This window comes from Mus caroli, unplaced genomic scaffold (genome assembly GCF_978045245.1).
Source record: "Mus caroli unplaced genomic scaffold, Mus_caroli_1 scaffold_11, whole genome shotgun sequence".
Classification (NCBI taxonomy): Eukaryota; Metazoa; Chordata; class Mammalia; order Rodentia; family Muridae; genus Mus; species Mus caroli.
In genome coordinates, this window is record NW_028227266.1 from 23,848,608 (window position 1) to 23,992,786 (window position 144,179).

At 43.8% G+C, this 144,179-nt stretch overlaps 3 protein-coding genes across 8 annotated transcripts in view; 1 reads left to right on the forward strand and 2 right to left on the reverse strand.

The window, feature by feature from the left end:
* The first annotated feature begins 17,589 nt into the window (after positions 1-17,589).
* B3gat1 (beta-1,3-glucuronyltransferase 1) lies at positions 17,590-45,018 on the forward strand. 2 transcript variants are annotated; one of them, XM_029481927.2, is made up of 7 exons: positions 17,590-17,965; positions 35,278-35,388; positions 35,517-35,663; positions 39,381-39,889; positions 40,531-40,827; positions 41,430-41,530; positions 42,867-45,018. In XM_029481927.2, the coding sequence occupies exons 3-6, from the start codon at positions 35,552-35,554 to the stop codon at positions 41,514-41,516; spliced, it is 1,005 nt and encodes a 334-aa protein (XP_029337787.1). In that variant the 5' UTR covers positions 17,590-17,965; positions 35,278-35,388; positions 35,517-35,551; the 3' UTR covers positions 41,517-41,530; positions 42,867-45,018. The 2 variants fall into 2 exon arrangements, with proteins under 2 accessions (XP_029337787.1, XP_021027802.1); XM_021172143.3 differs by having other exon boundaries at positions 35,278-35,372; positions 42,867-45,017.
* Positions 45,019-46,753: 1,735 nt separating this feature from the next.
* On the reverse strand, positions 46,754-89,576 carry Glb1l2 (galactosidase beta 1 like 2). 5 transcript variants are annotated; one of them, XM_085844495.1, is made up of 20 exons: positions 89,397-89,566; positions 79,829-79,948; positions 79,474-79,671; positions 77,870-77,938; positions 77,161-77,256; positions 74,781-74,889; positions 64,501-64,593; positions 61,842-61,923; positions 57,733-57,875; positions 54,772-54,856; positions 53,521-53,658; positions 52,766-52,846; positions 52,149-52,255; positions 51,434-51,574; positions 51,109-51,180; positions 50,801-50,879; positions 49,699-49,786; positions 49,283-49,394; positions 48,805-48,921; positions 46,754-48,526 (listed from the first exon to the last, which is right to left on the reverse strand). In XM_085844495.1, exons 1-20 carry the CDS (start codon positions 89,480-89,482, stop codon positions 48,440-48,442), a joined length of 2,103 nt encoding a protein of 700 aa, XP_085700621.1. In that variant the 5' UTR covers positions 89,483-89,566; the 3' UTR covers positions 46,754-48,439. The 5 variants fall into 5 exon arrangements, with proteins under 5 accessions (XP_085700621.1, XP_085700622.1, XP_021027799.1 ...); XM_085844496.1 differs by having other exon boundaries at positions 57,733-57,803; positions 89,397-89,565; XM_021172140.2 differs by lacking the exon at positions 79,829-79,948 and having other exon boundaries at positions 57,733-57,803; positions 89,397-89,576.
* A 14,696-nt stretch (positions 89,577-104,272) lies between these two features.
* LOC110301776 (beta-galactosidase-1-like protein 3) overlaps positions 104,273-144,179 on the reverse strand; it is a 42,667-nt gene continuing 2,760 nt past the window's right edge. The window contains exons 4-20 of the mRNA XM_021172421.2: positions 140,931-140,999; positions 139,837-139,932; positions 138,581-138,689; positions 136,552-136,644; positions 132,619-132,700; positions 131,635-131,699; positions 118,228-118,312; positions 115,811-115,948; positions 115,211-115,291; positions 114,504-114,610; positions 113,565-113,705; positions 113,185-113,256; positions 112,358-112,436; positions 111,819-111,906; positions 111,425-111,536; positions 104,702-104,818; positions 104,273-104,573 (exon numbers count right to left, since the gene is read on the reverse strand). Coding sequence (XP_021028080.1) covers positions 104,448-104,573; positions 104,702-104,818; positions 111,425-111,536; positions 111,819-111,906; positions 112,358-112,436; positions 113,185-113,256; positions 113,565-113,705; positions 114,504-114,610; positions 115,211-115,291; positions 115,811-115,948; positions 118,228-118,312; positions 131,635-131,699; positions 132,619-132,700; positions 136,552-136,644; positions 138,581-138,689; positions 139,837-139,932; positions 140,931-140,999 — 1,660 coding nt within the window. The 3' untranslated portion in view covers positions 104,273-104,447. The remainder of the gene's footprint in view (positions 104,574-104,701; positions 104,819-111,424; positions 111,537-111,818; positions 111,907-112,357; positions 112,437-113,184; positions 113,257-113,564; positions 113,706-114,503; positions 114,611-115,210; positions 115,292-115,810; positions 115,949-118,227; positions 118,313-131,634; positions 131,700-132,618; positions 132,701-136,551; positions 136,645-138,580; positions 138,690-139,836; positions 139,933-140,930; positions 141,000-144,179) is intronic.

The window sequence follows — 144,179 nt, forward strand, 5'->3', positions numbered from 1 at the left end:
ACTTGTGATATATTCTGATGCACAGGAAAATGAGCCTTCCTACACTCAACATCTTTGTCATGACTCTAGGCTATTTTTGATTTTTGATTTTCAGATAAACTTTAACATTATTTCAGTCTTCTCCTCGCCCTGAATGGAGTCAGACTTTGAGGAAAACAAATGTGTGTATTAATATTTTTTTACATTTTTTAATCAGGTATTTTCTTCATTTACATTTCAAATGCTATCCCAAAAGTCCCCCATACCCTCCCCCCCACACTTCCCTACCCACTCACTCCCACTTCTTGGCCTTGGTGTTCCCCTGTACTGAGGCATATAAAGTTTGCAAGACCAAGGGGCCTCTCTTTCCAATGATGGCCGACTAGGCCATCTTCTGATACATATGCAGCTAGAGACACAAGCTCTGGGGGTACTGGTTAGTTCATATTGTTGTTCCACATATAGGGTTACAGACCCCTTTAGCTCCTTGGGTACTTTCTCTAGCTCCTCCATTGGGGGCCCTGTGTTCCATCCAATAGCTGACTGTGAGCATCCACTTCTGTGTTTGCCAGGCACTGGCATAGCCTCACAAGAGACAGCTATATCAGGGTCCTTACAGCAAAATCTTGCTGGCATATGCAATATTAAGAGAATCAATTTGAATGTATATGTTAATATGAGAATACATTTCTTCCTCAACTCAGTTTTTCTACTGGCCTTTCCTTTGGCTCTTTCCAAGGATCCTAGGTGTCACTTAGTGGGTTTGGTGGGACCAGAAGTGTTCTGTCCTCATGCAGGCACCTTCCACTGCAGGCCAAGTAATGCCCAGACTGGCTCAAGCTCTCAAGCTGTGGCATCTCAGAAGGAAGTACTCCTGTGAGATTCATACAGCAATTATTCAGCTAATTTACAGCTCAAATGAACATTGTGATCTGAAATCATTTGGTAAATTGAGCCAAAATTAAGATGAGATATAGGATTTTGAAAGTAGCAATAGCAGGGCACAGTTATAAAGAGAGAGATAGAATGAGGGAGGGAGGGAGGGAAGGAGGGAGGGAGGGAGGGAGGAGAGGGGAGGGAAGGAGGAAGAAGAGAATGTAGAAGAGAGGGGAGAGGAGGAGGAGAGGGGCGAGGAGGGGAGGAGGAGAAGGAACTAAGAAGCAGTCTTGTTTTTTTTGTTTTTTGTTTTGTTTTGGTATGGTTTGGTTTTGGTTTTTTGAAACAGGGTTTCTCTATGTAGCCCTGGCTGTCCTGGAACTCACGCTGTTAGACCAGGCTGGCCTCAAACTCAGAAATCCTCCTGTCTCTGCCTCCCAAGTGCTGGGATTAAAGTTATGTGCCACCATCACTGGGAAGCAGTCTTCTTGACCTAGCAGGAGGCAGAGCTGTCTCTGCCCCTCAAAGGGCTACAGTGTCTTCTTCCTCTGGGGGTTAATGGAGGACCAGATCATGTGACATTCCTTTCTTCAAGAGTTCTACCCCACCTCACATACTGCCCATGCCTGTCTACCCACTGATTAACAAATTCTGGAAGCTCTCATCTACTGGCCCTGCTCCAATTACAAAAAAATGCAGTTTTCCTTTGCATTCCTATCTGTGACTTCAAGGACAAGCCAATGTCTCAGATGACTAAAGCAGGACAGTGGGACAGGGGAGACTGAGGGCCCTCCCATTAGCTACTGGACTTTGAAATTAAGATGGGATATTAACTCTGTAGGGAGTGTCACTGTCTCCAAGGGCATTCCATGAAGTCTACAGTTGTATCTGCAGTGACTAGAGGGTAAGCCATTCCCTGATGCCTCACCACCTCAGACACAAGTCCTGATTCAGAGAACTAACCTCAGAGGACAAGGCTTTTCAGAGAACCCAGCACATACAATGCTGGCTAAATGAAGTCACTGAATCCCTGTGCAAGGCATAGTTGTACAGATCCAAAGGTATATACTGTTTCAACACACACCGGGAATGACAGAGAAGAAGAAAAGCTCGAGTACCTGAGGCCATCCTGAGAAGAGTAAAGACATAGTGAGACAGCTCCGGGGCCAATTCTCAGCAGCTGAGCAACACTGGACTGAGAAACATCTCTGAGCTGCAATTGCTTCACCTATAAATGGGCATTTTGAGCTTGATGCATTAATACAAGGAATGTTCCTCCTACATGGAAATAACTGTGTTCTTTCTTTCCTTCTCCCACTCCAGAAGGAGAAAGAGCCCAGGGGGGAAAAAATAATTTAAAGAAACAATAAATCCCTTAATGAAGCAAATTAGACCCCCTCAATTTTTTCTCTTCATACCAATCAAACAGTAATAAGAACATGCACAAATAAGCTAATAGTTGTGAGCATTCTCCATCAGGCAAAACACATCCTAACAAGGTAAGGTGCCAATGTTTACAGAATAGAAGAGAGAGAAGTTGCCTGGTGTGCTTACAGAGCCTGCTGTTGCTGGGTGGTGGTACACAGGTCAGGTCGGAGGTAATTAGCCCCTGATTCCCATCATTAGAGCAGCTCCTGAAGGCCTCCTGGGCCTGGAAAAGGGCCTTCTGTCCGCTGATGCTAATGATGATGTTCCTGTGTTAACCTTCCCCCGGGGTGTTCTCCATCACTGGGCAGCCAGAAGATGAGTGATTTCCTGGCTTGGCTTTGCCTCGCACAGCTGGGCAGCTGCCTCTGGGCTGGAACCAGGGGACTCTTCTAGGGCGATTTTCTTTCACTGTAATGGTATTTTCGAGGAAAATAGGATCAGAGGCTTCAGATACACTCCCCGAGTCTCTAGAAAAGATCCAGTGTAGCAGTATACCTTGGGTGCTTTCTGTTCTGGTGACTGCCATTTCCCGCATGCAGGATGCTTTCCCCAGTTCTCTCCTGTTGCCCTAATCTTCTTGTGACCCCCAACACCAGTGGCCTGGCATTCTCCGACCCTGGCACCAGGTCACATGGATTCTGTTTACTTTTGCTCCATTTCCTAAAAGCACCTGAGGAAGGCCTGCATCCTGTGAATGCCTTCAGCATAAGTGCCTGGTTAAAACAGACTTACTGAGGGCCAAACTGCAGAATGGGGAAAGCACTGGAAGACAGTGGAGATTGGAGGCTCCCTAGATCATCCTGGAATGTGGGAGCACCAACCTTGCTAGAGCCATGACAATCAGTTTTGATTTCTACCTAAAGTGACCTTTTTCTTCTGCTTTTCTCTCTCTCTCTCTCTCTCTCTCTCTCTCTCTCTCTCTCTCTCTCTCTTTCTTCTGTTTTTTTTTCTTTTTCCTTTTTACAAATCCAAAATTGGAAAATGGTATTCTGCTTAAAAAAAAAAAAAATCCATTTTGGCAGAATAAATCCAAATGTGAGAACTCAACAATAGGTTGTAAAGTCCCAAACCACTTATGATTATACAACTGAGAAGAGCTCCTGTGGAATTAGAGGGATGGTCTCTTAACTTCAGGGAGCTCCAAGTCAAGGGGCAGAGTGCTCATCTTAAACAAAGCTGGGAAAATGCATTGCAAATTGATGTCATGAATGGTGAGCCCAACACCATTGGGTGGGACTCCAGGCAGCCCTACAAGCCTCACACCCAACAATGAGGATTACTGAGTGCTACAGAGGTCTGCCAAGAGGAAGAGTGTTATCTCTGTCCTTCAGGTCATCCTCAGTTGTTTGACCTAGCAGGATCACCTGAAGGTCCTCCTTTGGTGGCTCCACAAAGCACATGAGCTCTACCCAGGCCAGGGGCACATAGGCAAGCTGCATCAAATCTTCCTTCCCTCCCCCAACCCCCTACCCACTAGAAGGGGAAAACACAGACTTACTGCTTAAGAGATAATCATCTTTGAGATTTATTCCTTCATAGAGGAATAATTGGAAAGGAAACATTTATAATCTTCTAGCATTGTTATTAAAAAGCGCCAGTTAATCCCACTGTACAGAGCTGGGGTTTACTTGGTAGGGGTTCTGGAGGCAGGAACTGAGGCTCTTAGCTGCTAACAGGATACATCACTGTCCTGCTAATACCCTGACAGGAGTCAGAGAAGAAAATAACCACTGCCTTTGCAGACTGTCCCTTCAGCATCCCTTGTGAGCATCAGTGGGACTCTCACTTGGCCTGGGGAAAAAAAAAAAAGAATCCAGCCCCATTTCAGAATATGTAGTATGCAGGGTATATGAAGGTCTCCACAGGTAATGTGCAGCTTAGAGGGAGGACCACCTGCAGACCCCACACACACCATCCTGCCATCCCTCCATCCCACCAAACCCACCCTCCTGCCAAGCCCTCATCCCACCATCCCTGACAGCCCTGATTGCCTCATTCTTCATGAACTCATGCCTCTTTTCCAAGCTCAGCATCTACTCTCTCTAACTCTGGTACCCCCATATACTCACTCTCACGTACAGATTTGAAAGCCCCAGTCCACATTGCAGGTCCTGTCCCACAGCTCTCTGGCCTCCCTGAGAGATGGCACCAGGTGTGTGAGTATTCACCTGCTAAACATGTGGGCTGTTCTTTGATTCTAGGCTTTGGTCCTGTTCCTGTCTTCCTGACTCCCAATAGGGTAGACCTAGATTACCTCCACCATGTGTAATAGGTACAGAGGGATATACGCTGCTTCCTTAAGAGACAGCTTTCTGTGTGACCAACAACTGCTCCCACCTGCCATATTTTGGTCCTCCCCTGTTTTTTTTGTTTTGTTTTGTTTTGTTTTTTGAGCTCTGTAACTGGCTTGCCCCCTACTCACACCTGCTCTGGTGGTTGGCCTACACAATGCTGTCTTGATCTCCTGATCCCAGGTACACTACTGCCTAGTGAAGTTCAGGTTTGCAGGGCAGCGCTCTCTTGGAGTCTGTTTAAACTTCATTAAACTCATCACTGTACCTGATGTACCTTAAAGTCAAGTTCTTCCTCACAACGATACCAAACTGACACTGCAGGACTACTAAGAAGAAATGAAGATGAGAAATTGATGTGAATGCCAATTACATACATTTGGGGTTAGAGAATTACAGCTAGCAAGTTTCACCAGGCTCATTTCGGTGTTTAAAAGTCTCAGTGTCAGCAAAGGGAAGCAATTGCTGGTGATCACACAATGGGCCCTCTCCTAATGAATCAATATATATCCCTCTACAACCACATTCCATGGTAGAAAGTAGTCTTGGTTCTACCCTGTTGGGAGACAGAAACAGGACCAAGGGCCAGAGTTTAGCAACACGAAGATGAAATAAATTCTTGAGTGGCACAACTTCTCTGGACCCTTTGAGACCTCTGTCTGAACTTAAGGCCCAAGAGAGTGAAGGAAAAGTCTGAGATATTTAGTCTATGCTACCAGAATCTCAACACCCTATATTTTCTGTTTATGAGGTAGTTCCCGAAAATTCCATTCAGCTACAATAAGTCACCTCAGTGTCATCAGCCAAAAGTAAGACAAACTGGATAGATCTCGGTGCTTGAACTTCCAACCACTCTCTAACTGAGGGTCTAGAGACATTTTAGGGGGAAAGGATGTGTTCCTGTAGGCCATGCAACCCCAGCTGCCTGCCTGGCTCATTTAGAGTTGCATCTCCACAGACAGATGAAGGGGAACAGCAGAAGTTGCTGTGTCTCTCTCCTTTCCTTGTCAGTGCCTCTGAACCCAAGTAGCCCGTGTCTGTGCAGTTCCTGTCGGATAAGGAGGAACCTGAAGCCTACACGACAGAAGGATCCAGCTCAGTCAGCAGCTTGCACTGAAGAGCTAAACTGCACGTAATTCAGTTAAAGAAGAGGGACGCAAACCTCATCACAACAGTTGAAAACACAAGAACAACAAATAAACAGCTGCTTTGAGTTGGAACAAGGAGGCCAATTTGAGCCTTACAGAAGGAAAAGTGCCCTTGCACATGTGCGTGTGCGAGCCTGAGTGCACATGCAGGGAGGAGCCGTTCCCTTCAAGCAGCTGCAGCTGTGAGGACAGCATTAACCAAGCTCCTCGAACAATTTGCTAGATTAGAACTATGCCATTCACAGCACACAGACTCAGCTAAGCCTCAATTCTCACAGGCTGCCTCTCCCACACTGGTGTTCCATGTGCTGCCTCTGGACTACAGAGGAGGAAAGAGTTGTTCTCTGGGAGCCAAGAGCCCTGGATCTGTAAATGCCTGCCATGCCCACCAGTCACAGGTATGTGGCAAATTACAGAGCTTTGCCCATTCTCTATGAAATAAGCAAACAGGCTGTCCCATAACTGTAAAGAATTAACTTTCTCTGAACTTAAGTAGACAGAATCTCCTAGGGTTCTATGAACTGGTGTTTTAACAGGAACCTAGGGTGATTCTCTTGCACATGAAAATTGAAGTGTAGATAACATAAACTCTCCAAAATCATCCGTTCATATTGCCTTAATAACTCCACATAACATAACCCACACCATCTTAATGCTGAGAAACAACAGTCACTTGCTCCAAGAAATCAGTGGTTGGTCAGCAGAGGCAGCTCAGCTTCCTGCAGTAGGCCTAGAAGTGCTTGAGAGGGGTAGGGGGAGTGTGTTCCTCGTGTACTTACCCAGTGCCCAGGCTGAGAGTGCACTAATTAACTCTTCTCATAGCCACAGCCACTGTAGAAGAAGGCAATGTGTAAATCCATGCAGCCCCTTGAGACCCAGAATCAGATTCAGTTCTCTTATACTTCACCCCATTTAATGTCCAAAGGACGTTACATTAACAGACCCAGAGGGGAAAGATGAGTGACACAGTGCCTACAATGAAACCACAAGGACTCATACTCATAGAGAGGTAAACCATTGTTGCCATCAACTATTTCCTTTAACAAGAGCCTCAATTCTCCTGTTCATAAAATGGGTAGAATAATTCATACCCTAATCCATCTCCTGGCACTTTTGCTAACATGTAGTAAGCAATTGTATTTGACAATAGCTTCTATTTCTATAATTGAGCTTCTTTCTCCCACTGTCCTTTGAAGCCACTAATTTACTTCTAAATAATTCCCATCTCCTTTAATCATCAGCAACTAACTTTTCCAATTTGAAACAAGATTTTTAGTACCAGAAAGCATCCATTGTACTGTGCCTGCCTCTTCCCCTAGGTGTGCTCCTGTAGCTCTGAGGTACTGTAGCCCTGTGGTACTAAGCAGGCTTCTCAGGTGCTCTCACAGTGGTCACCTCCCATGTGTTCTCGTTCTCCACAGCTTACCTGTGAGCCTTCTGAGCTTCTGAGTTTCCAAGAGAGTGGTAAGCTGTCAACCCTCCACCCATGCTTGAGAGGAAATCAGTCTGCTCCTACTCCTCCCAGTATTAGGGAGGGAGAGACCCACCTCTAACCTTCTGAAGCTTTTCTAGACCCAAAAAGACCAGTTACATCCAGCTGTTGGCATCTCTTTTGAAATCTCAAACTTAGTGCCCAACACAAAACTTTTTATTTTTTTTTCCTAAGAAACTTATCACAACGCCATCTATCTCCTTCCGTAATCCACAAACTATAAATTGTCCTTGATTACACATCTTCCTTTACTGTGTGCAACCAAAGCCATCAAGCCCTATCACCAGTGTCCTAGTGAAATCTGTCCTTCTGTCTATAGTAGTGGGGTTTTCTTTATTAGAATATGCAGTACTATATTTTGACACCCTACTTCTAAATATTTATTCAGGTCTCTACACAGGCAACAAATACCTATTAAGTATCCACTCTATGCAAGGTCTTAGGATAGGTGCTTGGAAGTAACACTGTGCAGATCTTGCTCTTTGCCCTGAGATGTTTATTGTATGGAAATGGGAAAGCATATATGGAAAGAGCAGATACTGTAGTATCCTGTGTGTCATATGTGCATCATATGAGAATGAAAACTAAGTACTGTGGAGTGAGACTATTTTCTCTAAAACGTGTGAAGGGATCCGATTTCTTCCTCCCTCCACCTTCATTATCTCTTTCTCTTCAAGAGACGTCTCTAATATGTTTTGATTATCTCTTCACTGCAAATTTCCTCTGACAGTTGCCTCCTTCTTCACACACTTCTGTCCAGCTCCAACTCCTATTCCCTGGCAGAAACTACAAGCTGTCGTTTATAACCTTCAGGAACAAGGCTAGGAGCCTCTCTCTACTACTGCCTCCCACATCAGCTGACACCACATTTTATCATCCTTTTATCTTCTCCTCCTCCCAGGATTCAAATAGTTTCAGAGAAGAGAAACTTAGCCCCTCACACCTAATTCTAGCTTCAGCCAGCTTTGTCTCTATGATGGTAAGTGGATTTTCTGACCTTTATGGACCTTAGTCGCTTCTTTTGAAAAATGAATAAAATTAGACAAAAATCCTTTAGGGGAAAAGATTCCATCTAAATTTGACATTCTATGAACTTTTAAAACCTGTTTACTCTGCATTTAACAGAATGTATATCTTTTATCCTAGTGAAGAAAAGTCTAAAGGTGAGTACCATACCACCTAAAGGTGAGCAAGCACCATATCACCTAAAGGTGAGCACCATCATGTCCAAAGGTGAATAGCATCCCGTGTAACAGTAAGTACCATCCATCTAAAGTGAGCATCATTTCATCTAAAGGTGACCACTATCCTATCTAAAGGGAAGCGCCATCCCACCCTCACACAGCCCACCCATGCTTGAGAGATCTTGCTATTAGGACCTTTGTGGGCCAGAGGCATCCCTGTCACTTTAAAAGGCAGTGTCTTGGGGATCCTAAATCAGAATCTTTACTTTAATCAGATGCTATTCAAAAGATTCTTCAGTATTTTAACTTTGGGGGCTCTGCCCAAGATGACAACTCCCCAAAGCCCAAGGAAGGCAGATTTTGGTTTGACTAAGAGCATTCTTCTGTAGGGAGCAGACTAGAGATGAACTTGTATGTGTGGAAGGCCATGGGGCCTCCTCAATTGGGTAGAAATGGAAATAGCCCAGATTTTTTCAGAGATGAAGGACAGAGAATACACAGGGGTTTGGAAGCAACAAGTCATCCCCTTATAATTCTGAGGCAGGAGGCTTCTTTCCAACTGCTCCTATCCATTGCTGTAGTTTCATTTGGAGTGGCAGTAGAACCAGAATTCATGACACTGCTGTTCTGCACTGGTTTTGAGATAGTGTTATCAAGTGTGGGTAAAATGGAAGATGGAACGAGAGAGCAAACAAAGGCTGTGACCAGGCTTTTCCTGATTGTGTAGTTCTGGAAAGTCCATGGACTTACTGAGAATCCTGGCAACCTCCTTCCTTGCTGAAGGACCCTTTCCCCCCTCTTGGTCAAGAGCCTGGGTTCTCAATTTAGAAGCTAATTCTCATTCAAATTAGCTCATCTCACAGATAGAATTAGAAGCTGGGCGATGATTTGGAAAATACAATCAATTTAGTCCAATTGTTCTTGCATGTCATCTCTGTCCAATAATGAAAAATTTGTTCCTTGGGCTCTAGTGCTGACAAGGAGTCATTATCCACGGGAGTGAGCTCATCTGCTAGGGCACAGGAGCTAAATGGGTGTGGGAATGGTAGAAGGCCAGAGCAATGAGGGAGATTGAAGAAGGGAGTCCACTGATCAGACACTCATGGGGAAGGAAAACTTGACCGGAGCATAATACATCTCCATGAGGTCAGACCACAAGACAAGTTCTATTTCACGACAATGTCTGTTTCCTTAGATTCAATGAAGATGAGGTAACACTTGGAAACACATCTTATAGGGTCACACTGAAGAGCAAACAACTTGATTTATGTTAAACCTCATTCATTCATCCACTTAAAAATATTCACAACATCAGACATTCATTAGGCATATGCCAACCATTTTACTTCGTAAAAGAGCAAGACACAGTCTGCAGTTCCTGTGGCACTCTTGTGAACTTATTTTACACTGACTGCAAAAAGAAATAATGGGGATGATAATAGTGGCATGGTGCTGATGATGACAATGACAATGACAGGCATTCACCCCAGAAGACAGTGCTGGCTGACAACTGATTTTAATGTGCGGTGAAAGATCGTTCCTCCCATTGCTCTTCTGGGCTATGAGCTAAGAGAGATTAAAATGCTGTTGTAGGAAGCAAACAATATGCATATTTCATGAAATACATTTCTCTGCCTGTTTAATTGTGGGATCCTCAAAAGAGGCAGGGAAATTTGCTGCTTACCACTGTGATGAATGGTAGGTTTTCAGCTCAGCCACTCAAGGCTTCTGACCCTGGGTTTCCTGGCTTTCCAAGTCTGCTGGGATCGGTGCCTACTGAAGGTCATGGCCATTGTATATGGTTTGGCAGTTTCTTTTTCTCCTTGGCCTTTGTGTGTATCCAAATTATAATATATGTATTTTCTCTTGTTTTTCACAAATACATAACATGGAGAGCTACAAGGATGATGGTAGTAAGGGACATTAGAAAGATTTGTTGTAGCTGCTGCAACTACAGCCTCATAGGGGTGAGTTGTTTGGAGACACCTGGAAATAACTCAGTGAGTTTCTTGAACTTTGGTCTTCCCACATGCTCACAAATCAGGGTACCCCATTATTGTACTTCAGTCTCAGTCCAGAATGTAGACATCCCAGATCCCCTTGCCTCCCCTAAAATAGCATTTGCAGACCCAATGGTGATTTCTAGCTAGGACTTGCTATGCCTTTCTCTATAGCGCTCACTGTGCTCCGTTGTCCCAAACAAAGGTAGACATTAAATGCTTTCTGTAATCACACAGGCTGCAATGATAAGCAAACACCATGCACTGTTTGATCAGAATGCGTGTGCCACGCAGTGGAGGTCTTGCTCTAGATAGCACACTTCATTCTTAGAAATCCTTCTTCAGGATTTCCACAAGCTTCCCATTATAGAAATGATCATAACTTGATCTGAATGCCATCGCTTGCCCAGAATGTCATCATAACTTCTCTACCCCAAGAAAATGTCACAAAGCCTTCCAAACACGGTTTTTATTTTACAGTTTTGTGTCCCTTTATTTGTAGTTTCTCAGCTAGGGCTGAGGGTAAACAGAAGGTAAAAATCTGGTAACGAGCACCTCGTAAGCACTTAGCAAGTGTTAGTTAAATGAGTAGGGAAAGAAAGAAACACTGTTGAATGTGAAGGACATGCAATCCTCAAAATTAAATAGATCCTAGATATTTAGATAATATCACCTAATTACTAGAAATAGTTATATGCTTCTCTCTCTCTCTCTCTCTCTCTCTCTCTCTCTCTCTCTCTCTCTCTCTCTCTCTCTCTCTCTCTCTCTTGCACACACAATTAACCTAATATCCTACTACCCAATCAAAGCAAGCATCACTAAGCAGTCACAGTGCTCGATCCTGTTTAGCCCACATGTAACTTCAGAACATTTCATGGCATTTCAAACATTCACAACCAATTTACAGAATTGGCATGCATAGTAAAATTGATTTGCTATCCTTGATAGGTTATTTAGCTTTATCCTGGCATCCCATGAATACTGTTTCTACTTATAAAGAGGAGCCTATTGTTTTTCAAAGGTGCACAATGACCATGCCTAGAAGAGGCTTCATGTAATGTCAGTCTGACTTCCACAGTGTGATATCCCCCTGCCAAGCACAACTTGGGCCCCCAGAGCATGGACACTGCTTCAGTCCAGATGTGAGAACATGAATATTTGTTGCCTGTGAGTGGTGCTGGCCTTGGTGCTGAAACACAGATATGCGTGTAAGACTGTGAGTCCTACATTATTGGGGATTTAGGGTGTTTGCTTTTCTGAATGGAGGATTAGAGACCAGAAAGCCCAAAATGACCATCCATCTTTCAGGAAACAGAACGGTAAAATTAATTCTGTCAGATATGGGCTCAGACCCAAGGGTCCTGATTAAAGCTCTCCCTAAGTCTGTCGACCCTTTATCCGTCACTGGGTTATGTAAGGACAGATCACCAGCTCCCTACAGGGAGTTCAGAGATTTTTTCAAGCAGGAAGAAACCAGAGGATAAAGTGCAGTTTTTCCAGTTCTCAAGATGGGTGAAGACCAGAGGTTTGGGGATAAATTGTGTGAACAACCCAACCGGGACTGCAAGCTTTAGGGTCTTAACAAAGAGAGACTCTACATGCTTTGCTGAAAATAGTTTCCAGAGATTTCCAAGTGGCCTTGCTGTATCTTGACTCCCAGATGTCCACAGAAGAACAAGATTTGTCCCACATCCAATATTCTTCCCATGGACGTGTAAGTCCATATTTTTTCTCTTTCCCTGAAACTCATCACAGACTTGGGTTTGTCTCACAAAGTCAACAAGAGAACGTTCTTTGGTGTTTTTGAGTCCCTAGCACCTGTGGCTGTCAGAGAGCAGCAGAAGTGAGTCCCCACCTGCTACTTGGCACAGCACATACTTCAGGCCACATAGAGACAGTGCAAAGGGCATCTATATACAAATGTTTGATCATTCTCTCTAAAGATTCTGCACCCTCTTGGTTCCAGGAAAAGGAGAAATCACAAGCCCAACAAAGTTAGAGAGGTAGGGCAGCGACTTGTTTCCAGTGCACAGAATTGATCCTCAAGCCCTTAAGAATATATATATCAAATAAAATAAATTCCTAGATGTCTGAAATTTACCTGTGTCTGTTATAGGCATCCCTTCCTCCTTCCCCAGATACCCAAAACTCACTATATAACAAACCTCTACATGAGAGCAAGAAGAATTTGGACAACTTCCCACTGTTTGCCTCTGTTCCTCTCCCATTTCTGCCTTCTGCAGCAGCCCCAATCTCCATCTGTCTAACAACCTGCCCTCTGCCTGCCTCTTCCTTCATGCAGAAGAATTCAATGGCAGGGCACAAGAGGAAAGGCAGATGGGAAAAGTGAGATGGAAAAACGCCAGGTTTAAAAGAACAATTGACCTGGAAGTAGATGCTAATCTTTAATTTCTGTGTTTCTAACATCTAAAAATTTCATAGCTAGAGAAGTCCTTGAAGTCAGAAAGGAAAGATGGATGTTTGTATATATGTATGGATAATGGGTGGATGGATGGATGGGTGGGTGGGTAGGCAAATGGATGCTGGAGTTAGAGCACCCATGAGAGATGTCTTCTAACTCCCTTTCTATATTTTCCAAGTCCCATAAGGAAGTTGTACAGAGCTGTTCCTGCAAAAGCTCTGCCAACACCCAGAGGTCTAAGATGTTTGCTCATCACCCAGCTATGGAGAAGCATTTAGGCAGGAAATTAAACAACTACATCCATCATATTTATTGAACAGCTTTTCCCTGGAAGACACCAGTGTAGGATATCAGTCATGCTCAAACTCCAAAAAGAAAATGAATGTCCTTCTCACTTCATGGCTCTCTCTCTCTCTCTCTCTCTCTCTCCTGTCACCCCCTTATGTGTGTCTCTTTGTGTGTGTGTGTGTGTGTGTGTGTGTGTGTGTGTGTGTGTGATAGAGAGTCTCTGGTTCTCTCTCTCAATTCTTGACAACCTTCCTTGACTTGATTGGTTCTTTCTTCCAATACAAGTTTTACTGTTCTAGTCCCTTGACCAGCCCCAAGCACTAGTTTTACACTATGCTGGCCCTTCTGCAAGTTTCAGATCAAATGGAACTTTCAAAGAAAAAAAAAGCCTTTCCTTAGTCTTAGCATCCTCCCTGAACCTTGACACCATTATTTCCCTTCTACAGCTTATTCTACATTCATATGTGCCCTGGCTTCTTGTCTTTGGCACCCAATAGCACCCAAACTCTGATGGTGAAGAGCTGAGTCTTTAAGCTCAACCACCTGATTAAAAGCCAACTTTGTCACTGCTGAGCATGTGACCTCGATTACATTACCTAAACACTATGCCTTAGATTGCAGGCCTATACAATGGAAATCATAATAGAGCCTTGTCACAAATGGTTCCTGATAAATAACATCTTATGTCATGAAATCAGTTAATGCACATGGAGACTTAGACCCTTGCTGCTTTATGAAAAGGCCTTATCAACATTGACTGTTCTGGTGGCTGTCAATCTCCGTCCTAACTCCATGGACTGAGATTTGACAGAAACTCAATAGAAATTAGGGGAACAAATGAAAGCATGTGCATCCAAATAACGCCCCCCCCCCACCCAGGAACCCAGGTAAGTATAGCTGGGAACAGGGGAGAAGCAGCTCATACCTGAGACTCAGCAGAGGCTGTGCAAGAACAGTAGCTATGTCTAGGTTGGAAGGAGTTCCAAGGAGACTCGAGAGGAGTGGGTAGAAAGGTCATGGGCAACCTGGATTCTTCTCCCTTATGCAAGAACACATAGAAGAGTCCTCAGATTGCCTCTGGAAGAGCTTCTTCAGAGACACAGGGCCCTTCTCCATTGCCTCTCATCTCTGTCAGCCCCCAAATGCAAAGAGCAGTCAGTATATTTCAAAAGTACCCTAAATCTGTGCACCTGCACTGTAACAATGGAATTTAGAGGAGGCAGGGATGGGGCATAAAGAAGGGAGTCTGAGAGTCTTTGTGATCAAATGGCCACCTCCAATTTGCTCTGGAGAAACTGAATTTCAAAACCAGAACCAATGGCCTCTTAATAAAAGGGAGGAGTAGAAAAATGTGCTCATTATGACAGCCATGAACTCAACCACTCCAAATAGTACATCCACACAATCAGCACAAAACTTCTAAGGATGTTGTATATCCTATGAAATTTTCTGCTAGACTTTGCAAGTATGGCCCATCCCCAGGGACCCTAACCAATTGTTCAAAGAGAGGAAAACTTTCCTCTCTCCACTGTATTCCTTGGTGAGGGTGCACCTGGGTGTCATGCACACATTTATATGTCCCTGCCTGAACCATGACAGGTGAGCTCACACACTGGGGAATGAGGGGTTCCTAACTGGGCCTGTCCATTCATAGCAGCAAAATCACTACTGATGAGTCCCAATGTAAGAGCAGGGATAGTAGGTGACTGCCTAAAAACAGGGACCCCAGCCATCAGACAGCTGAGAGGGTAGGGCACAGACCTGGGTGAGAACATGGCTTACCTGTTCTAGTTCCTTGCATAGTTAGCTGAGAAGGAAAAGATGGCCTGAAAAGAAACCACCAATGACAGCCCTGGGGCATAACAAAGCTACTGATGAAAGAGAGCCAAACAAAGGGCCAGCTAGGGGAACAATGAGCCAGCAAGACTAATTGCTAGTCATATTAAATTTGGGCACAGGTGATCTAGTCCCAGATGTTTTTTTAGCTTTTACACTGCAGGTGATGCTTTTATGAGATCTTTCTGAGATTCAGATTTTAGAAACTGTGCCAAAATCAGAGGATGGGGTAGGGCTCCTGTCCTTCTTAACTACACAATAAACATATAACAGCTTGTCCCAGAAGGCAGACAGGACCCGAGGTTTGCATACTAAACATTCTGGTGCTAGTCTTTGGGAGCCTCTGAGAAGAGGGGCTATTTACTCTTCAGGGGAGGGGAAAATAAAGAGAGATGCAACATTCAGGGAGATCTAGGAGCTTCTCCAGATGTTTGGAACAAGGACCAAGATGTGGAATGGAAACACTGCTGCCCTTCAACTGACAAAGAACACAGAAAAATAATAACTATGGAACTATGGCTCAGCACCCTGATAAAGTCTGGTGGGTGTATCCAGGTGGGAGCAGGCAGGTATGTGCATACATTCACACATACACATGAGGTATACAAATGCACACTATTTGTTTGTTTTATTGTGATAACTTATGTATCTGCCTTTTGGGCACATGTTGCATCTACATAGATACATATGTATCTTTGGGTCCATACCTGTGGAATACTTTCAAATAAATGTCAGGCTGCGGTCTCTCCACTGAGCCTTCTCATGCTAATTTTAATACCATATTATGGTTTCAAAGTTGGCTTTATAAATACAAAAAAAAAAAAATACCATAAACAGCCCCAGGCTAACTTTCAAGACATGATTCCAGAATGGGGTTTTATTATCACTGTTGTTCTCACAGGAATGGTGAGATAAAACTTGCAACCATTCCTGCTCCATCTGGTTGAATGCCAGGCTAGAGAATTAGAGGGGAAGCCACCCCACGGAACAACCAGAGGACATTTGCTGGCTGAAGCCTGTGAGACCAGACAAGATCCTGTTGGCTTACCAAAAACCTGTCTTATTTCTGAAGAGACAGGCCCAGGGGTCACTTAGCTAGTGCCTTTAACCCATTCATTATTCCAGCATTGTCCTGAATCCCCAAGCTAGGGATTTGGCACCATCCTGGGCAGAGATATGAGTGAGTGTGACCCCACACATGGATGCTCCTGTCTGTGGGCATCAGCTTCCCTGTTGGTAAGAATCAGCCTCCAAGATCATCTCTGCCCTGTCACTTAGTAATTTGGGGTGGTATGGTTTACTCAAGGAGATGCAGCAGGACAGCATGCCCTGGGCTCCCTGGTATGGAGTAAGGGGAGAAGAGTCTGGAGAAAATCTCTCTCTAGAGACAGTAATTCTGTATTTTCTATGGGATGTTGTAAACTGTGACTACTACCTAGCCTCAAAGCCTTGAAGAACAGAATTGATTCTAGAGCCTTTACACCACCCACCTTCACCCAAGAGGAGAACCAGGCTTCGTCCTGATAGGCAGAGGTGATGGTGAAGATCTGTGGGCTCAGCCTCAGCCCACAGTATAAAGTACATTTCAATCCAGCAATGCCTAGCGGTGGAGCTGGTCTTTTGGAGTTTTGAAGAGGACACAGCTGAAGACCCTGACCACAGGTGTCAGTGAGGACTATCAGCAATATAAACCTGAAGGTGCATGGATGGCATCTTAGGCTCTGGCAAGTGGACAATAGCATTTAGAAATCTCCCACTGGATGATTGCATGGCAGAGAGAGAGAGAGAGAGAGAGAGAGAGAGAGAGAGAGAGAGAGAGAGAGAGAGAGAGAGAGAGAGAGAGATACCCTGTATCCCAGCATCCCAGCTCCCCAATACCTAGAAATTCCTGGATGGCCTGCCCACCCACATTGGCCATCTCTTCACTCTGCACCAGGCTGTGCCTCCTGCCTGCCTCCTTGTTAGATGCCCAGTGCTGGGAGGCCGGAAAACAGAGTGACACTCAACATCTTGGCATGTCCTTAAAAGAAAGAAACAGTGCCCACAGGTGGGGCCGCCCCACTGGCAGGCTCCGTGAGGACTCCCACCTCAGACCCATACAAACAACCCTGTATCCACTTCGGATTGCCCGAAGCCAAGCTGGGGGCCGCACCCCCTTTCACAGCCACACTCATTCCAGCTCAGTGTCTTAGTCCCGCAGAACCATGCCCCACCGCAACCCCCCAACCCTCAGCATCCCAGCCAGAAACAATCGCCCTTTGAGAGAGGCTGCCAAGCCAGGGGCCTGAGCAGCCAGGATTGAGGGATGGAGGCGGGTGAGCTGGGGGTGCCAGCAGGGCGGGCGCACTCTCACTTGAGCCAAAGCTGGGGTGCTCTGGGCCCCGCCCGAGGCCACTCCAGCATCCAAACGAAGCCCCAGACGCCCCAGAGGGAGGGCCACAGAGGAGAGAGCAGGGAGGTGATACCAAGCTAGAGGAGGGGGTCCAGCGTCGGCCCCCGCCTCAGCCCGCGAGGTTGGTACGGACCGCGAGTGGCTCGGGTCCCGCAGGCAGCTCGCGCTCGCGGGGGCGGGGTGCGTGGGGGCGGGGCGGGAGGCGCTGTCACAGCCGCGGCCGCACCGCGCATCCGCCGCCACCAGCGCCGAGGGCACCACGCGCTGGCCCGCTCGGCTGGGCTCCGGCCGCGCGCCCAGCCATCCCGGCCCGGCCGGCCCGCGCGTCGCCTCTTGGGGCTCCGATCGCCGCCCCGCGCCTCGCCACCTGCGCCCTCCTGCGCGCTCCAGGGTTCTGGCCGCTGCCTGGCTGAGCCCAGAAGCAGCGGGGCCGTGACAGCGGGCCGGCCGGGGCTGCGGACGAGTGGGCCGGCGGCTATGAAGTGGCCCCCGAGGGCACGGAACCGGAGAACGCCTCGAGAGAGAAGCGCGCGCATCGCAGGGCAGCAGCCTTGGGTCGCTGGGGCCAGGGTATAGGACTGCCACCCGCTATGGACTGCGCCGGGGACGATATGGACTCGCTGCCGCAGGTCAGTGTCCGGCGCCCTGAGCCCCCACCTCCGCGGTGCACAGAGCCCCTTTATGCGTCCCCATCAGTACCCACGCCATGTCCGCCCGCGTGCGCGCGCGGTGTGTGTGTGTGTGTGTGTGTGTGTGTGTGTGTGTGTGTTGCACAAAATAGGGACATCCATCAGGAAATAGGGCCGGCTGGCAGGGCCTGCACCTGAGGGGATAGAAAATAAAGCTAGAATGCTGCCTGCCCCGCTCCATTAGGATGAAGGCAAGAACTGGTTCTCTGAGTCTTCTAACAACTGGTCTTTCTCTTAGCTATTCTGTCCCTTGCCACCTCAGCAGGTGGTTCTTGGTGGCCCATAGGATTATAGGAGAAGGGGTCAGCTCTAGCTGCACCCCTACTCACCAGCAGAGACCCCAATCTCTCTGTCTTTCCTGGACATTTACAAATTAATTCTTCTCAGGGGAACCAAGTGCCGCTCATCTTTCCTGTGGGTGTTGGGAGCCAAGAGATGTGGAAAGTGACAGTGAATCTTAGAGACCTTCAGTGCAGTAAAGCGGAAGGAGGCAGGGCCAGGTCATTACCTTCCTTTGTGCACTTGATCATACAAGTTCAGAAAAGGAAACTGAGACGTGAAGTAAGAGAAAAAGTATCAGATCCTGCATGCCAGGGAACCGGAGTGTCAGACTCCTCTTAAGCAGCTCAGGTCAAGAGCCCACCCACTCCCAACTCACCCCACCCACCTACAGGAACTTGGTTTTCATGAGCTACCACTTTCTTAGCCGGATCTAGTCCTAGTGCACTCACTGGACAGCTTATAGAAGGTGGAGCTGAGATGACCCCCAGATACACAGGACCTTGAGCAGGGCTTTTTGTTGACAGTGGATTCCCCCATGCTTGAGGGATACTTCTTTACGGAGACCAGTTTAGCTGGAGTGCCCAGCAGAATCTCGATCTTGGACTATCTGGCATACCGTTGCAAGTGAATGAGACGGCTATCCATATGCCTGACAGAGAAATAATGTTGTGCGTGTGGTGTGTGTGTGTGTGTGTGTGTGTGTGTGTGTGTGTGTGTGTGTATAAATGGCAAGCACGGGGCTTCACAAGTGACTGCTGCTGAGGTGGGTATTTAGCTGTGTAGGGCTGTTGTTGTTCTAGTCTTCTGTCCTTAGCATCTCCCTTTTCTGTCAAGAGTCACTACAGAGAGGAGGCATTTCCTTTTAGAACCTGCCCAGTTGGTGAGCACTGTTGAACCAAACATCAAGTCCTTTCTGTGTTCATGCAAGACAAAGATCCTTGCCATGAAACCTTTGCAAAGCCTCCCACTCTGCTCAGATCACTTGCAGGATCCGCCAAAGTCCTGGGCTCGCATTCTGTCTCCTCTCTGCCCCTTTCAACAAGAGAAAAAACGCTTCCAAGGGTGATGGGACCAGGGAGATGAATGCATGCATACCCGCACTTGGCACTGAGACCATTGTCTTGCTGCTCCCATTTGTACAGCTGTTCTTCAAGGGCTTAGGGATCACCCTGTGCCTGTGGGCGTGGTTGGATCTGTGCATGTGCTTTCTGGGTGAGGTGCTACTGAATGCTCCACCTGAATCCTGGGCAGGAAAATCACTAAAGGGGACCCAATTACAGGATGGGAGCCTGTAGCAAAGAACAAGCTGCCCAGAGGAAGAAGCCCACTTCTGCTCAAGCTTTCATTAGATTTTAATTTTCCCCACAATGTTTAGGGAGGACCGAGTCTATTGTGCCTTCATGATATGGAGCCCAGAATGATGAGATTTTTATAAGGATAAGATATGGAAGAGGGTGAGCTGTCTAAGGAGCCAGGCTCTAGGCCAGGGAGTCCAGTGGCAGCATGTGGCTAGAAGAGAAGAATAAGGATTCCTGAATGCTTCTCTGGCTGTAGGAGAGGCCGGGCTTCAGCGAAAGGAGAAATCAGAGACTAGGAGAGGCAATGAGACAGAGGCAGAGTGAAGCCTCAGACAAGGTGCAAGCCTTCTTCAACAAATCTGCACACCATAACTTTACCAATCACTCTCTCCTGGGGGAAGCCCCTCACTGGAGCTGGTGGACTGTCTACTGAGAAAGACTCTGATGGAGTCAGGGTGGCTCACAACATGGATAGGTCATGAAATCAAATGCAAACTGCTCCAGGACTATTAAGGAGAGCCACCTGCTGTGGCATCACCCAGTGAGAAGGGTTGTACTCCTTCTGGCCTTTGCCATTCTTACCTGGCATGTAGTATGGCAGAGAAGGAGGCAGAGTATGGACAAGCCTGACACCTAGGGAAGAAGGAGAGAAGCCTCTGTCGTATGTATCATCCTTCTTGTCAGGGCTCCAGATGAGCAGATCTTTGGAAATCCCCCAAGAACCAGCTAAGAGACATAGTCACAAACCAGAGGTGAAAGACCTCTATAAGGGCTTGCTGGGGTCCTTCATGTCAGTACATCTGTCCCCAGCTAAATGGATTTTGACAAAAATGAGTCCTCTTAACACATGCTTTCCTTACAGTCTATAAATTGGGGAAGTAACATCTTTTTAGACTGTTAAGGATAAGGGCTATGAATGTTAATTTCATTTACATCTTTTATACATTCTCCTTCCCTCCCCTAGTCTCCCAGTATCTGGGTCTTCCTCCCCTTAACCTATGTTAATCTAACCTCCAACTTTGAATTGGACCCTACCTTTCCTGATCCAGAACCAAGTTACCCAAAACATCTCTCCATTGAAAAACAGCAGGAATGATATTTTCATATCTAGTGATTTTTTTTATTTTAATCATTCCATAATATCAGCAAATGATTACCTAAATTTTTTGAGATTTATAATCATGAAATCTATGACCACTTTACTACCTATGTTGAAAGGTGACTATGGCCAGAAGTCACCCAGAATTCAGTCCACTTGCAGAGACTCGCAGTACCTACTGTGTCCCAGGCCCTGCACCTGGTGATGAGGACATATCGCATTAAACAGTCTAAACCCTGTGCTTTCTATTTAGCTTTGGGGAGGTTGTGTGGATTGCTTGCATTTTTCCCCTGCAGCTACAGCAAATTTACTTTTCTAATGAGGTTTAGCTCCGGCCAATATTAAAATGAGTCTGTGCTCCCTGCGCACACACCAGCTGACAGCAGTACAGGAGTCAGGCTCTGCGCCAAATTCCTGGCAGGGATTACGGCTTTGCCATCACCAATATCCCTAAGGTGGAGAATCAAAGTCTAGATCGAGAGCTGGATGGGTTGGAGGACTTACCATGCCCAAGGGATCAGAGGTCTTCTACTCCATGTGCAGGGCTATGGGCAAGATTTTTCTCCCTGCATGCATAAACTGTATAGTCCAGTCATGTGCTCATGTGAAGAAAAGGAGACAGAAAGCAATGAAGGGCAGAACAAATGTCTTGGTGGTCAGGAGTAACTTAGTACCAGAGACCAGCTCCCCATTTTCACAGTGTGGCCTGGATTGTAAGGGTGAGGCTCTGTCATCTCTATCCTGCTTGCCTTCCTTGTTTCTAGGGCAGCGGAAGGATCTGGCCACTGGGGCCAGATTCAACTCTCTAGGTTTAGGATTGCCACTAGCTAGTTGACTGTGGATCAGATCTTGTGATAACCAGTGTTGAGTATGAGCTAGACTGCTTCCCTTTGCCCAGTAAGCAGCCCCTTACCACCCCAGCCATAGTTAAAGGACTCAAGAGCCACCTGTGGCCAGGTGGCTCCATCTTGAACAATACATTCAGAATGCTGCCTGCAGCCCAGAAAGCTCTTAAACAGTTGTTGTAAGCACAGAGGGTTTGGCATACTGTGGTCACAGGAGCAACAGAGGCTAGACTCATATTCTGCCTTTGCCTCATATTGGTTGTATGACCTTAGGGTACTGCTTGCCCTACTATGCCTCTGATTCCTCTAAAATGGGAGTAATATTAAGATGGTGAAGAGGGGATGAGTCAGTGTAGTTCGTCATGCTAATCACTCAGAGCACACAGTAGCGGGTGCCTTTTTTGTTTTTTATTTGAAAATAGAAAGCAATTTGTATTCTTCATTTATTTAGCAATTCACAGAAGTACTTGCCGAGCAGCCCACTCTGAGCCATGCTGTCTGCCATCAGCGTTTGCCCTTGCCTGCAATGCTAACCCCCTCCAGGGCCTCTGTTTCCTGACCTGAGATAGAATACAGCCTTGGAGATAAAATACAAATGGGAGTGTGTCCTTACTTTAAATGACTGCTGCCAGATAAAAAGGGCTGCTTGCTGTCTGAAGGTGGGGAAAATGGAAATTCATTCTCTCTCTCTCTCTCTCTCTCTCTCTCTCTCTCTCTCTCTCTCTCTCTCTCTCACACACACACACACACACACACACAAAAGCAGCACCTAAGTCCAGCCACAAAGTCAGCCACAGTGTCATCTAGCTGAGTGGGATAAAGGGATTTGAGGGAGCTCTTTCCTAGACCTATTCCATCCCTAGTCTTAAGGGTAACAAACTCAAGAGGCTGTGTCCCTGAAAACTATGGAGGCCAGAAGCCAGGAAGGCTCCTGCCAAACAGGAACCAGCCATCACCTACCCAGCAACCGAGTGAGTGAAAGCAAGCATGGCCCTAAGTTCACGTCCCAACTGTGTTAGTAACTCAGTTGGATGACAAAGCCTGTGAAGTGCCTGTTTCCTCATCTGAAGTCTGGAGGCCATGAACCAAAGAACACCAGCTGACTCAGCAAAGTCATACCACATAGCCCATCTGCAGTGCATTCAGGAACTGGTGTCCCAAAGGTGGGGCGTAGCAAGTGCAGATAGCAGACCGGAAGCATGTAAGGAACGGGTGTGTGGATGCCCAAGCTCCCCGGGCCACCAGGCTTCTCCAGCCTTGGGCTCTGTGACTCCAGACTGCTTCCTACACTGCTATGAAGGGACGGATGCCACAGTGGCTCCATCCTTGTGTGAGGCCTCTCAAATCTAAGTGTCTCTTCCCACAGTACTCTAACTTCCCTAACACCCTGATGGACTGTCTTTGGTGAACAGACATACCTACAGAGGTTGGTGAGGGGTTGGGATCCTAGGTGGCTTAGGACCTGGTTCTGGGGCTTCTAACTGCTCAGAGCCTGGATCTGCAGCCTTCTGATTGGAGAGTCCTATGCTTGTGGCTCAGAGATTGGGGATCATCCTCACCACCCCAGTCATCACTACCCTGGCACCCAGTCAGAGCAAAGCTGCTTCCAGGAGCTGTTCCTAGCTGGTCCCCAGGGAAGCATGGTGGATGGCATCATCCATATATCAAGGAAGAAGCTGGGTCTCAGATACACTTCTGTGGCCATCCTAGTAGACAGTTCTTCCTCTCAGCACCCCTCCTTATACCCTTCTTACCTGCCCCCTCAGCTCTCTTGCTCTCTCCCCGCCACCCTTTGCCTGAAGGCCTTGCAGTAAAGAACACTGCTTTCAAAGGTGGAGGGACTTAGCAGCTGGCATGTGCTCTGCTTAGCCACAGGCCAGGGACCCTGGCTCTGCAGCCTGCTTAGGGTGATGAACAGCCACCAGGCATGCGATTTTCTTTCTCCGTCAGAGTTTCTGAACTTAAGCTGACGTATTACTCTCCTAACTCATCACTTGTCGATATTAACTTCGTCTCCCCCTCATAAATCTCCCTCTGTGTCTCAGAGCAAGCGGCCGCTGCGCTAGCCTCCTCCGCTGCCAGGCTGCAGGCTGCTGCCTATGAATACCCACTATGCTAAGGGGTACACCCACCGTTGTGCCCTGAACTGATTTCTTCATGGTGACATTCCCAAGAGACAAACCAGAAAGGTACGATGACCACATAGGACACCAAGCCTAACCCAGCTTCAGGGAAAGCTTGCTGGACGACCTGCTCCTTGAGAGCCCTGGGCCCATGAGACAGTCCTTATTAGCCAGGTCTAAATGGACCATCTGTACGACAAGGCTTTTTAATTTATTGTGTCAAAAATATGTGACATAAAACTTACCGTCTTGCCCATTTTAGGTATACAGTTCAGTGGTCAAATATAGTCACTGTTTTATAGAACTCATGTCCACCTTACAAATTGGAAGCTCTACATCTGTTGAGCATCACCACCCGAGCCTGGCTTTGTGCTTCCACCTTAAGTACACATCATCTGAGTATATCTTACATTGTTTGCCCTTTTGTGACTCGTTTGCTTCTCTTCTAATGTCCTCAAGATTCATCCACACGGTGGCACATGTCAGGATCTCCCCTCCCTCTTTGTAAGTAAGGTTGTAACATGTGCACACACAACATTTCATTTCAACATCCAGTCAGTGGACTGGTTCGTTTTTGCCAAACCATGGAGAACAAAGTGCTAGATCGATAGTGCTTGGCCCAGTTGCCCATCCTGATCCTGGGAAGACACAGCAGATATATTAGTACTCAGTGTGAAGTTTTACTTCAAATGCCATGGGAACACAAAGTAGGCAGGAGAGCCCCCATTTTATCTGGTGTCTGTTTGGGCTTCTGTGTGTTCCTTCCAGCCATCTCGTGTTTCCTAAGGATCCTCAGGTGTCCATTCCCCGAGATGAGCATGGCCTTCCCAGTTCTGGGAACTGAACAGCTTAGCAAGTATTAGGACAAAAAGAAGTCTTTCTCATGAACATCCTGGCCACAGAGGGATGCCAATGTCCTGTGCGATTACCACTCCCTGGAGCCCTGAAGGTGAAATCTATCTTCCCTTTTAGCATCCTTGTCTGGGCCCAGAGCCCATGAGGCCCTAGAGAGCCTTCTGGGGGCATAGCAGGTAAATCTGCTTTACACTATTTAGGCTTCTTTGCAGAGAGATGATCAGTGATATATAGCCACCCTGCAGCTTGCCATGTAATATATAGTCCAGAGCACACATAGATAGTGTCAGCATAATCTCTACATGTAGGACTTAGATTTAAGGTACCCTCCATCGATCACATACATACTTGCTGTGTTTACGAGGAGTGGCACACAAGCTGGCCACTCTGGCTATAAGTATACTCAACCAACTACCACCAGCACATCATATTAACTGTTTCTTACCCTGTCAGGAGGAGTAGCTGATGCCTCAGCATGAACCTTGGGGACAGAGCAAGCGTACTAGGAGGGGGAGCTTAGAGTTTGTAGGTAGCAAGAATGAAGTTTCCAAGAACTTACAACCTGAGATTAAAGGACAGGGAAATCACTGCCTTCAGGAGGCCATATAGTCATATATCCCCATTGACATACCTCAGTACACTAACTTTAGCCATAGAACCTACAGAAATTCATAGTTCTTCTTTAATTTGGCATCTTGGAGGATCCACAGAGATGTGGGGCTGGCCCATGCAGGAAGGAGGGAAGGAAGAAATAGTCTTTAGCAGGCGTCAGAGCACCAGGACAGCCTCAGTGTCCGACTCTCATCTCCTCCAGCCTTTAGTCCCAAGCCTCTGCTGCTCGGCCTGAAAAGGCAGTGCCATAGAGAGAGTGCACAGAGCAGGGGTTCAGGTCATTGTTAAGGAACATGCTGTGAACAAAAGCAGGGTGAACCCAGCAAAAGTGCCAGGTTCCAGGCAACACAACCCTCCCACGCGTGGGAAGCCTACCTTCCCTGGGTCACCCCCGTTTATAATGCTACAGCGTGCCAAGCACCTACATACCCAGGATCTGAAGTCTCTGCACTGCCTAGCTGTAAGAAAGAAAAGAATATGCTAGAAAAACTGCCCAGCAAGCAGCTGGTACCAACCCCTAGGAAACAACTGAAGTGTTCCCCTTCTCTTCATCTTCCACGTGGTGATTTCCAATGGAATTTTAAAAGTCTTTATTAGCACATATTAATTTTATGTAATAACATGTTTCATTATGATTTTCACGAATACATGGAATGTATTTTGATAAAGCTGTTTGTTGCCCTCTCATGCCCCCTCCCACACCTGGAATTTTGTTTTTAAAACAAGGTGATAGTGCTTGCTGCCACTACTATTATATTCTTCATGATCTAAGTAATTTCAGTGCTAATTGTGAACCAGATGCTTCCAATGGATTCCCTCAACTGACTACAAATAGCCCTGGGAGGGATACAGTTATGGAGCCTGAGATGCAGAGATATTGGTGCTGTTCCTCCTTTGTGTTGAAGCCTGAGTCCCAGGTGGGAATGGAATGCACAGGTTTGACCTGGAGGACAAACACCAGATCCAGCAAGTGCATGGCCATTGACAAAACCCCACACTTGATGACTATACAATCATAGATGGTTGGGCTTGGTGAGGCTAGGGAAGGCACAGGGCTCAGGAGCATCTTGCTTTGCCAGTACCTTTCTCTAGACATAGCACGGACCTCAGCACCAAGGGAATGTGAAGCCGAGAATAGCCTTGAACATCATCAGTGAGAAAGTCTGTGGTGGGGGAGCAAGCTGGTGTCAGCTGACCCATCCTCCTAGGATAAAAAGCCCTACAATAACCTGAAAGGCTCTGCATGCTATATCAACATACTCAAGGTTCAGGCTCTTGGCTCCAGGGTTAGATCCAGTCTGTGGTCCGTAGCCTGTCTGGTCCCAATACCCAGGTCTAGTAAGGATCAAGTAGGTTTCCATTCCAGGCTCTGCCCTGTGTATGGGCACCCTCACTCCTTACTTCATTCAGACAGCCTAACCATGGGCTGTCCTCTGTCTTGAGGTTCTCAGAGGGCAAATGCGGTATCTCTCCCAGCCTTGAAGCCAAAGACTCCAGGGGCATTGCAGTGCCTCTCAGTTTAGGACTATTCTCTGCCAACTGTTGGTGCATGGCAGCCTGGCACAGAGAGAGATGTGGCCTCCTGGCCAGCTGCCTACATGGCTTCTGCTGCTGCTGTCTTGAAGCAGCTGTGGTTCTAGTAGTCCCTATGCCTGCCTGGTATCAAAATAGGCTGAGTTCCTCCTTCACAAAGTAAGCATCCATTGGTAGTGTTGACCCAGTGGGTGTTCAGTAACTGTGGAACCATACCCACAGATGTCCTGAGCAGCCCACAGGCTTCTTGCGGGGTACTAAGCAGAGCAGTAGGCTGGGTATAGAGAAGTCTCCAAAACCAGAATGGGTAAATAAATAAAGAGAACTTGATATACTTTGTAGAATATAAAGGTAGGACAAAACCCTGTATGGTCTCTTTGTGGCATTGAGTGAAATACACTGCTGGCCCTGTGACTGCCTCCAGGGAATAAGGTGAGGTGGGTAGGGAGAAGATATGAGAATGTTCCTGATTGGAGGAAGTCAGACTCACTAGCTCCCAGGGTTCATAATGAAGGAGAAAAGGGCAGCATTTGTATTTGCTGGCTCCTAAAGGTTGATCATGAAGCCTGGGCCAAGGCTGGTGATCCACTCAGGGAAGAGGAAGAAAGAAAAGCACCTGTCTGTGCTCTTCACTCATTCCCACACTCAGCGCCTGTACAGACATTGAGCAGTGGCTCCTGGATCACTGGTGATCCCCCAGATCTCTTCCACTTTCTACCTGTGGCTGAGCCTTTGACTCCAGGGGCTTACCATCACTGCCTCACACCTACAAACTGGTCCTATTTGGGATTTGATTTATTTTATTTTATTTTATTTTATTTTATTTTATTTTATTTTATTTTATTTTAGCAAAAGGTCACAGAGTAAGGGAATCTCAGTTTCTTGCCATTTGAGTGTGCAGCTGCCGTACCCAGAAGAGAAGAGCTGTCTGTCGCAGGGCTGAGAGGGAGGACTTGCCACTCTCAGACAGAAGACTGTGAAGCTCCAACAGGAGCTCACAGCAGACCTTAGCCAAAAGAGAAGTGGTAGAGTCACACACTACCTGTTAGCTGGGACATTTGAGGAAATACAACCCCTACCTCCCATGCCTCAGCTTCTTCATATATTAAAAAAGAAACACTTTGAGGTTGTAAGGGTTTAATGATTAAATAAGATAAACAGCACAAGAGAACTTGGAAGACACCCTCGTGAGATCTTTAGAGGGCTGCCTCCTACTCCAGCACTGCAGAGAGAGCAAACTGGCGTGTTGGCGTCAGCCCTTTTATAATAATCCCAGGCCTGAGTTTTGGAAGCTAAGGGCAATGAGATATCTTTTCATTTCAACAGGGACCCAAGCACAAGATTCTCCAAGAGGCCTTAGAAGCAATCACCAAAACTGAGCTGTAAATTCATGCTTTATCATCAGGTGGCATACTAGACCTGTGCACACATGTACAAGTACATATGTGCATCAAAATTTCACTCGCATTCTGAAATCACTCAGGAAGCGCTCTGTGGTTTGCCATCAGCTTTATTGTGTTTTCAGAATGGAAAATTTAATACCAATCTTTCCTGATTCAAATTGGAAGTATCACACCTAGGAAGATGAAGGGCAGGGAACTGAGACACTTTCATCAGATGAATGCTTTCTACCCCTTCAGCATCATGAGGGCAGTAGGTAGGAATACCATGGCTGATTTGAAACCAGACTTCCACCTCCAGTGATAGCTACTGAACATGGGTGCTCACCCCTACCCTAGAGTTTGATAACAGAAAGCCTGACAAATAGATGCAGGAGGGTGGAGGCCACAGAGGGAGGCCGATTTATAGCTGAAGGGTCATGGGGTAGAAGATGCTCTGTGGAGCTGGCTCCCATAGCATTTGTAAGCCTCTTTCCCTGGGTCAGCCTTGACACTAACTTTTTCCATGGCTTCATGTCATGTGGTAAAGCCAAGGTTAGTCCTTGAGAAGAAACTTGTCTCTGACTATCTCAGCACCTCTCTTCCTCCATCTCTTCTCTTACAGGAGCCCTAGGGGAGCACCTGGGGTTTCACTGGAAGGAATCAAAGGGAAGCAAGCTAGGAATACCATGCCAGGCCCTTCACAGGCTGGGCAGATAAAGGTTACAGAAGTATCTGTTTATTAATACATGCCAGATTATTTATGCAAACTTTTCCCTAACTACCTAATAACCTACCTGGGGAAGCACCATCTTATTACTATGAGAAGATAAAGATCTCAAAAGAGAAGAGAGGTCCACAAGATGCCCAGGGCCCAAGCTCAAGCACCATTGCACCATCCTCCATGGATCCCTCTTTCCAGGCAGAAGAAAGCAAAAGTGGGCAGAGAGGCAGTAGACAATGGTAGAACACATGGCTTGGCTGGTCACTGGGATCTGTGAAGGTTGGGAAAGAGCTGAGGAGCTCAAAGGAGGAGAGAATGACCTGGTGGCTTGTGGTAGGCAGGGGACCACTAAGATGGCCCATGTGATATGTAACTCCATGTGTTCATATCTCAGTATCTTCTCAATGCCACGGAGGTGCCAGAAAATATTGATCTGTTACTGCCAGCGCTACAGTGCATCATGTAGGACTTCAATTAGCTCTGGACTCTTCCCTTGCTGATTTGGTACAATAGAAGGTCAGACAGAAGGGGGGCCCATATGACAAGGAACTATGGCCCAGACAGGCTATCAGAGGTACACACCTGTGAGCCAATGAGCTTTGCCAACCTGAGTAATCATGGGAGTAGATTCTTCCACAGTCAAGCTCACAGATAGAAATGCAGCCCAGCCAATCCTTGGTGAGACAGGAAACCCAAGCGTAGAGTCATGACTCAGACACTGAAGATAGCAGATACATGCTATTTTAACTTCCTTAGTAATTAGGAATTTGTTAGACAGCAATAGCTAATGAAGTTGATTCCCTTGTGGACGGTGACATTCCCTCCCTAAAGTTGGCATGTCTTTCAGAAGTCCATGCAAGGAAGAAGAGATAGCAGAAAGAAGAGCAAAGGAGGTAGGAGAAGCTGAACCTCTCCCTCATATTAGAATGTAGAGTTCTTTGCAGATAGAGACTTCCTCCCACATCATGGAGGTAAGGGCTGAATGGCCCTATGCTGTCTAGCCACTGACCTGTAACTGGACACTATATACCTTCCCCCACCTAGCCACTGTCCCCTTAGCATAACCAGTCATCCGTCACACCTCTGCTGTATGGTGGCTCTTAACTGGTGCTCAGTTCTCCAGCAGTGCTCCAGTTTCTGTGGCCTGCTTGCCTCTGCCCATCCTCAAGCACCAGGCAGTGAGTTATCGGCTGATATTCTGCCTATTCATATCCAAAGATGGCTCCACAGAACAAAATATGGGTGTTTGATCCAGATCCTCCTGTGCAGAAGCTCTGTGGAAAGTGGGTGGTTTTGTAGTTTGGTCTATAGACCGCTAGCATGACCCAGGTAGCTTCAGGAAACCCAGCTGGTAGGTATCATTATTTATGCTGTTTTAATGTCTGCCATGGACTAGAGAGGCCTTGGCCTCACAGAGAACCATGCCAAGATAAAACCCTATTTTCATTTTTAACATAATCATAATCTAAATATAACTCAAGGCTGTTTCCATAAGAAAAAAATCAAAGGAATTACCTTTTTAGAAAATTGACAAACCATGTGGGTTTTGACAGAAAAGAAAACGATTCTTTACACCAAATCCGGGATGACACAATGCCCCTTCTCCCTGAGTCCTTGGCTTGGTTTCCCAGCTGGAAGGAGACACAATGACTGGAGATCAGACCCACATAAGTACCACAAGTGCCCAGCATCAGGGACCAGGGCACAAAGAAGGATGCCATAGCCATTTTCTGGTCTGGTCCTTGCTCTCTCCAGGCAGCATACAGGTAGGATGAAGAATCCCTGTTGCCTTAGAAGCCATATAGCATCTTACTGATGCAGAAATCTCCAGTGAGTGGGCCAAAGATGGACCAGGAGGACCAGAAAGCAAGACCCAGAGGAATGACTATAAAGGAGGTGTGGTGGATATTGAAAGGAACAGAAGCCAAGGTCCACAGCCTCATCTACATTTTAACACTGAGATTCTGAGCATATCAGGGAGCTTCTCTAAGCTCTCACGTCCTCCTATGAAAGGTGGGGACAAGGTCTCCAACCTACCATGCAGAGCAGTTGTAACCACCAAAAAGTTGAGCTTTACAAAACTGCCATGTATCAAGGTAGGATTTGGAGTGGAACTCTTAGAAGACCCCTCCACCCTCCTCCCCATATGAGTGAAGAACAGAAGGCTCTACATGTCCTTTATGTATTTAAGGGATTGTCATACCAGGAGCAGTCAATTTCTATGCCCTGCACCCCAGGAGAAACTGTGAGGGCCGAAGGCGGCATTGCTGTGGCTGAAGGGCTGGGGCTGGGTTAATGAAGTATGGATTGACTGGGCTGCAAGCTGATTACCTCTGGCATTGGGCTTTTCCTGAGCAGTGCCTGCAGAATCAATACTAATCCCTTGATCCCATTAGGGGCTCCTGTAGATCTCTGGAACAAAGTCTGTGCCTCTGTTTCTATGGAGAGGCTCTTGGTAGGGAAGAGAGATTCTGGGGTTAGGGCCAACAACACCTCACTACCTTTATACTCTTCACAATTTACCTAGCCCTTCTGTTTTCGTCCCCCTTCCTCTAAGGGCCAAGAATCTCCCCAGTCACCAGAGTCCCCAGTTCTGTACCTCCTGAGAAGCTGACTATGATCCTATAGAAAGAGGTTTAGTAGACTCTGTCCGCTCCCAGGCTCCCCAGTGTGTTGCACATTCTTCTGAATGTGGATGAGAAGTGTTCTATGGGGTGGTTTGTTTGTTTGTTTCTTTGTTTGTTTGTTTGTTTGTTTTATGATGCTGGGGATTCACACATACAAGGCAAGAATTATCTCACTGATAACACCACTGCACAATATGGAAGACACATCTTCATTGGTCCTCTAATTGAGAAGCTAACTACGTACAGAATTACTGGACATAAATCCTTAATGCACAATTAATATTTTTCAAGTGGAGATCAATAAGCCCATCTTCAGGTGCCAGGGGTATTGTTTAAATACCCATGGGCTTAGAAGAAAGCCTTTCTGTCTCTGTAAATCTGGCCAGCATTAAGCGCCATTACACACTACTCTGACCCTCTTGGGCAAGCAGCTACTAGTCTCTCCAACCTAACGTCTCCTCCAGCCTTGGATGATACAGTGATTTGAGCCCCAGACACCCCCAGTTTTCATCTGTAGACCACAGCTCTTTGAAGCCTGCAGAAAAAAAATCCTGTGACTAGCTTTCCTCAACTATACCTGTCTCCAAGTTTTTATAGTTTTCAGTGTGACCTAGTTCCATGGGGAGCTGTAATGGTGGCCCTCCGAAACTGAGTCTGGTCTCACACACACCCAGACCTCTCTTGCCTTGTGTAGGACGTGTCTTCATCCTCATAGACCCCAGTCATCATAGCTTCAGGTTGTTAAAACAGCAGCACTGAAAATGTATTAGAACTATTCCCGTCAACGTTCATGTTTTAAATCTAAAAGCAGAGATGAGGGAAGTGAAGAGTGAGAGCACAGTAACCCCTAGGGTCTGTCCTGCCACTGTCCTGGCTCTCACTTCTCATCCAGTGGCCACTCCTCACTGAGCTTTATCTATTGTACCCAGAATATAGACTTTGTTCCTGTTTGTGAAGTGCTTAGATAATACCAGGAGAGTGGATGTTCCTCGTGTCTGCACTTGTTGGTAAGAGAAGCCATCAGTCACTGGGGTCAGTCATGAGCAGGTGTGTGCACAGCATTAGAAATCATGAACATAGCAGACCCTCAGCCACTACCTGTCCACACTGACATGTCCTTTCTCACCATAAAGCCCCTTTCAAGTGCTGCTTAATTTTTCAGGCAATCTAGTCTCTCCACCTTGCCTCCAAGCTTCTCCAAGATTTCTGTTGCTTCTTCTGTCAGCCCCATCCAAGGCCCCAGAAACCACTGTGAGATTCATGCAGATGCCACAGGCAATCCCCACATTCTTCTGAACTCAGGCTGAAACCACAGTCTTCAGAGGACAAACCACGTTGGTATGAGAGGCCAATGTAGGAACAGCCTGCACCACTGGTCTCCTGCCCACAGGCAGGCACCATTGCCAGTGAACCCATCCCCTGCTGGCCAGATGGTGTTCTCCAAGTCTGGGGGTGCTCTCTGCTCTACTTAATAACTGCCTGGTAATTAGCTCCACGATTTTGCCACTATGCTTATAATAGCCTCCATTAAAGTTATGGGGTTTTCAAGCTGTAATGGCTTCCAGAGTAATTAATGCACAACTGGGTTTATTGCTAAGCTTATTTTTAGAGCTTGTCTCTCTGCCTCCCCTCCCTTTTCTTTCATAGATTTTTTTCTGACCAAAAAAGAATGTGATGAAATTAGACACCCCTACATGGATCAGGCCCCTACATCAGGCCCATAGCATTGTTCCTTCTTCCTGTTTCAACATCCAGCAAATACTGGGATTGACAGTTAAGGTAGCTATGGTGGAGGAATGTGGCGCTTAAGCCAGTACTTATCCAGGCAATAGCTTAGAGTCACGTGGCCTCCATGTAATTCAGGCTCTGTCATTTCTCATCTCTGACCAGGTGCAAATTGCTTACCCATATTGCTTCAGTGAATCCAACTACAAATAGAAACACACCAGTGCCTACCTCTGGGGGTAGCTGTGACTACAGCCCAGAGTACATGTGTTAACTGTGTCAGCCATCTTTGTCCTTGGACAAAATGAATGCTATAGGACATCCAGTTATCATGAGCAGTGTACAGGCAGATATAAAGGAGGCTGAATGAGCAACAGGTCTAAGTAGCTGCCCAGGAAGAGAGTCATAGAAGCAGGAAAGCACCCCACATAGCCCAAGGCCATGCCATGCCCACATTCTTTCTTCTGCTTTCTTAACCTGGACTCAGAACCAGGCTCATTTTAGAAGTAGACATTTCTGAAGCCCCAGCCAGGTCTGACCTCCCTCTCTTAGTCTGTTGTCTGTGTCTATAAGAGAACACCCAAGACTGGGTTGCTTATAAAGAACAGGAAGCTTTTTGCTCTGTGGTTCTGGAAGATGAAGTGCAAACGTGTGGTCTGGTGCGGACTGTGTGCTGCTTCAGTTCATAGAGGAAAGCAGCATGAAGAGTGGACAGCCATGGAAGAGAGGGACTTAAGAGGTCGTCCTGCTTTAGAACAACTTGCTCTTGAATGAGCGAGAAAGGCATTAATCCCTCTCAATGACGCAATCATCTCTTACAGGCCTCTCCTCCCAACACTGCCCCAAGACAAATCCCACCTTATGTTTCAGAGGGAAAAGACTAGATCTATGGGGGACCTGCAGAGGACACCATACATTTGCCCCTCTGGTTTCATTCCCTAAGGAGTGATGTGCGGGCAGCTGACACTGATTCTAGGAGCCATGAGTCTTTCATGAGAATGGCTGGCCATGGGATGCTGGCTCACTCAGACCTGAGAAGAAGAAAAAAAATGTACACTATTTCCAAAACTGGGCCACAGAATGTTTTGGTTGGCCATAACTTTCGTCATTGGCAAAGACCAAGAACACATGTGGGCTGAGTAGGGCAGACAATATGGCCTCTGGAGTGACTGCCTACCATGTAATGATGGGCTCTAGCTTGATGAACATGTTGAGGGACAGCCAGAGTGCCAAGTGCTCCTACCAGTTATGGACCCAGTAGCACCTGCTCAGGAGGGGCAGGAGGAAGAGGAGGAAAGGATGTGACCATCCCCAAGGGAGCTAAGAGCTGGTCACACTTACACTCCTGTCACAAGGGAGCACAAGGTCCCAAAGAAGCAGCTACTAGCAGATCCTCTCCAGAACCAGGAGTGAAGCCCATCGGGTTGTTCTATAGTAAGGGCCTTGGCTTCAGGCTCTCACAGCTACCATTTTTGAGAAATGTCTCCCTACCTGACAGCGCCTCAGAGAACAGCCCCTCCTCCTGCTGATGCTCACCTCTGACCTGAGGCGCATCCTATGAGAAGATGCCCTAAAAGAATTCTCTGAAGACATAAACAGAGGAGGGCCCTTGGGGTCTTCTTCCCTTGTGGTGTCCAATCCTATCCACCTCTGTTTATCCTTGAAGGAGGTCTGCTAAGTCTTACACTGGCCCAAAGCTATGAAAAAATTACCTATACTAATATGTACAGCATAGCGCCAGAGTTTCTGGTACATTTCTATCAGGGACCACCCTGGGTGCTTTCTGAGAATTAACTCATTTGATTGTGAGAACAGCTTTGGAAAGCCGGTGACTGATCAATAGTTTAAAAACTAGTACAGAGTTGATGGAACTGGCCAAAAGCCACAGCTTCTGCTCAGGTCCAATAGAATTGAACCATGGCAACTGTCTCTGAAATCTGTGTCTTTAAGCACTGCATCCTACTGCTCTTGTATGTGTCTGCTTCTCAAGGGAAGGACACAGGCTCATTCACCCAAGCAGCTGTACAGAAAATGCTCTGGGGACATGGATGATCCATTGAGAAACTCCAGATGCTGTGAGTCTGGAGTAGGACCACCTCTGCAATCCATGGCCACATCTCTGGCTCATCCACCACTGCTCTCTCTTACAGATATCAACCTCTGAAGGCTCCTGACCTTGCCCTGGACTACTGCCCCTTCGCAGACTCCCATCAGGCTGGACTCTGCCAACTTGCTTCCGCAATGGGTGGGTGTGAGCACTGGTGAGAGTTACTGGCCAGTGTTCGGCTTCTGCCTCCCTGTGCCTGGCCGGCCGGCCCATGCCTGTTCTTTTCTTCCTTGTGCTGCCGGCGCTCCGTGGCCACCCTCCCCTGACCTTGCCACCGCTCAGGTAATGAGGAGCTGTGGGTGCAGCCAGCCTTGGAGATGCCGAAGAGACGGGACATCCTTGCGATTGTCCTCATCGTGCTTCCCTGGACACTGCTCATCACCGTCTGGCACCAGAGCAGCCTCGCACCTCTGCTTGCTGTGCACAAGGGTGAGCCCACCCCCACCCCACCCCCCACCCTGTCCTGGCTTTGATAATAAAAGCTACCTTCCTATCACACTTTATTCACCTGGACCCAGATCTTGCCTTGGGGGAATTTGGGGCCCTCTAAGACTCCACTGAAAGCCTCCTCCTGCTCTTCTCCCTGCTCCTCTTCTTTCTGTCCCCCCATCTCCCCATACACATTGTTTTAAGTACCTGGGATTTATTATAATCAAGTATGAATCTCAGTTTCCTGGAGGAGTGGGTATGCCAGGATATAAGAGGCATCGTGGGGAGACACTGGGACTTTTGGTGAGGAGGCAGAGGGAGTGGAGCAAGCTAGGACAAAGCCAATAATGTGGTCATTTCAGATAGACAAAGGCCACAGAAGCTGCTACACTGGCTCAGAAGCAGATGTTTTGGTTTGCTCCAATGTTCCTTTCTTAAGACAGCTATCTTACTCTATTGGTCTCATTGGCCTAGTACTCACTCGGTAGCCCAGACTAGCTTCAAACTCATGGCAATCCTTATGCCTCCGCCTCTTCAGTGCTGAGATGGCCAGCATGCACTGGGTTCAAAAGTGGATGATTTCTGTGGGCTTTTGGATAGTAGCATGGTTTTGCCTGTCCTGTATTTGGGTCTTGGGTGATTTTAGGCCAGCGGAAGATTGGCTGTGGGTAGTCTGATGGAGATGCAGGAACCTGGTCAGTTGTTTACTAGTTCTATAAAAGAGGTACTGCTCAGAAGGGCCGTCCTTTCTCTAGTCCAGAAGGCTCTGAACTGTCAAAGCAGTGTCAAATTTTAAATGTTAAAACAAAGCAGATTAATGTGCGCGCAAACATGCACACCCAGCTTAGTGCCATGCAGAGAGGTGGCAGGGAAGGTGCAAGTCCCGGCCTATATTGTGGTTTGAGAGAGTGTTTCAGGTTTTGTTTTAATTTTGAATTGTGGAGAGACAACCCAAGGCTTACTACATGGTAGGTAAGTGCTATACCTGTAGAGCTACAGCCCAGCTTGTATGGTGCTGCAAATCCTTTCAAGTTTCCTGGTTAGAAGGCTAACTGGGTAAAGGCCTGAAGCAAGGTAGAGTCTTCCCAAGAGCAAATAGAAAAGCTGAGATTAGAATAATGTCATTCTACTTATGAGTCTTGAGACATCTTTTTTTACTCACACCCAGATCTCCACCCTCAGACCTGCCTTGCCTCCCACATCTAGCTACCTCTCATTCAGTTTTACTAAAGCCGTCTTCTGTTCCACCTAGCTGGGACACTAAGACAGGCAGCAGGTTCTCCCACTGCAATGTGTACCATCTTTCCTGGGAAGAGGAAAACGGAAGGTGCCCAAGCCCTTCCCATAACAGATGGATGCTCTGTGGTAAGACGTGGGGAGCCCCTATAGTCAGAGACCTCAACTGATTTGGCTACAACAGTGTGCAGATCACAACCCATGCTCTGTCGTCCACTGTAGAATACAGTCAGCCCAACATCCCTGCAGTTCCCCAGTCTCCCTGCTGCAACCCACTGCCCTTGCCGGGCACTCTGGTCCTCAGCATGATGTCATCGCCTGCTTACAGCCCATTGCCTCTTTTGGGGCCTTGTCAGTTTAGAATTGCAGTTATCCTACGAATACATCATTCCAGAGGAGTTAAAACTACCATATATAAAGTGACATAATGTCTGTTGTCCTCTTGGCAGAGTGAGGGTCAGACACATCACACCAAGAGCCTTTGAGGAGTCACAGTTGCAAAATTCCTGAAGCCAGAGTGAAGGATGGAGTGCAGATTTCAGTCAAGCCCTGACACTTAGAGAACTTCTCCAGGACATGGGCTTCTGCCTGTATAGAATGATCTGGATAGCAGAAAGCTGTACAAAATGGCCCTAAATCTTTACCCTCAACCCGAGTTTCCAAAATATTATCATCTACTAGATAAATGAATTCTTATTTCCTGGTCAGAATATCCTGGGCATTATCCCTTTTCTTCAACATTGTTTCTTTTCAATTTAACCTCCCAGTTCAATTAAGACTCCCTGTTGATGAGCTACATCTCTGCCAGTCTCCCTGACCCCTCCCACACTCACTCAGCATTTGGTCTGCAGCCTGGGTATCAGACACCACGTCCCTTGTGATATTAGCTTGTAAGCACTCCCTAGGAGACAAAAGTGGATTACTTGGGCTCATTTGCATTGGACTACACACCTTGCAAAATGACCTGTTTTTAATGTTGAGGAAAAATGGTAGGAGAGAACAGGGGGATCATGGCTCAGCATCCTCTCAGTGTCCATATTCCAGCCCTTTCTTGTGGCTTGCTCCTACCATCCTCACCATAAATACATGGAGCCACAAGGACTCAGGTCAGCTAGTGTCCTATACGGGAGTTGATAGTGACTGTGCCTAGTAGTGATCCAAGCCCTGATATGTGTTGTTAGCTATACAATAACACCATCGAACATATGTTATTAGCATTAGTTAATATTATTAGCTCCATTCTGTGGCCACTAAAATCAAGGCACCAGAAACTAAGAAACTTATTCTAAACCTCACAGTTTGTCACAGCAGGCAACAGGATCTGAGCCTAAGATTCCAAGTCTGCCCTCTAGCAATGAACACTCCTACTGAGATAGGTGTGAGCAGTGAATGCTACACTGTATTTGACTCATGAGTCCTTCAAATCCAAAAGCATCACTTAGAGAGCCAGGACTTGAAGTCAGGAACACCAACAGCCTTGATTGTTCCTTCTAGCAGGCCTGCCAAGTTCCCCACCCAGGAAGATCTTCCAGATGTAAGAAATCTTCAGAGCTTCCCAACTTGGAACAAGTCACTTTTAAAAAAATTAAGAAAGTAATGGCTGCTCCCATGTCTTTGTCCATGTGTCCAGAGGGACAGGCTTCAGCAGTATCATTGTCCCTCCTGGTATCCTTGGGGTGTAGATGTGAAGCAATTAGTGGACACCAGGACAAGAGAGCTGTCCGTAGGTCCAGAGAGACAAAGTCATGTGTCTAGAAAGGATGAATTGGGAGGTAGACATCAGACTAATGGAAAAACTAAGCAAGTGTCTCCAATAAGGAAGAACATCTAAACTCAAATGGCATTCTATTCAAACCTGTATTGTCAGCTAGAGTAAAGTCCACTGGAACCAAATGCAGTGGTTAACATGCTATGCTGTGTACCCAAATCCAAAGAGCTCCTACATAAGCCAGGAGAGAGGGGCCTCACTTGACTAGAGGGTTTGTTTGAAACCTTACATTCCCTTTGAGATCCAAACTTCTGTAGCCACCCACCCTCACCACTTTCTGGCTTTGTGGAATCTATACCATTGAACATAGCTGTTCATCTCTGCTATGTGGTCAGTTTTGCCATACGAGGTGAGAGTCATGGCATTTTTTTTTTATTTAGAACCTAATGCATTGAGGAACTGGAGATAGATGACTAGAAGGTGACCAGTTGCATTCAAATAGCCACACCCATGTGAAGTGTAATGAAAGGGTCATCTCTGGGTCACCCCAGGAATCTAAACTAAGAAAATTCTCATGAGAGTTCCAGGTCTATAGGTTGGAACCTCGGGTCTAAAGATGGAAGTGAGAAGGCAGGCCCTGATGTTGGTTCTTCAGAGGGGCAGAGAACAGGGACTGTCTTGGAAGGGTGGGTGACTTTGAAAGCCCTATATCAGAGCCAGGCCAGCGCCCTCGTCCCCCTCCCTCCCCGCACCGCCTTCTCCCACCTCTGCAGATGAGGGAAGTGACCCCCGCCATGAGGCACCACCCGGTGCGGACCCTAGGGAGTACTGCATGTCCGACCGTGACATCGTGGAGGTGGTGCGCACAGAGTACGTGTACACGAGGCCGCCACCCTGGTCCGATACGCTGCCCACCATCCATGTGGTGACGCCCACCTACAGTAGACCGGTGCAGAAGGCAGAGCTGACGCGAATGGCCAACACACTACTGCATGTGCCCAACCTTCACTGGCTAGTGGTGGAGGATGCTCCACGCAGGACGCCCCTCACCGCGCGCTTGCTGCGCGACACTGGCCTCAACTACACACACCTGCACGTAGAGACACCACGCAACTATAAGCTGCGAGGTGATGCCCGAGACCCTCGCATCCCACGTGGCACCATGCAGCGCAACCTGGCCCTGCGCTGGCTGCGGGAGACCTTCCCACGGAACTCTACTCAGCCAGGCGTAGTGTACTTCGCGGATGATGACAACACGTACAGTCTGGAGCTCTTTGAAGAGGTGCGCTAGGTACCAGAGGAGGGAGAGAAGCAAGTGGGGCTCCAGGGGACTGAAGGATGTGGGGACCATAGCAAGATAAGAGCAAAGGATACTAACCATGAGGGGACAATGTGGCATGCATTGACAAATACAGGGAGCCCTAAGCTGGGCAGAGAACCAGAGAAAGAAATGGGAAAACCTTAGTATAGGTTAAAGGAACCCAGTCCATTCAAAGGATGACTTGAGGCTTATAGCTCCCACACCCTAGTCCAGGCCTTAGAGGTAACTTGTTCTCTGAAAGAGACCTGCTTATGGGGTCATTTAACTTGGCCACCAGAATCCTCTTAGGTGGCCAGTTTGACATCTCCATTTAGTTTTCAGGGAAGTTCATTTCAAATTCTAAAATGACATTACTGAGAGATCGTATACAAGGGAGGAAAGACTATTGGGCCATATTGAAAAGGCTAGTAACATGTTGGCTGAGAGATGTCTTGCATGCAGCCTGGGTCAGAATCCTCTAGGGTTCCTGTAGAAATCAGTAGCAGGTCTGGAGGTCAGGCTGGTGGGGACCCACATACTCATTAAGTGACCCACCTCCTGTGGGAACAGGTAGTGTTTTATTCCTAGATTCAAATATCCTGACTCAGGTTCTCACCTTGTAGATGCGCAGCACAAGAAGGGTGTCCGTGTGGCCTGTGGCCTTTGTTGGTGGCCTTCGGTATGAGGCCCCACGGGTGAATGGGGCAGGGAAAGTGGTTGGCTGGAAGACAGTCTTCGACCCCCACCGGCCCTTTGCAATAGACATGGCTGGATTTGCCGTGAACCTCCGGCTCATCTTGCAGCGAAGTCAGGCCTACTTTAAGCTACGTGGTGTGAAGGGAGGCTACCAGGAAAGCAGTCTCCTTCGAGAACTTGTCACCCTCAATGACCTGGAGCCCAAGGCAGCAAACTGTACCAAGGTAAGACCCTCTTCAGAACTGACAGTTGGTACTGCAAGCATCCCACACACCTTTAGACCTTCTGTAGATCAGGGGGGAAGATGAGGGTTTTCTTGTTTTCAGTCCTCACCCAAGATGGTATCTTATTGTGAGTAAGACGATTACCCTGATAGGCAGAGAAATGGGGAGAAGTTTCCATTGAGGAATTCCAAAGATCTCTGACTCTCCATAGGAGCGTCTATGACCCCTGCTGAGCACACACATGTACACATTAGTGAAGGTGCACACTTGCATACATGCACATATACACAGCACATGCATGCCTGCGTATGTATGCATGTACATAGACACAGATACATACACACATGAAGACTTGAGAAATCTTGAGATGTGTCTGTTTTCTGTAGCTTTCGATTTTCTTGGTCTCAGAAGATGTTTTGAAAGTGTCACATATACAAACAGCAAGAAAGAGGGGAGGAGTGAAGGACGGTTTAAAAACCTTGATGGAGCAGAAGTAGACAGGGAGGGGGCAGAAGAAATACTTGCCGCATGTGAAAGGGAGCCAGAGGGTGACAATGATCTGAGGATCAGCACCACTTTCTTTTGTGTCTCCGGATATGCAGATCTTGGTCTGGCATACACGAACAGAGAAGCCAGTGCTGGTCAATGAGGGGAAGAAGGGCTTCACCGACCCCTCAGTGGAGATCTGAGACTAAAGATGCAGGTAGGAGAGAAGGCCAGACTGGCCAGTGCAATAGACAAGTGGCACCAGTTTGGGACACATCCTCCATCTCCAAGGACTCTTCCTTTGGGTCTTGTGGGAGATCAAGACCCATGTGGGCAGAAGCGTGGCCAAAGATTCTGTCCCCAACAACTAACTGGCTGCTTCCATGCATAAAGCTGGGTCCTGCTGGTGTCACTCTTTCCTTGTTATTGTCCTGCTGGCCGTGGGGTGTGACCCACAGAGACGGGGTGCAGTATGGACTTGCTCACGGGGTTCTGTGGATAACTTCTAACATGGAGCTGTGATGAGGATGCACCACACTAGATCAGTATCCCTGTAGCTTTCTTTCTTTTTTATTGTCCACATTTTTAATTAGCTATTTATTTCATTTACATTTCCAGTGCTATCCCAAAAGTCCCCCACACGCTCCCCCACCCACCCACTCCCACTTCTTGGCCCTGGCGTTCCCCTGTACTGAGGCATATAAAGTTTGCACAACCAATGGGCCTCTCTTTCCACTGATGGCTGACTAGGCCATCTTCTGATACATATACAGCTAGAGACACGAGCTCTGGGGGGTACTGGTTAGTTCATATTGTTGTTCCACCCTGTAGCTTTCAATAGCAGGTGAAAGAGCTCACTAGGCAAGCCCTAGAGCCCACTCCCAAGCCAAGGTGCCACATTTCTGTTTGGCCTAGTGACATTTCTCTGCTCCTGGCTTTTTCTTAGGTGGAGAGCACTGAAATCAATCTCTGCCATGTAACAAATCCTATGCAATAGATCTTTTTTTAAAATTTGTCTATATCCCTTTGGGTTAGGTCAGAGTATCTGCCTACACTTTAGAGGTGACAGTGCTGTCAGAAAAGCTAAACAATTTGCCCAAAGTGGCACATTAACCCAAGAGATTTATGCTAAATGATTGGCCAAGCAAAGTATTTTTGCAGGGCCTTTTGTGCTCTTGCAACTTGGATGCACTGCTCCAGGACTTGCTACTCTAGACCCTACCACAGATCCAGGGGCTTGTAGCAGACAATTACATTAAATTTTTGCCTGCAGACACCATGTCTCTGGAACTATAGGGTGTCATCCAGGATCCTGAAATCCTTGGCCAGTGCATCTTAGAATGTCTTGGTACAAAGCTTCATCCCATCTTTTGCCCTTACATGTTACTAGAAGAACTGCTACCACTTGCTTTTCAAAAATGTTTCCAAGGGGACCCCAGGAGGCACCATGGCATCCACTAGGGGCTTGGAATCAAGCATTCTGTTCTACTTGCAGCTCCAGCTCCACCTTGCTCCAAGCTGACACCCCTGTTGTTCCTACTTTCCCCACACAGGAACCTCCTTCTCAGACCCTGATCTTGGCCTTCCATCCTCTCCCATGGCTGATAGTCACTCTGAGGCAGACTCCAGAGGAACAACTCTTATGTATTCCGAGGGCTTCCAAGAGAGCCCAGCTTGATGCCAGGATAAAAGACAGAGAATTTAAGCACAGAATCCCAGACCTGTGGTCCTCTACAGCAACATGGCCAGGGGCTTAAAAGACCAGAGAGCTGGAGATTCCAGTTGCCAGCCAAGCCTGTGCTCGGCACATCTCCTTGGAAGCTTCCTACATTGATGGGGCTGTGTGAGCAGGGGACCCTGCCTTGGAGTGATGCTGGGGTGAGGGAGGTCAGAAAACCCTACTGTGGAGTGCAGCATGGCTCTCCATGGCTCCCTGCTCTTGGGCCCAGCATGACTATACAGCATGTGCCCAGCCAGGACATTCTGAAGACCAGAGAGCAGCCTGGGGCATGAAGATGCCCCAACACTCCTCTTTCACACCTGCTCTTCCTCGGAGCTGCTCCCAAATCAGAAATACCTCTGGCTCTCCTCTGGTTCATGTTTACAGGACATAAGGCTGTCTTGGATCCCACCTGGCACCCTACCCTGCATTGGGGGAGCCTGAGCCTTCCTACAGCTCCCCCTGTACCTCAGGCTGTAGGAGAACAAAGCCCTTTCCCATGTCTCTCAAGCCTCCTGTGCCAGAATCGGCAAGGTGGTGGGCTTAGAGCCAGCACAGGTCACAGATCAACCTGGATTAAGAACCAAGTCACCCCAATGTCCACACTGCCTCTCCAATACCCCTGGGCTGCAATGCCCCTTGCTGGGTTTGGACTGAGGAGACAATTGCCCTCTTCCTGAAACCCCTAAGAATCACAGATCTCGGGGCCGCAGATAACAATAATAAAGAGGCAGAGCTCTTCCTGAAAAAATGTGAGACCCAGCAATCCCAGTCCTTTCCTGAGCCGATTCTGTGAGGGGTGCATTAGCATGGGCTCAGGGTCAAGAGCAGGAAATGTCTATACACTGAGAGAAAGGGCGACCTGAGCACATACTGCTTTAGAAATCACTCTGTCTCACACAAAATGGGAAAGCTTGCAAAGCCAGCCTGCCTCGTGCCCACTGCCCCTTCTCCACCCAGACAGAACAGTATGCTCACGCTGTTGCACCTACCCAGCCGCCCAAGAGAAGCATCTGCCTGGGTGTTCCGCATCTGAGAGGCCCCTGGTCCTGGCTACAGGGGGCCCTCTGGTGGTAACCTCACTCCAGCTCCTACAAGTTGGAAGCACAATTTTCCTCCCAAGTGGGGGGAAAGGAAAGGGCGCAAGCCCACTGAAGAGGCGTTTATTTTTTAACTGCTAACAGCTCCCCTCCCACCCCACCCCCTGCTCCATTAAAACTCATAGGACAGGCCCGGGAGTCATTCCGAATCCACTCTCGGGTGGATGAGACTCAGTCCACACATCTAACTTTCAGAGAATAGCATCAGCTGCCTATTTTGAAATGAATTTAACTTCTCACAGTCTTCAGGAAACCACCTGATGGGATCAGACCCCACAGCCACCCTGTAGGACATCTCCCCCTAGCCATTTATACTTTGGATATTGTTTTGGAAATTTACTCCTTGGCATCAAATGAGAGGCACAGGGAATCTATCCGATGGGTGAATTTATGTCTGGGCACCCTACTGTTCATTCATAGAAACTGTCAGTGAATGCCAAGGTCAAACGGGCTGCTGAGGCTGCCTTCTTAGCCAAACTCAGTGCTCTTTTTAGGAAACTGAAAACAAAACAAAAGAAAACAAAACAAACAAACAAACAAAAACGAAAATGGGGATTTTTACTTTTCACATTTTGGCAGATGCTACTTCAGTTATTTTCATGTAATGTCCTCTCTTCACTGCATGTGTATTTATTTAAAATTACAACCCTGGTGGACTGCGGCCTTCATCTCTGTTGGGAATGAGTTTGAGGCAAATCAGAACTGGGTCCATGATGACAACTTTCCCTCCAAACCCAGGCTGCCCCCTGCTCCCTCGATGGAAAGCCCCACCACAGAAGAGTTAAGCCAGGGGTTCAGGAGCGCCATGGGCAGAGGCTGGTGTGAGGGTGGGGCCCAAGCTGCTGCACCATCTGGTCTGTTTTTATTTAACTGTATTTAATTTGTTTTCAAAATTAAAAGTCAAATATGGTTTTTAACAGTTGTAATCCTCTTCAGCCCCTGTCTTATTTTAGTCTTGTTTATTAATTGAGCTGTCCAACAAATATTTACCAGATGCCTGCTATGAATAGGCATTCTTCAGGGACCCAGCACGTAGAGGTCTTCATGGGGCTTACCCACCAAATACAGGAGACCATGATAACGACGCAGCATCTCAGATGTGAGCTGCTGTTGGAAGAACAGCAGAGCTACTGTCGGGGGAACAGTAGAGCTGCTGGGAAAGGTAGGAGGGAGCAGTGGGGGGGCCTGGAGTTCCATGAAGCATAGAGAGAAAGTGCTTCTTCATACGGGAATGGGAACCAAACAGCAACATGCCAATGTGCAGCTGAGGCAGACAATCCAGATAAAAGTAAAGTGTCCCCAACTGCAGAGTTACCCCCATACATATAGTTCAGGGGAAAAAAAGCAATGTGACTGCAACTGATCAGGCCAGGGAGGGGTGGGAGTGGGGTGACATGGGAGTAAGAAAGCCTGGGACCATATGGCCTCCAAAACTAGGGTAAAGCTTTTGGTTTCTACACTAAGTGAAACCAGAATCCACTGATGGAACTGACTGACCTTCAAGAAGAGCCACTTTGTTTACAGTGCTGAGGACAAGTGGTCCAAGTTAGGGGGCTGGGGAGGCAGCCCCTGCAATATACCACCTACAAGATGATGGTGGGTTGGAGGAGGGCAGAGAGGAGCATCTATACTCCCAGCTTAAGAAGGGGGTTGTGTGTGGAATGAAGAGACAAGAGCCAAATCACCTGGGACACACAATGGAATTTCCCTTTGTTTACCCTGGACTGTGTGCAGGAGAGGTCACATAAGGGAGAGTGATGCTGTGTTTCTGACCTTGTCATACACATATGCCATAGATAGTGAGGGACAGCTGTCTGTGTGCCTGCCTCGGGGATTGGGAACAGATACTGGAGGGTGCTGGTGTCAAGATCCTACAGGAGTGGTCCCACACAGTGAGTAGATAAAAGGAAGGGAGAGTGAGTGAGCAGAGTCTCAGAGTAATTGGATGTTGGTGAGAGGAACTCTGGAGGGGCTGAGATCAGGTATGTGGTTCACAGGCTCTGCAAGAACTAGTCAATTCTGGAGAGCTAAGGTCGGCTGCACATGCTAGAGAGGTAGAGAAAAAAAATGTTGCTACAGAAAGACCTTATCTGGATACATACCTAATGGTGTATGCATGAAACCGACTCCCCGGCTTCTTCACTCCTTTACAGAAGGATGCTGTGTAAGATTCCTTTATATTCCGACTGCCTATCACACTTCTCAGCACAGCCCTGTTTAATTCAGCTTTGCAGAAACCCGCTCTTATGTAATGCAAGACAAAGTGACAATATGACACTGCTCTCTGGCTCTGGCTCTGCTCAAGTAGCCCTGGACTCCTCTGCATCTTAACAGGATGCTTCATCTTCCGGGCATCTCAGAAGAAACTGGCAAGAGTGGGGAAACTTGGGGGCTTGGCAGGCCTTGTTCTGTAGGCATCAGCTACAAGTTTCACTTTGAAAGGCTTCCTTTGAGGGTGAGTAGGATGGCTCAGTGGGTAAAGGCACTCTCCACCAACCCTGACAATTTGACTTTGTTCCCTGGGACACAAGGAGAGCCAACTCCCACAGCCTGCCCTCTGAACAGTCACACATCACATCATGGCTCTCATACACCTCACTTCCCCAGACACAAAACCAGATAATTATCAAGTAATTTTATTTTAAAATTTTAAGACAAATAAGAGGCTTTTTAAAAAAAGGTTCCTTTGAGTTGGGCATGATGCTACAAGCCTGTAATCTCAGAAGTTGGGAAGCTAAGGCAAGAGAACCAAAAGATCAAGGCCAGACTGGATTATTATAATATGACCCCATCTTAGAGACAGAGAGAAAAAGACAGACAGACAGACAGACACAACCTCAATTTCTCAGACCCAGTGGGACATGGGTTGTGCCCCTATGACCACTCACAAGTAAGTTAGCTGGGCACTTAGCTGAGTGGCTGTAGTAGTCCTGACTACAGTAGTGTTGGCCTTACTCAGGGAGCCACCCTGTCGGTCTGTAAGCCTCTCCGTTTGCCTGTTCTTGCCTAGCCCATCTTCACTGGGCTTCTGTGTGGGCACTATTACTTGGAGCAGTACATGTCAGCTGTAATTTATGAAGAAAAACTATCTCCTATAGCTCAATGATATGCTCTGGTTTAGCTTTCTAGAAAGTTCTTATTCTTAACTACCAGCATGAGATTGGACTGCTCTGAATGCAATGACACGTCAAGAAGAATTGAAACCAGGAAAAGTGGTAAGAAGCCAGAGGTTTGTGCCATTTGCCAGCTGGGCACCATCAGTATCTAGATCCTTAAGGGTCACCTCCCATGGCTGAGAGTGGCACAGACAAGCTTGAGACATCCACAAAGAAGGTTTGCTTCAAATGTATTGCAATTTAGAATGACAAGCCCAAGCCAAACCATTGCACTTGATCCCTTGAACAAGAACCTTCAGTCTGGACTAAGGCATTGTGGCCTTTCCTCCTCCCTGCTGCCTTTCCTCTGCCCTGCGGTTTGGTCAGGAAGGGGAAGGAGAGTATTCAAAGAATCACTGAGCTAGAAACAAGACAGTGCTAGACCTGTGGGCCGTAGTTAACCCCAGATCCAACTGCAGTGGGGTGCAGCTACCCAGTACTACCTAGCTGGGTCTTCTGCCATTCTCTTCCTGAGAGCATGGGTGTGAGGTGGTTTCTGCTGAAATGCCAACCTCTTAATATGGGAGATAAGTACTGAACACACCTTTTTCTCTTAGGCTCTGTTTACCAACTGATTCATGTAAGAAGAGACAGTGTGAAAAGGAAAAGAGTTATTTCTTCCAGATTCCCAGAACAAAGTCAGGTGCAAAGTCAACAAATAAAGTTGACTCATGCTAGATCCCCTTTTCTCTTTGCTCTACAAACAATGACAAATCCACAAGTTCAGGAGCACAAAGAGACTGTCTAAGATGTTGCTATACCCTGCTGGGAATGTTCAAAAAGCCTACCTAGAACCAGCAAGCTGGTCAGTGAGGCTTTCACTTCCAGAAGAGGGCAGTACCCACCCAGGCCCAGCACCTTCTTCGAAGGTGATATAACTACATACTCCACCCTCAGAGATGGCCCTACAGCTTCCCCTGAAAGATCAGAGGAACAGAACGTGCCCATCCACAAAACCAGAAGAGAAGACATCTCACTGTGAGTGTATCCCAGATAGTGCTATCCCATCTTCTCTTCAGTCCTCTCAGGCTTAGGATTTTTATAGTCTAGGTTGACTATTGCCCTTCATTCCCTGAGGTTGCTAGTTACGAATTCTCCTGCAGGAGAGGAAGGAAGCTGCCAACCACATCAGGGGCTGCTGGGCCTTCTGTTCAGTTAATGTACTGGTTCCTGCCCAGGTGGGGGATATCAGTAGACTGGACCATGGAGCCTGACATTGTCTCTTCGAAAATGATAACCTGTGAGAAACAAGGGCTGGACTGTGAGATCTACCCTGTAGGCAGATGGGAGAGTAGAGAATAGCAGGATTGGAAGGGTGGGGGTGGAATGGAGTTGGAAGGAGGTAGTAGGGGTGAATGCCACTAAGGAAAGGGGAAGAATAGAGTAGCTGAAATACTCACCCTCTCCTACTTCCTGGTCAAGCATTTTAGGGACAGAGAAACAACTTGATAGCATGGGGAGCAGAGATGGGAAGAGAGTTTCCAGGAAAAAGGAGGGAGTCTACAAGTATTCCCACCTTGTTGATTCCTTTGTCCAGCCAGACACCTGGGAGGTAGAGAGTCTCCTGAGGTCCTACATTCCAGTAGCGTCCAAGGTTGTGACCATTGACGAATACAACCCCCTTCACCCAGCCCTTCAAATAAAACAGGGAAGGTCTCGCTTTACCACGGGAGCCCCAAAGTGAGAGACAGACCATGTTCCTGAGAGACCAAAGTGAACCAACATTAGACATCCATAAGGTCAAGGCACCCCACTGCTGTGCCTCCTAGGCAGGGTAATCAACCTTAGACTGTCCACAGGAACCCACACACTGAGGAGTAGCACAAGGTGCATCAGCTTTGAGCCCACTCTGGCCCAGGATCCCTATCAGATGGGGCGACATAGAAAGATAGGGAGGTTTCTGGTCCCAGTGTTACAAAAAACTCTATCAAAGTCAGCTTGGCTCAGGGCCCTAAGAAAATGAGAGAACAAGCGAGGAAAAGAGTCCTACAAACCTCCAACTTCAGAAATGTGTCAGAAGGGTAAATGCCAACTGACAAGGCACCCAGGAAGAAAGCAGGAAAGGTCAGTTCTTTGGGTATGACACTCCAGTTATCCATGTCGAACCTAAGGACAGGATGGAAGGAGAAAAAAAGAGGGAAGGACCATCTCACATCTGCTTCCAGACCCGCATCTAATTCCTAAGACATGTTCCTTCCCTCAGCAAGATCCAAAGACCACCCACTCCCAACCAGGTCATAGGATGGCAGCAAGATGGCAGGATGGGCACTTCCCAGTTTGTAAACATGGGTTCCAATGTGTTCCTACCCCTCACCTTAGGTAGGTCACTGTGGCCTCTGGGAAGCCAGGGTATTCCTGGCTCTTGCTATATATTAGCTATGACCTCATACACCAGATTCACAGGACCTACCTCTGAAGGAACTGCTTTGTCATATCCAGGCTGTAGATTTTGAAGTTTTTCAGAGCTTTATTATTTAGATAGAGATTTCCAATTAAACCTAGGAAGAGTGGGTAAAGAAAGATGAGAAAACCCCAAATTAGGAGACAGGTGACACAGTGGCAGCCAGGGCATGTGTGGATGTGCCGGGAAAGGTGGAGCAAGGATCTTTCCTAAAGCATGTGCAGCCAAACGTCCTCTGAACGTGACCTAAAGCCTCCTGGATGATGTCAAAATCATAACAATAGACAAGACCACCATTTGTCAAGCCATAGAATTTGTCATGAAGAACAGTACATCCAAGGACAGTGACAGAGCTGAGACATCAGTGTGTGACATGTGGTTTCTGGCCTCTTTTCAGGGAAAGCTGTATTTGGCTAAGTGATAACAGAGAGCCTAACTTTATGGTATTATAAGGGTCTCAGATCAAAAGACCATGTCACTCAGCAAGGAACTCGCCATTCAACTTAAGACTAAAGATAGGTTTAAAGACATCTGGATGGTGCACAGGTAGCAACATGATACAGTTTGCTCATTGCATGTCTGCCTTCCTCCTGAGCCCAGCAGCAGCCCCTCGGTTTTCTTGAGGGAGATGAAGAACAGAAATTCAGTGTCGAGACCCAAGAAGGCAGGGATCCTATACTCTTCCACGGACTCCAAGATATCCCCCTTCCTTGCTCCTTAGTCACAACACTGAAAGCAGAGAGGCCCACTCCCACCTAAGTAAATTTCAGCAGAAAGAACGATGAAGAGGGCATATCAGGGCTTATGGAAGTTCCTTGCACAAGCACCACACAGTTCTAAAGCACTAAAGGGAAAGTGGACAAACCTCCCTGCCCCATTAGCCAGGACTTATATGTAGATAGACCAGGCACCATCTCCCCTCAATCAGCCTCCATGAATTGCCTCTCTTGCAGTGGGTCCCCAAGATCCACCTCCCTGCAAAAGGCCTCCATGAACCACCTCCCTGGGGGGCGGGGAGGGGCCAGTGGCCTGCTAATGTACTCGATGTCGAGCAGACAGACAAGACTGAAGAGTGGCGACGGCTTTTCTCCTAGTCTGTACTAGGACCCACCTTTGCGCTGGCTGTCAATGTTATTTCCATAGTTGACTCGCCCACGATTCTCCACCAAGATCCTCAGTATGGTGTAACCCTGCCAGGAACACAGTGGCCAGTTATCACCACTTGATAAGTCAGCTACACCTGAGAATCTGTGTTCTCAATCATTCTCTAAGCTCTGAGAATGAAGGTGAGAGCCCCCAAAGCTACCTGTGCCCTTCCCTTTCCAGTTTTTAATTAAAGAGTCTCCTGGCTTCCAAATTTTCCTCCTTTGACTCCAACCAAGTTTCCTAGCCATCACCCACATCCCTAGGATAACAAACCTGGGTCAAGGGGATAGTGATCTTTGTTGTTTTATAGTCCAGGAATCCTATGGATACTCTATTCAAAAAGACCTGCCAAAGTGAGCAGATGAAAATCATGATCAACAGGAGGGAGAAGCGCTCTGCTAAACAAGAAAACAAATATTGCTGGCAGTACTTATGAAGGTACTTAGCAGGCATGGAGGAAAATGAACACCATGGTTATGGGGGAAAGATCGTGCCAACTACACACTGCCAACAGATAATCCTGAAGGCAGAATATAATGTGTGTATTGCCATGCCCAGTCACAATAAATTCCCACAAGCTCTGAGGAGATGCTCCTACCTGTCCTCTGTCACGCACGAGGCCACTGAGGACACCAGATGAAAAGATGGTGGTCTCATACAGAACATACCCAAAGGCCTGCCCATTACCATTGTTTACTGGCAGGTTCTCCATGTTGATGGGTGTCTCAGATGTGACTGGCTACACAAGAAGACACAAGAAGGCACAGGAGTCAGAAAGCTCCTAATTCTAAGTCTTTACATGAGCAGCTAGATATCAGGGACAGGATGCAAGGATGCTCTAACCTCTTCTTCTCTATTCCACCTTCTTACTAGCTTAAACTAATGACTTCTCAAAGGCATAAATAAGGACAAAAGGAAAGGGGAGATTTCACTAGAGTCCTGCAATCTAGCAGAATCCTGAAGCCACCATCATGTCACTGAATCCTGAAGCCAGCATGACAACAAAATGAACTATAGCAGGTTACCTCTTCCTCTCCACAGAGGAAGGATTATCCCTTCCTCTGCTCCTCACCATATCCATGACCCATGGAAAGGTCTACCCCTGAGGCTCGAGGGGAGACACCAGGTTAAAGCTACCCTAGTCATTCCCAATTTCCACACCAGCACCAATGTATTCTCTTCACTCAGTTCTCTGGTTTGGTAGAGACCTCAAGGCAACTGAGTGGCTTTGCTCATCCTAGAACCCCATTGGGATATCTCCTGGGTCCTGTCTGCTTACTAGCTATCCCTGACACCCAGCCTATAGCACTTACCTTATCCATGTACTGGATAGCATCCCACAGTGATAGGTAGAGAGCTGGACTTATTGGCTCATAGACCATCTTAGCAGTAAGCTCAGGTGGAGGAGGTAGAGGAATACCTGCAACAGGAACCATGGCCCTCCCTTAAAGATTCAATCATCGTTACCTCTTCCAGCCTCATACTCACAGTCCCATGAATTCCTTTCAGCTTGGCACTAAGATCAACCACAGGCCCTACTCAGAGCTTAAATTATTCTAGAGCATGGGGTCTGGGCAAGGGCAGAACTTATTTTATCTTCTATATGGCATAAATAGGCTTAGCATGAGTCAAATACAAAAGGCACCAAAGGATGACAATAATCTCTCAACCCTTCTTTGTCCAGAATATTGGTTTTATTATTTACTTTTTTTTTTTTTTTTTTGGCAATGTGACATGTGGAACATAGGGCCTTATGCATGCTAGGCAAGAGTTCTACCTCTACCACCAAGACACATTCATAGTAGTCTAGGTCAATTTTGAGTATAGATTAGCTAGAGTTGAGGTAGGATAGGAAGACAACAGAAACTCCAAGGGTTCATAGCAAAAGCATGGGCCCAAGTGAATGTTTGAATCTGTTCCTTGTTTGTACCTGAGACGGTTCCAAAGAGTTCTCGAAGCTTGGTGTATTTGGCAGTGTAGTCTCCAGCCTCTGTCAGTATCGCATCATAGTCTGCAAGATACCCATGGGCCAATCAGGTTCTGCTGTCCCCAGAACAGTACAAAGGGGGAAAAGAAGAGGAGGAGGAAGAACTTGGAAGGGAGAAACAGAGTTCTCAGATCAGTTTTGAAGAAAAACAACTTTAGTATGACCCATTCAGTCAAGTTAAGGTACTAAGTACTACCAAAGTACACATGAGCACAGCATGATGCTCTATTTTTGACTGCAAGTACATATAATGGAACATCTCTTCTACTCCCTGAGAACTCTCTGTCAGAGGGCCAAGATCACACCTTCCCAAGGGTCTGAGAGAGGAGAGTCTTTCTCCATCACCCCCACTCTAGACTTACCTCCCCTCCGAGAGAGGGGAGTCTATCTATCTCCATCCCCCCACTCCAGACTTACTGCCCCTCCGAGAGAGGGGAGTCTATCTCCATCCCCCACTCTAGACTTACCACCCCTCCCTTGTTCCTCCAAACAGCTCTCTCATGAGAACAAGCTATTCACAGGCACCTATCACTCCAGAAATTTAGAGGTGACAGTCAGCCAAAGTCTCTATCTTCCCGGGATATTATGTAGCTAAAGACATGAAAGGACAGAGTAATCGTCTCTAAAGGATTCTCCATCAGAAGTGCCAGCCCTATAGACACTGGACAGGACCATGGAGAATCACTGAGGATACTTGCCATAGCTGGTAACATCAGCCTTGTAGTCATTAAAATGCATGGCTCCATTTATGAAGCCAAAATTTGTGCCTCCGTGGAACATGTACAGGTTGATGGAGGAGCCGTCTTTGATGATGGCAGACACTGTTTGCAGGACTTCTTCAAGGAGAGAGCAGGGAGAAGAAAAATGTACAGTGAGCCAAAGCCTAAGGAAACTCTCACTAGGCCCCTTGTTCCCAGACCCCACTAGGTCACTGATCACTTGGTCATTCAGCTTTCTCTAGACAATCGGTAGCCAGTGGAAACAGACAATCTGTTTCCACTTTACCAGGTAGCATGTTTCCTAGTGGCTATTCTGTCCTAAGGAAATGCAGCAAAGCTGGGACCTCATTGCACAACAATTCTGCCTGTGTCCCAATTCCTCCCTTAACTCAAAAGAAATCAACAAAATGCAAAGAGAGTATCAGATAACAAAAATAAGGTTCAATTAATATATATTTGAGTGATATATCTAATAAATGTAAACTTAATTCTGACCTTGTGAATTGGCAAGTTTTAAAAAATTATTTTAATACTTGGTACTGATGAGTCTGCAGGAAACGAGTATTCTCATTTCACAATTACCAGTATGCTGCTACAGTCTTTCTGAAGGACAGCGGTAAATACATATATTAAAGCTGTATTGATGCAGCAGTTTATACTTTATCATAAGAAAATATATCCCAACAAACTTCAAGGATGATTGTTTAAGTGGTATTCAATTAACCAAAGCCAAAATTAAGCAATCAGTAAGGAACAGGGTCACTAAATGGTTTATTCTTCAAACCAAGCACACCTATGTTCAATAGTATAGGGGAGTGTGTGTGTGTGTGTGTGTGTGTGTGTGTGTGTGGTGTGTATATGTGTGAAGATCTGATCAACCTGTTTCTAGCTCTGTCTCTATGTACATGGATGGAGATACACTAATTGCTGCCTGTGCTGTTAAATATATCAGCATTCTTGTTCTAGACTCAGGGACTTTTATTTCTTCTTTAAACTTTCCTACATTTCCTAAATATCTACAATACGCATGTGTTACTTTTCTACTCCCGAAAACACAGAAAAAGCCATGAGGAAAGCCCTATTGTTATTTCAAGTGTCAAGTCTCTGAAATACCAAGAGCTGAATCTGAATACAAATGATCCTGGGATCTCAGCATGCTACAACTCCATACACGATGCCAGGGAATGCAGAACACATACATACTAGGTTTAGGCAAAGTAAAACACTTACCAGCGGAATCCAAGATATTGTGGGAGCCACCCCACGAGTCAAACCACCCTGTCCAGTACTCCATCACCATCTTGGGTTGAATTCCCTGGGTACCACAAAATGAGAATTAGGCAGGCAGGCTGATCAAACGGAACCCCGTATCTCTGTCCTCCATGGCTGTCTACCCCTTGCCTGAGAGGCTGATAGGTGCACAGCATGGATCATTCCCCCACCACGTGTGGCCTCACCATCTGCTGGTATAACAGGGAAGAGGCTACCAGAGTTGATGTTTAACGTGCTTTTGATGGTGCATACGACAGATACTCACAAGAAAACTTAAGTATCTGCTCAAACCAAGCTTTCATCAGAGCTTATCCCCTGACTTGGATGCCCTTTTCTACATAGGTTGCGTTGCATTCTGGCTCAAGACAACCTTTGCCAACCAGGGAAGAAGAATGTCCTATTCTGGATGAGTACATCTGAGAGTCATGCCATGGACACAGACAGACCAAAGTTACTGCTTCTCTGTATGTGGAAGTCAGCAAGCTTCAAGGTGGGTTTCCTTAAATTTGGCTTAAACAACAAACAGTTTACAAAACTAAATCAGAAACTCAGATCAGCAGAGCAGCTAGCTACTCGTGGTGCAAGCTCTACAGCTGCACTATGGATTCTCACCTTACCTAGGATACTGAACAAGTCTTAATTATTACTTCAGACTACTAAGGTGACATCTGCTTTCTCCAAGATACAGGGATCATTCTGGTACTGTGTTTGGCTCCACCATATTTGCAAAAGCTGTAAACACCTGGGCTGTGTAAAAGCCTCATCTGCTAAGATTTTAGGCTCTGAGCCAGGAAGCATTCCTTATTTACTCAGAGACAGCTGATTAAATATCCTCTCTCAGGGCTTTCCTGACATTTGAAACTCCATAAAACATAACAGAACATGTTCCAGAGAGATAGGGCATACTTAGTGGTTCATGGCATAAAAGTACCAACTGTCCCTGAGGAAAAGCTAACATAGCCTCAAGGTATTTTTAGCAAGCTGGCAGCTTTGTTTTTCTTTACATCCCAAAGTATGCCATACTATGCACATATCTAGCCACCCAAAAGGGAGAAGCAGAGTCTACATACTAAGTCCCAGAACCTCCAGGGCCATCAGTGAGCTTATCTGCTTAAGAGCTTCTGTGGTGTGGGGAGCAGGTGGTGAAGGTCCAGCAAGGACCAACTTGTCTTCCTGCAGAATGTGGTACAACCAAAACCAAATTGAGCATCTTCTGGGTACGTTATCCATTTCCTGTCTATCTCCTTGACCGTGGATAGCAGTAGCAGTAGCTAGCACTCATGCTCACTAGGAAAACTGGATGAAAGGTTGCCTATAAATTTCTGGTATACAGGAATTACGCATGAGTGATCTTCCTCACTGAGCATATAGTTAAGGACTAATCAATAGCCCAAAGTTCAGTGCCAGGATCTATAGTGTCCATTCAATGAAGCCCTTCAGACAAAACCAGTTCTTTAAGAAAGGGCAGATGTCACAGACTATACAAGAAAGTACTTCAGCAGTGCCATTCTACTGGTGACAGCCAGCCTAATAGCACTGGCATGGCAAGTCGTCTAGAGATCAGCAGCAGACACCCTTTCCATCTCTAGTATGGTAAGGTGCTTTCCAAATATTACCTCATGCAAGACAAAGTTCTCGTTATACCTACATCCCTAAAGGCAAACGGAAACACCGAGGAGCCAAGCAGCGTCTCCACAGGCTCACAGTAGAGTGACCAAGTGGGGACCGAGCAGCTCCCAGAATCTGTACTTCCCTTGGCAGTGCTCAACTGCAACTCTGCTGAGCCACTCTGAGGCCATATATCATGAGCCTCTCATCCCAAGTAGATTCCAAACACCACAGGACAGAGGTCCTATGATCAGTCATGAGGTAAGACAGACCAGACACCTCTAGAGACAGAGAATAGATCTAGGACAATACTGGACGAAAGAAGATGAGAAGAGAGGGTTCCACCTCAACACACATATTTATATGCATGATCCCTCCCTCTGGGGAGGGAAACCAGAGACCAGACCTGCCCTCCTCCTAGGAGCCTTCCCACCCTTCTGGCCACCATCTACACTGCAGGAGCAGACAAAATATACACACATACTCACCTTACAGGGTACTACCTGTCCCGATGACTTTGAGTATACATGAGGATATTGTCCGTACTTTGAAAGGCCAACAGCTAGAGCAAACAGTCTACTCAGTGGACCACAAGTAAGCCCACACTATTGGCCCAGTATCCCCACAGGCATATATCCAGTGTCAATAGACTCTATCAGTTTCCCTTTAGGCTGAGGACCATGGCAGATACACAATTGGTGGAGGCAACCTGGGGACATTCACACCTTTTGGTAAGCCTGGCTGAGATGAGCTATCTGTTCTGCACATAAGCTATAGCTCAGCCTCAATCACATCTGTCTGTTTAGTGGGCCACACAAACAGAAACATCAGCTGGCATAGGACTGTGTGCAACCATCAGTCTGAAGGTGAAATATACCCAGAAACCTCTCTCATTTACTGACCTGGAACCAACCAGGCCCCCTGTCTTATGGATAACAGAAACATGTCCAATGCCAATGAAGCCTTAAAGGGTAAGGCCAAATGCCTTCTCCAGTACACGATGGAGAGGTTTTTCCCTCTCAATATGTCAAGGAAATTCTGGGGCTTAAAGAGTCCATAAAAGCCAAAAGCTTCAAAAGGTGCCCTTCCCAAAAGAGCGCAACACACTTGGATGGTGTTAGTCTACACAGCAAACTTTAGAGCAGAGTTTCTAAGCTGCTTCCCTCCCATCCGCGAAGCACTGTGGATGAACCAAGAGACTGAGATTGCTAAGAGTCCTCTCCACCAACACAGCTCTCTTGGCACAATTCAGGCATAGGGAATCCCTGTCCTCAAGTTAGAAGATCACAGCCTCCCCAGGGACAGACCTACCTGTATAGATAGGAGAACAGTGTTTAGTGCCATCAGCTCCTGTTTCGACTGTAAGTTGATGGTGGCCAGCACTAGGAAGGCAGTGGAAAAGGAAAAACAAACCATAGTCTTGGAGTCCCAAAGAATTTCTGGATTACCCAAACCTTCAATCCAACAGAAAAAAAAAAACAGCTAGTGTAGACATTCTTTCCCACCTCCCATTAAAAATTTGCTCTCGTGATGCCAAAAGACTTGCCTATATTGTTATTCTTAGAAACTCCACCATTCAACACAGGGCAAAGCCAGAAACTCAACATCTGATTTTTACTGATTGTGATGTTTGCAGCCAAAGGAAAGTCTTATCTGAACTACGGTCATGGGAACCTGACTGTAGAGCCTGAGCTCTACACTGCACCCCCAGTGCAAAGGCAAAGCCTTTGTACACCAATAGCAACAATGGTCTCAATAAAGGCTCACATCACAGTTCCTGGTAAGGACTCACTGTCTACTGTCCCTTGGTGTATTTATTTTAAAATTTTAACCGTATTTCAGACAGTTTTCCATAAGCAAAATACATGCTCAAGAAAAATGCTACTGATGGCTGATGGCCATGACCCTGCCACAGCCACAGCCAGCTACAGAACTTGATTCCAAGGACCCTTGCCTGCTCACTGTCCACTTGAATGGCATCGGATGAGTGAGCTTAAGAGCAACGAAGGCAGGATGGCCAGCCCCAGCTATCATCTGCGATCTCAGGCCATGCTCACCAGTTAAGAAAACAAAGCTAAGGCTCTGAAGGTTCAGAAACTTCCCTCATGGTCCTCAATCGGTGAGTGGCAGAGTAGGGCTGCAAACTCAGGCTCCTTCACACTGAGCCTATGATGTCACTGTCTTACAGGAACCCACAGGGGAAGACCCTGAAGCTCAAAGTCAACCCAATGCACAGAGCTAGCTGAACACAGACAGCTGTCAGGTCATCCTGACATCTCATCAAATTCAAGAGTTAAGAAGTAAGATGCAGAAGAGCTGTGAGCAAAGGCAGCGCGCTGAGGGAACCCTGGGGAAGTGAAATCCATCAGGGCCAGCAGGGGGCAGCAGAGTAGATTTGGTGCTTTCTACCAGATCCCAAGTCTTCCATCCACAGGCATCCTCCCAGCCCTGCTGTTAAGCTTCCTTTGTACCAGAGCCCATTCCTTCAGTGTGGTTCACATGCTCTCAGAAAACAATCCTCTAGGAGCATAGAGGTAAGAGGTAGAGGGAAAGATGGAGGGAATCCATGAACACATCGGGGGGGGGGGCTGCACAATCAGTTCCTCCAACATCTGTGCATGAAGCCTGAGGCAGTAAAAATGGCATTTCTAGACACTGATGTGAGTTTCCTTATATTAACGATTCTCATAGCTCCATTATCCCCACAGGGAAGGGTGCCTGTTCACCTCCTCTGTCAATCTTCAGAGTTCCATCTCCCTTCAAACACTGGAAAGAATTGTAACAGGAAGTCAGGGCAAGCAGAACTAGTAAAAGAAACAGATGAGGTGTTTAAAAACAAAGGAGGCATAGGATGGGAGCTTGGGAGGCCTCTGTTATGAGATTTGCTAAGAGAGAGGGGGGGAGATTAGGCTAGGGACAGAAGTGAGGATGGGCTCCCTGTATGGTACATGCTCAGAGTCCCAGCATGCCATCACTCCGGGGGCCAGGGCAAAGGGATCATGAATTTGAGAACAGACAGAACAAAGCAAGAAAAGAGAAGTCAGGGATGGGGATTTGGGGGTGGGGAGTGGGGGTTACCTGAGATGACAAGAAAATCAGACGGGATCATTCATCCACTCAAGGTGAGACTGGCTACCTGATTCTCATGCTGCACAGCAGCACGTCCCACCCAGTAGGCCTGCAGCCAAAGTGCACATCAGCACTGAACTGTACTAGCAAGGAAGGGAAGGTGTGTGTGACCAGGGGAATTCCAACCATGCCCGTCAGCATCAGAGGGCAGCTTCAGACTCCTAAAACAATAGAAGGTCGAGCTGCATGTACAACGTGTATATACAAACAGGGAGGTTTGCGCTGGAGGAAAAGGTTACAGTTTGAGGTAGCTGTTTCTGGGGCTCTGGATGAGGAGGAAGGTGTATTTCTTGATACGTTTTATTATTATTATTATTATTTTACTGATAGGCCATGTGAATGAATCTTTTAACTTTTTAAATTAAAATAAAATCATCATTTTAGGCAGCAGTGGCCTCAGTGGCCCAAGGATTAGAGCCTTCAGGGGAGGACAGGTGCGAAGGGACAGAGCATCTTGTAAGGCCTTTGTAGACTGCCCCATGCCACATAGTCCCTTCATCTGGGCCTTGGTAATAAACATAAGTAGACGCTGCCACCTTGTGGAAATAACAGGAATTACTACTGATCTTTGTCACCTCCAAGGAGAACCAATGTCTTTTCATTCACTCTGCTTGCTGTAAATAAAAGCCTTCTCCTCTCCATCTACCCATCAGTCATTCCCAGAGGTAACCAAGCCACGTACTGTAAAAGGGATATCAAGATAAAAGCCCCATCTATGAACAGGTCAGTCTAGAGAAGGAAACACAAAACAAACAAATCAGACACAAGAAGGTGCTGTCAGAGAAGCATGGCCCCCAGAAAGACTCACAGTGGGACTTACAGGAGGGCTCAGTCTCCCTGTGCACCAACTGCAGATGAGCACACATTCAAGCACAGGCCATCTGAGACAGCCCAAGGCCCATACAGCTCACTGCTGCTGTGAGGTAGAGCGGTCATAGGTTAAAAGGGAAATTGGAGCCAGAAGAGTGGGCTGAGCCTTTCAAGGATATTCTAGCAGGGTGTTCAGAGAAAGCCTCACTACAAGGACCATCAGAGAGGAAGCCAGTGCAGACTCCCTAAAGGCGTACAGAGTCACGAAATCCCAGGGTATTCCGTGTACTTGAGGAACGGGAGCCAGGAGGGTGGAACAGAGTGGGAAACAGGAGGCACCTGGAGGGGAACTCAGTCAGTCACGTGTGTGTGGAGACTGAGGCATGCTGCCAGGGAGTACTCGGGGTCATGTGTAGGGCTATGGGAGCAGGCAGTGGGAGAGTGGGGGGAGGCTGTGGGAGGGAAGAGTGAAGGGGTGTGCAGGGGCTGCTGCTGTGTGAGGAGCCAGTGTGGCCTTTCTCAGAGTGTGTGCATCTCTCTTGTCTCAGTGGAGCAAGGGAAGCCAAGCAGTAGATCAATATGGTCTAGGCTGTTCCCTTAACTGTTAGGCACATGGCGTTGCTATGTAGTCTTGGCTGGCCTGGAACTATGTAACCCAGGCTGGCCTCAAACTCACAGCCCTCCTGCTACCCTTCCCTAGCGCTAGATTGGTGTGTGTGCCCCAGCCCAACGCCAGGGTTACATTCTCAATGGCAGGCAGAGATTGCTGCATTGAGAAAATGCTGCTGGAGGGGTCAGTGAAGAGAGAAGTCGGTGGGAACACTGCAGCCTCGCAGGTGGGAAAGATGGTAACAGTGAGGTAGCGAACCACATCCAATTTCCAGATATATTTTAAAGACAGGAGGCGCCTAGCCTGGAAGAGACTCGAAGTGCCAAGATGGGGGGTGTGGGGGGCCCCTGCCCAGAGGAGAAGGAGAGGGAGGATAGGGAAGGATTGTGGGAGGGGTGACCAGGAGGGGGGAAGTGTGTGAGATGTAAAGTAAATAAGTTTTAAAAAATTAAATTTAAATTTAAAAAAAGGTAAAAGCAAAAGGATGTGCCCAGTGGCTGCTGTGTCTGGCTGGACAGGGCTCAGAAAAACCGCAAGGTTTGGTGCACTTGAAGGGAAATGGAGCTGTGATTTTCCAATAAACTGGCTGATGGGACAGTCACCTGCAGAGCTATGAGCTTAACAAGAACACCAACCACATACTGCTGGCCGGGTACTTGGGTGTTTGGAAGATCTTTGGTAAGGCATTTGCTAAAAAGAAAAGAGCCATGAAGGTGCCGTGCACCCTATTATACCTACAACCCAGAGGGCCAATCCCCTTGCTATACAAGCAGCCAGTCTCTTCTGCCTTGCTATACAACACAGGCACCAAAGAAACCGCTGTTTACATCTCAGCCCAGGGAGTTGTAAGCAGGCAGCCTCCTCCAGGTACCTCCATCGACGACTCCCTTTTCCAGGCCATCTTTGTTGTCCGAGGTCAGGAGCATCTCAACGATGCCTCGGTCTTCCAAAGCCTGTTTGGGGGATAAAAGACCAGTTATAACCTGTCCTGCAGGGTCACTGCCGAAGCTGAGTTTGTCTACAGAGCAAGAGAGAAAAATCTAGTCAAAGTACTCTGCACGTTCGTTATATACACCCATGATATTCAACCAAGTTCCAATAACTGCTTGCTTTCCAAGTGTGACAGAGACAGACAAAGCCTGCTGAGATCTGGCGGGCTTTGGTCACTTCTGTAGGGCTGATCAGTTTGAGGCTACACATAAGCTTATTCCGAGGCTGGCTCAGGGAGGGTAAATGCCATGCGATTGACTGAGGAACTCCATCGAGAAGGTGAGGTCTCGCCAGGAGAACACTATATATACTTCCCTTTCATCCACAGCATGAACAAACAGCCAGTCTCTTCTGCACTCTGAGCCAGTATGAGCTTGATTAATGGCGAGAGCACACCTCAGGGCCATGCCCATGGAGTACTGCCTATGCCCAGAAGAACTGGAAGCACTTCTTGGAGGACATAAAGCCCACTGCTGGTGGAGCAGTAGGATTGCTGCCACTCGGAATAGCTGATAGCATGAGAACATTAGCCATGATGCTAAGCACTTGGACTGTCTCCTTCACTCTTCATAGCCAGCATGTGAACAGCACAAACAAACACGTCAGAGGCTGAGTGAAGGATGATCAGTTTACAGAGGTCATGCAAGAGGTGGTGCTGAACTCAAAACATGTCCACCCGCATGTGCTCCACTCTGGGACTCTGGACTCAAACCATTCTACAAAGGTGGTTTTACAATGACAAGACTATTTATTTCAACCGAATTCCTCCGGAAACCGAAGGGTAACATGTAACAATAAATGCCAGATCCCATGTGCTGTGAGGACAGAACAAAAAAGGCTTCAAGACTCGGGGATGGCAGGGGCTGGAGCATTTAATCCATGAGGAATATTGGTGAGGTTTCTATTAAAAGCCCTGACCCAAACTCCTTCAACTACCTGACTAGTTACTCACTGACACAGAACACTAAATTTTCTATACCCTTAAATTTTACAGGCATTATTTTTTTCCCCTTTAAAGGCCAATTTCTATTTCCTAAGTGCTAGCCACCTGCCAAGCACAGAGCTCACACCCTCCAACAGAAGCCTTAGAAAAGGGCAATTTTGTGTCCATTTTGCACTTGCAGAGAGTAGGGCTCAGAAAGTTGAGGGAGACCATGCCCAAGGTCATTCAAGGCCAGCAGGATGCACATCTTGCTGACATGCCCAGGAGAAGTTGCATAGCAGTTCAGGAAAGGATCGTCCCAAGAGCCTCCTCAGGCTGAGCTCTGGGCACCAGGGAAGTAAGGCTGTATAGACAAGGTCCCCAAAGGAGCTACTCTCTACTCCTGATGCTCCTCAGAGCTCTTGTCTGCAGCTGCATCATTGGTAAACAACTGCTGGAGAGGCGCCCGTACCCCAGGGAGTCTGACAGAGGAAGGCCTGCAGCAAGAGAAGCTCTGGAGTCTAGGCCTGGCTTTTTCTAGGTGACTCACAACAAGGAAATTAGACACGTGCTCGATCCAGAATGTGGACAAGGGCTGACTGCCCCTTTCCAGCTGGAGGAATGCCACCCTTCCTAGACAGCTGGTACCCTGCGGAGAGCTCTCCTCAAGTAAGAAGGAGGGGGCAGGGAGTCTGACACTAGAGATTGGAACACCTGAGCTTCAGTCTCCAGTCTGTACGAAAAAAAAAGTGATTTCTAGATGGAAAGTTAAACTGGGGCTGAAAGCAGTAGACACCTGCTGTCCAGAGCACCTGAGCCAAAGTCATAGGCCTTTAGTCACACAGATCCACAGTCCATTTCCTACTTCCCCAGTCACACCATGGCCAGCTCTCCAGAGTACACTGAAGCCAATGCCAATGACTATCGGAGTCATTCATTGATAATTTATTGTATACCTACAGCAGTGCCAGGCCACCTGATTTCACATGATACAAAAGATGCAGGCACTCCTTGAAGCCTGCTTTGTGTAAGAGAAAAGGGGGCTTAGGAAAACTGGGGTACTTGTTCAAAGCCTCAAGTGAAAACACAAAACCAGAAACAGACGTGAATATGACAGGCCTGTCTTTGCTGTCACCCTACCATCTTCTCCGTCTGTCACCCCAAGTGAATCTGCGGTTTACTCACTCCACCACCCCAGAAATCCTTATAATGAGTGCCATATGTAGATGGTCAGAGGGTTTTGGGGGGAGGATTTGTTATTTGTTTTGCTTTTCCATTTCCTGAATAAAGTCAATAAGCAACCACAAATCTGGCTTTATGCTGGGACGAGGCCGACAGGCCACAAAGATTTGCTCACCTCCATTTAATTAAGGTAATTCCTTTCTTCTTAGTCCCTGCATACTGGACGTACACTGTAGCTAGCACGATAAACCCAATCGATAAAGGATAAGTGAGTGACAGGTCGGCTGAGATGAGCCATGAAGAACATCTCACTAATTAATGAGTGGTGTTGGAAGACATGGTGTATTAATTAGAGAAAAGTACTAGGGCAACGTGTCACAATCTACAATAGAGTCCAGAGGAAGAAATGCGAAGCCATGAGTGTAGTGACTCTTACCTTCTTGATGTAAGGCATGTATGCACGGTCTTTGTTATAGGAACCGTATTCATTCTCCACTTGCACCGCGATGATAGGTCCCCCATGCTTATACTGGAGGAAAGAGGTAAACAGAAGCGAAATGGGAAGTGGGGACATGATATCTAAATTTACACCCATTACAAATGACTAGTAGCACATAATACTGAGAACAGGAATCTCAATAGGCTGTGTGTGTAACAGGGAGTGACAGCATCAGACATCGAAGCAAGGAACATCAGGCCATGTCTTCCCCGTGGAAATATCAAACAACCACAGACTAACCACAGCAGTACTGGAAACCAGTCTAAGACCAAAGCAAACAAGTATCATGATCACCAATCAAAAAGCCACTGCAAGTGATAGTAGGAAATCTGTCATGTTGATACTCGGCCTTGGCCCCAGTTCCTCCTGTGTGCAGCACAGCGTGGTTAAGAGAAAGCATCTCTTCCAACCCCCAGAATGGATGGACAGAATGAAGCTCATTTACAGTGTTCTGGTCTGTCTGTGGACTGCCTGGTAGAGTGGCTTCCATCTCAGATGACTTAGGACCCAGGCTGGAAGCTAAAGAAGGCAGTGGCAGATGCCTTCTTTACAGACTACAGACTTGTGATTGACTGGAGCAATAGAATAATGGGCCAAAGAACATGACAAGCATCCTAGAAGAAACTGCAACAAGACTTCTGGGGACATGATGACTCGTAAAGGAGATTAGGGTTTGGGTGGAAGAAAGATGGTATGGACAAAATATATGTCCAGAAAATAGGAGGGATGGTATATCTGAATCCTGAGCTGAGTTTCCAATTTCAAAACCCCATCAATTGGTGAAAGCCTTCTCTGACCATCTGCAGAAACAGGGAAAGATGATTTGAAAAAAAAATGTCTTTTGTTCAACCAAAAGCCCTGGAGCAAACACTCACACAAATAAAGAAACATGGAAGTTGGGAACATAACCCAGTAGAAAATACTCGAAAGTTTCCTAGCATGTGCCAGGCCCTAGGTTGGATGCTCAGAACCACAAACCAAAAAGAGGGAAAAAGTGCAAGGCTTGATTTGATGGAAAGGAGAAAGAGATGAGAGGATATTAGGAGGGCATTGATCAAAAACTATATATCACATACACATGTGCATATATACGCACACAACAGATTTACTAGACAAAGGGGACAATAAATGAACTTGAAAACAATTGTTTTAAGTTACCTACCTTAAAGGAAAGAAAAGAAAAATTAATGAGAAAATGTGAATAGGGCCTAATGAACTTAGGTGATACCATTTATCAGACCAATATACTTACTTTTTGACATGGAGGGGGAGGAAGGGGAGAGAGAGAAAATGTCAGACCCTAGATGAAGAGCTGCAGGCAATTAATGGCTGTTAGGAGAGGAAAAGTCAGTCTTCTCTGGGGACAAGGCCTCCAGTGGGTTATCCAATCACAGGGGTCAGCACTCAATACTCAGACATAGAGCAACACTAAATGAACTCAGCAGCACAAAATTAAATACATATTTCATACATACATATATATATATATACATATATATATTACATATTTAAAGAAGAGGTCAATAATTCCAGTGGGAGCAACATGGAAAGAGTTGAAGGGGGAAGAGGTAGAAATGGTGTAATTATGATACTCATATAAAAATCTCAAAAAAATCAAATTTTAAATTAAAAAAGAAAATATAGAGAAGGGTATTTAGAGAAGTAATGACTGACCAGGCATGGTGGCATGCATCTATAATCCCAGAACTTTGGGAGGCTGAAGTAGGAGAAATATGAGTTTAGGACCAGCCTATGTGTAGAGTGAATCTGAGCTTGAGAGCAAAAACTCTCAAAAAAAAAAAAGGAAGGGGGGAGGGGGCAGAAGAGGGAAGAGGGATGAATAGAGAGAGGGAGGGCAGAAGGGAGGGAAGGACAGAGGGGAGAAAGGAAAGGGAAGTAAAAAAGGAAAGGGAAAAGGGTGAAAAGGAAAGAATAGTTGAAAATCCCTCAAATTTGTGTATGCACACACACACACACACCCCAAAACCTCAGAAATTCCTACATAGTGATGTTTTATGAAGCCGAATGGTTGAAAATACATGGGAGGGAGGGCAGGATACATGGAGGAAAATGGCATATCACTTTACAATAAACTGTCAGTGAAGCTACCAGGTAGACCCAGCTGCAGGTCAAAAGACAGTGAGATAGATAATACATTCAATTCACTAAAAGAAAACTGTTGTTAACTGGAAACTCTTTATCCTAAAAAACAAACAAACAAACAAAAAACCTTTACAAATATAAATTTCTGACCAAGGGAAGTTGAAGGAGTTGATTCCTTCATGCTTAGTGTGCAATTAATTCCTAAGTAATTCCTCAAGCTGAAGTGAGTGCTAGGGAACCTGAAGCTACATAAAATATGGTGTCCTCCAGAAAAGACAAGCAAACAACACAGCACCCTGGAACAGCTCAACACGTATTTTTCTCTTGGGCAAGATAGACCATTTTCATTACAGCCCATATGTTAGACCACAAAACAAGTTCTCATAAATTTTAAAACACTGAAATCAAAGTATTTTTCTACTTACAGGGGAGTGAAAGAGAAATTAACAGTGAAAGAAAACTGGAAAGTTAACAAATACATGCATATTTAACAATAATCATATAACAATGGCTAATGAAGAAATCACCATAGACAGTAGAAAAAATGAGATAAATGAAAATAAAAACAAAAAATTGACAAAATGCAAGGAATTCCCAGCTGTGCACACATTTAAAAGATGAAGCATCTTAGATTAACCATCCACCCTCATGTCTTAGGAAATCAGGGAAAGCTCTGACAAAAATGAAAGCAGAGGCTGGTGGCTGTTCAGGGTGCTTAGAGGAAATGAGTGCTCACAACCATCTGTAATGGGATTAGATGTCCTCTTCCGGTGTGTCTGAAGACAGTGACAGTGTAGTTATATACATAAAATAAATAAATAAATATTTTTTTAAAAAACTGAGAAAAACTTTTAACTAAACTAAGAAAAATGGAAGACTCGATTAAAATCAGAAACTAAACAGTACATGGCTACTGATTTTATAAAAGTTATAAAAAAAAAAAGGGGGGGAGTGGATGCCTCCTCAATCCTCAGCCTTCAAAACAAAAACAAAAACAAAAAAGCTGCTTATTTTTACAATGAACAGTGGTAAATATAGACCCCTGCAACTAGTCAACATGCAGGGAGTAACTGTTGGATTTCCAGCCATAAACGAGACATCTTCACCATATCCCTTCCACACATGGCTCAGAAAAATCCCAAAACAGAAGGCAGGAAGATAATAAGAGGCAGAGGTTAGGACGGCTGCTATGTACTGGAGAAGAGTCAGTTTTCTTCAGGTGTGCAGGACTCCATACACAAACACCCCAGCTGGAGGTCCATGCACTAGTAGATGGCCCCAAACCCATACACATATCTGCAGTCCTAATTGAAATATTTTATAAATACAAACTAATTTATATATATATATATATATATATATATATATATATATATATATATATACACATATTAGAATTTATATAAATTCCATGGTTTGCAAGGGGAGGTTCAGAAGGGGCTGAAGTGGGGAATACAAGTGAATAAGGTCAAAATTAAATAGCATAAATGTATGAAATGAGCAAATGATAAATGAAAGAATTATCGTTTTTAAAAGAGAAGTTTAAACAACTATATACAACTGAGTAGCCCAGATGAAATACATGAATTCCTAGAAATATAGTAAATCATGAAGAAAAGAAAGTGCAAACACACCTATTCTGGTAGAATCTGCATCAAGAGTCTCCCCATCGAGAAAGGACCAGGACCACAGGCTTCACTGGTGAATTCTATTTTTTGCTTCTCTTGTAGTTACTTTTTTTTAAAAACAAGTTTCGACTGTGTAGCCCAAGCTGCCCTGGATCTAACTATAGTCTAAACTGATCTTCAACTTACTCTGTAGCCAGGGTGTCCTTGAACACTCAATCTCCCTGTTACTGTTTCCTTAGCATTAAGATTATGCTCAGCATCTCTATTAAATACTGAAAGCAGAATTTACACCAAATGAAGTTCAGAAATACTCTCTATGTTATTCAATCGGGTCAGCACTACCAAGCCAGAGAACACTATAAACAAACAAAAAACCTATCCAGCAGCACCCCGGGCGGGGGGGGGGGGGGGGGGGGGAGGGGCAGAGGCAGGCAGAACTCTGTAAACTTAAGGCCTACATAGTGAGTCCCAGCTGAGCAGGGCTATAAAATGAGACACTGTCAAAAAACAAACAAATAAAAACACTACAAACTAATCCTTGATTCAAAGGATTACACACCAAGAACAAATAAGATTAAATTCTGGGATGTAAGGGTAACCAATATGAAAACCAATGTAAACTATATTCTGAAATTTTAAAAAAAAGTCATACAATCTCCTTTTTGTACATAAAAGGCACTTGACAGAATTCGATGGACTTGAAGAATAAGAACATTCAACATACTAGGAACTACCTCAACATAATAAAGCCCACATATGAGAAGCCCATGGCCAACACCATACTCAGCAGTGAACAACCAGAACCCTGTCCTCTAGATGCAGAACAAGTCAAAGACTCCTTCACTGATTCTGTTCAACACAGTTCTGGTCCCAGCTAAAGCATTAGTCAAGAGAAAGCAAGCTTGCACAAATGTTAAAAATGAAATCCTTACTACTTGTACACATATGACCTTAATGTAGAAAACCATCAATGACTCCACAGACAGACAATAGTGTTACGGTTTATGGGCCAACTCTGTGAGTTTACCGGACACAAAATCAACAAACAAAAATAAAATCAGTTCTATTTCTATATAGAACTAATGACTAACTCCAAATAGTATCAAAAAGGATAAAATAAGACTTTAACTAAGGAAGTGAAATACTACAAATTGATACTAAGAGAAAGTTAAGAAAATACCAATAAAAAAGAAATTCTGGGTCCATCCATTAGAAGAGTCACTGTTCTTAAGTCAGTGCTGTCTAGTGATCTACAGGTGCCATGAAATCCCTATCACAACCCCAAGGCTGTTGCTGAAATAGAAAAAGATATTCTAAAATTCATCTCCAAATGGACACCTAGGAGCCAAACAATGTATAAAGGTTATAGAGACCTCCCACTTTGGCCTTCAAAACATACTACAAAGCCAGATACTGAAGCCATGGGGTAGTAGCATGATGACATTATCTACTGAAATTATTTTTTAATATTTATTGGCTTTTTAATTTTTTCTTCATAAAATATATTTTGACCATATTCTTTCTCCTCTCCCAACTCCTCTTAGCTCTTCCCTACATCCCTACCCACCCAACCTCATGTTCTTTCTCTCTCACCCCATAAAAAAAGAAAATAAAACAAAGACAAAAATACCAAAGCAAAACAACAAACAACCAAAGATAAAAAGTGTACAATCCACTTTGTGTTGTCTAGCTACTCCTAAGTATGGTGCCTGCCCTAGAGTGCGGTTGATATGCCCAGGGTCACTCCATTGGAGAAAACTGATTTCCCCTCTCCTCGCCATTGCAAACAGATTCTTGGTTAGAGGTGACCTCTGTGTCCATTTCCCCTTGTCCATGCTTTGATTCTGTCTGGCTTGAACTTGTGCAGGTCTTGTGCATGCTGCTGCAGTTTCTGAGTTCCTACATGCATCAGTCTCTTGTGTGTGGGGTCATCTAGCACCTCTGCCAAAAGTTTAAAGGACACAGACATTCTTCCTATTCTGTAAGCTGCCACTCTGGTCAAATGATGGTGTCCTTTGCTGTACAGAAACTGTTTAGCTTCATGGGGTCCCATTTATAAGGTGTTAGTCTTAAGGAACCCCTATGCTATGGGGTCCCATTAGGAAAGTCCTTCCCTGGGTCAATGAGTTCAAGTGAATGCTCTACATTCTCTTTGTCTGATTCAGAATATCAGATTTTACGTCGAGGTCTCCTAATCTACTTTCCTTCTTCAACCTGCAGCCACCCAATTTGACCAGCACCATTGTTGAAGACTCGGTCTTGTCTCCTGTGTGGTTTGTTTTGTTTTGTTTTGTTTTTTCTTCTTCTTTGGCAAAAAGTAGGTGTCATAGATGTGTAGAGTTATGTCTAGGTCTTTGATTCTATTCCATTGATCAATATGTCTTTTTTTACTCTAAAATCAATCATGATGTTTTTATTAGTATAGCTCTGAGTACAACTTGAAACATGGCATAGTGATAATGCCAGCATTTCTTTTATTATTCAAGATTGTTTTAGCTGTCCTGGGTTTTTTGTGTTCCCATATGAAGTTTAAGGTTGTTGGGGTTTTTTCCAGTAAAGAATTGTGTTGGAATTTTGATGGTCATGGTACTAAATCTGTAGCTTGCTTTTGGTGGAATGGGTATTTTTTAATATTAATCCTACTGTTCCACAAGCATGAGAGATTTTTTCCATCTTCTGAAATGTTCTCCAATGTCTCAAAGATTTTATTGCACAAGTCTTAAGGCTACTATGAAAGGTACTGTTTTCCTGGGTTCTTCCTCAGTATGTTTGCCATTTGTATGTAGGAAAGATACTGATTTTGTATTACTTTTGTATCCAGCTACTTTTCTGAAAGTGCTTCTCAGCTGTACAAGTTTTCTGGTGGAGTTCTCAAGGTCTTTTACATATGTAATCATAATGTCTACAAATATGACTATGTTGACTTCTTCCTTTCTTATTTGTATCCCCTTGATCTCCTTCAGCTTTCTCTCTGTTTAGGATAATGTTGACTGGGGCTTGCTGTAAATGCCTGTATTGTATTAAGATACCTCCCCTGTATCCCTCATCTTTCCCATTTTTAGTAGCTGATAGAATTCCTTTTCTTGCACTATACCTGCTCTCTACTGAAGCCCACATTGCCCTCCTAGGAGATGCCAAGTGTTCCTGAAGTTACATGTAGCAGCTCTATATATGCTCTGGACCACTTCCGAATTCCAATGATTCCACAGTTTCCTGAGTTAGAAGGTTAAATGTTTGAATTGTGTCAAAATTCATATGCAAAATCATAACTTCAAGTGGTATTAAGAGACAGAACCTCTGAAAGGTGACTGGATCATGAGGATGGAGTGTTCATGAGTGGATTATTGTTTTTATGAAAAATGCCATGGGCTAGGGAGGGACTTTAAAGATAAAGGACTTACCTATTATAGATGAGCAATCCAAGGTGGGAAAGAGGACAGAGGAGACAACCAGATGAGGTTGGGGGATTGACTGACTGAGTGACTGATGGATTGATTGATTGATTGATTGATTGATTGAATGAATGATTGATTGACTGACCAACTGATTGATTGGCTGATTGATTGACTGACTGATTAATTGATTGACTGATTGATTGACTGATTGATTGATTGATTGATTGATTGATTGATTGATTGACTAAGTGATTGATTGATTGATTGATTGATTGATTGATTGATTGACTGACTGATTGATTGACTGACCGACTGAGTGACTGACTGACTGACTGACTGATTGATTGACTGACCGACTGAGTGACTGACTGACTGATTTGTTGACTGATTGATTTGTGGGATTTCTGGCTTTCTGACCTTTCCCAGCTTTCCTGGGGTTTGAAGCTGTCATGCAGTAGTTTCCCTTAGCTGTTATTTTCAGCCATCATACAACAGCTCCCCCTTAGAATAGTTTCCCCTTGGCTGCTGATTTTAAGCCACCAGATAGTAGTGGGCTTGTGTTTCAGGATTCAATTATATACAAGTGATGGTATGAAAATATGAGATGGGAAATTCCATATACAAATCATAAATTTTAAGCTGTGCATAAATTCAAAGGGAGGAACAATCTGACAAAAGCTAGCACTGGCCTATCATGTTCAGCCTGACTGTAAATCATCTCTTTGTCCAGAGTGTCTGTGCTGCATACAACCTCTCTGTCAGTCACTTAGTAGCCACATCAGTTTCAGAGGAATTTCAGGACTGCATTGCTCGGGTATACATAGGCCTGGATCTACTTTAAAACAGCCCCCAAAGTATAAGATTAGAGATCCCAGGGTCGTTAAGAACATTAGCTGTTCTTCCATAGGTCAAGGGTTTAATTTCCATAGGTCATGGCAGCTTACTGCTGTCTATAACTGTATAGAATATAATTCCATCTTCTGGTGTGCAGACAGACATGCATACAAAACATCCATATAATATAAATAAATAAATCTTTTTTTAAGAGATCAGAGATCCTGATGATTTATTACAGTGTAGTGCTATAATTGTTCTATTTTATGATGCTATTATTGTTCATGTCTTACTCTGTCTGATTCATGTAAACTTTGTAGGGAACCTCAGAGTCAGCTCAAGACACCCCAAGACCATGTTTTCAGAACAAAGGAGATTTGTTTTCCCCAAAGGGACAGAGTCTATGGATAAGGGACAAAGACGGGAGATAGAGAAAGAGGGAGAAAGGGAAGGGGGCAAGGAAGAGGGAAGAAAAAGAGCAAGGGAAAGGGGGGTAAATCATATTTGTGCCAGGGAGGTGGGGTGGACAAAGAACTGCCTATGGTTAGAGAGACAGATGTGGCCCATAGGCAAATGGAGGATGATAAAGGTATAATAGGAAACCCCATGTTAGGATGGGGTGTTTAATTTTAATAGGTCATGTTAATTAGGTGAGCCAAAGGGGGCTTTTGATTGCTGGACTTCAATACTTTGATAGCTGGACCTTGGTAGTTACCCAAAGGAAGAGAAATTGACTGACTAAATAAGGCAATAGGCCTTTGGGGCTAGCTTTAGTAATGCAATCTAATGGTTTTTAGCAAGGAAGAGGGAACTGTCTGCCAGAGCGATGCTCACCACACTCAAGCTAGCCAGAGTCCCTTCAAACTTCATTGTCTATGTCTATGAATAGGAACATGTTATGTATGGAAGGTTTACTCCTATGTGTGGTCCCAGGCACCCATTAAGGGTTTTGGAATACATTCCTCTAATGAGGAAGATAGATAGATAGATAGATAGATATGTATATATAGTGATATTAACTGTATACTTAAAAGGGTCAATATATATATATATATATATATATACACATATACATATATATACATATGTATATGTGTATATATATATATATATATATATATATATAGTGATGATTAACTGTATACTTAAAAGGCTCAGTTTTTGTTAAATACATCTTACAAAATAAAAAAATCAAGTGAAGCAATTGTGCTGTACCCATGAACAGAGCTGGTGATTCTATTCACATGCCTCAGAATGCATCCCCAGAAAACCTTCACTGCTGCTCCCACCACGTAATGCACTGGACCATCTCAGGAACTCTATGTGCTAGGACAAGCTAGGCCAAGAAATCCCAAGCTTCCTGATTCTTTCATATTTAGTTCAGTAAATAAAAAGACAGGACACTCAGTTACATCTGATATACATAAGCAGCTACATCTGATGTATAGTTATAAATTTTCTGCAAATGTGGCTCAATTGATATTGGGGTATATGTATATAAATTTTTCCTTGCTTATGTGGCTTTCAAACCAACTCTGATAACCTGTTTCATCTGGCTGTTTATTTGAACTCATATTGCTATGAATGTTCCAAACCATTAACCCAAGAGTGGTTTGTTTTTTTTTAAATCAGTGTACTATTTTATTGCTGTACTAATTTCCTAATATCATTCTTTGTGGTTTTACACAGCAACTGGGCTAATTAATCCCATTCCTGTTTGTTATTACTTGGAACTGTTACATAAAATATTAAGATTCTTTCTACCGAAGTTTCATCTGAATACATTTGTCTTGAATAATAGGAATGAATTTTATAGCACCATTTGGTAGCATACTTTGAAAAGACATCAATTAGAGCTTTATCCTTACACAGAATTCTCATGTCCCATCTTGGGCCTTCCCATGTGTGCTGTGCCCTGTGTGGTCACTGTGTCACTGAGACCCTGACAGATGCATGCTTCAGTTCCTAAGGCCTCCTACTGACCCAAGCTCAGTTAGAGCTCTAGCTGCACAGACTAATATGTGTCCCCATGTCCACCTGTTATTTCAGTTCTGCCTGAGATCACACTAGTATGCACACTCTTTGAAAACACAAGTACTTCGGGCCCTTGTGTTCTAAATCAAGCTCTCACAGAATGATGAAGAGTGTGCCCTTGTGGTGAGAAGAACTGCAGGGCCCTCATCTGCAAGCTTACTGAAGATTGCATGCTATTTAGAAGACAGGCAGAAAATCAAAACGCCTTTGCTTTTTCTTTTACCTGAAGTGGCACCACCCTGGACATCAGGTGGTCAAAGTAAAGATCCACTGCCTTAGTGAAGCCGTGGTAGGTTGTCCTCAGCTTCATGTCAGGGTCTTGGAGGAGCCAGCTTGGAGACAGAAATGAGGAAAAGGAGTATCAGTGCTATCGTCTGTGGGTTTGCTTGGGCAGGCCAGTGAGCATGGAAAGGAAGCAGCTTCAACCCACTCAAGAATGAGTCTGGAGAGCAGGTCAGGCCAGGGCCAGTTACCATCCCACCACCACCAACTAGCTAGGAAGTCAGGAAGCTATGCACGCAGTCCAGAGGCAAACACATCACAGTGCCAGCCTACACACTGAATGCCTTGGGAAGTTTGGGTTGAACTTCAAGGCTACAGGTGCTCTTAACTGCCCGCTGGAAAAAGAACAGCAAGACCTGGTCTTCAAGTATTTACACTAGCGGCCCAAACGGGCATCAGAGCACTCCTGGAATCCAGCACTCAGCTGAAACAGGGGAATCAGGGTCTTAAAAGCAGCCTAAGCTAAATAGTGAGGTAGCTGGCCTGTGCAGTAAGACCCCATCCCAAGGCAGGGAGGAAGGCAAGGTCAAAAGGATTACAAATCACTGGACTAGAGAAGCCCAGATTCAACCTTCCGGGATGCCCCAGAAAAATGATCCTGTTGACTTGTGAGATGGTATCAGAGGGACTCGGGAGCCTGTGTGCTGCAGTCTGCCACCAGAGCAGCAGCAGGAGAGCAAATTGAAGTTGTCCCTTGATCTGCTGTGGTCACATATCCCAACAAAAATTCAGCACCAGGGGCTAGCTCCAAAGCTAAAGCCAAAGTGCTTCCCATTCAAATGAAGTCCTAAAAATCATGTTTTCTAACAAGAGGCTCTAATGTCTCCCTTCCCCTAACTCGGAATCTCTGAAAAGTGACAGAAACATATCAAGGAATGTCAGCTGATAATGAAAGGCTGAAGGGAGTGTCTCCCCTAACCTGACCTGCACATCCTGAACTATCAAGGAGGCCTATTTTCTCAAAGCACTGACATCCTATACTCCTGGGAATCCCTCATGAATGGGATGCACCCACCCATGGAGAGTGCCCCCCTCCATGGCAAGGGAGAGCAGATCTAAGAGTCCCCATTGCTTCTAATTTAAGGGTGTTAAACCCTGTTGTCCTCCTATGCCCGGCTCCAGCTGAGCCCAAGGAAAATGCTGACAGTGGCACAGGTGTCTAATCCGCAGAAAGGGCCAAGCAGCTTGTGTGCTCACAGCTCTGCCTGAAACACTGTGCCAGATCAGAATGATCCTGGCTGCTGGACAAAAGACAAGTTGTACCCCTGACGGAAGGGCAGGCCATGCTGGAAACAGAGAGCAGATAAGATCTGGGCATAGTACGTGTGCTGTGAAGACAGAGTTCCCCAAGCCACTTCTAGGACCAAGAGGTTCAGCCTCTTGGGAACAGCAGAAGTGGGCAGAGCCTGTTGCTAGCCACCAGTCATTGATGCTGTGAGGTCAGGCACAGCACAGGTGGGCAGAAGCTGTGACTAGCCACCTGTGATTGATGCTGTAAGGACAGAGATAGTGCAGATGGGTGGAGCCTGTGACTAGCCACCAGTGATTGATGCTGTGAGGTCAGACACAACACAGGTGGGCAGAGACTGTGACTAGCCACCTGTGATTGATGCTGTAAGGACAGAAACAGTGCATATGGGTGGAGCCTGTGGCTTGCCACCTGTGATTGATGCTGTGAGGTCAGGCACAGAACAGGTGGGCAGAGCTTGTGGCTAGCCACCTGTGATTGATGCTGTGAGGACGATGATAACACTTGATAAGACAGAACTTTTTCTTTGCCTGAAAATGAAGGCAGTCTTGTTGAGAAAGGAACAGATGTGGGTCCACATGATACCCATTCAGACATCACTCCCACAGCATAATGCTCAGCACACTGACCTTACTGGAAATTACACTTAGGCAGAACAGACCCAGGAGGACTGAGGACAAAACCGCAAGACCAATTCCTCTACACTACAGCAATACTTGGGGTTTTAATAAATCACCAGTAATATCTCTAAGAAACAGATAGGATGATTTGGTTTGTTTCCTTTTGTATTGATGGACAGATCAGATAAGTAACCTGCCTGGGTGCCTCTCCAGTGTGGCCAGAACAATGAAATGCCTCCAGGCAGATACCTCCAACTGCTGCCACCTGACACATAGAAGGACCTGAGGTTACTCAACAACAGCAGGGATGGCAGCATTATGCCAATGCCCCTTGCTTCAAAGAGAAAATTCTGCACAGAATGAAAACTACCTTAAAAAAAAATACTAAGTCAACACCTCTAAGCACCCAGACACTTCCAGCTACTCTGGAGACCCACACTGCCATCTCTCACCTGGGCAAGCCCCCGAGGTCAATCTCACTACAGATGTAGGGCCCTGGTCGCAGAATCACCCACAGCCCAATCTTTGCAGCCAGCTGGATAAAGGCCCTAAGAAGAGAAAAAAAAATGTCAGCCCTGAGAATCTAGAATAAGATTAAATATGGGAGGAACCACAGGCATTTTGGGTATCAATTCTTCCCTGTTCCTCCCTGCCCCTTCCTCTCTCAATCAGGAAACATGGCGTAAGAGGGACATGGCCAAAGCTCAACATAGCAGAGAATTCTTGCACAACACAGGGAGCCAGAAGCCCAGGGAGCTGGGTATGCACTGCTTCCTTGCATCAGGACCATCCCTGCAGACCCACTGGACGTGGTCAGACAGACAACATACAGGAACTTTGCACTCAGAAGCAGCCAACTCCATCCCAGGTATATGAACCCCAACAAGGATTCTGGTGGGATATGGGATCTAGACTCTCTGGACTGTAGTGAAAAGGAGGACAGGAACCTGTATGTAGGCTGAGAGCCCTGGGTAATATGTCACAGCTGGAGAGCATCCAGGCCCTGAGTTCAAAGCCTTTCTCAGCACTCTAAGAACAAGGCTCAAGACCCAGTCCTCAGTTTCTCAAAACAGAGTCAAGACGGAACATCCTGATGGCTTGTCACCAACCCCAAGTAACTTCCCATCCCAGACCAGGCACAGAAGCACCAAGACTACATACTCTAGGTCCAGGTTCCCGGAGAAGTCGAATTTGCCTCTTTCTGGCTCATGGAGGTTCCATGGCACATAGCTGTAAAAGACAAGATAATTGCAGGGAAGTTTGTTCATCCACATAAGCATCTAACACTGATTATGACAGATAGCTTCAGACCTTGGAACCAGGCATGAGGACCATTAGAATTCAAGGCAGGCCCTAGGAAGAACATTGCATTGCCTTAGGAGGACAGAGAGTCAACTTGACTAAGGTGAAGTATGAGATATTTGGAGTAAAAGGTCAGGTTCTGTGACTCCAGATTAGCACACACTGCAGTATTCTCAAGGCCTTTAGGGGCCCTCTAAGAAATTGTCCCCATTTCTCTCAACAGAGCTCTGATTTATTAAAAGTGTCCCTTTTACAACTATCTTCAAAGCTAGTTCACAAATCACTCAAGGTAGCCCACTTCTTTGATTTATAATCATACCTTTTTGCCTAATAATGGAGAATTTCAAGCTGTTGATCCTTTTTATTTCATAGAAATAGCCCCAAATATAGGTTAGAAATTTTGAGGATAAAGCCATAAAAAGACCAATATTGTTCATAACTGGGCCTGTTTCTATTTATTTCTATTCATTTTAATTCTCTGCATGTGTGTCATGGGTTGGGGGGACATATGCATGTGAGTTCAGGTTCTCACAAAGACCAACGGTGCCTCGGGTGCTTGAGACACAAGCAGGTTGTAAGGCTGACATGAATGCTGGGAACCAAAGTCAGGTCACTCTTGACAGCTGAGCCTCTGAACCTCGTTTTCTGATGACTTGCACAGTCGACGTTTTATCTGGTGCCTGCCAAGGAGCACCAGGCTACATGCAGGGATCATAATCACAACCGTCCAAAGATCTTTCCAGAAAATAGATGCTGACTTGCTGATAGGCCACTGCCCTTGAAGAGGACTACACTCATCCAGGGTACAAATTTGGGAAGCAGAAGTTGCTTGTATAAAACATTACTGGTCAATCTAGACAAAGTGAGGCACACCTGCAATCCCAGCATCCAAGACTCTACTCGAGGAGGACAGAGTATGAAGCCACACTGAGCTGTATAGTTCACCTCTCAAAAAGAAAGAGAGAGATAGAGAGAAAGAAAGAGAGAATTACTTGTAGCATGTCTTTATAACAACAACAAAAACTCTTTTTGTTGTGCACAGTTACAATGGAAAAGTCACTTGAGGAAACAGGGAGATGACAGTTCCCCACAAGCCATGGAGGCTCCAGGAGAAAACAGATTATAGACAGCTTGACTCTGAGACTCTGCGTGGTTAGCCTGCAGAACTGTGAAAAAGCAGTTTATTTATTCAAGCCACAAAATGAACAAACAAACCAACTCCTATATCTATATCTATGCTTCTCTCCCTCTCTCTCCCTCCCCCTCTCCCTCCTTCTCCCTCTCTCCTCTCCACTACTTGATTGCATCTCCCCTAACACATCTGTTGGGAGTTCTGTAGAACTTGCAAACCTAAGCAAGCAACATCGGCTGGCTTCCTGTAATAGCTTTCTTCCTGCAAACACTTTTGCAGGGGCTCTATTTGGTAGCTAGGCTTGGTGGAGGGATGAGGAGACAGCACTTACGTGGTAAGGGTATTCAAGCCACAGGCTTTCAATTTGAGCAGGCGGTCCCTCCAGTACTCCCTGGGTACACGGAAATAGTGTATGGATCCCCCCAGAATCTGAAAGGTGGAGTCCTCCAGAATGAAGTCTGGGCCTTTTGTTCGAAGTCCCAGGCGCTGACGTTGGAGCCATAGGGGAACCAGAGTGCTCCAGTTCAACCTGGAAAAGCAAATGCCCTCATGTGGTCTAGCGTTTCCACAGCAGTAAGCACCAGCACAGAGACGCACACTGTGTCCTTCTCTCCTTCACAAGTCTTCTGTTTTCTCTCTTTCACCTGCTCCCAGGGTGGCCAGAGAAACCTCCCACTTAGCCAAACCTTGAAAGGTGACTTTCTTCAGCACTACTTCCTGGGCTGGGCCCCACTGCAGGGGAAGAGCAAGCAGACGCTGCAGCCAGGAACAAGACAGACACAACGTTCAACATGAAGACACGTGGGCTAAAAGGAGAAAGGATGAGGAAGGGTCATACTACATGAGGAAGACCTCTCTAGTGTCACAGACACAGGAGCAGCTGCAGCTCACAGGCTCCTACTATTGCCAGTTGCTCTAAGCCATCAGACTAGATATTAAAGCAAGAGCTACTAAAACAGTACCTCAGAGCCCCCTCATGGTCACAGCTGCCCACCTTGGGATTCAGATACCTAGAAAGAGGTGTCTAGATTAAATGGCATCCATTCACTGACCACATATGGAGTTCTTAATTATCTTCTGAAAATCTAGTATTAACTAAGGGTTAACAAAGCATGGTAAGGGCATGCCCAGGAAGGCTATGGGGTAGCTGCAGCCCATGAAAATGTTCCTATTGATGTCTCAGTGGTTGACTGGCCAAGAGGAGCCCTCAGCTTGTTTCTCATAATTTATACGACTACAAGTCTCTCTCCTTATCTACACTCTTGAAGGTCAAGAGAAAAAAAGCAACATGAACAGGTTTAGGGAAGTTGGAGACTAAAAATACAAACAGAAGAATATTTGGTGTAAAGTCAATTTTTAATTACTGCTTTTTTCATTATAGATCGTGCAATGAGAGGTCATCTTATTGCAGGCAGGCTCTTCCGCATAAAACAGCATCTGAGTACCAAGAACTATGGCCCTAATGGCCCCAGAATGGGCAGATTACTAAGCGTGTGAACAGTGTATGGGCAGCATGGTATACTTAGGGATTCTCTGGGACCATTCATGAACAATGAATATTACTTTTGATCTATTTCTTTTGGCTTCTCACACACACACATGACCAGCTTCCAAATGCCTCTCCTCTCTCTCTCTCTCTCTCTCTCTCTCTCTCTCTCTCTCTCTCTCTCTCTCTCTCAGAAAAGCTTCATCTTCCAGACATCTGATGACTCTTAGGGGATGAAAACAAGAGCAGCATCTGGAAGTAGAAGATCTAGATGTGATGTGAGGCCCCTGGTAGGTATCCTCACCCTAAACTAATGACTCCAAGTCTGTGGGTGAGTTTCTTCTGTGGAATGGGACTGATGCCTGTCTCTACCACACAGAAAGGCCACTGGGAGCTTCAGGTAACAATAACACCCTGTGGAGGATGATGAAGGAATTTATCCCTATTTGAAAGCAACTCGTGCTAATGAGCTTGCACGGCACAGAGAATCGTACTCCGTGCATTTAATGACATGAATATGAAATAATCCCATGGGTGCCACTCTCCCATTTTTGTAGAAAATACTTTTGATGCCTAACTTTCTGTCAGGCTATCTTATTACACTACCAAAACTTTTGCACTGAAAGATCGGTACAGAGAAATCCTACCGATCCAAGCCTCTGCCAGCATGTAATCTATTCTTGCCACGGGCCAAACCCTGCCTATTTGTGTATCTCCCTGAGTTTGAGGGTACTTCCTCTGAAGTACATGCTCTGCTTCATTTGCCTGCTCACCTACACATACACACACACACACACACACACACACACACACACACTCACACACACACCCTGCTACACCTGCCAGGCTACTATGAGTAATGACTAGAAGGACACATTCTTTCTTTAAGTCTTTTAAAGTCTTAAACAGGGACACAGTGACAATCTGGTTATGAAAATATACATACACACAAGCTCATTATTTTTAAAGACATTTATAATACATGTTACAAATAACTCTATCAGGTAGCAATCCTACTCGCTGGGCAGATCTTGAAAAAAAAATCTCTAGCTATTGGCTGAAGTTCACATCTGGATTCTTACTTCTTGCTTTCCTTGGTGAGCACCTATAAATGTCTATTTATAGGTGCAAGGGACTCATTCTGCTAAGCGCAGAGATATGGACTAAGCTGGAAGTAAGTTCTTTGAATCTCATTTCTTGACAGTAACAAGCATTTTCATCTGTGACCTAGTTGGTGACCAGTGTAGGCTGAATTCTGAGTGTGGTGTGCAGACAGTGAGCATTGCCATCTGTAGCTTGTTGGAAATGCAGGAATCTGAGACCTACTGAACCAAAACCTGCGCCTTAACCAGATTGCAAAGTTAAAGACAAACTTCAGGTTGTACTTTTACCTCTAACTTGTATGGGCTCACTCTCTCTCCTCCCACCCCCACTTCTCTCCCCCAGTCTCTCTCATACACACACACACACACACACACACACACACACAGAAATCAAACAAGGAATCAGTAAGAGAAGTAAAACTAGAAAGTTCTCAAAGAGGTAGAAATTGAACAGCACTCCTAACCAACAAATGAGTGGAGGAAAAAAAAAATCACAAAAAAAATCAGAAAATGTTTTGAGATGAAAAACAAAACCACACATAGAAAATATACAGCTCCATTTCAAACTTTTTAACTTCAAACTCCCATGAGCCATTATATGACTTAATATCTTTATTGCAATATATAGCAAGCAGATAAGGGTCCCGCTTCCTGCCTCCATATATCTTTTTCTCCTCTTCTCTCACCCACTAACAAATCTGAACTTGCAGTTGTTTAGGACCGGATCCTGGAGTCATTCTCAACTCCTCTTTCTTTTTCTTTCTCTGTCCTTTTATAGCCTATCATTTTTTAGACTTAAAACAAAATTTCACAATGCTGTTCAAGAAATAGGAAGTAAACAAACAAGCAAATGACTAACTGTTATCAAATTCCAAATTCTGGAAAATTCGTATCTTTTTTTCTGGAAATTTTCTGGTAGCCTACTAAAAAAGGCATTACTACCTCAATAAAAGGGATATATTCAGTGGGAAAACAAGGATAGTAGATGTTAGGTGTCTCCAGAGAATTCACTGTAAGAAAGAGATGATGCAAGGGAGACCTTCATATAACAAAGGACAAAACTCCCTGCAAATAGTTATTAACACTAATCATGATCATTAATACTAATAATCATCATATTAAGAATAAACCCCATAATTTCCTGGGTAATTAACTCAGTATTATTAGAATACAGGAAATGCCAACTGTGTGGTTCTGACTGGCTGGTTTAAAGATCATAGGGGCTTCACTCCTAAGTTAGGCTTGTTACCAAGGACATAAGCAAACCCTGGGGAATCCAGTGCATTCTGTTGTTTTCCTTAGCAAGCAGTTCACTCATGATAGCAGTTTCTTGGATGAAACCATAAGTACCTACCTTCTTTGGAGCTGGGAGCTTATATTACTTTTTTCTAGAACTTCTGTTGCTTTTGTATCTTGGCTTTATTTTAAAAAATAAATAAATTTCTTTCTTTATTAAAGAAGAAATTTAGGAGAAGGGCTGTGCCCTGCAGCCTAAGGCCTGCTCTGCTCAGTCATGTTTTGTTCTTCTGCCTAGAAGAAAGGGTAGTCTTGCTCACATTCTAGATAAGGGTCCTAGACAAAGATGTGTGTGTGCATGTGAGTGTGAGTGTGTGTGTGTGTATTTGTATGTGTGTTCCTAATGGGGTCTCATGTAAATCATCCAACTAGTGGCAAGTGAAAATACAGTGTCCCCTGCAGCTATGGAGGGCTACAGACATAGAAACAGGCTGCAGCAAAGAGACATGAGTTAGGTCCTGTGAGGACTCCTCATCAGGCTGAGCCTTGTGAAGGAGCAGGGTGAAGATGGAAGCTTCCTGACACTTTGCCCCTGATCACTGAGGTGGATCAGTAGAACAGAGAGTACAGTACAGGCTCCAGCAAGCAGCATGTCCCTGGATAGGATAAGCTGTGCTGCTATGTGAGACCCAGTGACAGATTACCACCTTTTTCACTCTGAATAGGCCCGTGAGTGGAATTTCAATGGTCAACTTAAAATAAAAACTGTCAGTCAACTTGTAAGACACTTGGGTAGGAGAAGACCAGATCCTGCCACCTCCTGGAACAAGCTTCTTAAATGACATATCCAAATCAGAGTGATTTTGGAGTGCCTGTCGCCATGCCAGAGGGTCCTCTGTAAATCCTGCAAACACTGATTTTTTCAGTACCAGGTTTTCGGTGGGGCTAGGAAGCTTCACTAGAGACAAAGACACCTCCTTCAAGAATCTGTTCACCATAGCCTGACCAGACATAAATGGTCCAGTATCCCCATGAGATGATACAACACAGACATCACCAGGAGCAGCTGAATGTGGTGATCAGGAATCAAAACCAGGTTGCACGTTCCTGTAGCAAGCCGGGCACCTAAACCAGCTGTCTAGAACAGTAGTCCTTCCATTCCCACAACTTACGAACCCTAATGGCTAATTACTTTGGTAAAATACATAATATGGTGTCCAAGATGAGAGCGTACAAGTTCAACTTCCAGATGCACTGTGAGCCTCTTAGGGTTTCCCAAACCAAAGATGAACTGAATTCAGTTCAGATCATCAGGCTAGCAGAGAAACCACAAGAATACCCACTACCTCATTTATCCCAGTAGCCTGGCCACAGACCACAATTCTACCTAGCAGGTACATTAAAAAGCCCAGAGACCTCATTATACACACATAGCAACCCCCCTGCATCAGCTCCCACATAGCTCAGTTTCGGATATCCGCCCTCTAGCTGAACAACGCTTTGGACTCTTACTTTGCTGAGTCATCAAACAGCCTCTACAAGGATCTGGATTTCAAACCCAGAAGCCAGTGTGTGCTCTCTACAGCGACACAAGGCACTACCGCAACCCTACTGTCTCTACTTTTCCTTTTGAAAAGATTTAGACTGCTTCCCAGGCTATAGATGTCTGTCCTCTTGGCCCTCAGACAGTTTTGTGCTTCAGAGGACAACGTTTTCTAAATCCTGTAGGAAACATATACATGAAGAGGCATGTATTAGATGGATACCTTGATACCCAGTAGTGAAATAAGGAAACCCTTTTGGATATTCACACCTGACAAAAAGGACAATTACAATGGACTTCAGAGATAGTGTACTTTTACTGTGACCAAAAAAGAATCCATTAAAAGCCTCATAAATTAATAAATTTATGAGTATTTCAGCCTAGATGGAAGTAAAAACTCTGATAATTCAAAAAGATTCTTGGTCTTTAATAATAAGCCTATGGGGTAATTCTGCGAGTACAGACAGAACAACCTTCAGATACAGGAAACAGCGCAGCTGGATAGAGTGCTTTAAAATCTGTTTCTTAGGATTATATCACAAAGGCATGTAATAGGCACATTAATCTTTATAAAACCTCAGGAATCTATATTGTCCTACACACAAACTAGAAAGAAGTTCCTCCCTTAGTCTAGACAGTTGAGCTCAAAATGCCCTTTATATGACCCAGAAGAAAAGAAATATGCTGTTTTGGAAGAATCTACCAAGATTGAAAATTAATATCCGTTATGATCAGCAATTCTACTTATAGAAAGCCACCCACTGGATATTTACTGCACTTCAGGAGCTAAAAGACTGAAAACAATCAATGCCCATCAAGTGGGGGAATGCTTAAATAAATTATGTATCTAATGGACCAGTAGAAAAACAATACAGCTATCTTTTCATGTATGTGTACAATGCATCTAAAAGAGCATCAGTAACTTTCTGGTGGGAAGGGAAATTGGGATAGAGGAGTTTCTTCTCACTGATGCTCCCTCTATCGTCGGAATGTTCATTTATTACCTACTCACAATTTTTAAATACTTGAAAACATCTTCTTAATTCTTGGGAACAGCCATGAATACCAGCTGAGTCTCTCTCGGGCAAACAAACAGCAGTCTGAAAGTGTCTGCTTCCTTACCATAAGCCTTGAAAACCACCCCTGCCCTTTCATCTGAGGAACAGTCCCACACAAGGGAAACTCTTTCTTCAACATGGGCTTTAATATTCAGAGTAATAGATTTAAGCAAACTGTGAGACCGGATGGAGAAGAGACCATGCCCACACCAAAAAGTCTTTGTCCCTGCTGGAGGAGGCAAGTTCGGAAGGTCAAACTGTCATTTTAGCAAAGAGCAAGTGCATGTATTTTCATTGCTACTTACTTGACCCAAAGTGGGAAGGACCCTTTCCCACCATTCTGATAGACCTGATACCAATGCCACATAGTTCTTTGCTCTGATCAAGAATATCAAAATCTGGGCTGGAGAGATGGCTCAGAGGTTAAAAGCACTGACTGCTCCTCCAGAGGTCCTGAGTTCAACTCCCAGCAACCACATGGTGGCTCACAACCATCTCTAATGGGATTTGATGCCCTCTTCTGGTGTGTCTGAAGACAGCTGGAGTGTACTCATATAAATGAAATAAATAAATCTTTAAAATAAAATAAAATGTCAAATCCTAATAGAATGTTTCCTTCAGAGATTGGCTACCATGGCTCTGTAAAAATCCCAGTACCAACACCATCATACCAGCACAGAGTAAGTCAGACATCTTACTTGTCCTGCACTGTGAGCTACCTCCCAGGCCACTTTGCTTCGCCACCTTTATGAGGCATGTGACTGTCTGCCCAGAGACACTTCCCAGATTCTAAAACCTTTACCGCTAAAAGATGAAAGGGACAATACTCAAAGAGTTTGGACACTCCGGGGTCTGTGAATCAGGACTCAAACAGAGTGGAGTCCTAAAATACATAAAACTCAGCAACGCCAAGAAACATCAGATGACAGACACAATTTGTCCCCGGGCCTCTGGAAAGCACACTGATTTAAATTTAAATGCAACTACCATAGCTAAGCCATCCACTTACCCACTTTTAGCAAGGAATAGTTTGAGAGAAAGACATCAGGGCTGAGAATCCAGATACTGCGGGTAAAGGGGCAGAGCCAAGAAGTGAATGCATCTCTAAGAAACACAAGGCTGACTAACTTATTCATTCACTCATTCTAATTCATTCATTCTCTCCCCCCTCTCTCTTCCTTGTCCTCTCCCTCCCCCTCCTTCCCTGAGCGCTGCCCCCCATTTTAGCCAGATAAAAATCTAAGCCTAAAATATGCAGAACTGACTGAATTTGCTCAGTGAAGTGCCCTGAGGAAAAGGATCATAAAGAGACTGTGGCCAGATCATATCAAATAGGCTTCCTTGTGTTCATCAAGTGGAAGGAAAACCAGAAAGGAGAGCAACCAACTGTAAGCATGGCTCACATGACAGAAAACACAGGACTCCACTCTTAAGATAAGTGGGGAGAAAGAAAAGAAAAGAAGCAAGCCAAGAGACAGTGCACACCTCAGATAACATATGAGGGCACGCGCACACACACACACACAATCCACCAGTGGTTACTGAGTCTTGTAGAGGAAGAAGAAGTGGGAGGGAAACAATGGGATACCAAAGAATTTGGGGGGGGAGATGGTTATTTCTACTACTTTTAATTGTAGTAGTATTTTTCCCACATTATCTACATCAAAGGCATCATTTGGCACAAAAAGAAAACACCAAATTGAATAAAATCTTCCCATAAAGTCATTTTTTAGCCCTCTTAAATATGTCTTAGATATGATTTAATCAAACAGCTATAATCACCTGTGAATAAACTGCAGGAAATAAAAAAGCAATGTTTCTAAGCCAGACACCTAACCCCCAGAAACCTCAAAATACCTGCTGATGGGATCCAGGAAAAGGACTGGTCCTAAAGCTGGGCTCCAGAGAACTTTGAGGAGAGCAGCCAGTTTCCATGTGACCCATATTCTATTAGCCACACCAACATTCCCCAACAACAGCTGGGAGAGGCCCCCACCACCCACTTAGTTAATGACCTAGTCAAAGCTGGGGGAAGCCAGGAAGTGAGGGCCAGTTTGTTTCCCTTTGGCTTCATAGCTATTAAAGTAACTCATCTATGTTAATACAGAAAGAACTAGACAGGATGCACCTATGGAGAAGATATAGTCAAAATGATGCCAAAGAGACTTGTTCTCTCAAGGGATCCCAAAAGATGGCCCTGATCTTGGGTCAATGCCTCTTTAACCTTCCTTGCCTGCTGTAAAGGAGAGTGTCATGAAGCAACTTCAGGCTTGAGCCACAACTATGAATTCCAACCCAGTCCACAGTCCCAGCCTGATTTCTGCTGTGGCCGGCTTGCCTGGGTAGGGAATCAGTTACTCACCTATGAGAGGGTTAGGCTGCTTCTTCATAGTCCTGTCCCTTGCCTGACCCCTCATCAGTGTCCTGCTGGGTGACAAGTGGCCCGCCTCCTTCCCACACATTTTCCTGAGGACTATTAGAAAATGCTACCTGACCAGGCTCATCCCTCACCCCTCTCAGTCAGGCTCATCCCACATCAGTCACCTCTCTGAGTCACCTGCAGGGACAGGTGTACTTCGATCAAAAACAAGCAACTATTTCTCTGGAGCTCCAGCTCCGTGGTTCCCTGCTCTATGCAAGAGCTTGTGTTGCCTCAGCCTGGAGTAATACCAATGGAGTTACATCAACCGTGCCCCTGGGGAAAGCTGAGAATTTGACAGAAGCCATGACTAAAATTCAAAGAAAGGGCAGTACGAATAAATAACAAAGTGTTTGGAACAACTAAGGAAACAAAAGGCCTTAGGAGTTTCCCGGACCCTAGAATGAGAAAAGATCTAGTTTCTTCTCCAACAATATGACATCCTCTCAGAAACAAAGAGGTATAAGTCTTGAAAGGGTGTTCACGTGAAGTTTCCAAATGTGTTCTCACGGCAGCAAAAAGGACTCAGATCTTAAATAAAAATAAAAAAAATAAAAAGCCCTAGTTTCTGGTTCAGGTAAATGAAGAAAGGAACCAAAGACAAAACTAAGGGTGGTAAGCTACCACCAGTTCCCAAGGCTGACCTCAAGTCTACTGACAAATTATTTCATGTTGCTGCCAAGCTTCCCAGCAACACTGGAGAGTTTGAATATGTAAAGCGCCAGGCATTGACCTGGAAGATCGTCAGGCCGGTGACTCCTATAAATAGATATGCTTTGGAAACCTTCTGGAATGGATCACCAGAAAACTTGTTCATGGGCAGTGGGTAAACCTTTCTTTCAATGAACACCACCGACTGGGACAAATAGCGTTCATAAAAGGGGGCCGTACAAAAGTGAAGGAGGAAAGTGGACAGACATAAACAGCAGTGCGGTGTAAATCAGGGTTGAGAATCTGAGAGAAGTCCACGGACTTCACCTTCACGGTGGACATCACAACACTAACTTTGCAGAATAGAGACTTCCAGCTTGGGAGGAAATGTAGGGGTCTGGAAGAAAAGCAGTGGGAGCTACATGAAGGAGTGATGGGGGTGTCTGAAGAGAAACGAGAAAGCCAGTTCTGTCGATCTTCCCACAGGACTGGACATGACTATGAACAGCAGAATCCAGCACCAAGTATGGAACGCTGCGAAACTCAACACACTGACCCCTAGGGACTGACAGGGCTGTGCCTGCCTGCTTTACCCAGAGGCAGGGTAAGAATGACTGGAGGCTCGAAGGGACTCCAGGCTGTTGGAGCGCTCTAAGAGATTAGAGTCGCGGTTTCCCAGACTTGTGGCAGACCAGAACCGGAGGTGTTGGGCTGGGACCAAAGGAGTCCCATAGGTGCTGGGCGGAGCGTTCTCTCACCTGCGGAGCACCAGGAAGCTCAAGACCAGCAGCAGCAGGAGTCCGAGTGTACGGCCTGGCCTCCGCCGCAGACTCCACTTGGGCATCTTGCGAACGCTGCTGGTAGACACCCGGGTTCCCACTCCAGCAACACTCAGCGGCGCGCCAAAGCCTTGGCCCGGAGGGGCGGGGCCGCTCACTGGTTACCTGGGCAACCATGTTACGGCCAGCCCAGCCCACTGGCGCCCATTGGCTGAGGTTTATGGTCCCGCCTCCACTCCCGGGTCTTGCACAGACAAGGGGATCGGCTGGAGACCAGGACAGGGAGGGGCGGAGCTGGCCTGTCGAAGGGCGGGGCTGTCGAGGGGCGGGGCGATCTCAGCCCAGGCCCAAACTTGTCTGAGTGTTCCCCAGCTGAAGTTGCCTGCTTACTGAGTTTAAATAGGAATCAAGTACCTAACAGTTAACAACTTCCCATGTCAGCCTGGTTCACTCTCTGAATCGCAGAGGCACTTAAGTTGAGGGTCTTTTCCTACATATGAGTGCAGACAGGTATAGAACTATTGGGCCTGTGTTGCTGCATCTTTGAATATTCAAACTGGGAGAAAGTCACTCCCCACAGCATTACACTATAAACAAGAATTAAGTGTGCCTGGCAGGAGAATGAAAAAAAAAAAATGTACTGGCTGGCTTTGGGTGTCAAATTGACACAGGCTGGAGTTATCACAGAGAAAGGAGCTTCAGTTGGGAAGATGCCTCCATGAGATCCAGCTGTAAGGCATTTTCTCAATTAGTGATCAAGGCCCCTTGTGGGTGGGACCATCTCTGGGCTGGTAGTCTTGGGTTCTACAAGAGAGCAGGCTGAGTAAGCCAGGGGAAGCAAGCCAGTAAAGAACATTCCTCTATGGCTTCTGCATCAGCTCCTGCTTTCTGACCTGCTTGAGTTCCAGTCCTGACTTCTTTCAGTGATGAACAGCAATGTGGAAATGTAAGCTGAATAAACCCTTTCCTCTCCAACTTGTTTCTTGGTCATGATGTTTGTGCAGGAATAGAAACCCTGACTAAGACAATGTCTTTTAAAACAACTCAAAGTTTGAAAAGAAAAATGGTTTTGAAGTAATAACTCATGTTAAAAGCCAGGACATTGAATAATTTACTTAAGATTATTTGAGAGCTGAGTGTCACTCAAGTTTCAGTAGCACTAAATAAAGACCAAAATATTCTGCTTTTGGTTCCCCGGATCTGGCTCAGGCCTGGACACCTAGCACACTGAACTCTTATTTTTAAAAGAGTCATAATTAACATTTTACATTTGTGGTGAGGTGGCTCAGCCATTAACAGCAGAAGACCTGAACTCATTTCTTAGTGCCCACATTGGTGGCTCACACAGCCTTTAATTCCAGTTCCAGGAACTCTACACATATGTGCATGCACCTGTGCATACACACATACATACACACACACACACACTCACACACACATATACACACACACACTATACATAATAAAAAATGAAACAAAAATAATTATGACATTGAAGGAAGGGATGAATATAATTACTTTAGCACAGAATCATGTCCCAGCAACATCATCTGATATTTAGGTAACATTTATTCCAGCATCAGGCAGTGTCTCAGAGCATCTTTCCAGCTGCAGGTCTGAATGTTTATACAAATACATAAAGCTGACAAACAATAAGAGAAATTTCAGTTCCAAGGACAAAGACAAAAAAGTTGGCCAGAAGGGTCTTTTTTTTTTCTAGCATAACTAAATACTTGGTAAAGAAGCAAATTGGAGAGAGGAAAATGTAAACAAGTAAACAGGAGGAAGGGAATTTCCTGCCTGAATAAGGAAGCATAGACTGTGACTTTGCATAGAATATTGTAGCCATAGGTCCAGGAACACTGCTTTACAGACCCAGAGGGAAGTAGGGCCCTCTGAAATCAGCAACCAGGTCTCCTAAAATCCAAACGTTTTCTACAGTGCTTCAGCAGAGGAGAACTTAGTGTTTGCTAAAGGCTGTGCTGGAAACTTTTGGGTTTAGCTTGGATTAAAAGTTAGTCTATCAGTTACACAGACAGAGCATCAGAGGTTGGCCCACATATCAGTTCTGCTTGTGTGAGCCACATCCAGTTATGGTGGCAAGTGTTAGGGCTCTTGAGAAATAAAATTAAGAATATGAGGGAAATTCTGGAAATAAGTTGGGACCATGTCAATCACAGACAAAAACAAAATAGGAAATCGTAAAATGAAAATTTTAGCCCTGGAAAAGAGAAGAGAATTAAATCAAAAGGCAAAAGGCTCCCAAGCCCAGATAATGTGGTGTAGCACTGGGAGGAGCCAGTGTACACTCAGGGGATGCTCAGAACTGTGACTGTGGCCTTCACACTCCGACATTGTCATGCAAAACCTCAGCCTTTGCAAAGCTGGGTGACCATGATCGGACTCATTAACAACAACAACAACCAAAATACCGACAAGGGCTGTGGAAAGCCCTGGCCTCAGCCTACACAAAGAACTGTAGGTAACTAAAGCAGGCTGAGAGTGGGAGAAATCATTTTCCCCAAGGAAGAGTACACCAAGTGGTTATCCCATATGAAACAGTCAGGCCTGAAAACACACGCATACAAACATGTTTTATACACCATACATTATACAGACTGAGCAGGCTGTGTGTAGACAACAATAAACAAAAGAAGCCATGATTTTGAAAGAGAACAAGAAGTGGTATACAAGAAGGTTTGGGCAGAAGAAAAGGAAGTGGGAAATGATACAATTGCATCATATAAACTCAGAAAAAAAATTAAATAGTAGGTGGTATATTTTTAATAACTTCCTAAATGCTGAACACTGTTTCTGATACTTGCAGACACTTCAAACATATCAGTGTAGACACACTAGGCTATGGTCTCAGCCCTTTAAAAACTCATTATTCTGGCTGAGAAAGATAACCGGCAAAATTGTTTTAGCATAGTAAAACAATATGCTGTAGAATACTCTCAAAGATAATAAACATCCAAACAAAATAAACGTAGACAAGGGGAGGGGGTTAGGAGTGGGTTCTGGAGGATTGCAGAGAAGAATGAGCCCCAGAAAAATGTTAACTGAGCTAAGATCTGAAGGAAGTGGGAGTTAGCACCCAGTTGAGGAAAGGCTAATAAAGGAGGGGGAAAAAAAACAACAACAACAACCAGTACACAGGCACTGGGGCAGGACCAGGACCAGGTGTTCTACTTCAAAGAAAGTCAAGGAAGCCACCAAAAGAGGAGAAGGCTAATGTCAAAAGATGAGGTCAGAGAAATGCAGAGGTCAGGCTAGGGAGAGCTAAGAGTGAAATCGTTTGGATGTGTTATTGGTTATGATTTAGGAAGATCATTTTGGCCATTATGCTTAAGTATCTCAGGAACAGGAAAAACTAGGGGGAGAACAGATAATTTATGATATCGCAATGATCTGTGTGTTGCTCAACTTTTTGTTACTATCACAAAACATCTTAGATAAATGATTTGTAAGACGGAACTCCAGTTCTCTGAAGAAGCCACATCTATATTCAAGAGCCATAGACTACCAGGCCCTTGACTGAGCAGAACAACGTGAATATGGAGAAATGGGTCGTTAAACATGAAGAGCCAAAGTTATCTTGGATTATGTTTTTTTTTTTAATTTTTAATATTTTTATTACATATTTTCCTCAATTACATTTCCAATGTTATCCCAAAAGTCCCCCATAGCGCCCCCCACTTCCCTACCCACCCATTCCCATTCTTTTGGCCCTGGCATTCCCCTATATTGGGGCATATAAAGTTTGCAGGTCCAATGGGCCTCTCTTTCCATTGATGACCGACTAGACCATCTTTCGATACATATGCAGCTAGAGACAAGAGCTCCGGGGTTCTGGTTAGTACATCATGTTGTTCCAACAATAGGGTTGCAGATCCCTTTAGCTCCTTGGGTACTTTCTCTAGCTTCTCCATTGGGAGCCCTGTGATACATCCAATAGCTGACTGTGAACATCCACTCCTGTGTTTGCTAGGCCCCGGCATCGTCTCACAAGAGACAGCTATATCTGGGTCCTTTCAGCAAAATCTTGCTAGTGTATGCAATGGTGTCAGCGTTTAGAAGCTGCTTATGGGATGGATCCCTGGATACGGCAGTCTCTAAATGGTCCATCCTTTCATCACAGCTACGAACTTTGTCTCTGTAACTCCTTCCCTGGGTGTTTTGTTCCCAATTCTAAGAAGGGGCACAGTGTCCACACTTTGGTCTTCATTCTTCTTGAGTTTCATGCGTTTAGCAAATTGTATCTCATATCTTGGGTATCCTAAGTTTTAGGCTAATATCCACTTATCAGTGAATACATATTGTGTGAGTTCTTTTGTGATTGTGTTACTTCACTCAAGATGATGCCCTCCAGGTCCATCCATTTGGCTAGGAATTTCATAAATTCATTCTTTTTAATAGCTGAGTAGTACTCCATTGTGTAAATGTACCATAATTTCTGTATCCATTCCTCTGTTGAGGGACATCTGGGTTCTTTCCAGCTTCTGGCTATTATAAATAGGGCTGCTATGAACATAGTGGAGCATGTGTCCTTTTTACCGGTTGGGACATCTTCTGGATATATGCCCAGGAGAGGTATTGCTGGATCCTCCGGTAGTACTATGTACAATTTTCTGAGGAACCGCCAAACTGATTTCCAGAGTGGTTGTACAAGCTTGCAATCCCACCAACAATGGAGGAGTGTTCCTCTTTCTCCACATCCTCGATAGCATCTGCTGTCACCTGAATTTTTGATCTTAGCCATTCTGACTGGTGTGAGGTGGAATCTCAGGATTGTTTTGATTTGCATTTCCCTGATGATTAAGGATGTTGAACATTTTTTCAGGTGCTTCTCTGCCATTCGGTATTCCTCAGGTGAGAATTCTTTGTTCAGTTCTGAGCCCCATTTTTTAATGGGGTTATTTGACTTTCTGGAGTCCACCTTCTTGAGTTCTTTATATATATTGGATATTAGTCCCTTATCTGATTTAGGATAGGTGAAGATCCTTTCCCAATCTGTTGGTGGTTTTTTTGTCTTATTGATGGTGTCTTTAGCCTTGCAGAAGCTTTGCAGTTTCATGAGGTCCCACTTGTCAATTCTCGATCTTACAGCACAAGCCATTACTGTTCTATTCAGGAATTTTTCCCCTGTGCCCATATCTTCAAGGCTTTTCCCCACTTTCTCCTCTATAAGTTTCAGTGTCTCTGGTTTTATGTGAAGTTCCTTGATCCACTTAGACTTGACCTTAGTACAAGGAGATAGGAATGGATCGATTCACATTCTTATACATGTTAACAACCAGTTGTGCCAGCACCATTTGTTGAAAATGCTGTCTTTCTTCCACTGGATGTTTTTAGCTCCCTTGTCGAAGATCAAGTGACCGTAGGTGTGTGGGTTCATTTCTGGGTCTTCAATTCTATTCCATTGATCTATTTGTCTGTCACTATACCAGTACCATGCAGTTTTTATCACAATTGCTCTGTAGTAAAGCTTTAGGTCCGGCATGGTGATTCCACCAGAGGTTCTTTTATCCTTGAGAAGAGTTTTTGCTATTCTAGGTTTTTTGTTATTCCAGATGAATTTGCAGATTGCACTTTCTAATTCGTTGAAGAATTGAGTTGGAATTTTGATGGGGATTGCATTGAATCTGTAGATTGCTTTTGGCAAGATAGCCATTTTTACAATGTTGATCCTGCCAATCCATGAGCATGGGAGATCTTTCCATCTTCTGAGATCTTCTATAATTTCTTTCTTCAGAGACTTGAAGTTTTTATTATACAGATCTTTCACTTCCTTAGTTAGAGTCACGCCAAGATATTTTATATTATTTGTGACTATTGAGAAGGGTGTTGTTTCCCTAATTTCTTTCTCAGCCTGTTTATTCTTTGTGTAGAGAAAGGCCATTGATTTGTTTGAGTTAATTTTATATCCAGCTACTTCACCGAAGCTGTTTATCAGGCTTAGGAGTTCTCTGGTGGAATTTTTAGGGTCACTTATATATACTATCATATCATCTGCAAAAAGTGATATTTTTACTTCATCTTTTCCAATTTGTATCCCTTTGATCTCCTTTTGTTGTCGAATTGCTCTGACCGGAAGAGGCTTTTGGATTATGTTTTACCAGCGATTTTTATCAACTTGGCCATCTGACCCTATAACTTCCATGTAAGTTCATGGAAACTGTTGCTAAGCTTGTTACTTGTCTAATCTCCATTCACCCAGAGGCTACAAGTGCAGTAGAACCTCAGTGCTGAGTCTGAATCCTTTACAAGGTTCACTACAGTTCATCTGCCTGATACAGACATCCCAATGATATTATCATCAGAACTGATACTGGCTCCGAAGAAGAAGATAACAGTGGCGGCACTGAGACATCTAGATGTCTTGAAATGTTTGAAATGATAAGGGTATTTCTAAATCTATGCATTTATTTGTGGAATGAGAAATAACAAAGACGCAAAGTGATGCTAATGTATTAAACTTGAGAAGCTGTAAGAACCAGAGTTGTCACTGCCTGACACAGGGAGGCTATGAGGAGAATGAATTTACTGGGGAATATCAGGATCCAGGCTTTTGTTTACAGAGTTTAAACTGTGGGAGACCTACAAGTGGTGCCCAATATAAATGCAAGTATAGTGTTAAATATAGAAGGAAGGGTCTGGTATGAAGGTACCAAGTAAGGCTTTTACAGAATACTTTGATTTACATCACCAGTAAACTAAGCATGACAGATAAAGAGGACCAAGTGCAAGTTCTGGTGCACATAATAAGAAAGAAGAGGAATTCATGGGGCAACAGCCCCTGTGAAACAAGAGAAGTCAGAATATGGGGTGTCAGTCTGCGTGTCTGCCCTGCTGGGGTATCGGAACACCACTGATATGTCACTCAGGGAAGGCAAAAAGCAGTCTAAGATAGTGGTCCTAGTCTGTGTTTCTCCAGGTGAGAAACAGCAGGAACTGGGATGGAGGCCGTGGTCCTCAAACTCCTGTGTACCCAGTTGCTGCTGGGGACTGTGAGGAGTTGGGAATGGGGGTCCACAGGCCTGCAGTGTGCCTGGGACAGGGCAGAATCCGGCTCAGTTCCAAGTGAGTGCCAAAGTAAGGAGTGGCTGGAAGAGAAGCCCTCTACAGGAGACTTAGGCACTGCTCTGTATGATGATGTCCACCCCCACCCACCCACGCCCAGGTCCTTGATGAAGGAGACAATCCTTGCTTGTCCAAACTGTCTTATTCATGGCAGATGAGAATGCATTTGTCTTACTCAGGGTGAATCAGAGATTAAATACCTTTTCCAGGAAGGGATGCCCAGGAAGGGAAGTTTATTGGCTAAACACTATCTAGATACCTCATTGGCATGAAGAACTCTAGGTTTTCATTCTACTGTGGCTAGGACAGGAACCTGGTTGGAGCTAGTTCTATCTCCTGCCCTTCTCAATTATGAGATTTACCAGGATCCTGAACTCGCTTCAACCTTGCCAGTTCTTCTGTCTGGTGGCACAGTTCCACTTGCTCCACAGTGGGGTGTCCTGAAAGGTACTAGGAAAAGTGTCCCAGGCGGAGGCAGTGATAAACTGTGATAATGCAGCTACTGAGAATGGACAAAGTATGTGGAATGCATCAGATACTGGTAAACTTAACCAATCTATGTTGATCAAATATGTACAGTGAGTTCAAGGCCAGCATGGCCAGCTCAAAATAAAAACATCTAAAGTGGATATTAGCCCAGAAACTTAGAATACCCAAGATCTAAGATACAATTTGTGAAAAACATGAAACTCAAGAAGAACGAAGACCAAAGAGTGTGGACACTGTGCCCCTTCTTAGAATTGGGAACAAAACACCCATGGAAGGAGTTACAGAGACAAAGTTTGAAGCTGAGACGAAAGAATGGACCAACTAGAGACTGCCATATCCGGGAATCCATCCCATAATCAGCTTCCAAACTCTGACACCATTGCATACACTAGCAAGATTTTGCTGAAAGGACCCAGATATAGCTGTCTCTTGTGAGACTATGCCGGGGCCTAGCAAACACAGAAGTGGATGCTCATAGTCAGCTATTGGATGGATCACAGGGTCCCCAATGGAGGAGCTAGAAAAAGTACCCAAGGAGCTGGGGGGATCTGCAACCCTATAGGTGGAACAACAATATGAACTAACTAGTACCCCCCAGAGCTCGTGTCTCTAGCTGCATATGTATCAGAAGATGGCCTAGTCGGCCATCAGTGGAAAGAGAGGCCCATTGGTTCTGCAAACTTTATATGCCTCAGTACAGGGGAATGCCAGGGCCAAGAAGTGGGAGTGGTGGGGGGGGGAGCATATGGGGGACTTTTGGGATAGCATTGGAAATGTAAATGAAATAAATACTTAATTAAAAATAAAATTAAAAAGAGAAAAATACTAAAAAAAAAAAAAAAGAAAAGAAAGAAAGAAAGAAAGAAAGAAAGGGCCCAAGGTTGAGCCTCAGTCCCATGCACACATAAATAATAATAATAATAATAATAATAATAATTAATAATAATAATAACCTTAAGATGATGTAACAGGGTTGTCAACTTGATGGATAGCTGTGAGGGAGTGTCTTGATAAAGTTAGTGAAGGGTTGCCTTGATTAGGTTCACTGTAGTGGGAAGCTCCGCTCTGAAAGTAAAAGACATCACGCCTTAGGTGGGGGTCCTAGGCTGCATAAAAAGGAGTAAGGTCCCTGAGTACCAGCATTTGCCACTCTTAGCTTCCTGACTGCAGATGTCATGTGACTAGACATCTCAAGTTCATGCTCCCTTGACTTCACTGCCAGGATGGACCATGCCCTCCAACCGTGAGCCAGAACAAACCATTTCTGCCCCGAGTCGGAATATTTTATCGAAGCAACAGGAAAGTGACAAAGACAGATGACAAACACAGAGAACTTATTTAAGGATCCATACCAGAAAGGGGATAAGATAAACACTATGGTAAGTGAGGATGGAAGAGGGAAGGGAGTGGCTCAAGAGAAGTACCCTGTGCTCATTTCTTTTTATGGAGAAGATGCAGATGGAGCACGAAGGCTGTCAGTGACCTTGCTTAAAAGATAGTGGAAATCAGTGATGGAGGACAGAGGACCAAGGGCTACACCTCTGAGGAGATGAGATGGAGGGACCTGGTTACCAACCAAAGGCAGGGGCTTCCCAGGGAGTACATAGGAGGATTTCGGACATTGCTGTATGCTGAGTGATAGAGAGATACTTGGGTTACTCCAAATGCACGGTGTAACTTGGCCATGACTGAGAACGAGGCTTATCATTGGAATTGCTGCTAATATCTGAACATTCACTTTCAAATATAAGGGTGCATGAGAGATGTGAAATGAAGTGAAATGTGCAAGTTTTATTGGGCAGCCAGAGTGAAATAAAACAATGGTTTTGGTTATTGTGAAAATGATTAATGCAATCTGCAGAAAAAAAAAATCTTATTAAGGGCATTCTCATAATTAAGCACAGAGGAAAACAGATGGACTGTTGAGGTTTAAATATGAACTAGACATAGGCTTATATCTGAACACTTGATCCTAAGCTGGTGGCACAATCTGAGAAGGTTTTATAATCTTTATAAGGTAGAGCCTTTCCAGAGAAAGTGAGCAACTCGGGGCAGGCCTTGATGGTGCTTTGTTTTAATTTCTTTTGTTTTGAGGCAGGGTCTCTACTCATAGCCCCAGCTGGTTTGGAACTTATTACGTAGACCAGGCTGGTCTTGAACTCACAGAGATCTACTTGTCTCTGCTTCTAAAGTGCTGGGATTAAAGATGTGTGCCAAAGCCTTGAGATTTTATGGCCCCGCTTCTTATTCACTGTCAGCTTTTTTAATGTGGACGCAGTGTAACCAGCCAGCCTTTTGCCCCAGCCGCCATGCCTTCCTTGCCTGCTGCCATGTTTTCCTGCCATAATAGATCTATCCTCTGTAGGCATAATTTTTTTGCAACCTGCTTTTAATAAGGATTAAACCTCTTCTCCAGTCCCCAACCCAGTAGAAGTAGTGAAAGAGAAAAGTAATTAGGATGTGGGGGAAGTAGACCAGCAATAGTTCTTTAGGAACAAGCCTGATCTTCTTTCTCAGCCGTTCAGTCCTGTAGCAAACACCAAATACAACTCAGCAGCTGCAGACCAGACCTCTGGGCAGATACCACACATGAACTAGCAGCTACAGTCCTGTCCTCTTGGCAGGCAGGCAACAGGCGTGAACCAGAAACTATAGTTCAGTCTTGAGGAAACCACTAGGCTCACCAAACAACCTTAGGTTAGGCCACTGAAGCAGCAAGCCGCCACTGAAACCTCACAAGCAGTTCTTGGGCAAGTTTCTCTCAATGGTGGCATTATTACAGTTGAGCTCAACAAGCTATGTAAGGTGAACCAACATATGTGTGTTCTTATTGAAGAATGGCAGGGCAGAGCAAACCAAACCAATGTTCAGTGCTCATCTCCCATTGTCTTTGGGGTCATATTTATACTCTTTCATCACAGGTCCTTTCATATGTTTGTTATAACTTAACACCCTTTCACCCATGTCTACTTCAAGAAAACATTCTTTCACATGTTTGCTTTAGCAATAATACATCCTTCACCTGTGTGCCCCAGCAAAATATCATTTGATATAACTAACCTTCCAAAGAAACTAGAAGTTTCCACTTCAATCCACTTGCTATAGATATTGTCCCAAAGATCTATAAGTCAAAGGCTCATTCCCCAGAGTGGTGTTATTGGGACTTGCTACGATCTCTAAGATCTAAGTCCTTGGGTCTTTGGGGATATGTCACAGTAGGACAGATCTCAAAAGAAGACTAGGCTTTTGTTTACTCCATTCTGAGATATAATCTCTCATCAACTACCAGTATACTCTCATCATGTTGAAGGTATCTGAAGAGCCTCTGTTAAGGCCATCTGACCCCCTGAGACTGCAAGCTTAACAAACCTATTCTTTATAAAGCTAGCTACCCCTGACATTTTGTTGACATGACAGGAAGCTGAATAGCACATCATTCATGGTATTGAGCAGAAAGTTTACAAACTGAGTTTCACTCTATTCATGAAACTTCAGAAAAAAAAGTACTTACTTAGGAATTTTTGATAACTTGTATGTGGAAAAGAATTTTCAAAGTTGTATGCAGCTATACTTATGACAAACTATTCTGTCTACAGCTAGAATAAAGAATACAAATAATAAACCATGTATGAAAAAGATGGATCATTAGCCAGAGACCAAACGTCCTTACTCCCACCAAGCATGTGTCAGAGAAAAATCATTTCATATAACTTTCAGTGTATAAAGCCTGAGCTGAAGGAAAAAAAAAAAAAACCTAAGATGAAAAGTTTATCAGAGAAATCCCCATATTCTGTTTTCAGTAGAGGTTTGCTCCTGAAAGACCTTCAAAATTAAGGACCTCCTATAAAATATACTAATAAAGTCTTTGTCACTTGGGTTTTATCCAGAAGTCACTATACATGTAGATTTATATAAGGTGTTTGGACATGAAGAAACAAGGTTTGTCCTGCAGGGTGGCAGAGCATGGGCTAATGATGTGTTAGCAGTACTTCTTCTCCACTCTCTTGTTGTCATGAATTATTTTCATCTGGTACCAGGAAGTAATTTTTCATACGTTTGTTTGCTTTTCTGAAGCAAAGTCTTTCTATGTAGTCAAGGCTTATGATCCTCGGTGTCTCACTCAGAATCTTTAACTCCATATTGCAAAATGGCCTCCATATGATTAAGGTAAATTTTTTCACCTAGAAAATATGGAACGTATAACATTCTCTCCCTTTCTTTCACTTTCTGATGTTTTGAAGGTGGAATAAGAACTCATCACACTGTACAAGCGATGCTTTCCAAGCAATGGATGGTTTGCTTGAACTGAGAACGCCAGCACACAGGCTCGCCTTGAGAGGAAGAGCTCCCCGTCTGTGAGTCCTGAGAAAGGTCAGTCTCGGCCTCAGATGGTGTGCACAGGAAATGTTAGAGGTGCTAGCTACCTTCACAAAGGATGGCTATCTGAAGACCCATTGCTATTCAACTGCTACATTGTTAGGTTCAATATGTACGAAGACAATGTTTTAGAGGTAAACAAATGGAAACCACAAAGAAATACTATTTCATATCAACTGATGGCTACAAGCACAATCCAAAGTGAGGGATACGGGTATAAGTCAGCAGTAAAGTGCGTGCCTAGCACACGTGATGCCCTGAATTGGATCCCTAACAATAGAAAATACAGACTAGAACTTATAAGCAAGTGCTGGTGAGAAGATGGAGAAGCTAGACCCTTTGTATCCATCAGTGTGGACAGATAATGATGCAGATACCCTAGAAACAATGTGGGTTTTCCTTAAACACTTCAGCACAGGAAGGCCTTCTGAGACTGTAGTTCATTGACAGAGCACTGCTCTAGCATGTGTGATGCCAGCGTTCCATTTCCAACATTACAGAAAATTATTATACATGCAATTACCATTAACTACTATTTCTTCTTCAAGGCATATACCCAGGAAAACTAAAAGCATACATTCACATCAAATCATATATACAAATGCTCATAGAATATTATTCATGTTATCAAAAGTAGAAGTAAATCAAATACATGCCAAATGATAAACACCTAGACAAAATAAACATCCTGGAAATATCATTCTACTCCAAAACAATTAAAGTACTTCTACATCTATAACACTGATAAAATTTGGTCAGTGAAATGGCACAGTGGGAAAGGGCACCTTCTCCCAAGGTTTGGGAGAGTTATGTATCCTTCAGGAGGAAGTTTGCCATTGTGAATAGGTTTTTGAGGGTTTATAGCCTCCCCTCACTTCCTGTTCTCTCTCTCTCTCTCTCTCTCTCTCTCTCTCTCTCTCTCTCTCTCTCTCTCTCTCTCTCTCTCTCTCGCTCTCTCTCTCTCTCCTGTGACAGAGAAAATGTTATTATCCAGCTTCCTGCTCCTTGCATCATGCCTGCCTTGCCACCATGGTAGACTGCATCCCCCCTGGAACCATAAGTTGCAGCAAATACTTGTCTCCTCTAAGTTGCTTTTAGCCATGGTATTTTATCACAGCAATAGAAAAATACCTAACAGAGCTGAGTGTGATTCCCAGACCCACATGATAGAAAGAGCACACTTATTCCTGAAAGTTGTCCTCTGACCTACACACACACACAAATATAAGTGATAAAAGCCAAATAAAAGGCCCATATATTTTATGATTATATGAACCCAAAGCGTTCACGATAGCCCACCCCTAAGACACAAAGGGTGAAGGGTGGCCCCACCCCTAAGACACAAAGGGTGAAGGGTGGCCCCACCCCTAAGACACAAAGGATGAAGGGTGGCTGCCACAGAATGCTGAGAATAGGGGTATGACGAGTGGATGGTTAAAGACATAAGGATTTCTTTTTGTTGTGAAGAAAATATGCTGGAATCAGATGGCACTTATAATAAATAATATTGATTGCCAATATTTACAGGATCCAGAATCACTAGCAGACAACCCCATGAGTGTGTCTCAAAAGAAAATTTCTAGACAAGGTTAAGTGGTGTGGGAAAACCCACCCCAACTGTGGGTGATTCCATGGGCTGGGACCCTAGATTAAAGAAGAAGAAGAAGAAGACAAGGTGAGAACTAACATTTACTCTCTCTCCTTCCCAACTATGGATGCAACTTAGCCGGGCTCCTCATGCTCCTGACAGCATGACCTACACATCCTAAGGGACATCGTCTTTGAACTGTGAGGGGAAATAAACCCTTTCTTTCTTAAGTTGCTTTGCTCAGGTATTTTGTCCCACAAGTGAGAAAAATTACAAATGTTTTTTTTTTTTTTAATTTTTTACCACCTACAACTTTCAAAAGGGTTTGTGTTTCTTGGGCAATAGCAGCTGCTAATGCTTTCTGCTCACCCACAGACTGCTTCTTGGTGTCTTACTTTAAAAGAATGGGTGTGGGGATTAGAGAGGGCTCAGCCAGTAAAAGTATGCACTGCTCTAGCACAGGACCAGAATTCCATTCCCTAGAACCTATGCTGGGTGGCTCAAAACCCCTGCAACAACAGCTCCCCGGGAATACAGTATCCCTGCTCTCTGGGGATGTTTATATTCATGTGTACATGTCTACAAACACACATATGCACACACTTTTTAAAAAAGAGAAGACTACTTGATCAGTGTCATATTTTAGTATTTCTATTTTTATTGAAACCAAATGAGATTTAATGATCAAAATTAGTATATGTAAAAGGGTACAGAGTATTCCTCCCTCAGACATCTGACTTAACTACTCATTATATTGCTTGAAGCCTATGGGCACTACAATAAACAAGGTAAGAATGTCTTGTAAGGCATTAATTGTTGGAAGTTGCACTAGTATATTATTAATATGAGAGACTGTGTGAAGCTTCAAATAGTGTGATTAGAGAAGATTGGTTGGATTTTTCATGGATGTGGACTGATCTCACTGATTCCTGTCCACTATAAATAAGAGACCACACTATATCCAAAAGACCAAGAAGGAATAAACCCATTGCCAGGCTTTGCTGTCGCATATATCTGAACCAAACCAAATTGCTATTTGATCTTTGATTGGATGTCACCCAATAGATCACCTTGAAGACAAACAAGACAGGGTAGTGCCTAAAGATGTTGATTGTTGACCTATGTTACCTCCTCCTCTAGCACACACACACACACACACACACACACACAAAACCATGTATTCTCTTTAGCAAAGAAAGGCCAACATGCTTAATTTCTCCTGTGTTGAAGATAATTCTTTTCCTCCCAACTGAGCATGAGAAAGTGGGAGTTAAATTGGTTTTTATTTTGTTTCTTTCTAAAGGCATATCTTGACAGAGAATAAGAACCTACTAAGAATTAAGCATTTAACTAGATAAATTTGTTTATTAAAGGCTTTGATGTTTATGGCCTAAAGATAGTAATTAAATGGATAGTATGAGATATGTAACAATTTCTTTGGGTATTTAGGTTATTTTCATATGTTTCTTCAAACAGTACTATGTTCAATATTCTTAGCAGGGATCAACATCACCAGCAGCATCCGGCAATCCAGAACCTGTTTCGTAGCACTCTTGCAGCTGGGGTTTCTTTCTTGTCTGGATGTCAAAACCCTTCTCTATCTTCTCAAACACGATAACCTGAGAGGAAATAAAACCGGGAATGAGAATCACCAATCTAGCTGTGCAGGTTGAGAAAACACTGGAACTGGAGGAGGAAGATCCATCTAACAGTTTATGACACTTTGAGGCAGGGTTGGGGAACTCACCTCATTGTCTTCTGGATGAAGCCAGGGACCAGGAAGGTACAGTGTTCTTTGAGGTCCAATGTCCCAATATCTTCCAAGATTGCGTCCATTGATGAACACAAATCCATAATGCCAGTTCTGAAAGACATGGGGGCAGGGGAAGGGTTGAGACATGAGAACATAGACTGAGAGCAGAGCATTGTGGAGCAAGAGCGAGTTCGAAAACAACTTAGAAGGCAAAGCATCTAGAACTTCTTCCTACAGTCTGAGAATAAGAAAGAAGACAATGGAACCAACCCTTGCCTGGAGATGCACTGTGGTCCTACTGACTGGTGTGGTGTTACATTTTTAAAGCAGGGATTTTAATTTCCAAAATAAGAACAAGGTAAATGGATAAATAGTGATAGCCAAAGCTATATGTCCCTTTTAATTATATTCTTATGTTTATTTATTTTATTTGTATAGGTCTGAGTATTTTTCCTCGCTCATGCTCCACAATGCTCTGCTCTCAGGTCTGAGTATTTTTCCTCAGAGTATGTGTGTGCCCCTCGCATGCCTGGTTCTAGATGAGGCCAGAAGAACACATCAGATCATTTGGTACTGGAGTTAGACAGCTATGAGCCACCATATGGGTACTAAGAACTGAGCCCAGGTCCTCTGAAAGAGCAATCAGTGTTTTTAACTGTTACACCATCACTCCAGGATAAACATAAACTCTTGTAATCTACTGGAAAAACACCAAATAGTTACAGAAAAAAATATTTAGGACAAGAGAACATAAAGACAAGGAGACTTCCTGGCAAATTTTTCCACTAAGAGGCATCTTACTCTGTGGGAGGCTGAGAAGCTAAAGGGCCTTCCTGGCCTCACAAAGGGTAAAGTTATAGCTGTCCAGGAAGCTCATCAAATAGTGTACACTCTGGGTTTGACATTTAAGGGATTATAGCCTTAAACAGGGTGAGATAAAAATAATTCATTCACCAGAAGTCTTAATATGCTAGCAGCTAAGTGACAGTGCACTTACGACCAAAGTCCTATATGATTCCAATGTTGTATTCATTGTGAAGCCTTCATAAAAGCAGCTGAAAGACTGGTTTGTTTAAACAAGGATAAACGAGATAATCAAAGTTTTGGTAAACCCAAGAGGCCACAAATGAATGTTCCCATATAGCATCTACCATATATAAATCAGTTATTTAATGTAAATGCATATAAAAATACTAAGTTGTCATTCCCTGAGATTATGTACATACAGATAACATATGGACTTAATGGGTTATATTTATGTATTTATGAATATATGCATATATATTCAAGAGTTAAACAAAAAGGGGCCATGAATTTGAGAGAAAACAAGGGAGTATTTGGGAGTAGGTGAAGGGAGGAAAGGGAAGGAGGAAATCATGTAATTATATAATAATTTTAAAATATTGTTTTTCAAAGGTTAAGGCCTGCTGCTGGTGTTGTTACACATGGTGGTCCTCTTAAGAATGATGGTGGCTTTTCAACAATTAGATAGCCCTTTGGGGTTGGTTACCATGCTTAAGGGCAGTTGCTAGACCTTCACTATTTACTGGTTACCTAAATACTGATTACAGAGCAGCCATGGGTAGTCTGAACCCCATATTAGGTCTCTAATGTTCTAGAAATAAAGCTATTTCTGACAAATAAGTGAATAGAGATCACAGCACTATTCTTGGTCAACAGACTCATGTCCCATCATCCCATTTTGCTTTAAAATCTTGCCAGAACCTTGATCAAGTCACTCTATTCCCTATTTCACAAGAGCCTCTAATGTGTGATTGCTCAGCACTAATAACTAGCTATATCAAGCAGAAAGAAAAAAAAAAAAAAAAGAAGAAGAAGTCCAGACTGAGCTTTAGCCAAGTGAGGAAAAGAATGTAATTTGCAGACGAAGCAAGTCTATGATAGTGAATCTCAAACTGGTTACATTACAGTCTCCTTCCATGGGTTCACTGAGGCAAAAAAGTCTTTGATACAAAAGTCTGAGAAACTGATCCTGATTCAAAAATAGAAAAAAAGAAGAGCATTAACTTTATTTTGTAGGTTCAAGATATGAACTGCTCAGTTTTTATGCACATGGTACAATTTAGAAAGAGAGAGCTCTTTTAAACACAAACACAAAAGAAATTTAACCCAGAAAGAGGATCCACAGACTGTAAATGCCTCTAAAGAAATGGCAGTCTGTACTGCTGGGAACACTGTAGGAAAGACTCAGACACTGTAAAAGAAAACTACAGATAACACTGCTAACACTGCAGCTAAGTGTGTGGTCTTGTCCAAATGGATTCTCTGCCTGGCTGTGGTTCCCTCCCTGACTCTATACAAATCATTCCCTCCTCTTTTCTTCCTTCCTTTCTTTCTTCCTTTCTTTCTTTCCTTCCTTCCTTCTTTCTTTCTTTCTTCCTTTCTTTCTTTCTTTCTTTCTTTCTTTCTTTCTTTCTCTCTTTTTTTTTGTAAATTCACTTTACATCTCACTCACAGACCCCTCTCTCGGTCACCCCCTCCGACAAACTTCCTCTCCCCTCTCTCCATCTCCTCTGAGTGGTTGGAACCCCCTTGGGTGTCTGCCCACCCTGGCATATCAAATGTCTGTGGGGCTTGGCTAGCCACAACCTCTCCCACTGAGGCCAGACAAGGCAGCCCAGCTAGAAGAACATATCCCACAGACAAGCAACAGCTCTTGGGATATTTGCTGCTCCAGTTGTTCAGGACCCACATAAAGACTAAGCTGCACATCTGCTACATATATGTGGGGAGGCCTATGTCCAGTCAGTGTATGCTATTTGGTTGGTAATTCAGTCTCTGAGATCCCCAAGGGTCTAGGGACTCTGAAACATTTCAAAACAAAACAACAGACATTCAGACATTTCCTATCTTTGTGGGCAAAGCCCTCTCCATATAAGGCTGAGGGAGTTAACAAAGCTTTCCAATGGTCCAAGTATTAGTGTTTCTGAATGATTAGCCAGTATATACAGAAATGATTAACCATAGCTTCCCAGATTATTGTAACCTGACATGGTTCTCCCATTGAGAACCCTTATACCAAGATTATTCAAGCCTGCCTCTGTGTTCAGCTGTGTACCACAAATCTACTTTTTAAATTACTATTCTATTGCTGTGAAGAGACACTATAAACCAGGACAGTTTAGAGAAGAAAGCATTCAAATGGGGGCTTGCTTACAGTTCCAGAAGGTTAGCCACAAATAACATGGCTGGGCAGACAACAGGCAGGCATGGTTCTGGAGGAGGAGTAGAGAGCAAAGGAGAATGAGCATCGTGTATTTGGTTTTAGAAACCTCAAAGCCCATCCACGGTGACACACCTTCTCCAATAGGCCATACCTCCTCAGCATTCCCTAACACTTCCACTAATTGGAGAACAAGCATTCAAACATATGGACCAATAGGGACTGTTCTCATTCAAACAACGACATCCATCTCTGTATCCAGCTATATACAATAAACCTACCTCCTCAACTCATATGTGTAAAATAAAGCAGATTTTCAAAGTTGTTTTTTTTTTTTTTTTTTTTTTTTTTTTTTTTTGCTGGTGTGTTTTTATTAGAGCACACGTGGCCCACCTGACCCCATCTTTTCTGTTCCTGTGTCTGTCCTTTGTTCATTCCTTCATCATCCTAGTCATGTTTCCAGAACAAAGCCGTGCAGGACATGGCAATGTACTGCAAGAAGAATAGCATTCAACTAACAACTGTACTCTTCTCCGGAAGAGCAGAGCAAGCCATAGGCATGCTGCCAGGAGAGAACTTCCAAGTACATTGTAAAGTCATGTCAACTAACCCAGGAGGACTCAAACATTTTAATTTTCATGGATCCCTTGGCTTGGAAGGGGAAATAGAAGCCTTCCATGACAGGACAGAAAAAGCAGAAAAGAAATTATTCGAAGGTGTTTAGAAGAAATTATCTCTAAGTTTGGACTATACCAGTTGATCCATAGTAACAATGGGCCCACTTTTACTTCAAGGATAGAAGATAGGATTTCTGAGAAGCTAGGAACACAATGAACAAGGCACCATGGACACTCTAACCCTCACATGTCAATCACACTTAAAGTCACCTCAGCCAAACTTTGTCAGAAAGCTACTTTCACCCATTGCCCTGACTCATGTGGGAGAAGTGTCTACTAAAGAAACTCAAGATTCCCTCTATGAAATGTTATATGAAAAATCCATCCTGAGAGTTATTAGTTCCATCAGACTCCTGAAGAAATTGAGCTACCAATAATCACACAACCCATCTAGGGCAAGCAATGCCTACCCTTATTAATATACAGCCCTAAAAGTATATTCTGATTCAGGGATAAGATTTCACACCATCAACCAACAGTATACACATTTCAAAACCTAGAAATCAGGATCCATTTAAGAGTAGTGTGGTGGTTTAAATAAGAACTGCCCCCATAGGCTCATATATTTGAATGCCAGTCATCAGGGAGTAGCACTATTTGATAAGGATTAGGAGGTGTGGCCTTGTTGGAAGAAGTGGATCACTGGGAGTGGGCTTTGAGGTTTCAAAACCCTACAACAGACTTGTTGAAAGTCTGAAAGAGTTGAAAGTTACATCCTGATCCATAGGCAGAGAGAGAGAAAGAGAGAGAGAGAGAGAGAGAGAGAGAGAGAGAGAGAGAGAGAGCTTGGACCTGGTGTGAGATTGGACCTGGTATAGGCTTTTGAAAACTCAAAGCTTTTTCAAGCAAGATCACACCTCCTAATCCTTTTCAAACAGTGCCATTCCATGATTACTAAGCATTCAAATAGGTTAGGTCATGGAAGCCATTTGTATTCAAAGTATCAAAGCCTTATTAAATATTTGTTCAAGCACAGAAGAAAAAGATGAAAAACCCAAATCTACTTTTAAGAGAGAGAGAGAGAGAGAGAGAGAGAGAGAGAGAGAGAGAGAGAGAGAGAGAGAGAGAGAGAGAGAGAAGAAACTGACAAGCTCATTTTGTTGGAGATCGGTTCTAATCCTTTGATTTAATCTGGAGTCTGTGAGTCCAAACACTGAAGGTCCTTGTCCCAAATTGGTTTTTGATTGATTAATAAATATGGCAATGGCTAATGGCTGGACAAAGGGAGATGGGTCAGGACCTTTAGGTTTGTGTGGGCTAGACAATAAAAAAGGAGACAGAGAATCACCATGACTTGGGGGGGGGGTGAGAATGGGATGTAGGAGCTACAGAAGAGAAAGCCAACCAGCTATGTGAGAATTCGGGTGGGTGGTCACTGGCCATTTCCTCAGTTGGGGCTGGGGTAGCAGGGGAAAAATTTAAGAGTGCCCAGACTTTGAGGTAGCCAAGGCATTTTAATTTTAACTGGTGTGTGTGTATGTGTGTGTGTGTGTGTGTGTGTGTGTGTGTGTGTGTGTGTGTATCTTCCATTCATGAGTCCAGATAGCCCATGGGCAGTGAACACAAGAGACTACCCCCACTCCAGGAGCCAAAGCAGTGTAGCTAAATTCACTGCTACACATGTCTATATTCCCAGCACCCAGAAGATTGAGCCAGACGTTTTGCCACAATTCAAGCCAGTGGGAAATAAAAACAGAAAGTGAAGAAAATATGCCATGCAGATTTTTTAAATGATATAAGTTATCAATGGGACTGCCATTTGAAAAGTCAAAACTCAAGCCTTAATTAGAAAACTAATCAAGAAGAAATTTTATGTGTTGCATATTTAAGCACATTTAAATATAAATATATAGTTTTGGCAAGCACAGGTATGAAGTGGAATGTGGTAAAATTTTAAAGAGCATCTACTATTTGTTCTGTAGATGTTATAACTGTTTGAATTTTTCAGTTGTATTCTCATATACCTTATACATAATGATAAATTACGATGATTGAGAAAGATCATAGAGTTTATTAGAAGTAAGGAAGTGAAAAGAAAGACAAATCTTCCTTCAGGTATATCACAGCCTTGCTTAAGTTTTATTTGCTTTAGGTTATTTTACATATTTTTATTTTCATTATAATATATTTATTTATATATATGTATATATGTACATATACACATATATACACATAATATATGTGTATATGTATATATGTGTGTGTGTGTGTGTATGTATATATATATATATATGTGCATTTTGGGCACATTCAACCTCCCTTCCCCAACTTCTTCACTGCTTCCCTTCCAGTAAACTTTGATTTGTTTTTCACCTATATCAGGGCCAATTTGTGCCTCCCTTCTATCTGTGGACATATCTCCTCCCACTGGATTATGATAGAATTATCAACAACCCTCAATAGCTAAGAATTACCAGTGGTTCCTCAGCTAGAGATCATGGACAAGCTCCCTCGCCATGCTGTGATTGGCTCACATGTCCACCTGCTCTGATGGATCCACAGACATTGTTTCCTTGTAGTCCTCTATGCCTCTGGCTTCTGAACTCTTTCTTCTACCTCTTCTACAACATCCTAGCCTTTAAAAGTATATTTGTGGAACTAGAGACATGTAGGAGTGGCCAAGAACACTTGCTACTCTTGTAGAAGACCAGTACCAGTTCCTATGTCAGGCAGCTCACAACTGCTTCTCACTCCAGCTCCAGAGAATCTGACTTCCTCTCCTAGCCTCCAGGAGAGGCCACACACATCCATATGTATGCATATAAACACACACACATACAAATGCTTTTAAAAATAAACTAAATATTAAAAATAAAATACATATTTAGAACATCAGAGAAGAGGAGGCTTACTTACTGGTAGGTGCAGGAAGGTGTCTGTGGGAGAAGAGCCAGCATTCAAGATTCCCCAGTAGAAGGCAGGGCCGTTATAAGTCTTTGGAGCAAGCCTCCAGGATGCAGAGCGGAGTCTGGAGACATGATCAAAATATGAGGCTGAGGAAAACTATTCCCAGCACTCCTTCCAATGCTGACCCAGCCTTCTCTCACAGAGATCAGGACTTCATTGACATATTGAACTGGCAGTATTATCTTGACAATCAGGATACCTATTCTGTTCTAGTGCTGATGTAAAACATCAGATAATTGGATATACCCCTTCAGGCATCTGAATCTTGGGCTTTTCACCAGCAAAGGAAGAATTCATAACCTCTCAGATCCTCAGTATGCGTTGTGGGTCAGGAGGAGCATACCTCTTGAAGAAACTCATCTTCATGTCCAGAGAATAGATGGTAAAATTCGTCAGCAAAAGGCCATCAATGCTAACCACTTCCTTTAATCCTGTAGATGGGAAGCAGAGAAGAGTCTAGCAACAAGTGCTGAATATTCCCCAAAGTTTTGGACAGAGAAATACAGTTTATATATGCTTCCTTTTGAGGAGTACAGCCAAGAGAGCAAATATTAAACTGACCTACTGTCATTTGAGTTTTCTTGTAGTATTCTTTCACAGGACTAAAAGCTTTCACCACTTAGTATAAGGATTTTTCCTGAAAGAAGACTAAGTCCTGATCTAAGGTGGGCTAGCATCCAACATAACTATTCTACTTTCCCGCCTCAGATAACAAGAAAAGTGAGAACAAAGGAGGGGGCACAAAGTAACATCACTGCTCTTGTAATGAAATAGCCCACTTTTCAGTGGGTCATTTCCATCCTCTCAACCCCCAAACATCCATAGCTATAAGCTTCAAGTAAATGAAGAGAAGTCACATTGTTTCTCAGAACCAAAGCCTACCTTTCTGCTCACTTTGAATTCTCCATGAGTAATTGATTCGCCCTTGATTCTCAACCAGGATCCTCAGAAGCTGACAACCCTGCTTAGGGGAACAAATTAGTGGAAACAAAATAGCCATCAAGAGCTCATATTCAAGAACATGTTCTTTTTTTCCAAGTCCCAAGAAACTGGTTAAAAGAGGTTTAGGGACGAGCAGTTCCCAATTGACACCCCTCCCAGTCTCTCTCTCTCTCTTCTCTCTCTCTTCTCTCTCTCTCTTCTCTCTCTTTTCTCTCTCTCTCTCTGTCTCTCTCTCTCTGTCTCTCTCTCTGTGTGTCTCTCTCTCTGTGTCTCTCTCTGTGTCTCTCTGTGTCTGTCTCTGTGTCTGTCTCTGTCTCTGTCTCTGTCTCTCTCTCTCTCTCTCTCTCTCTCTCTGTGTGTGTGTGTGTGTGTGTGTGTGTGTGTGTGTGTGTGTGTGTGTGTGAGTGTGTGAGAAAGTCCGTGCATGAGAGAGAGAGAGAAAGAGAGAGACCCAGCTCATATCCCATACTTAATCTACTCTTTCATTTTTGCTGACCCTGTTAGGATGGGCAAAAAAAAAAACCCTTTCATTCTGCTTTTGATCCAAACAGGAGCCAGATGTTGAATCAGACCTAAAGAGAACTTCTACTCTCACTAAATAATTCCTACCAAAGCTTAGAAAATGCCTTTATTGCCCTACACACTTTCTGTTACAAATCCTATGTGAAAAGAAATAGCATTGTGGGAGAAAGTGGTAGGCAAGCCCAGCATCTTGCTGCCTGTGAAGGGACAATCAATGGTATCTCCTGGGCTGTAAGATTACTTACCTGGATTTTAGGAATTTGCAGAACCTCGTGATTCTCATCCAGAATTCCTATACTTTGGTCATTCAAAAACACCTACAAAAATAGAGCCAGCATCAGATTGATCATTAGGCTTACCTGAAGTACAGAGGTTTAGGTAGAAGGTGGAAGAGAAAGACAGGTACTAATTTCAGTGCTCAGACAACTAGAAATTGAACAGGACTCCCCAGTAGACTGAGTTACAGCAAAATGAACCATAACAGTCTATTTGATTTGACTCTGTTTCCTATGATTCTACCATAATGGTAAAATAAATATTAGCATATAGTGAAGTGAATCTGTAACTACACTCCTCAAAAGTGAAGGTAGACTACACACCACCAGAGATGCATGCTTATGCCTACCTGTGCTGAATCATGAACTGAAGCAAAGAGACTGCCTCCAGAACAGATGGAAGTCTCATAAAGGACCAACCCAAATGGTTGGCCACTGCCGTTGTTTATTGGAAGATTCTCCATGGTGACTGGAGTGTGTAACATGACAGGCTATGATGGAGACAGGGAAGGAACAGAAGATAAAATGAGGAGAAACCATGATCTTTCTCCTAAGACTCTTGTCACTATTTGTTGGATCTCACATTGGTCCTCAAAGATTCCTTGAATGAAAACAATCACAAATAGATGCCATGACAACCTTTCTATGGTAATATATTCACTATCCAAGGAATATGGAGTAATGTGGCATTGGGAAGACAAACCACCATAATCATAAAAACTAATCATCAGAACAAAGAAATGTATTGAAAATAAATGAAGATGAAAGGATTTTGAACTCAGCAAACATTTAGTTATGTGGACAATTTACTATCGCTGCTTGTCTAAAATAGCAACAGTGGAAGTAAAGACAATATAATTCAAGAGTTTGGTGCCTACAATTAAGACAGGTTTCTTATTTAGAGGGGGAGAAAAGGCATAATTTAAAAGTAAATCCTAACTAGTGGTTAATGAAGATTACTTTCATGGGTCCTCAGCCAGCAACTTTCCATTGTGGGTCCTATAATAGTATTCAGCAAGTGAGTCCATCTAAGCTGGAAGTAGGATTCTCAGTGCCTGTGTTCTCACTCTTGTTGCTAATTCTTCAAGCTCTTTACCATCTTCTTCAAAGCAACAGGTGTTTCCTGACCAATAATTCCAGGTGTAGATACAATATCAAGGAGTAAATTTCAAACTCCCTCATTAATAGGGTTCCCTGATGAGATATTTCTTCTGGGGCCCACATCCTTCTCCCCACATTCTCCATGGTCTCACCCTCCACCCCAGTGCTGGTGCCCATACAGTACTTACCTGATTTAAGTATGGTAGAATATCAAACAAAGGCAGGTAGAATGAGAGATTCACAGAGGGATAGATAGCCTTGGGGATGAGAGGAGGCAATGGAGGCAGAGGACGTGCTGCAATGAGAATGACATTGGTTGCACAGGGCAAAGTGGTTAAATGGGCATTCCTCTCTCTAAGCATTCCCATGTCTATCCATGACCATTGTATCCAGAGACAGAAAAAAAACTGAGTTTTATCCTAGGACATATGTGTGCTTCTCCAAGAGAGATAATAGGGGGCATTTGCATCCACACAAATCTGGTAGAGACACAAATCTAGGAAGCATTAATTCCTGGTAGGTCATATACCTAGTAAACACATAGTAAGCATGTGTACCTGGTGGAAACAGAGAAAGAAAAGAGGTAGAAAGCTCCATGCTACATCTGGAAATGCTGACTCTTAACTCTGTTATAACACTCACTAGACAGCAAAAGGGATGCATTTAATTCAAGTTAAAATAATAAGTTACCTTTCTGCATATGTTGTTACTAAGTCCCACACAATACTAACATTTTGCAAATAAGAGATGACTCTTCATCATCACATGACACACCTTGTTCTCAAGAGCTTCATAAGATGCTATCCCCCATAAAAGACTTTTCCCTTTCTTCCCTCCTTCACAAATTATGGATAGTCCGTGAGAATGCTATCCTCCTACTAAGGGGTATAAGTACCTGAACCAGATGCAAAGAGTTTCCGAAGCTTGAAATACTTCTCTGTGTAATCACCAGCCTCAGACAGCACAGCATCATAGTCTACAAGACAGAGGTTCCTGTTTGAGACATGCAGTCCTCCACAGCAGGTCCTGCTTCAAGCATGGGGATGTGTGGAAACCCACATCCACCAAAAATGAGACAGAAGGAACACAACACATCCCCTGCCTCTGGCTGGAATACAGATGTAAATGGCAACCTGGAAACCTTCCCCAAATTCTATCTGGAAACCAGGGGCTTACCCTGCCCTTTTGCTTTCCCAGACACTCTTGTCCCTTCAACCCTGGATCCTAGTCCTTCTGAGCTAGATCTGAGAGCACTAGGGGCAGCACACAAGAGTGAAGCTGAGCATTTAGTGCTCAGAACTTGCCTGCTAGAGTGACAGCTGGCTAGGCAGCATAAATGTTAAGGAATCAAGGAAAGCAGATGAAAAGCCTCAATTCTCAGAATGGATTGCTTGTTAGGACCTTGTGATACAAGAGAATGATTCTGGAGTCTCCTCCCCAAAGCTGTAGGCCCACCCACGCCAGGGAAGTGACCACGCTCGCCATCAGCACTTGCCATAGCTAGTCACAACACTGATGTGATGATTTTCATAGCGGCCTCCATTTATGAAACCAAAGTTGGTTCCACCATGGAACATATACATGTTGAAAGAGAGTCCATAGCTGATGAATTTATATACTGTGTGTCGAATTTCTGTTGGAAAAGAAGAGGTTAAAAACAAAAGGAAGGCAGAGGCAGGTGGATTTCTGAGTTCGAGGCCAGCCTGGTCTACAAAGTGAGTGCCAGGACAGCCAGGGCTACACAGAGAAACCCTGTCTCGAAAAACAAAAAAAAAACAAAAACAAAACAAAAGGAAGACTGAGCTCTTAGGTGAAAACTATCATCTTCAGCTCTGTCCAGCACAGTCAATCTTGTCATCTTTTTCACCATTAAGTAGGTGGAACATCCAGAACCACTCTTGAAAACTAAGTCCAGGAACTTGCAGCTTTTTTTTTTCTTTTTTCTTTTCTTTTCTGTTCTTTTAATTTCTTTTTGTAGTTTCATTTTTTTCCACTATAGCTTTGCCACAAATTGATCTCCAAACTGCATGTATTAAATGATAGTCTAAAACTCTGGTCTTATAAATATCTAAATTTTTAAATCATTTACAAATCATGAGTATGCACTCTTTCCTACCTTCCCAGGACCAAGTTTCTAAAAAGTGTTGAGTTAAAAGCACTGCATTACTGTACTGTGCCTGTGGTAGTTATAATTTTTGGTCACAGAAACTTCCATTTTTAGAGCATATTTAACAATGAACTCCTCTTCCCTCTGGTTGTCATGGAAACTGGAAGATGGCAGTCCAGCATGGGCCTCAACTTTGACTGTACTCTTTACTGTTTGTAAGTCCACATATGGCTTATTTTCTCTCTAGGCTTCTGCTCTGCTACCAATAAATTAAGGCTTTAATTCCCACACCATCATGGGAATGAGGAGTCAATTAACTGATGAAAACTGTGCATAACAATCAAGACACTGTGCCCCAGACACAAAAGATCACAGATCTGTGGCTTGGTGGCCAGATTTGGGGTGATGCTGATATTGTTCTTTTAAAATCTTTAATGGTGTGGCAGTCAGGCTTTCCTTGCTTTACATTTCTACAGTCCAAAGATAAACACTGCTTGTTTCTCAGATACCAATACTTAGGCAATTCTCTAATTTCAGAACAAGTGAGCTTTTCGTTTAGCTGCAACAAAATAGCCTCGTGGCAACAGACTTTTGCTAAGTGAATGGAAACTGCCAGGCATTGTTCTGAGGGGCAGCATTAAAACTTTTCAACAATCCTAGACTTCCCCCACTCTTCACTTTTGAGAAGGGATTTTTTTATATCATATTTTACTGAGATGTAGTCTTTGGATGCTTTTATGGGTGACTTCATGGTAATTTGATACCTGTATACATAGCACAATAACCAAACTGGGATAAGGAGTGTGCCTGTATCATCAACCACTGATCATTTTAGGCTGGGTCTTTACAGTCACCTTTCTTAGTCATTGTGAATGTCTCACACATTGTTTTAACAAGTATTTGTCTCACTAAGCTACAGAAAGCACCCCCTAATGTCTTCCTTCTGGCTGCATTTCGGGGTCCCTCCTCTTCTCTCCATCCTTCTCAGTCTCTGATAACTACTATTCTACTCTGCTCTTTTACAAGATCAACATTTATTTTTAATTTCCACAAATGCAGGAGAAATCGAACTTTTCATCCTTTATCTGGGTGACCTCACTTAACACAAAGAACTCCAGTTCCAAGACTGTTGCCACAGATGACGGGATTTCCTTCTTGTAGGGTTGAATAATACTCCATTGTGCATAGTTACCACATTCTTTTTATCCATTCATCTACTGGTGAGTATCTAAGTTAAATAATCTCCATTTGGAGGGAGGACAGACGTTTTGACTCAGAAGTAAAAGAAATCTGCCTCAAGTCACAAAGCTCCTCACTGCTGAAGCCTTGAGATTAAAGTCCTGTTCTCAGAGCCCAAGATCCAAGTTCTCACCTCTCACTGCTTGTGGGCTCCTAGTAACCACCACCATTTTGTTGACAATGCTATAGAGTCCTTCCTAGGGATGAGTATGACATCATGCGAATGCTCCCGAAGCATTTGTAGGAATGTCAAACTCGCTGAGAAGAACCATATCCTATCCTGGCTCTCTGACTGCACCTGTTTCCCTGCAGCACACGGCCTGAGAAACACGAACTGGACAGTGATGTTTTAATTTCTAACAATCTGTTTGTTTTGTTTAATTGTAAGATTGCTGTAGGGTAGGTATCATACTGTGTGTGCACATGAGCATGGTCAGTGCTTGTAATTAGCACAGGTTAGATGGATGTTCATGTCTGCACAGGAATGTCAATAAGCAGAGAGCGATGTGAATGATCCAGGGCATAGGGCCTTCCTGACTCTGAGTCAAAACTAATGGTTCACTTACCTTCGGCACTTTTCTCAATGTGTTTACTCCCCCACGAGTCATACCAGCCAGTCCAGTATTCCATAATCATAATGGGCTTATCATTCTATAAACAAAGCAAGTCAAACATTCAGTGTAACAAAGGAAAATAGAGCCGAACAAAAGGCTCCCGTGAGGGAGATTGCCAGCAATGTTTTCCACCTTTTGCCCATCTCAGAGATTCTCCTGTTTGGATACAAACTCTCATATTCATATAATTTTTATTTCTAACAGTACTTATTTTGTAACTTTTGCTAATAAATTATTATGTAAAGATCTTAAAGTTTTACACATTTATGAATTATGCCTTTATGGTAATAAAATAATTATGAACACATCGAAATGACTAGTAGTTATTGAACTTTTACTATTATGAGGCACGGAGTAAAGAATTTTATTTAAGTAGAGCTATTTAAAAGACCCACAGTGATAAACTACCACTCCCACTGCACAAATGGAAAAGCGTAAATTACTATAACATAGGCTACTGTACAACTTAGCTCAGCCCGAAAGTGCTTTAGCTGGGATTTGAACTAGCGAGTGTGTAGTTCCTGCAGCCACAATCCTAACCCTCACACTGGCTGTGATCACCAATGACTCATTAGCACAGACTATGCAAAAATAAATCAAAATCATATATTTCCCAACTCTCCAGAACTCATTTTTACCTAAAATATGGGCATTCCTTTTAAAATGTATCTCATGGTTGCCTAAACCCTTGACCACACATACTTTCAAGTTAATAACTGTATTCACACCACTTCCAGAAGCATCTCAAGTGTGTTGAACAAAGAAGGCTCTTGTTCAAAAGTAATATCTTAATAGCAAGTCACGAGCTTGAGCAAAATGTGTTAAAATTTTGTCTGCATACTAACTCTCTCTCTCTCACACACACACACACACACACACAAATATACACAAATATACACACATTAAATGTGAAATGAAAATTAGGAATGATTGGAAAATCCCTAAAAATTCGGAATTCTAACAACATATTTTAAACATGGAATATAGAAAAGTTTCAAGAGACATTTTAGAATGTTTTGGATTCAATGGAAATATAATATACCAAAATAAGTATGATGTAAATATAGGAAGATTGATACTAATAAGGATTTATATGAAGAGATAATAGTCAACACAAATAATGTATAGGTTTTAACCAGGGGGGAAAATGTAGGTAAATAAAAATAAATTCAATTCAGAGATGCAGAGAACAAAAACTATTTTTTCAGAAAACCTCAGGGCATATATTAATCTAATTTTAAAATTGGTGGAGAAAGATGTCAAGAAGATAATTAGCTGGGGGAGAGGTCCCATATGCTTTTCTTCATATCAACTAAAATTAAAATAAACAAGAAGGATCATGACCATATCTTACTGGAATGCTTGAGAGAAGGCGCGGGTGGCATCTGACAGAGACACCATGGAATGTTACTGCCTACAGCCCTGTCCCAGGTGTCTTCATTCGCTTGAGCAATAGCAGCAGCAGCACTTGCATGTGGCTTTTGACTCAGTGATAATTGCTGAGTGATCTCCAATTGAACCTAGTTGAATCAGCAGCACTCGTATGTAACTATCAAATCCCAGCTCTGCGCATGAATTTCTACATCCCTTCATGTCCTGATCTCCTTATAAAGTGGAGACAGCAACAGGACCTACCACATTGCCCTGGGAGAGTTGTGCAATAATAAACACCCAGTACAGTGTCTGGCACACAAGTGCTTAGCAAATATTAGCTACTCCCAAAGTTTGAATATGAAATGTACCCTGACATGTTCATGTGCTCCATGTGAAAGCACTGTTCTGGTAGTTTCTGGAAACCTTTGGAGGTGAGCACACCTAGCTAAGAGATGGAAGTCACTTTGGGAGGGCACTTTGGAGTGTTTTTCCCTTGTCTCCATCCTATCTCACTTTCTTTATCTAGTCTGATGTTCTGCCAAAGCATGTGAGGCCAAGCAAGCCAGGAGTGAACCTTCTGACTCCATAAGAAAACAAAACCAACAACAATGACCAAAAAAAAAAAAAAGAATGTCCTTCCTCAAGTTGCTTTTAACTAATGTACAGAGGCTATATGAGGAAAAAAGAAAGCAATCCAAATGGGATTTTGAGCTTCCTTTCTGATCTCTTGAGGTATGTGATGTTAACAGAGTAGAAGGATCCAGGTACTTACTAACTTCTTCTTCAGTCTTTCTCGAAGTCTTTCAGTGGCTCATTCACTGACCTCTAGGTCAGGTTCAGCTGTGACTTTGAAGAAAATGAGTCGTTGCCTTCAGGAGAAAAGCCCTGCCCAGACTGACTTTCAAAGGAAAGATGACAGGAGACTGCACTCTGAAAAGGACTCTACCTGGCCACGAATGCTGTACCCTCTGCTCCATAAAACCCCGTGCTGCCTAGCGTCTCTCCCTGAAGACAGGGATCTGAAGGAAAAGTGTTCCATTTTCCTCAAGCAAAAGGCTGAACCAACACATTTCTTTTGCTCTTCTCCATCTCCTGGCTCTCCAGTAGAGCATGGAGCAGTAAAATCCTCACTCTCTGGTAATGTTTTGATGGAGCCAACCAAGAAAAAGGACTCAAAGCAGGATGGCTCCTGTCCACTCCCACCAAGGGACCAGAAACCATTAGAGAAGAAGAGACCCAACTGCTCACAGAGAGCCTTGTGGCTGAAATTCTGGGATATCCTAGCAGCTCCTAGAAGACACATGTCCCAGGATTCTCATTTCTTTCTAGCTCTTAGCTTTGGTTGTCAATAAATAACTCATTGGTAGAAGGAAGAAGGTTTTAGCTTTTGACAACCAGGGGGCTCTAGCTTGAACCTTAGCTGTTTGGTAGCTCCACATCTGTTTCATTTTGTTGAAAAATATTTACTTATTTATTTTGTTTTTAAAGTACTCCATTCATTTGGCTGTCAGGCTTTCCTTAGGAGTTGGTGAGTTCTAGCCTGGGTACAACCACATTGGGGCTCTTTACTTCCACATATGAGGTTTAAACCACCACCTGATCTTGCTTAGGTCACTCTGCAGTGTGAGCTGGCACAAAGTAAGTCATTTCCATTGTATGAGATTTGTGCAGCAGTTCTAGATGTTTGGGGTTGCCCTGTTAGTACAAGCTAAAATCCAGAGGGTGGCAAGTTCCAGAAAAATGTGTTTCTCTGAAAACTACTTTTGTTTGAATTCACTGTTTGCCTTTTTCTTCTTACAACTTGTTTCCTAGGATGTATGGTGCAGTTACAGTACCAGCTGAAAATACATGGAGCTACACAGTCACTAACTGGAGTTATACTTGGACAATAGTTCCCACTAACACTGGGAGCTATAAATATGCAGTATAATATGTTCATTTCACCATGTCAAACTTTCAATGACTGTTATTCTGGGAAATAATGGATGGTTTTCAATTTTGGTCCTTCAGGATTGTTCGGAGATTTGTTTGTTTGGTTGGTTGGTTTGGTTTGTGGGTGTATTTGATGAGCTGGTTTGAGTTTTATTTAGTTTGGGTTTTGTTTGTTTGAAGGGGCATTTATTTTTATTTTAGTTTTGGTGTTTTAATTGTTTTTACTTGAAGACAAAGCCAGAAGACTGTTATTTGCTTTTGAATACAAGAATACAACATCAAAACCCTCTTTCTCCTCTAATATATCATTTCAGAGTTTCAAAATTTTTGCTTGTTTACCTGCACAAGACCTGTACATGAGCAAGCCAGCTGATAATCCGACATAGAGGGCACAGGGGCCGAGAGTCCTCAGCTGAGAGGTTTACTGTTGATGACAACTGGAAGAGAGAGAGTCCTGTTTCTTTAAGAGTGTAGCCCCTGGAAGGTTAACCAATCACCAGCGATGGCCCAACGACCCATCACTGAGTATATGAGCTGCACAAATTGGACTCCATAGTTTATTTTAAAAAAGAAGACATAAAGTTTGGAGCAGGTGAGCTGGAAGTAGACCTGAGAGGAGTTGGGGGTAGGAGTGGGAGAGGCAAAGTTCAACAAATACATTGCATCCATGCCTGAAACTTTCCAATAATTAATAAAAATATTATATTTTTTGGTTGTGAGCATAGCCTTTAAGGGATGAGCCATCTCTCCAGCCCAGGCTTTCAGTCAACCATCAGACTGAGCACAGGACCCCAATGGGAGGAGTTAGGGGAAGAACTGAAGGAACTGAAGGGATTTGCAACCCCATAGGAAGAATAACAGTATCAACTAACCAGACCTCCCAGAGCTCCCAGGGACTAAACCACTAATCAAAGAGCACACATGGAGGGACCCATGGCTCCAGCTGCATATGTAGCAGAGGTTTGCCTTACCTTACATCAATAGGAGGGGAGGCCCCTGGTCCTGTGGAGGCTCAATGCCCCAGCATAGGAAAATGCTAGAATGGTGAGGTGGGAGTGGGTGGGTGGGTGGAGGAGCACCCACATAGAGGCAGGGGGAGGGGAAATGGGATAGATGGTCTGCAGAAGGGAAACCAGGAAGAAGGACAACATTTGAAATGTAAATAAATAAATAAATAAAATAACAAAAATAAAAACAAATACGTATATATATTAAATACATACATACATACATACATACATACATACATACATACATAAAATATTATATGAAACGACCTGTGCTATCTTTGGGGAGATTTTAGCTGAAGATTTGGGAAGTCTCAAAGACTGCTGTGGGGCTTCTTTCCTATCAGGTATCAATAAAGTTGAAAGGAAAGAGAAGATACTGGTTGACAACAAATAAATGGGGAAAGGCCAGGTTTCAGGCTGGTGGAATAGCCTTCTAGAACTGAGGATACAGCCATGATAACTAAATATTGCTCAAGAAAACTCCTTTCAAGTTTGAAGTGCCAAGCTCTACTCAAGGTAGTAAAGAGCAGTCCTTTGTTTCTGAAGTTGCTTAAATAGTGAGTAAAGATTTCTAAATGACCTGAAGATTATACTCATCATGGGCATCCTGATTCTCAGTGCTGTCCATTCCATCAAACACGGTTTGTACAGACTATGTTTAGGAGCAATGGAAAAGATGAACCATCTGCTTAATAAGGCACTAATGGGGTTGGAGAGATGGCTCCACAGTTAAAAGCACTGCCTGCTCTTGCAGAGGACTAGGGTTTTGTTTTGTTTTGTTTTGTTTTGTTTTGTTTTGTTTTGTTTTGTTTCTTAGCACCCACATAGCATCCCACAACTATTCCAGTTCCTACAGATCTACCACCCTAATCTGGTCTCTGGAACCACCACACATAGATAGTTCATTGCAACAATAAAATAGTCAACTGTAAAATAAAGATAAATAGAACTTTAGTTAAAGAAAAAGACACTGGCTAATCTTTTCAAAATAGCCACTAAGCTTTACTTATGGTTCACCTCTGGATGAGTGTAACACCTCAAAGCAGACCTAAGTTATTTGAAAGTTGTGTATAAAAGAAAAAGACTTTCTAATCTCTACCATAATTGTTCCACTTGTTAAGTTACCAGAAGAAGCTAGGATTAAAGAGGATGCATAGCAATTAATTCAGATACTGAACTCTTCTGATTAGTCTGCAGTCTGTGGGTTTTCTCATCCAAAAAATGGGCCATTTCACCCTTTCACCCACAAGAAAAGATGCTGAGCCAGGCATGGTGGCGCACGCCTTTAATCCCAGCACTCGGGAGGCAGAGGCAGGCAAAATTCTGAGTTCAAGGCCAGCCTGGTCTACAGGGTGAGTTCCAGGACAGCCAGGGCTATACAAAGAAATTCTGTCTCAAAAAAAAAAAAAAAGAAAGAAAGAGAGAGAGAGAGAGAGAGAGAGAGAGAGAGAGAGAGAGGGAGGGAGGGAGGGAGGGAGGAAGGAAGGAAGGAAGGAAGGAAGGAAGGAAGGAAGGAAGGAAGGAAGGAAGGAAGAAAAAAGGAACACTTTTTTATTTAAAGTGAAAATTGGAGGATCCTACTCATGGGAGGTCCTGATCAACTTTGACTTTCAGAGCAAAGTGAAAGGGACCATATTCAGAATAAAAAGTTCCACCCAGTACCCCTTTCAAAGAAAGAAGAGAGACATACATTAAGATTCCACCTACTGCAGAATTTTCTACCTAGTATTTCACAAAAGCTTTTAACATATATCTAACCTTGTATGGTGTCTAGTCTTATGTCAACTTGACATAAGCTAGAGTTATCTAAAAAGAGAAAAACTTCAGTTCAGAAAATGACTCCATGAGATCCAGTTTTAAGGCATTTTCTTAATTAGTTATTGGTAGCAGAGGGCCCAGACCATTGTAAGTGGTGCCAACCCTGGGCTGGTGGTTCTAAGTTCTCTAAGAAAACAAGCTGAGTGAGCCATGGGGAACAAGCCAATAAGCAGCATCCTTCCATGATCTCTGCATCAGCTTCTGCCTCCAGATTCCTGCTTTGAGTTCTTGCCTTGCCTTCCCTAAGTGATGGACTATCACCTGAAAGTGTGAGCTGAAGTAAATACTTTTCTCCCCATGTTGCCTTGGTCATGGTGTTACATCACAGCAACAGTTGCTTCTCCAAACTGAAGGTATGAGACAGAAAAATCTACATTCATTAAGAATGGTTTTAAATACACCCATTTCATCTTCCTTCTAAACCCAGCAGAGGCTTCTAGGGGCTCCAGAGTACTCTCCACACCACAGGACCTTGGGATCATGGGTGGGTGGAATGCAACATCAGCTCCAGAGAGTCAAGGAGGGTCTTGTGTCAGTGGGGGCAGGGACGGAGGAGCACTGCCCAACCAGAGACTGGGATCCATTCAGGATGGGGTCAGCCCAGCCATCTTCTGCATGAACCCAGCCTAGGGCTTCTGGGGCCCCAGAGGACTCTCCATGCTGTAGAACTCCTAGCACACCTAAGAACCTGAGATCACCTGAGAGCACGTGGGCGACAGAAGCAATGGAGCTTCTTGAAAAGGGTCCTGTCAGGCCTTCATCCTCAGCCAGGAGTCAGAGCTGAGACCCAGACCCCTGGGCACCTTCCTGGCCAGAGGAGAGTCGGCTACAGGGAGGGCTCTGACCCCAGGACTCAAGAGGTAGATCAGCTCCAGACTTCTGGACACCTGCCCTACAAGAGGAGAGCTTGCCTGCAGAGAGTGCTCTGACCACAGGACTTCAGGTGAGAATTGGACTCCCAGGAGTGCTTACAGAGGCTAACAGAATCACAGGAGGATCAAGCTCCAGCCAGAGACAGTTTGAACATTAACACCAGAGATTACCAGATGTCGAAAGGCAAATGTAAGAATCTTACTAACAGAAACCAAGAACTCTGGACATCATCAGAACCCAGTACACCCACCACAGCAAGTCCTAGATACCCCAACACACCCGAAAAGCAAGATGCGTATTTAAAATCATATCTCATGATGGTGGTAAAAGATTTTAAGAAGGGTATTAATAACTCACTTAAAGAAATACAGAAGAACACTGCTAAACAGGTAGAAGCCCTTATAGAGGAAGCACAAAAATCCCTCAAGGAATTACAGGAGAACACTGCTAAACAGGTAGAAGCCCTTAAAGAACTACAGGCAAACACTGCTAAATCGGTAGAAGAAACACTAAAGTCCCTTAAAGAATTACAGGAAAAAACAACCAAACAGGGGATGGAATTAAACAAAGCATCCAAGATCTAAAAATGGAAGTAGAAACAATAAAGAAAGCCAAAAGGGAGAGAACTCTGGAGATATAAACCCTAGGAAAGAAATCAGGAACCATAGATATCAGAGTCAGCAACAGAAAACAAGAGATGGAGGAGAGAATCTCAGTTGCAGAAGATTCCATAGGAAACATGGACACAACAATCAAAGAAAATGCAAAATGCAAAAAGATCCTAACTCAAAACATTCAGGAAATCCAGGACACAATGAGAAGACCAAACCTACGGATAATAGGAGTAGATGCGAATGAAGATTTTCAACTTAAAGGGCGAGCAAATATCTTCAACAAAATTATAGAAGAAAACTTCCAAAACCTAAAGAAAGAGATGCCCATGAACATACAAGAAGCCTACAAAACTCCAAATTGACTGAACCAGAAAAGAAATTCCTCCCGACACATAATAATCAGAACAGCAAATGCACTAAGTAAAGACAGAATATTAAAAGCAGCAAGAGTTTCGCACAGGGTCAAGTAACATATAAAGGCAGGCCTATTACAATTACTCCAGACTTCTCACCAGAGACTATGAAAGGCAGAAGATCCTGGACAGATGTTATACAGACACTAAGAGAACACAAATGCCAGCCCAGGCTACTATACCCAGCAAAACTCTCAATTATCATAGATGGAGAAACCAAAGTATTCCATGAAAAAACCAAATTCACACAATATCTTTCCACGAATCCAGCACTTCAATGGATAATAAAGGGAAAACACCAACACAAAGATGGAAACTGCACCCTAGAAAAAGGAAGAAAGTAATCCTTCAAACAAAACTAAAAGAAGACAGCCACGAGAACAGAATGGCAACTTTAACAACAAAAAATGACAGGAAGCAACAATTACTTTTTTTTTTATTTCTCTTAACATCAATAGGCTCAGTTCCCCAATAAAAAGACATAGACTAATAGACTGGCTACACAAACAGGACCCAACATGTTGCTGCTTACAGGAAACCCACCTCAGAGACAAAGACAGGCACTACCTCAGAGTAAAAGGCTGGAAAACAAAGGTCCAAAGAAACAAGCTGGAGTAGCAATTCTAATATCAAATAAAATTGACTTCCAACCCAAAGTTATCAAAAAAGTCAAGGAGGGGCACTTCATACTCATCAAAGGTAAAATCTAACAAGATGAACACTCAATTCTAAATAGCTATGCTCCAAATGCAAAGGCAGCCACATTCATTAAAGAAACTTTAGTAAAGCTCAAAGTACACATTGCACCTCACACAATAATAGTGGGAGACTTCAACACCCCACTCTCACCAATGGACAGATCCTGGAAACAGAAACTAAATAGAGACACATGGACACTAACAGAAGTTATTAAACAAATGGATTTAACAGATATCTACAAAACATTTTATCCTAAAACAAAAGGACATACCTTCTTCTCAGCACATCATGATACCTCCACCAAAACTGACCATGTCACAAAACAGGCCTCGCAGATACAAAAATATTGAAATTATCCCATGCATCCAATCAGATCACCATGGACTAAGGCTGATCTTCAATAACAACATAAATAATGGAAAGCCAACATTCACGTGGAAACTGAACAACACTCTACTCAATGATACCTTGGTCAAGGAAGAAATAAAGAAAGAAATCAAAGACATTTTAGAGTTTAATGAAAATGAAGCCACAACATACCCAAACTTAATGGACACAATGAAAGCAGTCCTAAGAGGAAAACTCATAGCCTTGAGGGCATCCAAAAAGAAACTAGAGACAGCATACACTAGCAGTGTGATAGCACACATAGAAGCTCTAGAAAGAAAGGAAACAAATTCATGCAAGAGGAGTAGACAGCAGGAAATAATCAAACTTAGGGCTGAAATCAACCAAGTGGAAACAAAAAGAACTATTCAAAGAATCAACCAAACCAGGAGCTAGTTCTTTGAGAAAATCAACAAGATAGATAAATCCTTAGCCAGACTAACTAGAGGGCACAAGGACAGTATCCTAATTTAAAATATCAGAAATGAAAAAGAGACATAACAACAGAACCTGAGGAAATCCAAAACATCATCAGATCCTACTACAAAAGGCTATACTCAACAAAACTGGAAAAACTGGATGAAATGGACAACTTCCTAGACAGATACCAGGTACCAAAGTTAAATCAGGATCAGATTAATAATCTAAGCAGTCTCATATCCCATAAAGAAATCAAATCAGTCATTAATAGTCTCCCAACCAAAAACAACCCAGGACCAGATGGGTTTAGTGCAGAGTTCTATCAGATCTTCAAAGAAGACTTAATTCCAATTCTCCTCAAACTATTCCACAAAATAGAAACAGAAGGTACTCTATCCAATTCATTCTATGAAGCCACAATTAGTCTGATACCTAAACAACACAAAGATCCAACAAAGAAAGAGAACTTCAGACCAATTTCCCTTATGAATATCGATACAAAAATACTCAATAAAATTCTCAAAAACCGAATCCAAGAATACATCAAAACGTTCATCCCTCATGACCAAGTAGGCTTCATCCCAGGGATGCAGGTATGGTTTAATATACGGAAATTCATCAACATAATACACTAAATAAACAAACTCAAAGACAAAAATCACATGATCATCTCGTTAGATGCTGAGAAAGCATTTGACAAAATCCAACACCGTTTTATGATAAAAGTCATGGGAAGATCAGGAATTCAAGGCCCATACTTAAACATAATAAAAGCAATCTACAACAAACCAGTAGCCAACATCAAAGTAAATGGAAAGAAGCTGGAAGCAATCCCACTAAAATCAGGGACTAGACAAGGCTGCCCACTTTCTCCCTACCTATTCAATATAGTACTTGAAGTCCTATCCAGAGCAATTTGACAACAAAAGGAGATCAAGGGGATACAAATTGGAAAGGAAGAAGTCAAAATATCACTTTTTGCAGATGATATGATAGTATATATTAGTGACCCTAAAAATTCCACCAGAGAATAACTAAACCTGATAAACAGCTTGAGTGCAGTAACTGGATATAAAATTAACTCAAACAAAGCAGTGGCCTTTCTCTAAACAAAGGATAAACAGGATGAGAAAGAAATTAGGGAAACAACACCCTTCACAATGGTCACAAAAAAATATCAAATACCTTGGTGTGACTCTAACTAAGGAAGTGAGAGATCTGTATGATAAGAACTTCAAGTCTCTGAAGAAATAAATTAAAGAAGATCTCAGAAGATGGAAAGATCTTCCATGCTCATGGATTGGCAGGATTAATATAATAAAAATGGCTATCTTGCCAAAAGCAATCTACAGATCCAATGCAATCCCCATCAAAATCCCAACTCAATTCTTCAAAGAGTTATAAAGGGCAATTTGCAAATTCATCTGAAATAACAAATAAACTAGTATTGCCAAAACTATTCTCAACAATAAAAGAACCTCTAGGGGAATAACCATGCCTGACCTCAAGCTGTACTACAGAGCAATTGTGATAAAAAAAAAAAAAAAAAAAAAAAAACTGCATGGTACTGGTACAATGACAGACAGGTAGATCAATGGAATAGAATTGAAGACCCAGAAATGAACCCACACACCTATGGTTACTTGATCTTTGACAAGAGAGCTAAAACCATCCAGTGGAAAAAAAGACAGCATTTTCAACAAATGGTGCTGGCACAACTGGCGGTTATCATGTAGAAGAATGCGAATTGATCCATTCTTATCTCCTTGTACAAAGCTCAAGTCTAAGTGGATCAAAGACCTCCACATAAACCCAGGGACAATGCAATTTATAGAGGAGAAACTGGGGAAAAGCCTCGAAGATATGGGCACAAGGGAAAAATTCCTAAACAGAACAGCAATGGCCTATGCTGTAAGATCAAGAACTGACAAATGGGACCTCATAAAATTGCAAAGCTTCTTTAGGGCAAAAGATACTGTCAATAAGATGAAAATGCCACCAACAGATTGGGAAAGGTTCTTTACCAATCTTAAATCTGATATGGGTCTAATATCCAATATGTACAAATTGCTCAGGAAGCTGAACTCCAGAAATTCAAATAACCCTATTAAAAATGGGGTACAGAGCTAAACAAAGAATTCTCAACTGAGGAATACCAACAGGCTGAGAAGCACTTGAAAAAATGTTCAACATCCTTAATCATCAGGGAAATGCAAATCATAACAACCCTGAGATTCCACCTCACACCAGTCAGAATGGCTAGGATCAAAAAGTCAGGTGACAGCAGGTGCTGGCGAGGATGTGGAGAAAGAGGAACACTCCTCCATTGTTGGTGGGATTGCAAGCTTGTACAACTACTCTGGAAATCCGTCTGGAGGTTCCTCAGAAAACTGGACATAGTACTACCGGAAGATCCTGCAATACCTCTACTGGGCATACACCCAGAAGATGTTCCAACTGGTAATAAGGACACTTGTTCCACTATGTTCATAGAAGCCCTATTTATAATAACTAGAACCTGGAAAGAACCCAGATGTCCCTCAACAGAGGAATGGATACAGAAAATGTGGTACCTTTACACAATGGAGTACTACTCAGCTATTAAAAACAATGAATTTATGAAATTCTTAAACATATCTGGAGGATATCATCCTGAGTGAGGTAACCCAATCACAAAAGAAATCACTTATGCACTCACTGATAAGTGAATATTAGCCCAGAAACCTAGAATACCCAAGATACAATTTGCAAAACACAAGAAACTCAAGAAGAAGGAAGACCAACACGTGAATACTTCATTCCTCCCTAGAATATGGAATAAAATACCCATGAAAGGAGTTACAGAGACAAATTTTGAGCTAAGACAAAAGGATGGACCATCCAACAACTGTCTCACCTGGGGGTCCATCCCATAATCAGCCACCAAACCCAGACACTATTGCATATGCCAACAAGATTTTGCTGACAGGACCCTTATATAGCTGCCTCTTGTGAGGTTATGCCAGTGCCTGGCAAACACAGAAGTGGATGCTCACAGTCATCTATATGATGGAACACAGGGCCCCCAATGGAGGTGCTAGGGAAAGTACCCAAGGAGCTAAAGGAGTCTGCAACCCTATAGGTGGAACAACAATATCAACTAATCAGTACCCCCCAGAGCTCGTGTCTCTAGCTGCATATGTAGCAGAAGATGGCCTAGTCGGCCATCATTGGGAAGAGAGGCCCCTTGGTCTTGCAAACTTTATATGCCCCAGTACAGGGGAACGCCAGGGCCAAAAAGTGGGAGTGAGTGGGTAGGGGAGCAAGGCAGGGGGAGGGTATTTGGGACTTTTGAGATAGCATTTTAAATTTAAATAAAGAAAATGTCTAAAAAAATATATATACACCCATTTCCTTCCAATTCTTGAATACACCTGTAATCCACCAATATCTCTTCTGGGTTTTCAGTATGGCAACAAGCACAGAATCCCAACATTCTAGTCAAAGCACCAACAGATGAGAACAAGCTTCCCACTGGCCGACTCCCTAACTGTGTCTTCTGAGAGGAAGGATGTCATTTGCTCCCCCATGATATATTCATTTCTCATCTGACATAAGTCCCTCATGCTTTTCAGAGTAATCTCACTAACATAACCCATCAATGGAGATGATGGTTAAAGTTTCTTTTCACCATTTCTCACCAAGTGGCTTTGAACCCCACCAAGGTTCAGGGTAAAATGGTTATATCTGTATCACCTCCTGTGTTCTTTAACATCAGTTTCATAGTTAACGAGATCTTGAGAAAAGACAAATAAAACTCTATGTTGCTTAAAATCTTACCTGCATTTTATGAAGCTTAATAAAGGAATCCTTAGTAAATGAATTCATATTGATAGTAGTCAATGCTGTAGAGAAAGAAGTACTTCTGAAACATTCTGACAAAGATCATCAGAAACTTGGGGTGTGGGTGGAAACAGGATGAGTAAAAGTAGTAACAAGATGCTGTTTGTAACCCATTTTGGAAAACACAAAGGACTGCCATAACTATTGCCAAATCATCTATGCAGGAACACTATCTTTTTTAATTTAACCACACTTTGTACAAATAGGTGGACCAAGGCAAGGCAGCTAACATAACAATGCCTAGAAACTAAAGGAAAGTTTCTGATCCCAGTTTTAAAACTTTCCAAGGTATGGTAATAGGATCAAAGCTATACACCCCCCCCAAAAAAAAATAAAATAAAATGAAAGCAGTTCACAATAGCTACCTATATGCACTAAAGATCACCTCATCATGTTTTCTGGACCAAACCACATGCTCATATCTTGGTAATTTCCCATACTATTATCACTTTGGGGTTCAACTAAACTCTTTGGGATCTTCCAAGTATCTACCTTGAGTAGACTAAGATTTATGATGCCAGAACTGAGAATGTAGCCATATACTGTGTGTCATTTACATCCATTCTATTGTTCCCTGTGAGACTATCCATGATGATGGGATGTGCAGGGATCTAAACAATGTCCTGCACCAGCCTAGATCCCTACCTATGGAAATTATTTTAAAAATTAAAAGATGTACTCAAAGTGAAGAGCTCCATCAGTGCTCTGTTCAAAGGGGGGGTTGGATCACACATGTGGTGTTTGGACTCTTAGCTTTAATGTTGAACTTCGTTTTGTATTATATCAAATCTCTGGGATTCATTTCAATTGACATGAGAAAGAGGATCATATATGCATCTGGTTCTCTTTGGTACTTTTTTACAGTTTCTATTGGCTGGCTAAGAGCCTTGGTTGTCCTATAAAATGACTATAAATCAGTACCTCCATTGACAGAGCCAATCTGAATTCCATCCTTATCATCTGAGGTCAAGAGGAGCTCTACAATCCCTCTCTTCAGCAAAGCCTGTTAAGAAAATGAATGTTATGAACCCACTTTTCTTTCTCTCATGGGAAAGAACAGATATTGTAAAATTAAATAACACAGACAGTTTGGTTCAGATGGAGATACTGTGAACTACAAAACAGGTATATGCAATGTCTCCCAAATATGCATATGGAAAAAAAGATTGGTACTCAGCATGATGCTTGTGGGAGATGGTAGATACTTTAAAAAGTGGAGAGGCTTTTAGGTCATTGGCAGTATGTTCTGAAAGGAGACTGATGGTGGTCCAATTTCTTTCTCTTTCCTTGCACTACCAGATCAGGAGGTAAGTGGTTTGATTCTCTCTCGATTCGTGTGGTGATATGCATTGTCTTTCAACACAAATCCCACTAGAGATAACCAATCGTGGGCTGGAGTTACAAAGCTATGGGTCAGCATAAGTCTATTCTGCTTATAGGTTAATTATTTCAAGTATCCTTTATTTTTTTTGGTTGGCATATATTCATTATACAGGATAGTAGGTTTCATCATGACTTTTCATACATGCATATGACTACTTTAATTTAAAGTATGTAAGGTATCTGTTGGAGCAGTGTGAAATTGACTAACACAGAAAGGCTCGAATGTAGAATGACCATCTACAATGTAGGCAATGAAGAAATTGTTATGTTAGACTCAGCTTGATGTAGTTCCAGTTGTTGCACTAAAGCAGTGGAGGCCTATGGGCCCTGGCATCCATGGTAAATGAGAGCTGCGTTTCTCAAAGGCCATACTATGGAAGTATATAAATTACAACAAAGAAATAAAAAATATCGAAGACATTTGGTGCTATTATAGTAGTTAAAAACTAGCTCCATTTTAAACTGAGTTTCAGACTAGTATGAGAAGGGGGGATGAAAGAAGAGAGAAGAAGAGAAAAGAAAGGGGAGGGGAGGGGAGTGGAGGGGAGGGGAGGGGAGGGGAGGGGAGGGGAGGGGAGGGGAGGGGAGGGGAGGGAAGGGAAGGGAAGGGAAGGGAAGGGAAGGGAAGGGAAGGGAAGGGAAGGGAAGGGAAGGGAAGGGAAGGGAAGGGAAGGGAAGGGAAGGGAAGGGAAGGGAAGGGAAAAACCCTGGAGTCAGCAGGACCTTATTCTTGCTCTTATGATTGTTGACCACGGGATGTCTAGAACATGGCCCTGAAGTCAGCCCTGTCAACAGCCAAGTTCTGAGAGCAATCTAATGAAGAGACTGAGCTCAGAGCCACTTGGTTTGCTTCCTAAAATTATTCTCCCTTCCTCTTATTATGTAATTGTTATCCTACAATATTAACTAGATGCTCATTCTGCTTCTGTAATCTCACTTAACCACTGCTTGTTCAGGAAAAGAATAAAACAAAAACAAAAAACATAACTCCTCATATAGCAGAAAATCCCAAGTTGAGACACTGGTGATTTGTGCCTTTAAGAACTCCATCACCAGTCTTCTACTTTTGCAGGAGCTCTCAGATTGGCAAAGAAGGCTATTGCCGCAACATTGCTGTAAATAAACCTGTATTTTATGTTTTTAAATTATTATGTCTGTTGATCTCAAATTCTGAATTGTTATCAGGGAGAGGCTAACTTGGTTGGGTCCTAAGAGTACCAATCAACTTCACAAAGCTTAAACTCTGTATGGATTCTATCAACAAAAACAAGAAACCCTACTATATCTGTAGCAAGGGGGAGCTATATTCTGAAAACTCTGCTTGGACCATACAGCCTGGGAATCAGACAGATGTCTCAGAAAGCATGGGGTCTTCCTTGTGTACCTATTATGTTCATGTAGCCACATATAATCATAGACATGAAGTTAAGTGGTAACTATTGATACTAACACTAGTGTTAGTGTTGCTATTGATGTTTAAGATAGGGCTTCCTTCAGAATGGCTAAGATTAAAACCTCAGGTGACAACAGATGCTGGCAAGGATGTGGAGAAAGAGAGACACTCCTCTATTGCTGGTGGGATTTCAAGTTGGTACAAACACTCTGGAAATCAGTTTTGCGGTTCCTCAGAAAAATTGGTACTACCAGAGGATCCAGCAATACCACTCCTGGGCATATACCAGGAAGATCCTCCAACATATAATAAGGATACATGCTCAACTATGTTCATAGCAGCCTTATTTATAATAGCCAGAAGCTGGAAACAACCCAGATATCCCTCAACAGAGGAATGGATACAGAAAATGTGGTTCATTAACACAATGGAGTACTACTCAGCAATTAAAAACAATGAATATATGAAATTCATAGGCAAACGGATGGATATGAAGGTTATCATCCTGAGTGAGGTAACCCAATCACAAAAGAACACACATGATATACACTCACTGATAAGTGGATATTAGCCCAGAAACCTAGAATACCAAGATACAACTTGCAAAACACAAGAAACTCAAGAAGAAGGAAGACCAATGCGTGGATACTTCATTCCTCCCTAGAATAGGGAATAAAATACCCATGGAAGGAGTTACAGAGACAGAGTGTGGAGCAGAGAGTGAAGGAATGACCATCCAGAGTCTGCCCCGCCTAGGGATCCATCCCATATACAACCACCAAACTCAGACACTATTGTGGATGCCAACAAGAGCTTGCTGACAGGAGTCTGATATAACTGCCTCCTGAGAGGCTCTGCCAGTGCCTGACAAATACAGAAGCCATCCATTGGACTGAGCACAGGTTCCCCAATAAAGGAACTAGAGAAAGTACCCAAGGAGCTGAAGCGGTTTGCCAGCCCCATGGGAGGAACAACAATATGAACTAACCAGTACTCCCAGAGCTCCCTGGGACTCATGTCTCTAGCTGCATATGTGCAGAGGATGGCCTAGTAGGTCATGAGTGGAAGAAGAGGCCCTTGGTCCTGTGAAAGTTCTATGCCCCAGTATAGGGGAATGCCAGGGCCAGGAAGCAGGAGTGGGTCGGATGGTGAGCAGGGAAAAGGGGAAAGGGATAGGGGGTTTTTGGAGGGGAAACCATGAAATGGGATAACATTTGAAATTTAAATAAAGAAAATATCTAAATAATAATAAATAAATAAATAAATAAATAATGCACTAAATCTTCTTAAATTTTTTACATGTCTTCTTTAAATACCACCAAATGAGGTTAGAGAGATGACTGTGGTTAAAATCATTTACTGCTATTCCAAAGGACCCAAGTATGGTACCCAGCACACACACTAAGCAGTTCTCAACCTTCTATAACACCAGCTTCAGAGACTCTGACATGCCTTCTGGTTTCCAATGTATTATAAAAGATAGGGCTTCCTATAGCCTAGGCTCCCTTTGAACTTGCTCTGTAACTGAGGATGCTCTTGAGCTCTTGATCCTCCTGCCTCTGCCTCCCACAAGCTGAGATTGCAGGTGTACACGGTCACACCCAGTTTTTTTAAACAATCAAGAAAAATAATATTAGCTGAACAACTATGACTGAGTTCAGGCCATTCATTCCCAATTTCTGTGTTGGAAGTAAACAAAACGTAGATGGATCAGAAAGCTCCTGAAACGGGAGATTCCTAAGGCTCCTCCCCAAAGTTTCATAAGCAGTAACAGCTGCTGTGGAGGGGAGATTATAACAGGTCAGATTACCTGCAAGTCATGTGGCAAGCTCCAAAGATAGCACAGTTTAGCTTTTCAGTGATGCAGCTATCTTTGAACCTCCCATGCTCCTATAAGAAACTCCAATAGACTCACTGATTCACTAAGCTAGCCTTGGGTGGAATCGTTTCTTCATTCTGTCATCAGTATTTTAACAAGTTTGTTCACATCTCTCCAAGAAAAGTCACATGTCACCCACGGAAAGACACAAAATTAAGAAAAAGACATAAAAGTGTAGATGCAAAGCAACGATCCTTACCTTCTTCAAGTAACTCATGTAGTTCTTATCCTTTTGAAATGAACCATATTCATTCTCTACTTGGACAGCAATAACAGGACCACCATGGCGGTACTGAGAAGCAAACACACGACAGTTGAAGGACAATCTTTCTATTGGAGCAAACACCTGGAGTCCAGGATGCTAATAACGACACCAGAACTGATGTGGTGCTTTCTCTCAGATCTGCTGGAGACAGGCATCGTCATTCATCTTTAGGCACACAAGCTCCTGAAGGTGTCTTACCTTTCACAATGTTTTATGGCTATAGGAGCAAGAGTTTATTTTCTATTTCTCATATTCATTAGCTGTGAGCTCTCAATCCCACAAACCCACTTCCATATCTCACTACCCACCTTCCCACCTAATCTATTACATAGGCTTCCTATCCACTCCCACAACCCCTGTGAGCAGGAACTTCACACAGCTCTCTTTTATGTACCTTCCTCTTTGCCTTCTAAACAGACTGGTTTCCATTTTCCCATCGTCATAGAAGCTGCACAGAGCCTGTGCTCAGTAAGAACTAACTGGATGCTATCAGTATCCAAGAAGAAAACAGTTGGTTTCACAGGCCATCAGCATCTCATCCTCAGCTGCAAGGATGACATTTTTAAACACCTTTTTGGAAAATTCCTGAGAATTGGCTATCTTCCCTGTCTCAGGCTATATCAATAAGTTTATTATTTAACTCACAGTCATACTTTTAAGAGACATTTATATTTTACTTATCAAACCAAAGAACATTATAAAAACTGGACAATTGGTGTCTTACAAATTGTATGGCATGATATAAGGACATTAATGTCACGTCTCAGTCTGTGCTGCAGGCTGACTATAAAAATGAAAGACATCATTTTCTTCAAGCATCAGCTATCCTGTAAAGAATGGAGGGGCACAGTGTCTGTGTTTTTCTCACTGGGAGATACCAAACCAGAAACAGTAATCGCATAGATACAAACTGATGCACAAAATCAACCACATCATGTATTATAAACTGAAAACTTCCATGCATAAAGCTGAAAACTTCCAATATCTGTGAATAGAACAAAAGCATGTAAGAATGACAATGTTCAGATATAGTTTCTCAAGTGGCAAGAAAACACCTACAGGGAGTTCTGTGCTTTGTGTTAAAAGAACATGCAAATTTTGGGGGGTTATATAAAAGTATGGTTAAGAAAAATGCTTGTCTCCTAAAGAGACAAATAAAATAGTGTGGGGCATGAGAAGAATTTATTTTACACACACACACATACACACACATTGTAGTATTGCATTTCCCCCAAAATTTACCAGCTAAAATAACAGGAGTAATTTAGAGTAGCCACTATCAATGAGCTGATTAGTGAACTTAGCAGGTATCCGGTACATATAGTCACTTGGAACAACCTTTTGTAGTACCTCTGTTTCATATGATGTCTTTTTCAAAGGTCTGGGGCAAAGCCACAAGGATCAAGTCAAGATTCCATGCTTAACTTGAGGGTCTAGATCTAACTTGTAAGACAATCCATTTGGTAGCCTAGAGCAACTGGGAATTGCCTACTTGGTGGTAAGCCACAAGTATTTCCCCAAAGTAAATGTTGTTAGATCGCATATCTTCTAGCAGACCTTCCACCCATCAGAAATCAGACCAAGCTTTCTTGTACTCTCTGAGACAGAGAATAAAGTATGCTGTGGCAGTCTAAATTACAATCTTACTTTAGTGTTTTCCTGCCTGTGACTCTTGACATACAGGCTAGGTCAAGCTGGTCACTTAGTATGGAGCTCATCTAACCCCTCCAAACACAAAACAATAAAATTTATAATAGTCATAAACTCCCCTGTCTTTTAGAATTGGAAACTCTTCCTTTAAGATGCTATCATGCTGCCTGTGATGCAATGCTAATGCTCTTCTAACTTCAGTGTATGATTTTTCCAACCCTGTTAATAAAGTACTTTCATTTCTACAACACTCCCCCGCCTGCTTTTTTTTTTTTTTTTTTTTTTTTGATGAATTTAGAAAGAACATTTTCACCTGGAGAGGAAGTATTTTGGGAATCAGATGATCAAAATACTTATCGACAGCCTCAATAAAGCCTTTGTTGGTTGTTCTCAGATCTGCCACAGGATTGCGCAGAAGCCAGCTAGGGACAAGAGGCAAAACATTAGTATGTGAAGCAGGAAGCAGGAGACAGGATGGATCTGGCCAGCAGAGCACAACAGATCTCTCTGCTCAGAGCCACCTATAGCTTGTATGTCTCTGTCCACACAATGACCGTAGCACCAGAATGCTCAAACTGTTCAGGGAATCTGTATCACATGGTCCCAGCTCTAATAAGTTAGGCTGAAAGACTGACTCTGGCAATGCTTCCGAGTCCTAGTATTTTTTCCACACTTCCCTTCAGCTCTTTAGAATATGGTCCCTTAGCCCTTTGAATGGTCTCTACTCCTCAGGCACAGGGTCACATTTTCCTCAAATACCTAAGACTTCAGGCAGAATAGTAGTTCCCAGGCCAATCAACTAGGCAGGGAAGGGTCAGGCTCCTGAAGGCATTCAAGCAGAAACTGGTTTCTCCAATACTCCTACAATGTAGGCTCATGATTTTTTCATGTGTCACCTAGTTGTAGCAGAGCCTTATCTTAAAGAAAAGCTTTGTTTTATTTTCTGACCTTAGGAGCAACGAGGCTCACCTAAAAGCAGAGCCTAGAAGGACACGTGTCCAGACACTGAGAAGGATGACAGAAGAGAACCCTGTGCCTCTATCTACTGGACTGAGGGAAGGTGTCATCGTAAAAGAACAAGTCAGAAAAGCAAGAAGACAGAGAAGGAGCTGAGATCTCAGTGTATAGAAAAAGGTCACCTGCCTTCAACCAGAGACACAACTGAGGTCTCTAGAAGAAGCACAGTAGTTGTGATCATATTCCTCTAGAGCCTTGATTCCCTTTCTTTCAGTTCATGAAAAGAATTCACATGTGCATTACACCTTTTCAGTGGAACAACAAGATGGCAAGCCCTGTATTCCTAAATCTGTCTTTATACTGGTCTTAATCGCCACATATTCAATGCACCAAGACCCACATCACCAGTATGCTTCTGAAAAACAGGATGTCAGAGGCATCTAAATCTCCCCCACTCTCCAGATATCATTCCACTATCGGGGCAGGAAGTACAGAGTTCAATTTAAAACAATTAGTGACAGTGACAACTATACTTACTTGCTTGAAAAATTACTTACTGCAAAGTAAAACACCTTACTAAGTCACAACATGGACTCACTCATGGTAGCTCACCTAGGTAATCCACCCAGGTCAATCTCAGCACAGATGTATGGTCCTGGTCGAAGAATCACCCACAGCCCAATAGTCTTAGCAAGCAAAACATAGGCCCTAGAAAGAGAAACAAAGTCAGCCCCTTTCTGGATGGTCCAAAGAGGCTGGGTATAGAGGGAGCCCACAGACACCACAGGGTGTAGAGATGTCATCATCTTCCTTCCCTTTCTCTCTCAACCAGAGGTGAGTTGGGGCGGCTTCTCCTCAAACAAACATTGTAGACATAATGTTTGTGCACTGTGAAAAGATTATACTTGTATTATTCAAATGCTAATTTCTGTGCCCCCATATCTGGTCACAATACTTATTCTGAGAATCTTCTGTCCCGATGTTGTGTAAACATAGCTCCCAAATTATTTTCTGATTAGTCAATAAAGCTAGCTGCTCAGTCAGTGACTGAGTAGGGGACAGAAGAGGGCTGGATCTCCTCCCAGCCAGAAGTTGGAGGGGGTGGGGGAGAGCAGAAGAAGTGAGGATTATCCACGGGGAGAGAGTCCTGGAGTTGGGATAAGAAAACACCTGGAGCGCAGAGTGTCAGGTCAGTACTAAAATTCATGTATCAGGGAATTTGACTGGGAAGTAGCCAGATTAGTTTAGGGGGTTAAAAGACGGTAATACTGCTCAGTCGTTGCACACTTAAAGCTGTAGAAATAAATCTAGTTTCAGTCTCAATTATTTGTGAGCTAGCTAGGTTAAGAGGAAAACTTCATAACACACTTTATTTTTTAAAAAAGAAAAGATTAACAGAATGTATCAGAATGTATCTCTGCCACATGGAGGAGGCCAGAGACCTGTGAGATGGGTCTGCACTAGCTCCAGGCATCACAATGGGGAAAATGGGGGGTCAGAAGCTGCAAGATGAAAAGCCATGACTAGGGAATATCCAAATTCTGGGTTGCAGACCCTGCAAACAACACTTCAGACTCAGGCCCTCTCTGTTCTCAAAGTAGAACTGAGACATACTGAGGGCTTCTCTTCAATCTCCAGTATCTGCACCCCCGCCCCCCAGGAATATCCTCCTTGGGTCAGCTCACAGAGGCAGAAAGACCACATACTCCAAGTCCAGGATTTCAGAGAAGTCAAATTTCCCCCTCTCTTGCTCATGGAGGTTCCATGGGATGTAGCTGGAAGAGGGGACAGAGAAATACAATAAGCATCATATTACCCCCTATTCATACAGTGGCCAGACCAAGCTCCAGTGTATCTCTATGTTGCAGTGAGTTGAAGTTTCCAATGAAAATTAACCTCTGCTATGCAGACAGATCCATGTTTTCCCTATTATCCAATATGTTTCAGTATGCCAATTATTCTAGGTTTCTACAAGTTTATATGTTTTTCTCTCATAGACCTACTCTGTAAAATAACTATCAATCATATAGAGAATGAGAAAAAATAAAAATGTATACAGCTCTTAATAATTATTTCTAAGAATGAATTAAAATAAGAATAGTATTTGTGCAGTGGGAAAATTGAAGTGATAAAAGTGTTGTATGATATTGTGACTGACTGACTTTAAGATGGAGGAATGAAAATGTTGGTCTGTTGAAAATAATACCCATGTATAGTTGTAAACTTGTGAGAACACAATGAGAGTGATAAATGCTACTTATAAGTAACTAAGGAAAATGTATGCAAAAATTTGTTTTCTTTCTTCTTTTTTTTTTTTTTTTTTTTTTTTTTTTTTTTTTTTGGTTTTTTGAGACAGGGTTTCTCTATGTAGCCCTGGCTGTCCTGGAACTCACTCTGTAGAGCAGGCTGGCCTCAAACTCAGAAATCCGCCTGTCTCTGCCTCCCGAGTGCTAGGATTAAAGGTGTGTGCCACCACCCCCGGCTCAAATATTTGTTTTCAGTGTAGATAAGATAAAATTGTTCCTGCAACTAATAGCAAGCAAATATGTTCTTAATTTGCAAATAGATATGCAAATGGAGAGAAAAGATCCATCCAGAAAATACACTATCATGACTTTCTATCCTCTTAGTAACATAGCATTGAGTAAAAAAGAGAAGAGATATCTGAGAGAAAAGATGGATGAATCAGCTTCACAGCCAGAGTTGGGTGAATGAAATGCCTAAGAAGCAAAGACAGCAAAGAGCAAAGGAACGATAAGGATATAGATTTAACTAAACATCAGGATCTGTGTGGGGATGACAGGGAGAGCAAGTGCTTGTCCCACAAGTGTGAGGACCAGAGTGAAAATCTCCAGAACTCATGACTATAAAACCCACATGTGTGTCTCAAGCATCTTTAATCACTATGGTCCTATGGAGAAGAGGGAATCAGGAAAATGCAACTAAAAAGAATCAACAGAGATTATCAAAGGAAATTTCATTTACATTCCAAAAGTCCCATAGTGCCACAAAATTAGAAGGTGACAGCTATAAAAAGATAAAGATGAGAATACACAAATAAAAGGAAACATATCTCCAAGTAGCTAATGGATCAAGAAGAAAAGAAATCAACAAAATGTATAAAATATTTGAAAGAAAATGTCTTTTAAAGCAGCATATTCAACTCGGAAGAAAAGAAGATGTAAGGAGAGGAGATATTAAGTCAAATGACAAGGACATGGGGATTTGTGCGTAACTCAGAAACTGTGAAACAGAAAAGCTAATAGACAGAAATGAGCAACAAGGCTGCAAACTACTTGTTTAAGAAGACTAAAAAGCACAAAATGAGATTTAAAAAGGAAAAAAAAATGGCCCAATTATACAACACAATGTTTAGCTTCTAGTAAGTATAGGACAGAAAAATGGAAAATTTTTAGTCTGAGTAAATCCAAAGTAGAACAGAAAGGGAAAGACATAGACAAATGGGATATACTCGGGAGAAAGAGAAGACATGATTTCATAATTACTGAAAGTCCCTGAATCATCACCTCATAGCTATAGATTACATCACAGGATCTTACAGGTAAACTTTAATGAGCATTCACTGTAAAATTAAGTCCGTATAAATCATTTTCAAAGAATAGAAAAAGATTCATTCTAATACCTTATTTATAAAATTGAGATGAAGTATGTATAAGGGCACACATAAAATTTAAATCAATTTCAGCTATAGCTATAGATGAGCAAATTTATAATACACCTCTACTAAACCAAGTCTACTAGTCAATGGATGCACGTACACTTCTATTTGTCTTATAAGTAGAGTTTATTCAAGGACTCTAGGTGACTAAATATCAGCAAAATTGTAAATGTAAATCACCACTTCAAGAGGAGTGGAAAAAATTATATGATGCCACTAATAGCTCTTAGTAAAACTCAATAATTAGAGGCTGGGAATATAACCCACCAGTAGACTGCTTGCTAGTGCATGCAAGGTTTTTATCACCTGCATTGCAAAAGCTAGAGAAACTCAATTATTTCTGACTTAATCATTAGTGCGTTAAGTGAGCCACGCATCAGTTTGCTGCCTCTCAGCTTCCCATTTTCTTTGGTGGGTTTCAGTAAGTAGGTGTTAAGCTTTGCCACCAAAGCATGGTGGAGGACATACAAGAGGAAAGGTCTCTGATGCTCAAGCCATGTTTGTTGTTTTGCTCTGGCGCTATAGGATGAATGGATGAACAGTGTGTAGACATTTGAGGTCAACTGAAGAGGCAGCTTTCTTTCTTTTTTTTTTTTTTAATGCTCAATATACTATAACTCATGATGACCAATGAAGAATTAAAAAGGCAATGTGAAATTAAGTATTCTCGCATTCATATCACTAATATTATAGATGCAAAACATTATATATATATTTATATATAATGTATATATACAAATGTATTAATGTATATATATATATACACATTATTATATATTAAATGGCATTTTGCTGATAATTTTTGCACTCCTTCTCTTTCCATACATTAGAGATTGAGTTTCACGCAACTGAATTTATCTTTTTATTGATGTTTCTTAATAGATCTTCATGGGTTGATCATGCAAGTAGCAGACTTCTCTAATTAATCAAAAATATAATAAAGAAGTAAAAAACCCAGAAGAGGAAGAGGAAAAGAGAAAGAGAAGGATGAAGAGAGACAAAGGAGAAAAGGGAGAGAAGAAGAGAAAAAGAAAGGGAGGGAGGGAGAGAGCAGGAAAGGAAGGAGAGAGGGAAAGAGGGAGGGAGAGATGGACAGAGGGAAGGAAGGAGGAAACTCATTAGCAGTCTTATCTATGAAACCTTCAGGCTCTAATAGCACCAGTCTAGCAAGATGTGCCCATTGACCCAATAATTGCATGAATGGTAATGGGCTAACCAACTGATCTTTTACTGGATTTGAAGCCTGCTCCATAGGAGGTACCTCATGCCTACCTCT

Excerpts from the sequence above, each read along its gene's own strand:
- Glb1l2 (XM_085844495.1), bottom strand. The coding sequence starts at position 89,482 with ATGCCCAAGTGGAGTCTGCGGCGGAGGCCAGGCCGTACACTCGGACTC. Across the intron at positions 74,890-77,160 it reads GACCTCGGGGGCTTGCCCAG|CTGGCTCCTCCAAGACCCTG; the intron begins GTGAGAGATGGC and ends TCTGTCTCCAAG. Across the intron at positions 52,256-52,765 it reads ACTCTTTGGAACCGTCTCAG|GTATTCCTCTACCTCCTCCA; the intron begins GTACAAACAAGG and ends TTCCTGTTGCAG.
- B3gat1 (XM_021172143.3), top strand. Across the intron at positions 39,890-40,530 it reads GTCTGGAGCTCTTTGAAGAG|ATGCGCAGCACAAGAAGGGT; the intron begins GTGCGCTAGGTA and ends CTCACCTTGTAG. Across the intron at positions 40,828-41,429 it reads AGGCAGCAAACTGTACCAAG|ATCTTGGTCTGGCATACACG; the intron begins GTAAGACCCTCT and ends CCGGATATGCAG.